We start from the raw sequence: 139727 nt of genomic DNA, 5'->3' as shown, positions 1-139727 counted from the left end.
GTTGCCAGCTTGTGAGTGAGTTTGTGTGGGATGACAGTATTGAAGGCGGAGCTGTAATCAACGAAAAGTACCCTGATGTAGGAGTCATTATTTTCCAGGTGGGAGAGGGAATAGTGAAGGGCAGCAGTGATGGTGTCTGACGGACCTGTTGGACCGGTAGGATTACTGCAGGGGGTCCAGAGTTGCCTAATTTTTATAGTTGGTTTCCTTGTGCTCATGAGCTTCCTGATTGTATTGTTTCTCTGGTGTAATTTAGACGTCTTTAGGTTATCTACAGGGTGGGCCATTTATATGGATACACCGTAATAAAATGGGAATGGTTGGTGATATTAAAGTCCTGTTTGTGGCACATTAGTATATGTGAGGGGCCAAACTCCTCAAGATGGGTGGTCACCATAGTGTTTGTTTGTTTTTGTTTTTTCAATAGGAAGAGGGCCATGTGACACATCAAACTTATTGGTAATGTCACAAGAAAAACAATGGTGTGCTTGGTTTCAACGTAACTTTATTCTTTCATGAGTTATTTACAAGTTTCTCTTTGTTCACAGCCATTGACATGTCGAAGAGGTTAACACGTGAGGAGCGGATCGAAATCGTGTTGATATCTGGTGAACGCAGTAACCGGGTCATTGCAGCAGATTTCAATGCAAGACACCCTACGAGACCACCCATCTCCCATGCTACAGTTAGCAAACTGCTTGCTAAGTTTCCTGAAACTGGTTCAGTGTTGGATTTGCCAAAATGTGGACGCAAGAAAACTGCCACTAATGAAGAAACATCAGTGGCTGTCCTAGCTTCATTCAGCAAGAGCCCACAGCGTAGCACTCGCCGCATGTCACTGGAGAGCGGCATTAGTCGAACATCCCTTCGGCGGATATTAGCTACTCACAAATGGCACCCTTACAAACTCCAGCTACTGCAGCATCTCAACGAGGATGACCCAGATCAGCGCACAGAATTTGCAGAATGGGCAAAACAAAAATTGGAACAGGACCCTCAGTTCACGCAGAAGATTTTGTTCAGTGATGAGGCAAACTTTTATGTGAATGGTGAAGTTAACAAACAAAACCACTGCTATTGGTCTGACACTAACCCACATTGGATGGATCCCTCCAAGACTGTTGGAACAACCAAAGTGATGGTTTGGTGTGGTATATGGGGTACAATGATAGTGGGTCCATTCTTCATCAATGGAAACCTCAAGGCCACTGGATATTTGAAATTGCTACATGATGATGTGTTTCCCTCTTTATGCACTGAAGCTGGCACGTTCCCTGAGTTTTTCCAGCAAGATGGTGCACCACCACATTATGGGTGCCAGGTCCGAGCATTCCTAGATGAACAGTTTCCTGGAAAGTGGATTGGTCGTCGTGGGCCAGTTGAATGGCCCCCAAGGTCTCCCGATCTGACGCCCTTAGACTTTTATCTTTGGGGTCATCTGAAGGCAATTGTCTATGGTGTGAAGATACGAGATGTGCAGCACCTGAAACTACAGATACTGGATGCCTGTGCTGGCATTTCTCCTGCGGTGTTGCTATCAGTGTGTGAAGAGTGGGAGAAGAGGGTTGCATTGACAATCCAACACAATGGGCAGCACATTGAACACATTTTATAAGTGGTCTGAAACTTGTAAATAACTCATGAAAGAATAAAGTTACGTTGAAACCAAACACACCATTGTTTTTCTTGTGACATTACCAATAAGTTTGATGTGTCACATGGCCCTCTTCCTATTGAAAAAACAAAAGTTGTATCCAAGATGGCCGACTTCTAAATGGCCACCATGGTCACCACCCATCTTGAGGAGTTTGCCCCCTCACATATACTAATGTGCCACAAACAGGACTTTAATATCACCAACCGTTCCCATTTTATTACAGTGTATCCATATAAATGGCCCACCCTGTAGTTTCCTTTAGCAGTCCCCTCTTGTTCCTTGCTCTCCCTCTCTCTCCTGCTGTCTCTCTAGCTCTCTCTGGTCTGCCATGTGTGCTATTGTCTTCACTCATCTTAGTCTGCCTGGAACTGGATGCTTAGCTTCTCCAAGAGATAGTGTAAGCAATGAAAATGTCTAAGTTGTGGAATTAAATTCAGACACAGGTGGCCAGGAGGAGACAGAGAAGGAATACATGTCCTCATTGACGCACCTGCACCCCCCAAGGCCCTGCATGTGTGAGGGTGTGATGGAGCGGGAGGAGGGAAGTAGTTGGGGATGGAGTGGAAAGGGAACAAAGTACCCACCACCACCTGTCGGAGTTCGTAAACGGACTCAGGCGCAGACCAGGGATCCTTGCAGAAAAGACAGTGAGTTTACAAATAACAACTCACAGTTTCTGAGAGAGAGAGAACAAAACAACACATGTTGCCTAACACTGGCTCAGCCGGTGAGGCACGGGGACCATGACACCACCTTCTTCACTGACCCCAACAGCTACCCATATTCCCCCAAATCCACTGAGGACAGGGGTCCCAGGCCCATCCTGATAGACGCCCTCCAGCTCAGCTCTAGAATCATTTTGAGGAACCCATGTTTGAACCTCTGACTGTTGTATAAGATCCAAGAACCATGTTTTTGAAATATATTTTTGTCATTTCTTTCTTTTCACAGGGTTATGAGATCACTTCAGTTATACTAATATGTTAATTTTCCATCAGGCTGGACACTGAAGAAAACCCACTAACTTTGCTGGATGGATTTCAGGACTGTGAAAACGTCACAGCTTATGTCATTACGAAGGAGAAGGTCAGTAAACATGAGACAGAAAGTGAACACACATTTAGATTTAAGAGATTAAACAGTGCTGAAAACACAGAGATTGTTTCTAATGATGAAATTCATTAGATCTAAACTAGAACTTGATTAGGCTGATACTCATTTCCTTCCACTGAGTATCTGCATCTTTTTTTCTTCTAAAATGGGACAAAATGTGAATTCAACATGAACACCACACAACAAAGAAAAAGACTTACAGCATTAAAACAGCTCATAGTGGTAGCTGGGTTAGCTTGAGGACTTGTGTTTCATACCTGGTGGGGTTTGCATTTGGCACACTTACGTACAGATTGACATATCAGAGCAGTATTAACTTAGTTATTACAACACGCGCACAGCTCAATCAGGCCAGGTTTTTAACCCGGTCTTCATTGAAGCAGAGTGTTGTACTTCTTCCTGTTTGCACTTCATGTTCAGTCACTTCCTTCAGCTGTCTGAGAATTTGGGATAAGACAGAATGAATAGTTTTGCATTAAAATGTCCCACCTCACTCCTCACACACAAAGAGGACAGATGTTAGTGTGCGGGTAGCTGCTGCACGTTTATCTAACCTGAGCAAATGTATGACAGTAAATGTCTTTAACATCCGGGTGAGGAAATCCCCAAAAAGCCGATTCTGTTCATGTGGACGTCGCATTTTCAGTGGGAGAAACATTTCATCTTCATCCAAGTCGAATGACAGGAAAGCATTCCCTTTTACATTCACCTTCGAATGCTCCTTCACTATCTTCTCCTAATAGAAATACACGACGTGATGTTTGAGTTTGTGTTATTATAGTTTTGTAATTTTTAATAAATGTTTCTTTATATTTCACTTTTCTTTATACAATTTAATTTAGTTTCAGGCAGTTTGAAAATGTTTAGTTTTAGTCTATTTAATTATTAGTATAATAATCAAAGTTGTGACATGTCAGGGAACACTGTCACAGACAGTAAGATCAGAAACTTTATTTCACAGCAGACATTTTAAAATGGGGACTAGGCAGCCCATGGTCCCAAGAAGAGATCAATCAATCAGCTTCCACCCAGCAATAAGTACCTGCAGAGGGTCAGGCAAGTCCTGAGGAGTCAGCTGAACGGTAAAAACAAGATCCGGGCTATCAACACCTACGCCCTGCCCGTGATCAGGTACCCTGCTGGGGTAATAGGCTGGCCAAAGGAGGAGATAGAAGCCACTGACATAAAGACAAGAAAGCTCCTGACCATGCATGGAGGGTTTCACCCCAAGTCCAGCACCCTGAGGCTGTACACTAAGCGGAAGGAAGGGGGCCGGGGACTGGTGAGTGTCAGCACCACAGTCCAGGATGAGACAACGAACATCCAAGAATACATTGGGAAGATGGCCCCAACTGACCGAGTGCTCAGTGAATACCTCAGGCAGCAGAAACCCAAGAAAGAGGAGGAAGAGGAGGAACCATCATGGAAGGACAGGCCCCTGCACGGTATGTACCACCGGCAGATAGAGGAGGTGGCTGATATCCAGAAATCCTACCAGTGGCTGGACAAAGCTGGACTGAAAGACAGCACAGAGGCACTAATCATGGCAGCACAAGAACAAGCTCTGAGTACAAGATCCATAGAGGCTGGGGTGTTAGGAGACCTGGGTCGTTGACCCAGGGTTTTTGAGTTTGTTATATTATTTATAATTTCTAGTCTTTGGTTTCTTTGAGTTCTGTCTTATGGTTTATGTCTCTGTCGTCTCTAGTTGCTCTGTCTCCCCTGTCAGCTGTATCCCTTTGTCTAGTTCGCGTCTCTGTGTATCCTTAGTTGCTATATCCCCGTGTCCAGTCAGTCTGTGTCTGTAAGTTCAGTCTGTGTTGTGTTTCCTGTTTTACTTTGAAGGTCTCTGTCTTTTCTCAGTGTGTTCAGTTTACGCTTCTTTGTCTCGTTAGTCCTGATTTGCCCCAGCTGTGTTTCCCTCCTGTTGCCCATTCCCTGATTACTCCCTCTGCATATTTAAGCCCTGTGTTTTCCTGTGCTCTCTGTCGCGTTCTACCGTTTATTATGCTGTGTGTTTTGTCTGCTTGCCTGAGTTTATGTTTGAAGTCTTAGTTTTGTTACCTTTTTGAGTTCAGCATTAAAGCTGTTTTGAGTTCACCTTTTTGCCTCTGAGCGTCTGCACTATGGGTCCACCATTCCTGCCTGCACACAGCCTTAACCTAACATGGGGTCTATCACACCAGGCAAGACCCCAGGTGCAGGCTGTGTAAAGATGCCCCAGAGACAATCCAGCACATAACAGCAGGGTGCAAGATGCTAGCAGGCAGGGCATACATGGAGCGCCATAACCAAGTGGCCGGCATAGTGTACAGGAACATCTGTGCCGAGTATAACCTGGAAGTTCCGAGGTCAAAATGGGAGATGCCCCCAAGGGTGGTGGAGAATGACCGAGCTAAGATCCTGTGGGACTTCCTGATACAGACGGACAAAATGGTGGTGGCTAACCAACCGGACATAGTGGTGGTAGACAAACAGAAGAAGACGGCTGTAGTGATCGATGTAGCGGTTCCGAATGACAGCAATATCAGGAAGAAGGAACACGAGAAGCTGGAGAAATACCAAGGGCTCAGAGAAGAGCTCGAGAGGATGTGGAGGGTGAAGGTAACGGTGGTCCCCGTGGTAATCGGAGCACTAGGTGCGGTGACTCCCAAGCTAGGCGAGTGGCTCCAGCAGATCCCGGGAACAACATCGGAGATCTCTGTCCAGAAGAGCGCAGTCCTGGGAACAGCTAAGATACTGCGCAGGACCCTCAAGCTCCCAGGCCTCTGGTAGAGGACCCGAGCTTGAAGGATAAACCGCCCGCAGGGGCGTGCTGGGTGTTATATATATAACTGAGTACAATAATGTGCAAGTTATAACAGTAGTAGTTGTTTGGTTTATTAGTGCAAGTTACAGCACTGATGTAAACATCTGTGTTTGTTGGGAGCAGTTTTGATTGTACAGTCTGACAGCTGCAGGGAGGAAGGACCTGCAGAAACGCTCCTTCATGCATCTAGGTTCTAGTTCTTAGTTTAGTTTTAATTAACTATAACTAGCCTGGTGTGTGTGTGTGGTGTACAGTTTTTTTTACAAACGTGGGTCACTTATGTTACCTGTTGGTGGTCCTCACTGATGAGACCATAACAGCTGATCAGGGCCAACTGAGCGTCAGGCTCAAACTGCAGGTTTACATCAGCAGAACAGATTCTTAACATTATAACCACAGATCCAAAAAATGCTCAGAAATTTCACCTTATAGAAATTAACTGAGACCAAAACAGTTATCCTGGAGCTCTCTCTCATTTCACTCTTTGCTTCATTTTTCAGGACTTTAATGCCTTCTTGGCACATATCGAGAAACAGAAGGTCCAAGACTGGCTGCTGGGTGCTTCAGAGATCTCCCACAGCTACAACCAAAAGCTTCTGATCATGACCGACACAGAGAAATCCACCAGTGACAGAGTCCAGCAGGAATACAGCATGGATCCTCATTACTCCGTGAAAGTCACCAAGGACTGCCTGTTCAACAACTCCTGTGTACCAGCAGCAGACAGCTACACTGTGGTCAAAATATTTGGAAGTGTTTCAGAAGATGGACAAACTGTGTCTGGACTTGATGGATCTTCACTTGCAAAGCTGATGTTGAAACCATCTCTGGAAGCGGCTCCAGTTTTCTCTCTCGATGGAAACACAACCACACAGTTCCAACAGAACTTTATTCGGGTTTTTATGCTCCGCGGCCTCCAAACAGTCTTAGAAACCAACCAAAACTATCAGCAGATTTACCAGGTGATGGATCGACCTGACTCAGTTTCCAGCTACAAAATCCCACAAAGGCCAGCTGATCACAGCACACAGTATGACCACCAGCAGATCGTAATGATGGAAAATGACCCTGTGGTCAGAAGAGCTGCTGAATATTTGTATGAGAAACATCCAACAGTTAGTTCTGTCTATGTTCTTGATGAAAACCAAAGACCCAAACTGATCCACGGTGAACCAGTGTCTCTGTCAGAGGACAGCAGACTGGTGCTGGTAGGTCATGGTGAAAGAGACAACGCAAGAGAAATGAGACTGTCAGGATACAGTTCAGGAGAGGTGGCAAAAATCATTGAAAGGACAAACAGAGGCAGTGATAAAATCAAAACAACGAGTGTGGTGGCCTGTGAGGTCGGATCAGACCAACGATTCATGGAAACTCTGCTGAGGGACCTCCATGAACATAACATCAAGACAGAGCTTCATGTGAGGGACGCTCTCGTCCAAGTCACACACACAGGAAAGAAAATCACTCAGGAAATCTCTCCAGAGGGGCTGCAATGGAGACATAAAGACAACAGCAGGAAAGTGGTGGCAATACTTGATAGCAACGGAGATGTAATAATGAGACATGAGCCAGGAAGTAAAGGAGAGGCTGTTTTTACCAATGAAAGAAACTTTCTGGGTGTCCAGAAACAGTTTCTTTCATTGCTTTTTCGTCCCCAAAAAACCCCAATGTTTTTTCATACCCCCCAAAAAACAATGTTTTTTCATCCCCAAAAAACAATGTTTTTTCATCCCCAAAAAACAATGTTTTTTCGTCCCCAAAGAAACTGGGGAAACAAAAAACCAGAACAAAGTGTCATAAAAGAAAACAGCTGGCCAGATAAACCAAAGAGCTTTGTTAACCCAAAGGTTTTTAAAGAGAATGACCAAAATAAAGTTAACGAGAGGAAATCTGATAATGATGAACTCGAGGCTCTGTCTTGGGGAATCTTTCACTCAGATCAACCAGTACCAGCGAAAATCAGTGTCAACAACCCAGAACAAATAAGAGAATATGTAATAGGGAAAAGAGAAAAAAAGATTATAAAAGAGGAAACTAAAACAACTATTAGGTGGATAGATGATAAAGATGAAAAAAGAAAACTCCTTGATGAATGTTATGAGATTAAATCAGGAAAAGATATTAAAAATATAATACGTCATTATGCAAAGAATGGAGAAGAAAAGACTACATACCTGAAGATCAATGACTGGATAATTGAAGTTGACCCTCAGACTCTGTACGTGTATCCTGTTGGAAAAAAGCTTGACAACAATGAAATAGGAAACAACAATAATGTAATTGATGATATTAAGAAATGTATTAATGAACAGGTGGGGAAAGAGAAATACAAACACATGCGAGACAAGATTTTTAAAAATGTAAAGAATGAGGGAGAAAAAAACCAACAAAAACAAAGATATGCTGAATATGTGAGAAATATTTTTCGTCAAGAGTATGCAGATGTTTTTGAAGGACATCTGACAGGTTACAAAAGACTGTCCATGGAGGCCTGGATGACCACACATTTCACTGCATCAGTTATATCTGAATCTGTGAGAAATTTCCGAACATTCCCTCTGACTCTTATGGCCCTGGATATGGTTCAAAGCAAGGACAATAATATCCGACAGAAAGGCCTGGATTTTTTCTTTGAAGATCATCCAATGACAAGAGGAGGCAGTTGGATTGACCCAGAGAGTCGAGGATTCACAGGCTCAGCAACACCTGAAGATTCCAGCAAATTAAGAAATTTTCTAAACCGTAAAACCGAGGAGCAGCTCATGCGTGACCTTGTTGAACTTGTAAAACGAGAGCGTAACTTCTTTACAGAATGGAAAAAAACCGTTGGTAATGGTGAAACTGATGTGGTGAAACGCATAACTGAACTTTCAAACACCTACAAAACAATGAATGATGATTCAGACATTCAAAAAAAATACAATGATTTCAAAACAGACACCAACAAGATAACACAACCTGACGATCAAGCAAAACCTTCCACATCTGGAACACTGGGAGGATACGATGATGGCTACGTCACAATGCGAGACCTGAATTCAGCCTCAGAATTAGAAAATACCTTCAAACATGAATCTTATTTCTCTAGAGCATCTGCATTGTTGGCTGAAGACGTCCATGCTGCACTACAGGACAGATACGGTGAAACTCTGGCAGGAATGCACCTTCAGGAGGGAACGGCCCGAATAGAAAACGGACAGTTTGTATGTAAGCTCGTGTCAGAGAGAGCTGGTGCTGAGCCCGTGGAGTTCAGGGCTGATTTATCTCCACAGAGTCAACATTACAGTGAAAAGATGTTGGAGAACATTGAGACATCAGTGCATGAGATGGAGGAGCACAGTTCAGCATCCTCCCATCAGGTCAACAAGTATGTAGAGAAGACTGGAACTGGTGTTGGAGCTCTGGGTCTCATGCTGGGACTGAAAGGAGCTGTTCGTGCCTTTGAAGAGGGAAACATCGAAGCTGGTGTGATGGGCTCTTTGCAGACAGTTCATGCAGTGACGGCTATGACAACATCTGCTATTGCAAGCAAAGCTCTGACCTCAGAGTCAAGAATTGCAAGAGCTGCAACAACGATCATGAGGAGACCTGCAATGAAGCGTTTTATGGTAGTTATACGAATAGCGGAAATTATCTTTGCGATCTACAATGTAAAACAAGATTTGGAGAGAGGAGATGCTCTGGGATACATTGATGCTGCGTTAGATATTACCATGATTGTGTTAGATGTTTTTGAGATTTTTCAGCCTCAACAGAGACCATACATCGCACCTATAAATCTGGCTCTATCAGTAGTGCGGATGACCACTGATGATGTTTATATGGGCATCCAGAATGAACTGAACAGCCTCCCAGCGGACGCTGGAGTTTTGGACAAAATAGCTGCTGTTTATGTTGGCTTTGGAAAAGGGATTATGAACTTTCAAATGCATGTGGATAGTTTGTTTTATGACGGGCGTTATGATGAAATTGAGGAGGGACGAAGACTTGTTGCACAGATCTCAGATTATCACCAATATTATAAAGTCACAAAGCAACAGCATGGAACGACAGCCATTAATTTTTATGCTGGCGCCTCCTCCTGGAATGGAGGAGGCATTAACTTCTGCCTCGCTGATGAGGGTGAGTCTGAGCTCTGCATGGACTATTTTGTTTCTCGTGATGAGAGTCCAAGAAAACAATGCTTGAACATTAACACAGATGGAAGCAAAGATATAATTCTTGGTCTGGGAGAGTCACGTAGATTAGAGCACAAAACATATGGGAAAAAAGTACTCATATTTATACCAGCTGGATCTGTGACAGTGGTTTCAGGTTATGAAGCTGTTTCCTATTCGAGATACGGGACATACAGGGGAAACAGAGACTCTAATCGATTTTTTGCAGTTCAGGAACAAAAGGAAGAATACATGATTGAAGTCATGTTGAGCTACTATTACAGACTTTATGGGGAACCAGGGGATGACACATTCTTCCTCGGTCCACAGAGAAGTTATGTTGAAGGCTCAGGAGGAAAAGACACTTACATCATTCCTGGAAATGGAGGGAAAACGACCATTAACAACTACGATCCCTCCAGAGCACAAGACACTCTGCTTTTCAGTGTCGACTACAGCCACATTTCTGTGTCTAAGTCAGGAAACGATGCTGTGCTGATGTATGAGGGCAGTCATACTGTAAGAATACAAAACTGGTTTTTAGGAGAAGATTATCGTCACATGAACATGATGTCAGGAGACGGAGTCTCATTTGAGATTTCCTCCACAGTGGTTTCTTCAGTTCAGCTGGTGGCCAGAGGGATTAACAAGATGTTTGAGAAACACGGTGCAGTTGTTGATGCATCACAGACACTTTTACGCACAGTTACAAACATCTTTGGGTCCCAGTATGATGATGAAGTCATTGGAAATGGAGAAAGGAACCTGATAGATGGGGGAGGAGGGCGAGATCATCTGATTGGTGCTGAAGGAGAAGACATTTACATGGTGAAAGGCAGAAAACGTTCCTCTGTGCTGATTGAAAATTACTCCAGAGACGAGAAAACTGACCTGGCCAGCGTAGAAGCAAATCTTCATACGTTTGGAGTCAGAGTAGAAGGTGATGATGTTCATCTGGAGGCTCACCATGACAGCACAGCGTTTCATGTTACTGTAGTGAACTGGTTCAGCTCATCAGCACACAGACACTTACTGTTCATCACAAAGGATCTGATCACCTTCACAGTGTCAGATAACAAGGCTGACTGCCTGCAGAGGAACATCTTCACCACATGTATAAAGAGCCTCAGCATTGACTACAGCAGCTCCCCGTCTCCTCTGGAGGTGGACCTTGAGAGTGATGAGGCTTTGGACAGCGTGACAGAGGTCCGCGGGTCAAACTCTAGTGATGTCATCAAAGGAAACAAAGAACACAACGTTATCATCCCTGGATTAGGAGATGATTTCATTGAGGGGAGAGGAGGAGAGGACTGGTACGTTATCACAGCAGGACAAGGAATGAAAACCATCAACAATCTATCACCAGATCTAACCTTGGACCTGCTCTTCCTTAAAGAACAATATCAGCATATAACATGTAGATGTGAAGGTCAGAGCGTCATCATTCAGGTACAGGGCAGAAGAACTGTTATTTTACAGAACTGGTTTAAATCAAAGAATTATCAGCACCTGCAGATCAAGACCAGTGATGGAGTAACAGCTGGACTGAAGCCCAACATCAGCAGCTGTGGACAGGATTTAATGCTGCCTTTAACCATCGACTACAGAAACCAGAGTCCTGAACCACTTCAGCCAAGGTCAGATTTCCACAACATACAAATTTATAGTGAAAGACTGCCCTGTTACACTTACAGAAGCACTTATTTAGAGGAATATAGATTTTGTGGCTACCAAGGAAAAGTGTTGAAAATGAATGATGTTGAATCAGTGAAAGAAATGTACGGCTCCTCAGGATTTGACATCATGGTTGGAAACAGCAATGAGAATTTACTGGATCCACACACCGGGGGGGCACTGATGATAGGAGGGGAAGGCAAAGACACCTACATAATCAAACATGTGGATGAAAACATGGTAATCATTGATAACTTTGCAGAAGATCAAAAAACTGACACTGTGCTGGTAGAAATGGATTTCCTTGATGGAAGTCGAGTCATACTGGACTCAACAAGAAATGATGTTCATGTTAAAATCATGAAAAATGAGGAAAGATTAGAATTCATTCTCCGCAATTATGCTAATGGTGAAAAACATCAGCATCTAGAATTTCAGAGCTCTGATGGCGTCCAGTTCAAACTCAAGTCTCCAAACCCAGCTGCAGGTGACTCTTTCTATCAGGTAGAAGCTTTCAAAGTGACTCTCAGACAGTCTCAGGTGGACTGTCGTTTGGACCTCAGCACTCAGAGAAATCTGTCAGAGGTTCACACAGTGCAAGGCTGCCCCTCCCAGTCTAATGTTATAATAGGCAACAACCGAGACAATGCTCTGATTGGTGGATGGAAGGACGACGCCTTGGATGGAGGTGATGGAGATGACACGCTGGTAGGAGGAAATGGAGCTGACATCCTGATTGGTGGGAGAGGAGACGACACTCTTTATGGTGAAGATGGAAATGACACACTGATGGGAAACTCTGGCCGGGACGTCTTCCTTCCTGGACCAGGAGCTGATCTGGTGGACGGAGGTCCAGGCAGAGACTCGGTTCTCTATCGGGGTGATCATAAGAAGGGTGAAGGGGTTTATGTTAACCTGCTGACGGGCCAAGGCCACTACGCTGACGCTGAGGGCGACGTGTTGAAGGATGTGGAAACTGTGGTCGGCACCATCTATTCAGACATCTTAGTGTCTGGTTATGAAAGTTCTCTTCTCAAAGGCTCAGATGGTAACGACATCTTGGTGTCCACTGGTGGAGATTATCTGGTTGGAGGTGATGGAAATGACATTTACATGTTCACTTTCAGCAACGGCTCAGTCACCATAGACAACTGTGCGACAGACAACGCCACAGATGTTTTGTACCTGAGCTCAAACTCAAGTCCAGAGTTTGACTGCCAACTATTATCTGACCGAGTCCTGCTGACCTTCTTTGGATTCGAACAATCAACTATAAAAATTGCACTGCGAGGCTGGATTAGTGATGATGATGAATGTGGCCATTTGCTGCTGGTGTTCAGGGAGGTGGAGGCGTCGGTGGACATGCTGCTGCAAGAGTGCCAGTATAGAAAGAAGGAATCACTTTGGTCATTGATCATAACCTGGGCTATCTGCGTCACTCTTCTTGTCTTCCACTTGGCTTTTGCTTTACAAGGGTCTCGAAAATTAATCAGAAAAGCACAAAAACAAAAAAGACAAAAACAAGATGAAACTAATGTTGAAGCAGAGTCAATGAATGTGCTGTAGACTGCTGCTGCTGCTGCTGCTGCTGCTGCTGCTGGTGACACATTCTTTAAAGTATTCTGTGATTTCACAAATAATTTCTTTTTATACTTATAAATATACTTCCATTGCTAGTTACTCTAAATGTTGAGCTAATCATGAGTATTCTTGCTTTCTAAACTCTAAATCTGTCACGTTTATTAATCAACTGAAAACTAAAGGAAAGTTCCTGTAATCATAAATCCTGAATCTGTCCTGTTCAGTTACACAGAGTAACCGAGGAGTCGTTCAGCTTCAAACATCTTTAAATTACACAAAGTCGACAAACTGTGGACAAACGTGCCAAATACCAAAGAAAAGAGCTGCACTTGGTGTCGGTGGGATTTACCACCGTGGATAATTAGACTGTTTGTGTGAATTTCACAGCTTGAACAAGCTAGTCGAGTTCTTACCACACATGTACCTGACATAACACTGATCGTCTTTTATTGCTTTTATTTACTGTAACAGCTGCAAATTTCTGAGCTTATTCAGAGGTGGAGATTGTGAGCTATTTTGTAATGTGGTCTCATCCCCCTGGCAACATTAAAATTGATTTTTAATGCTATATACACGTATATTTTGTAATAGTTGAACAATAAACATTTACTGTCACTGATTTGTGCTGTATGGTGATGTTAAGTGTAACCACCACTCTGATCCATCCATCTATTCACTTCCACTTATCCTTTTCAGGGTCGCGGGGGTCACTAGAGCCTATCCCAGCTGTCATAGGGCGAGAGGCGGGGCACAGCCTGGACAGGTCGCAGTTGTATTATGTATTATTTTAATATTAATGTCAAGTGAATTGGATTTTTTTCTTAGTCCATTGTGAAATGTAGAAAATCACATAGTAATTTAATTCAATTCAGCTTTATTTATACAGCACCAAATCACAACAACATCCCCTCAAGGTGCTTTATACTGTAAAGTAGACCCTACAATAATACAATCATATCACGTCCTGCGAGCAAGCACATCCAAGATGACAGAGTCCCCGGATGGAGCGCCCTCAACCATCCTACTCAGGGACTCCAAAACCCTGACTGTTGCTCGGTGCAGAAGCACAGACAACAGTCAGGACCCGTTCCCTAACCAGAAGGCGCAGGGAACAAACTCTTTTATTTATTTATTTAACCTTTATTTAACCAGGAATGTCCCATTGAGATTAAAAACCTCTTTTCCAAGGGAGTCCTGGCCAAGAGGCAGCACATTTCCAAACAAATACATACAAACAAACAAGATTAAAAATTACACAAAACAATTACACATTATTGAGGCAGTCTGTAGGCCTTTGAGTTTAGTTTTAAAAACATTTAAAGACAACAATTCAGTCAGTTTCCAGTCTTTCTGTAACAGGTTCCACGAAAAAGGCGCAGAGTGGACAAAGGCTTTCTTACCCAACTCTGTGCGGACAAGGGGAACAGACAGCAACAGCTGATCATTTGAACGCAAGGAGTAAGAACCACTATTTGTCCTTGTGACCAAAGTACAAATATAAGGAGGCAGCAATCCAAGCATAGCTTTGTAAATAAAAGTGTACCAATGCCCCTGTCTTCTAATGGCCAAAGAAGGCCAATTTACTCTTAAGTACAAGTCACAATGATGGGTCAGATTTCTACAATTGGTGATATACCTCAAGGAAGCATGATACATCGTATCCAACATTAGAAGACATGAAGAAGAAGCGTTCATATACAGAATGTCACCATTATCTAACACAGATAAAAAGGTTGCAGTGACAAGACGTTTTTTTACTGCAAAAGAAAAGCACTGTTTATTACGGGAAAAAAAACGAAGTTTCAGCCTCAGTTTCTTTACAAGTCTCTCTATATGTGGTTTAAAGGTAAAGGAGTCATCTATCCAGACACCAAGGTATTTATATTCATGAACTATCTCTATGACATTTCCTTCAAGGGTGGACACCACTGGAATAGGCTCCGGGACCTTCTTTGACTTAGAAAACAACATTAGCTTAGTCTTGTCAGCATTGAGAACTAATTTTAGCTGGATAAGTGAATGCTGGAAAGCAACAAAGGCTTTCTGTAAGGTTTCAATGGCCTGAGTAAGAGATGATCCATAGCAGTAAATAACTGTATCGTCAGCATAAAAATGCAAATTTGTGTCTGAGACATTTTGACCCAAGTCATTGATATATAAAAGAAACAAAAGGGGACCCAAACTGAGCCCTGTGGCACCCCCTTGTGGACAGCAACAAATTTAGAACAAAGACCTTCAAGTTTAATGCACTGGGTTCTATTATTCAGGTAATTTGAGAACCACGCTATTGCATGTTCTGACAATCCAAGGCTGAGCAGTCTGTTTTTTAGGACAGCATGATCAACAGTGTCAAAAGCTTTTGAGAGGTCAATAAAGAGTGACGCACAGTACAATTTCTTATCAAGTGCCATAATAATATCATTTATCACTTTCATAGTGGCAGTGTTAGTACTGTGTTTTTTCCTGAAGCCTGACTGAAATTTGGAAACAATATCATTAGAGTACAAAAACTCCTTCAACTGGTCACAAACTAGAGATTCCATGATTTTGGATAAAACACACAAATTTGATATTGGCCTATAATTAGTCAACACCGATGGATCACCTCCTTTCAATAAAGGCAAGACAAAAGCTGATTTCCAAACCGATGGAATTTCTTTGGTTTTAATTGAAAAATTAAATAAAATTGAAAGTGGTTCTGCAATAAAATCCGCTGCCAGCTTCAAAAAATAAGGTTCCATCAAGTCTGGACCAGGAGGTTTTCTGTGATCCAAAGTCTTTAAAGCTTTATGCACTTCATAAACACTAAAAGGTACAAAGTTAAAACGGTCTCCAGAAAACATAGAGAATTCTGGGCAAGAATTTGTTAAAAAAGTTTCTGCAGAATCAAACAAGGAACCCACTGATAAAAAGTGCTCATTAAAGCAATTCAAAATTTCAGTTTTATCATTAATTGAAACTGAATCTTTTACAACAAATTTAGGAAAAGTTTGAGTCATTTTATTGACAGAAAAGGACTTGATTACTTTCCAAAATTTCTGTGGATCGTTGAGATTCTCAGTGGTGACAGAAAAAGTATTCGGATTTGGCCTTTTTAATAAGAGAAGTGCATTTATTTCTAAGCTGTTTGAAAACAGACCAATCAGTGGAAGTATCTGTTTGCCTCGCCTTGTCCCATGCCCTATTACGCTTGTGTATGTTATCTGCGAGTGTCTGCGAAAACCAGGGATTTTCTCGACCTTTAATTCTAACTTTCCGTAAGGGGGCATGTTTATTAACAATTTCCATAAAGCTTTCCTTAAAATATGCCCAGGCTAACTCTACTTCTGGTAATAATCCGATTTTTTCCCAATTAACTACTGACAAATCATCTCTCTCGTACAGAGCAGCAAGCTGAGGGGACACTCAGCCCAGCACACTGCCTCTCACCCGGGCAACTCCAGACTGAGGCAGTCCTGGCTGCTGCCCAGCACACGTTGCCCCAGTAAACCTATCCCAGGCAGGGGGAACTGTTCCCTGATGTTCATCAGCAGCTGTTCTCACAGGACAACATCTGCAACATGATTTATAAAATATGGTCCTGGGCATGTAAAGTATTTCAAACGTAATTAAACAACCCCAGTCTGAAACAAACACAACAATAATACTGAGGGGGAATATTTTTCCTCAGAGTAATTATGTTTACTTGCAGCACTTTTACATGCACTGAGGTGTTTTCATTGTGTTTTATTGCTTAAAGGAATGGCTGGCTAATAATAAATGTTTATGTAGCTGTAAATGTGATAATTTTTACAATTCTTCAGCCATAAAGGAGTGTAGAAAAGTGAATGACTGATAACATCTGTGTGGCTGGCAGAGTGCAGACAGCTGTAGGAGGCTGTCTGCACAGTTACAGTTTTTCTGCATCGCTTTAACAACAACAACAACAATAATACTAATAACTTTATTTATAAAGCACTTTCAAACAAAGTGCTGAACAGTTACATGGATTCAACAGACACTTTATTAGGTACATCTGTTCAACTGCTCGTTAATGCAAATATCATTTAATCAGCCTGTAATGAATCAGCAACGTTAAAGCATGTCGACATGGTCAGAACAGCCTGTTGGAGTCAAACTGAGCATCAGGAAGATGACTGGACGAGGCTCTTGATACGAGACGGGCCGAGTATTTCAGACACTGCTGGACTTTTCCCTCCTGTGGTTTACAGAGAGCGGCCTGAGACAGGAAACATCCAGTGAGGAGCAGTTCTCTGGGTGAAACTGGCTCGTAGAATGAACTCGAGACAGATGATAGGAAGGCAACAGTAACTCAAACAACCGCTCGTTATACACAAGTTATGCAGATGCGCATCTCTGAAAGCACAACACATCAGACCATGAAGCAGAATGGCTACAGCAGCAGAAGACCACACTGTGGGCTACACCTGTCAGCTAACAACAAGAAACTGAGGCTACAGCTCACACGTGACTCTAAGCCTTAGAGTCTAAGGCTTCTTTCTTCACTGACAGGTTTCATCTGGATTTTGAAGTTTATACAACAACATTTATTCATGTCAAAACGGAACTGACAAACAAACAGTAGAGGGCAGCAACATCCCAGCGTTATGTGTATTCTGCCTAAATACAGAAGACGAAGAAGAGAAGCGGCTGTTGTCAACAGCGTGCACTGAAAAAATGGGAATTGGCAGGCTTTTGAATTTGCACAAATGAATTTAGTTAATTCTACACAAGCCTTTCATGTTTCTCTTATTTACATGATTGAATAAAGTACCATTTACTTGATTATAAACAATACTGAGACTACTCATTTTTCTTGCATTGATTTAAAGTGACTAAATTAGAATACTAAAACCATTGTAATCATGTTTGACCACAACCGGAAATGATGCAATATATTCAAAGACAACAACTAAATATGATTGGATAATAAGACCTAGAGTCTTATCCAATAAGACAACAACATAATTTAAGGAGAGCGCAATTGACCGCCAGATTCTGGGAGACTGTTTAGCCACATGCAACCTTTGGCACTGAGTCAGGCATACTGAGAAGGTAAGTAATTTAAATACATTTGTTTTAGTTAGGTACGTTTTCACAGAATTGTTGTAGTGCATGCTATATGAAAAGTAATCTGTAATGCATCTACATGTTGTTTTTACAGTGCTAGCTAAAGTTGGTATTAGCTTTGTGGCTAAAGCTGAAAAATAGTAACAAAGCAGCTGTTGTCGGTCAGATATGGAATTTATGTATGTGACAGAGAGCACTGACGTTTTTGATGGCTTAGCAAGTTAAAAAGTCACTGAGAGAGCGCAATAGTGTTTGTGTTACTTGTGCTAGTTATGGCTACAGTGGCTAATTAGTCTGGCTGTAACCGTCAGAGTTTAAGAAGCTGGGAGCGCCACAGTGCCATACCTTAATTCTGGCTGCTGACACACACTCAAGTTATAATAAGGATCCTGCCACCTTAGACGTGGGTTTAAGAACCTGTGCCCATAAATGCCAAATCATTTTTCCATTTAGTCATTGTTTTAGGTGAAGTGTCACTTACTTGACTATTTTATTTGTCAAGCCCAAATAATACAGCAGATATCTACAAGGAGACAAGTTCGTTCAACAGAGTATGTCTTATTAAGTGATGTATTGTGAATTTTCCAACATTGTCCTAACAAAAATTAGGACCCTTTTTTCCCCCTTTTTTTCTATTTTGTGTAGAACATATGTGAGCTGCTTCTCAAAACATTATGTATAAATGAGAGAAAGATTGGTACTTTAAAGATACCATTAATGCTCTTCTGGACTGGAATACCTTTTTTTCAATTAAAATTAATGTTTTTTGTGATGGTGGAATTTTTACCTTTATGATCACAGAAGTCAACACATCAGATGATGATAGCTTACCATCTAAACTCCCCATCTCTTGGCAAGTCTGAATTAGAGGTCTCAGCTGTATCGGGCTTTCTAGTGGATTTGCTTAAAGAGGAGAAAGCTTAAGTCATTAGGTACATATTCCCTGACATTCTAGAGGTCAACCTTGCACAGTGTGTGACATTAAAGGGCATAACTTATAGAAAGGCAATGGTAGTGGCCCAAAGGGCAGCAGGCGGATTGCCAGAATACTGAAAAACCATATCTGCATTGTACCACAGCATATTCTACATTGTCAGAGAGCTTGGTGGCTGGTACAGCGAGCACGACAGAGCTTTTGAGCTCAGCCCAGTATCCACAAGAATATTCACTCTCGTTTCACTCTGTGAACTCCTTGATACTTATCCATTGGTTGACTATAAGATTGGATCAGTCCACATTGTGACTTTAAAAAGGCATATAGAACTAAAAGGTGTTCAGATAAGTGTAATAGGTTCAGTCGCATGTATTTCATTAGATAAATTCTTCTTCTTTTTTTTTTATATCTGATCTTTATAACTTTGACAATTGGGTATGGATAGCTGTATGAAAACTAAACTGAAATGGTTCTTTCTGAATGTCTGATATGTAATTCTTTTTTTGCCTACAGAGTCCTGTGGTCCTAAAGACTGTCTTGGGTGACGGAACCTGTCGAAGGCTCACTCTCTAATGGAGCGCCTGAATCAACTGAGGATCTCATCGTTGAAGTCAAGAGACAGTGTGGTCTTCAGGGCAGTTTCAGACTTCAGACTTCAGTTTATGGATTCCTTGTTTGGGAATGACTTTCTTAACCTTACCTCAGTTTCAGAAGTAGCAGACAAAGGGACTCTTAAAGCTATTGACATGTCAAAGCCGACTACATGGACATAAAAAAGAGTAACAGAGTTGGTGAAACTCAAGATGGAAAAGACTTTTTCATACAGAAGACATGAAGTTGTTTGTGATGCACCAATGGTGGAGGCTTCCATGGCAAGATGGCCTGCTCTATTTGACTTCCATGAGGTAAGGTTTGCCTCATACACGGTGTTCTTGTGGTATTAGCCTAAAATGGTTAAGGCACAGTTGTTATTTGACAGCCCATTTCTTCAGCATGAGTGATTGCAGCCTTCTTCCAGGTATTAAACCTTTGAAGCTCATTCCTCTGTGCTCATGTTTTCAGATCAACGCTGAGTTTAAGAGAATTGCCACCATCCCCCCTCAAACAAAGTTCCTGGCTCAGCTGGATCTCCACTTGGGCAACCTGGTGAAGTTGGTCAACAGAAGAGGAGAGCTTGGACTAATACTGGAAAGAATTGTGGCACAAATGGATAATGTAAGTGATAAAGCCTCAACACTCACTTAATATGATCCTCTTTGGATGAAACTTTATAATTGTGGAAGATTTCAGATGTTTTCCCATGATAAATTCTCTCATTTTGTATTTTTACATCTGCTTTTTTTTTTTAACCTTCACTTTGTCAACTTATTATTAATTGCCAGTAAACCTATTATTAATTTGTGTGCCTTTACTTTAAAAACATTCATGTAAAGTACACTATTAAAACTTAAATCAAGGACAAGGGCTGAATGAAGATGCTAATTACATACATTTCATTTCAGTGTGAAGATGTTGATGCTGGACGTGAGTGTGTCAAGGGAGTGTATATCTACATGGGTGAAGACCCTGGCATGCTTATCCGGGAGTATGTGGTATGTACTTGTCTTTTTTTTTTTTTTTTTCGGACTTTCCACAGTGTGTCATATTACTTACTTGGCATGAAATGACTAACATGGCTTCTTTTTTACAGGGCATGAAAGAACGTGCCATCAGTGAGACTGTTGAAGACACCACTGTTCGAATTTATCTTCAGCTTCAGCAGAAGAACAAGAGTTGTCCTTGCAGGCATCAGGGTGGTGAAAAATTTGGATAATGAAGCATTTGCTGTGATAATGCCATTTGGACTCATGTATGCATTAAACCTTACCTACCCCGCTGACCTCCGCTACACCTTTGACATTTTCCAGAAGGTTTTCATGGAACTGGATGAAGCTAAACTCTCTAAAGTTCTTGCTTTTAAAAACCATCTGTTTCATTGAGAAGTCAAAGACTGCACCTCTGCAATTCTTTGCAGTTTTTCATTTTGTGTTCAGTAACGTTATACTGCTTATGTTTTTATTGCTTTCCCCTCATGTGACTGCAATGCAGAAGATTTTTCCTTCTGGTATCATGTTGTAAGAAATTTTTACTGACAATTTTTAGCAATATGATCTGAGTCAACCTTAATGTCCTGCTTACATGTTTAAAAGGAAGATAAAAATTCATGTAGGTGTTTGGTATTAGTTATGTAACAATGTCATTTAAGGCTCAACTTAGTTGAAATCTTGTACAGGTAAATACTTGTACAGAAGCTGAAACTGTTGTCAAATAATACACAAGTTATATTTGTGTAAATCTGTTTATTCATAAAAGTGTGTTGCTTTTTTCAGGTAGTCTTAATTTAGTTTAAATTTTCAATTGTGTAATTAATACAAATGTTATATGTAAGAGATGACAGGATCATCTATAAGCACTTTCTTTTATTTGCTGCTAAGGTCAGTTTTTTGTGAAATATTTGCAAATGTTTTAAATTTTTCTTTCAGTTATTTCTGCAGGCTATCTTTAAACGTGTGTTAACATTTTTTTTATGGATGTGATTTTGGGGTTGTTCATGGCAGCTTGCTGCTTTCACTGCTGTTACACTTTAATAAAGATGAATTGTTCAGTAGCACTCACAGTCTTTGCCTTTTCAATTGAAAAAATCAAGTAGGATTTAAAGCCATAATTTGTGTTGCAGGGACATAATTGCAATGTGTTTACATTACACAATATCATTGCGTACCACTGGCAATCAAAAATAAGTTGGTGTTAAACATTAAAATGTATTGACATTATGCAATACATTGATGTTATGGTAACAGATTAATATTAGTACATCGAACATGATTTTTTAAAGTAATCTGATGTAAATAAAATACTTTGATTTGACAAGAATTAATTACTTGAGGGAAAGTGGAAAATTAAGTCAGTCATACTTATTCATATTATGTGGGACCGATGTACACAATAAAATCAAGTAAATTGAAAGAACTTTTTTTTTCAGTGTGGCCATATGGCTGCGTTATCCTTACGGTAGCCTGTGGCCGTTTATCAATGCCCAAGTACGCGAGTACGTACTCGCGTTCTCGGTGAGTACGTACTCGCCGAGAACGCACGGGAGTACGTACCCGCCGAGAACGCGAGCACGGACTCGTGGGCCGTTTCTCAATTCTCAAGTACGCGAGCACGGACTCGTGATTTGTACAGTCGGAACACCTGCGTACGTGATGATGTCACAGGTCCGGAGTTTTTACTGCCGTCCCCTCCTAATTTAACTGTGAGTAACATGTTATGAAGCTTAACTGTAATCACAGCCAAACCGGTTTACTCAGGAACAAATAACACACTGAAATAAACCAAACATTAACATTTAGAAGTGATCTAAGTGACTTATATATCATTTTTAACCTCAGTAGTGAAACCTCTAATAATAAAAATAGTGTACATGTACATACGTGTACATACCTTAATAAAAACAAGCAGGTGAGATGTTAGAACGCTTTTATTTCTATTCTAGTGGACACTCAATACTATAGATAGCTGCTGGGGTTTCTTTAACCTCAGTAGTGAGAAGACCGTGAGCGGGGGGGGGTTGAAAACGATGTGCCGGGAGTCCGCTGTTGAGTTTTGGACGAAATGCATTCTGGGATATATAGCTGTCCCAAGTCCACGCCGATGCATGCTCGATAAAATGGGCGGATCGAGAACACATCCGGGACTTTTTCGCGTTCTCGGCTTGATGCGTACTTCGAATTGGAACAGTACTTGGTCTCCGACTGATGACGTATCACGAGTACACGAGAACGCAAGTACGCACAAGTACGCATATTGATAAACGCCCTGTGTGTATGTGAGGTGATACTACAAACATATAAGTGTCCATTACTGAGAGGCTCGGGTCAGACGGTGCGTTTAGTCCCCGAGCAGCGACAGTCATGGCTCATCTCACCCAGAACCCCGCGGATAAAGAGCGGTAAGTCCAGGACCCTGGCTAAGCTACAGCTAACAGAGCTAGCCGGTTTCTCGTGCAGACTCTTGTAGAGAACTTTAAACATTTAAGGAAACAAATGCACCTACAAACGAAACGTGCTTATTTTAAGATGTTGAAGCACACATGTGGATCCTGGGAGACTGATCTTCAGTTCGGCATACAGTCCCGCAGCTTTTAACTGAAGCTCCACGGAAAAAGGTTGTTTTAAGGGTTTAAATGTTCACTTCAGAGCCGAACCTCGACGATGAAACGCTGATAAAACGAGGACATTAGGAGAAGCTGACACTGAGTTTTTAAAGGACTTTTAGTGAAATGCCTTTCATGCCGATATTTAAATCGTATTTTGTACTGAGCTGTGTGTAAAGTCGCGGGGAACAGAGGGAAAGTTAAATTGCGCATTTTCTACATGAAGTTTGGCCTGTGGTCCTGATCCTTAAGCATGACGTGTGATAAGAAGTTTAAGCTTGATGTTTACAGACTGCCTTATTTTTAAAGCTAAAGGGACAAAATGTGATCAGAGTCACATTAATGTGCAGAAGGGATACGGGAGGAAAGGCGGAGCCCTGAAGACCAGAGGAACAGGTCTGATTTAGAGATGGATCCACATCATGGTCCGTGTGTACGAGGAGGTCTCACACTGAGAGTCTGCAGCCATCAGGTGGAGACTGATCCTCCATGCAGGAACATCTGATCTTAGCAGCTTCATGTTTCAGCACGACGATGATCCAAACATACTGTCAGTGAAGCACACAGGATAGAAACACACAGGAGAACGCCATCAGAGCCAGACCTCAGCATGACTGAAGCAGAGTGGGACAACACAACATGAGGGTCCTTCAGGAAGCTGAAGATCCTCACAGAGACGGAGAGCAGCTCAGAGCTCACGCTGAGCTGAAGGATGAAGCTGCTCGCGCCACAGATTCACCTCCAGGCTGCTTGTTTTTGCCCTGTTTGCTGCATTTGCATTTATATTTACTCTGTTCCAATTTTCCTACAAAATATAAAGAACTGAGGAGTGGCTGAAGACTGTTGCACAGCTCTGTATGTGTACACACACACACACACACACACACACACACACACGGAGCAGAAACGATGACGTTTGTGCAGCAGGCGATTCAGTGACATCAGTGTTTGTTTTAATGTGACTCAGAAATGCAAAATATTCACATCTGAGCAGCCAAACCAGAGAAGTTTCTTAAAAAGACAAAGATTTTGTTCGTCAGTCACTGAGTCGCTGCGTCGTCTGTTTCAGGTTCGTCTGCCTCTATCCCGTCTACATCAACAGTAAGAAGACGCTGGCTGAAGGACGAAGGATCTCCGTGGAGAAGGTGACGGTTTAACCTTCATGTGTTTGATGAGATGTTACCTCTGAAACCTGAGCTGTGATCTTTAAACTTTAAACTTAACTCATCATCTTTTAAAGAATTTTACAGTCGACTGAAACACGAGATAGAAGTGTGAAAAAACTCTTGGATTTTAAAAACAAAAAGACCAGATGGAGGAAAAAACCCTGAAACAAAAGGTTGATTCTGTTCATGAACAGTGGGCTGGAGGTCAGTTTATGATCAATAATATGCAAATTCTCATGACCATTGATCAACAACCACTGATCACAGATCATGGACTTTGATCAGCAGCTGTTAATCATCACGAAACGTTTCTCCCACTGAAAACATCCAGATGAACAGAATCAACCTTCTGGGATTTCCTTACCTGGATGACTGATCGGGCATCAGGTCATCTGCTGCTCGCTCAAATGTACTAAAGTAAAATAAACAGGAAGTGGCGTGCTGAGTGTGAACGTGCTGCTGTGTCTGCAGGCGGTGGAGAATCCGTCCTGCACTGAGATCAGAGACGTGCTGGCGGCTGCAGGGATGAACGTCTACATGGAGGTAACACCTGAGAATCCACACACACACACACACACACACACACACACACACACACTCTCTGTAAAACACAGCGTGGTGGAGTCGGACTCTGTGTGTCTCTTCCAGAACAAAATCCACCCCCGGGAGTGGAACAGGGACGGCCAGTTCAAAGGTCGGGTCAGAGTTCAGATTAAGCAGGCGGACGGCAGCCCGTGTCAGGACAAGTTCAGCTCACGTGAGTGCTTTTATTTTGAAAGGACACCGCTGCACGTAGACGACATTAGCCGAGGTAAAGCTGTGCCGTTTGTGGTGATCGCAGGTAAAGACGTGATGATCTACGTCGCAGAGATGATCCCCAAACTCAAGACTCGCACCCAGAAGAGCGGAGGAGGCGACACCAGCTCTCAGCAGGGAGAGGGAGGGAAGAAGAGCAAGAAGAAGAAGAAATAGACACAAAATGATTTTGGTTTGTCTTTAAATGTTTTTTTGTTGGTTATTGATTTGATTGGATGAGAATCAGACTGAGGCAGGTTTTTGTTTTTCTCTTATTCTGCCTCCAAAATGAAAACCTGAATGTTTTTCATGTTCTCATGTGTTCATTTATGTTTGAACGGAGGGCTCCGTTCACCTCATCCAACAGCTTCACACAATAAACGTTTCATTTTCTCTCCTTTTTTTTTTGTTGCCTTCGTGCGTCGACCTCCACAGTGACGTCAGCATCAGCTCGTTCTGAGGTTTTTCCAGTAATTTCAATAAGTTCATTTCAGGTTTAAGAGACACTGAGTTCTTTTTTCCCACAGTTTTGACCAATGACTGTAGAAAACATGGACGACCTGATAGCTCCCAAAAAATGAAGCCCAGACGTCTCTATCGCCCCCTGGTGTCTGACTGCAGTATAGGTCATAAACCCGCCTCCTCCATGTTAGCAGATGGGACTGGGCTCAGACTAAAATAAAGATGCTTTCTTTCATCATCAGTAGTTCTCATCACGCTGATTTGTGTTCAGTGGGCTCTTTTCTCACAGGGTGGATTAGTTTTGACTGTCTTAGCACTTTCTCAGTCTCTGCAGCTCACAGCGGGTAAAATAAGTCTTGAACACGTTATGAGTTTTCTAAATATGTTTGTAAAAGTACTGTTGTAATGAAATTCTCTTTCTGTAACAACTCATCCGGTCGACACCTGCAAAGAAACCAAAGCAGAGAGAGGTTATGTGTAATAATGAGAAATGACACATGAGGAGGATGGAGGTCGTGACCGCAGCTGACATCAATCCTGCCGCTTTGATTAACATCAGCTGGTTCAGTCCCAGCGGAGGGTCGATGCAGAGGTGTGTCACACTGTGAGGTGGATGTCAACTGGTAACCACTCAAAGCATCGAAGAGCGCACTTGTGTGAATGAGGGTCCAGAGTCCAAACCTTGTCCAGCATTAACATCAGCACAGACGTATGTCTGTGAAGGTTCTCAGTCATCCAGGTCATCATAGTCTAAGGAGCTTGGAACGAAAAGCGTCTGGACTTCTTTGGGTTGCTTGAAGACCCTACACCACCGGGCAGAACATGTTCCCTCTAAGCCTGAAGGGAAAAAAGAAGGAACACACACATGTAAAGGAAGCACTCAAAACATGTGGTTATCCTAACTGGGCGTTCATAAAGTCAGCAAAGAGGCACAGAAAAGAAGATCAGACACCAGCGAGGGAGGATAAGAAAGACAGACGCAACAACATTGTCATCCCCTATGTAGCCGGTGTATCAGAGAAACTCAGGAGAGTTTTCTCCAAGCACAACATCCCAGTGTACTTCAGACCCAGCAACACACTCAGACACAAACTGGTTCACCAAAGGACAAAACTCCAAAACACAGACTGAACAACGTGGTGTATGCTGTACAGTGCAGCGAGGAATGCCCAGACCTCTACATTGGAGAAACCAAACAGCCACTTCACAAGCGCATGGCACAACATAGAAGAGCCACCTCCACGGGACAAGACTCAGCAGTTCATCTGCATCTAAAGGTCAAAGGTCACTCTTTCAAGGATGCCAATGTTCCCATTTTGGACAGAGAGGACAGATGGTTTGAAAGAGGAGTGAAAGAGGCCATCTATGTCCACTGTGAGCGACCATCTTTGAACAGAGGCGGTGGTTTACGACACCAACTGTCTGCCATCTATAATCCAGTTTTGAGATCCCTCCCCAGACGCCTTAACGCCCACTCACATCCTGGGCCATCTGACCTCAGGAATTCACATGACAAGGTGGGGCCAGGTTTCACAATGAGCTCACCCGAAACCCTGGCTGATTAGGTCCCACACCCGCTTTCACACCTTGGCTCATGTGATTAGAGGATCACCAGGGGGTCCTTTGTCCCTCTTTGGGGGGACTCGCCACCATTTGACCCTGGAACTGAAGAAGCTTCTCGGATGAGAGGTGAAACGTCTTCAAGCAACTTAAAGAAGTCCAGACGCTTTTCTTTCCAAGCTCCTTTGACCAAACAGCACAGAAGCTGCACCGGGACCCTCACTGGATGGTTTCCATGGCAGCAGCTCCTTCAGGTGTAGCTTCCGCTTTATTTAATGCGATTGTTTGATTTGATGATTGTGTTTCTGTTCGATTTAAACAAATGATCACGGAATAACAGGACCAGTCAGGAGGTTGCCATAAGTCCTACGGGCCTGAAACGCATCACCACAGTGGCCTGATGTTTATATGCAGTTACTAGGCAACAGGTGAGCCTTGATCGGCTGACCAGCGGACCCGGTGTGCTCCTGATCGATTAACCTGCCCCCTCTCTCACCTTTGCGCGGAGCATCGTCCCGGATGGCCGGGGCGCTCACGGACCCGACCCGGGCTCCGGTGGCCTTCGGGCGGCGGGCCGTGCCGCAGCTGTTCGGGGAGCTGCAGCGGGCCGGGGCTGCGGCGAGGCTCCGGGCTCTGACGTCACTCTGCGACCTGGTGCACGAGCCGGAGCGACTGTACCAGGCTGTTACCGGAGGTAAGAGCTCAGAGGGTCACCGTGAGGTCCGCCCTCTGCACAGGGAGGACAGGTGTGCAGTTCAGGGGGAATCAGGGAAAGAAGGGAGGAGCCGTGAAAGAAACTGTGCTGGACATCCAGGCTTTTGGAAACTATAAAACATAACCTGAGGACTTCAGGTGTTTCACTAGCTATTATTGGCATGTTTGGAGGGGGGACTTGGGGTGGCACCGGCCCACTCTGAAGTCTGCTGTGACTAAAATGGAGGAAAGTTGGGAAAAGTGCAAACTGGTTCTTCTTCTGCAGGTTTTCTGAAGCAGCTGAAGGTTTTGTTCAGGGATGAAGATCCATCAGTCAGAGCAAAAACCTGTGAGCTTCTTCACCTGCTGACCTCACACAGCATCGGCAGGTACGTGTACCGAGACAAACAGGCACAGCACCGGGAGGAAAACGGGGTCATCGGGTCATTCTGTTTAAAACGGAAAAGCAGGAAAGCAAAACACTCGCAACTGCAATAAAGAGGCAAACAGATCAAACAACCACATAATGCAAAACAACAGATACACAAAAATGACAACCAAAAACTAGCAAAACTTTAAGAGAAATAAACAACAGATATTAAATAATAACAGCAGAGTGATGCAAAACAGCAACATTAGAACTACAACAAAGTCACCAAACTGAAAGTAAAACACACAAAGTTACAGACAAACCGTTTAAACAGTTTTATTTAAAATGATCGCTGAGGGCACAAAGCTTCGTGTCTTTAAGACAAACGTGTTTGGAGTCGATCACAGACCAAAGATCCGCTCAAACGCTCGAGTTCATCACGAAGAAGCAAACAGAATCTTGTTTTGGGGAGTTTTTCAGACAGGAGAGAAAATGTTGAGCCTGAAAAGTTGACAAACGACTGTTCTGGAAAAAAGGATGAAACGTGTGAGCTGAATAAAAGAACGATGAAGGGGGGGCTTATCAGGGGTCTTTCATAATGTATTTGAATTATTGATAAACTAGTTTTCAGCTGCAGGTGAACTTAAAGAGTACAACATTACCAATGTTTCGAACACACAACATAACTACACGCATGTCGTGTGTTTACCTGATATTACGGCACCGTATCAAGTATTTGTGTTATGGAGCTTTTAAACATGACATTGAAATAAATGTCGAACACAAATGAACAAAAACGTTTTTAAATTATATGACAATAAATAAACCACAAAATACTTTTTTTTATTAACACTGTGAAATAACTTTTCAATTTTATTTAATAACCTATTAAAAACACAGAATTTACCTTTTTTAAATTATTAAGATAAATAAAGGATTAAATAAGAGCTAAATCATGAGAGTTGTGTCTGCCTGTGGACCTTTAACTAGCAGAGTTTCTTTTATAAATTTAGGATATTTGTTGGGATCCGTTTATGTCGTTTTTTGAATCTTTCTGAAAGTTCAGGAGCTTTAAAGCTGTTCAGGGTTCGTGTGTGTCCTGTCGCCTCCTCCTGCAGGCAGGCCGTCCTCGCCTCCTCCCTGCTCCCTCCTCTCTGTCAGCTGTTGGACGACTCCTCGTTCTCCTGCAGGAGGAACGTCCACCGAGTGCTGAACCGCCTCGCTCTGCTGCCTGCAGGTAAGCTCGGATTCTCAGCATCAGCAGCTGAACTCAAACCCGGATTTTAATGATTGAGGACTAAGATGATGTTTGAGGGGTCAGGGGGCGTGTCCTCAGGGCAGCAGCTCACACGCTGCAGCACTCGTACGTCTGTGGGCGATCATGAGGACAGTTCAGGGCTTAATTTTGAGTTTTCCACGCCGCCCTGCAGGAGCAGAGGCTCTCCTCTCTCTGGTGCCTAAACTGATGCTGAAACTCACAAAGGAGGAAGATGAGGAGGTGCAGTTGCTGCTCCTCTCCACCCTCACCCACTGCTCCAGGCTGGACGCCCTGCCGGGGTTGGCCTCCGATGGCGTCTCGCTGCTGGGACGCAAACTGTCCCACCGATCCTCGAACATCCGCCGAGAGGCGGCCGCAGCAATGATGGCACTCAGGTAGAACAGCTCGCTCTGATCCAGGCTGTGCTTTTTGTTTCCTCGCCGTGCGCTGGTTTAACAGTCTGTTTGTCTGCTGGTTACAGCGTTCCCATGGACGGGAAGCGACAGGTCTGCGAGGATGCCGAGGTCCTTCCTGTCCTCATCGGTCTGCTACGGGACAAAGACGTGGAGGTTCAAGCCAACGCTGCAGGAGTCATCATGAGCACCGTCATCATCACCACCGGTACAAACGCACACACCGGCTTCCACAACCCTCAACTCAGATACTCCAAACTTTGAATCATGATCAGTTTAAGTAAAATCGTTTTTTTCATCCACGATCAGTCTAAAGGTACCGAACCAGCTTCAGTTTAGTTTTCATGTTTCAAACACAGAAGTATCTGTGACTGCAGGTAAGCAGCGGTGCCTGGACCTGGACGTCCTCCCCGTCCTCCTCGGCCTGCTGTCTGAGAAGCACGGGGATGATGACAAGGAGGAGATGAAGAAGAGGAGGAAGGCCCTCATCATGTACGTCCTTCGTGCGCTCACCTCATTGGCTGAGGCTCCTAACGGCCGCCGCCTCCTCCTGGAGCAGCTCCCCCTGGTGGAGAAGAAGGCTGAGGCTGCGGAGGAGGACCAGGACATCCGGCGGGCCACTCAGACCGCCATCCAGGTCATCACCTGGACTCCATGACCTCTGACCTCCAGAGGTCTCATGGAGTAAGAAAATAAAAAAGCAAAACTCATCACACATTTTCTGATGTCATTGTTAAACATCACATGACCAGTCCAATCAAATCTGGGTGCATCATGGGATATTTCTATAAATGTGTTATAAGAGTAGGTTGTTTACTTTAACTGCTGAGGACATTTACTCTAAAGTGTTCTGCTCATAAATGTGTTCACTGTGTGTTTTCTGAATGAAGAGGTTAAACCTGCATTTGTTCTAATGTCCAGCAGGGGGCGACACCTCCGGCTGAGTAAAGAAGTCTGACATGTATCATGTATCGTGAATGTTACAGATTTGTAAGTGATGTGTTTTAGTGGGAACTATGTTTACTGTCTGTCCAATAGAGAGGCGTTACCACGGCAACTAAGATGGGAACAAAGCTTCAAAAGGCGTCGATTTTTAACCCGAACTAAAGTCTTACTAACATTAACCAACTGACACCGTTTTAAATGCATTTGAAAAACGAGAAATAAAAAACGTCTCTCACACACGCGATGACATCACCAACACCTCCCAACTCCAAATTTGAACTTTTGTTTTATAAGAGGCGTGGCTACATGGGCGTGAATCAGTACACGTGGGTGAAACGTTGTGTTCAGGGACATGAAATAATGCTCAGAAATTTTGATGGACACTTAAAAAATAATCACATCATCACATCTCACAGGTGTAGGCCGTACAGCTCATCAGCGCAGGGTACTGCCCCTCAGCAGGCTTCCTGAAGTCATCCAATCAGAAGACAGTGGGCTTAAATTGTGAGTGAGGTGTTAAAGAGACAGAAGCTAAAGCAGCTTATTTCAGACAGCTCCATGAAAGCTCAGGATCAGATAAAGGATTACTTTGAACTGTTATTCATGGAAAGCCACTTTAGTCGTCTCCAGAACACATTTAGAAGAACAGCGAACGTGAAATGAGCAAAATACGCCCACTTTCTACTTTACCTGAAAGGTTTAGGTGCAAGTATGTCCCCCAGTGTCCCAAATGTAAAGTTTATATATATATAATCTTACCTGACCTGACCTGTGCAGCGTGTTTCGGATACAAATCAAACTAATTCAGTTTTTATTCTTTTCTTTTTTTTTTCCCCCCCGCCTGTCCCGTTTGGTTCTTTTGCCATCAGAATTATTGTCTAAAGGTGAAGAAAGATGCCCAACGGATTTACTTTACCAAATGGACCATCCCAGCCTTGCCGTAATGGTCTATTTGATTCACCTTTTATTGTTTATTTTCTTTTATTTTCATTTGCTAGATACGGGACAGACTTGACTGGGGGAAAGAAAGAGGGAAAGAAAAACAGCGGGGAAGAGGGACGGGGATAAAGAGCAAAAACCAAAAACCAACAAAACAAACAAACAAAAAATACATATATCGATCACCTGGATCACCTGTTGAGAAAGAAAAAGGAGAAAACAAGCAGAAAAAAAGAGCAACATAATAAACAACATCATGATGATCTATGTGAATATAACAGTAAATACTAAATATTAAACATTATTGTGCAGCACGTAAGATCGACAGCGCACAGTGTGCTTTGAGGTAGGAGCCAAAAAGGATGTAGTTTGTGTGTGTGAGCACCCGTGTGTACACCTGTGAGCATGAACGCGCTTGTTTTTAAAAGGTTCCTTCATGTAATGATCGGCTAGAGGGTGTGGGGGGTGTGGGGGCACAGTCCCGTCCTCCAGGGCATGAAGCAGGTATGGAGGAGATCAAGACTCCAGACATCCAGAGGCCCCCAGAACACAAGAGACCAAGGAAGACCAACAGAGGGGCAGCCGCGCCACTATCCCAGAAAGAGCTGAGGAGAGCCCCAGATGAGGGGTCACTCAGCAGCCGCGGAGCAGAAGCCAGGGGGGGTTGCAGTGACGCGTAAGTGACTCTTACACGTCACTTACACTCCGGCACAGCTGTGCCAGAGTGACCGAGCCCCAGGCCGAGAGGCCGAGGGCACCCCACCCCGAAGTGGCCCGAGCGAGCCCCAGGCTCCAGGCCCGATAAGCAGCCACAAGGAGTGAGCCGGTGTGTACCTGGACGCCCATCCCCGGACACAAAGAACCACCAACGCACCGATGTCTGAGGGCGTCCGCCACCGGCAGGGAAGTGGTGGGGGAGATAGGCCTCCATACCTTGGAGGGCCTGAGATGTCCCCAGAGAGGTGGCGTCTGATACCCAACCTGACATATAGACACAGACAAACAGGCACACACAGATACAAACATCCATTCCCACCCTCATGCTCTCATATGCAGTTACTCTACACTCACCCAATGTGGAGACAGACATAAAGAGACACTGTACACACAACCACACTCCCCAAGCGTACTCTAAGAACCGGGTCTAGGTACCCTTGCCCCTGGAGGGGGAAACTGCACCCAGACCCAGGTAGTGTTACCCTTTTCCCTGCGGTGGGGAGAAGCAAACCTGCAAGACGACACAGAGGGACAAACACGCATTACACTGGAACGTGGCAGTGTGGTCAAAAAAACACATTAATATCACAAAGATGGAGCATGTGGAGGTTGGTGGCTACACGGACGGTACTATCCTCAGCAAACACGCTGTGAACGCCTCAAAAATGAATGACGGAGCTTCAGTCTGAATGGATCACATGATGAACTCTGCACCAATAGCAGACAAGTGCCATGAAGCTGGACGTTGATATTATGGATATGTAACTGGCAGTGATGGGAATAACGGCGTTACTTTTTTCAGTAACAAGTAATCTAACTAATTACTATTCCTATCGTTACAACGGCGTTACAGTTACTAACAAGAAAATGCGGTCCGTTACTATTTTTCAACAAACAGACGGTTGAAGCTGTGTTCAGCTTACCGCATCTTATATCAAATCAAATCAAATCAAATCACTTTTATTGTCACGTCACATGTGCAGGTACACTGGTACAGTACATGCGAGTGAAATTCTTGTGTGCAAGCTTCACAAGCAACAGAGTTGTGCAAAAATACAATAACGTAAAACAAGCAAAATATAAAAATGGCTAATCTAAAAAGTAATAAATATATGTACAATATATAAAGGTATATATATTAGCTGACATATATCAGCTGCAGGAAGTAGCTGTAAGTAATCTGGACGCTACAGCTTTAAGCAGCTGCGCGCTCCCGCGGACGGTAATCACGATCACTGTCTAGCACAACACCTGGAGCTCAGGGGGCAAAACAATCGCATGAGTGCTGCTGTTTGACTGAGGAAGAATAAAGTAGTCGTGGTAAGTCAATCACATGACCACTTAAAGACAAAGCAACAAGGTGATATATACCAGTTTATAAATTGTGTTGATAGGCCACGTAAAACCAGAGGCATGATAAACAAGATGTACGCGGCATTTTTTCCTCAATAGTTTCGTCACGTTTACTGTCTAAGGACAGCGCAGCAAGACCTCTGCTTATGAGCAAAAAATGTAAAAAAAACAAAACAAAACAAAAACACAAAAACAGCCCTTTCGTTTTGGTGGAAAAATGCACCATGTCGACCAATCAAAAAAATGATATGGCAACATGACATTTGGTTGTTTAGGAAGAGGGGGAAGATTTAGGAGTGACGGCGAGAGAGAGAGAGAGAGAGAGAGCAAGTTTTGAGATGTGAGATTTGTGACGTTTAGCGTGTTTGTTGTGTGTAGTTAATGTGTTGTCTTGTGTAGTTAGTGTGTAGTGTTGTGGATAGTTTTGTGTTGTGTGTCAGAACAATGAGGCGACTGCTGTCTCCAGGTAGAAACAGCAGTGATACACCTGCTGCCAGTAGCGGTTTTAGATACGGGCGACACGGGCGATTGCCCAGGGCGGCATCGTGGTGGGGGGCGGCATCAGGGGCATCGGCAAAAAAAAAATTGCTCGTACTCATGCTGCCCCGACATCAGCCAGCGCATATTGGGAATGTCATAGTCACTGCTCGGTTTTCTATCGCCCATTTGCTGGGAGTAAGGGCGCCCTCCGTTTGCGAGGTGCGCCTGCTGCTTGCGGCACAGGGAGGAGAGGGCGGGGCGGCGAGGGATTCTCTGGCTGGCTGGAGCAGCAAAAATTACCAACTCGCAAAATAAAACAAAATAAAAACAAACCAACAAATACGAAAACACCAGACATTATGATACAAACTTATAATTTGCACCGATGTTTTTTCAAAATTCTATACGCGAAAAGTGAGCGCGAGAGCCCTCGGTGCGCCTGCTCGCTGCTGAAGTCAAAGTAAACTTTATTGTCTTCTCCTCTACATACAGTCCAGTATATAGAGAGACGAGACAACGAGGCTCCAGTTACAGCAGTGCAAATAAACGAACAATAAATATTTAAGAGTAAAAAAATAAATATACACTTTAGGACTCGGGGTAAAGGGATCAATAACAATTTAAAATGTATATTTTATATATTTTTTTGATTTAAAGTCTCACACACAACCCGTTTTTAAAGTTTAAAAAAAGAGAAAAGAAGAGGAGTGTAGCGACTTCCACAGTCGCTAGAGGCCGGGGACTGAGCCTGCCTATTTGCCTGACGCGCTGTCAACTTTACGCAGTAATGCGAGAGGTGGAATTGCTTCCTTGTTTATTAAAGTGCTTGAAAAGTTTACAGAGCAATGTGATCGGCTCGCGATTCAAACTCTTAAAACATCACAGCTCTAATGCAACAAGGGGAAACTCGTTGTGCTGCGGTCAACAAAAACTACAGCTACCCAGCCCTGCTCTGTCAAAATCAAACCAGTGAAAGACAGACTGACAACGCCCTCTTAATGTCACCGCTACCACCCACGTGACTCCCGTTACACATCACCATAGCAACCAAACAAATGAAAACCCAGTGATCATTAAAATTCAATACATTTAATTATGGCTCCTACAAGGAGAAACGAGCAAAAGATACAGGTAAGCAGATGTGTCATTGGATAATGGCAGGTCATATATCCTAAAACATTAAGAATCAGAATACTTTCTTAATCCCTAAGGAAATTATGTGGGTTACAGTTCCTCCAAGAAGAAATGGTAAAAATGGTAACAGTAACAGACTAAACTCCAAACAATATACAATAATATAATATTAATTAGTCAGTGTCAATTGTTGATTTGTCCTGTTCTCATTGTATGACGAATTATGATGTCTGTTTAGTAGCCGTTTGCATACAATGCATACTCTCTCTCTCTTCATGTGTGTGTGCGTGTGTGTGCGTGTGTGTGTGTGTGTGGGGGGGGGGGGGGGGGGGGCAGAGGGGGTGTTCGCCCAGGGCGCCCAACAGGCTAGGACCGCCACTGCCTGCTGCTGTCAGACCTGCAGGTATCAGGCTGTGATGTTCTCCTTTATAGTGGACAGAAATTATTTTCTTGGAGTGGCACAAATAATTTGTGTGGAATCTTATTGAAGAACAGCTGATTGTTCTGTAAACAGTTTGAAGAAATTGTTTAAAAAAAAGGTAAATGGCTGCAAATAACTTTGTTGTTTGCGTCTGATTTTAAAATTGACAATTTATATTTGTTATGAAATATGATTCATTAAACATGTTTGTGGTTGTTACAGTAAAAAATATAACTTATTCTACTCAGATTTGATGTTTTTTGTCTGATTTTAGATCAATTGTGTTAACACAGTATGTCAAAATGAAAACATGACTGTAAATTCAGACACGTGAGGTTGTGCAGAAAAGGATGATACCAAACAAGGCAAAGCAAATAGTTTTAAAGGTGAAATGTAGAAGAAACATCAAAAGTAGTAAAACATGGCCAATTCTACCCTGGACCCCAGAGGGTTAAACTTTTTTTTAAAAGTAACGCAATAGTTACTTTTCAAGTAATTAATTTCTTTTAGTATCTTGTAACTCAGTTACTAACTCAGTTACTTTTTTGAAGAAGTAACTAGAAACTATAATTAATTACTTTTTCAAAGTAACTTGCCCAACACTGGTAACTGGAAGCGGAGAAGATTCGGTGGCTGAGGCCGATCAACCCACAACAGAAGACTCCTCAGGAAGACACGGGAAAAGCAAACGCTGCCCCGAAAACGGCGTGGGCCGGGTCAAATGGAGACGGGCGTGCGAGCACATGGACCCTACTCTAGAAGAAAAATATTCTGTGTCTTTGTTTTGATATCTTTGTGGGGACATCAAATTGACATAATGCTTTCATGCTTACCCTAACCATCTGAACCTGAGTTCATAAAGAAACACAGTGACTGATTTTACTGTCCATCATATGAGAACATGAGGCTAAAAAGTACTAAAAAGCTGCTAATTAAAGACTGTAAGCTGACTAGAAGGAAAAAATCATTTCTGCCTCAAGTGGCGATTACAGGAACTGCAGTTTTCTGTCAACCAAAGAGGCCACGCCCCTAATAATACAAACTTTGAGATTTTAATGAGTTTCTTAAAGTAACAGACACGCCCAACCCGACCCCCAGTACCGCTGACAGTCGCCTCACAGCTGGGGAGCTCTTACTGACTGAGTTTGAGGACAGACTATCCAATCAGGAGCCCCCTTTAAGCTCAAAGGGCGGTCCCTTTCTTCTTCTCCTCTCGTTGGCTCCGGTTGCTTCGAAGCTCGTTCATCATGCGTTGATCCACAGCTGCGATGAAACCGTCTCCTCCCAGTTTTTTTTTTCTTTCTAGTTCAGCAGAAGCCACTGCCACACACACACACACACACACATACACACACACACGTTTTCATATCTTAGTGAGGACATCTAATTATGCTTTCCCTAACCATCAAAATGAATGCCTAACCATAACCTAACTGTGACCCTGACACTAAACCACATTCTGAGTCTTAAAAATGCCTTCAAACACGTGGGGACGGGTCACGTTACTATACACAAGTATAGTAACATTCCATTATGTGGTCCCCACAAATATGTCTAAACTGGTACACACACACACACACAGGTTGGCTCTGCTTTGTGCCACCTCGCTTTAAAAACGCTGGATACGCCCCTGCACAGGCATGTTGCAGCGTCATGTTTAACCCCCCCGCTGCTGTGAATGGACCAGTCCAGAGAGAGAGAGTGGTAGAGAGACATAGAGGGGTAGTGGGCAGAGATAGTGAGAGGCACAGTGCCGCTATCACCCAGAGCAGGTGGTGACGAGCTGCTGGATGTTTCTGAGCAGCAGCGCTGACGCTCGCAGGTAAGACTCACCTTCGTGCTTGCCGTGACGAGTTACACACTGTGATCGTGGGAGTTTCAGTGCTTCCTCCTGAGCAGCAGCTGTTTCAGCCTCAGCATGAAGCTGATCCTGAGAGTCCGAGTCGCTCTCAGAGCTCAGGCGGATGCTGTTGGGTTAAAATGGGGAGTTTTTAGCGGGACGTTGGCCAGCTCTCTCGCCGGTTGAGGTCGACCTTGTCCGGGGGAGCAGCCGCTGATCACGCCGGGCTGCGGTGCGCCTCCGCCGGACACAGAGTCAAGCTCCTCCCGGTGTTCAGTTATCTTTAAAGTCAGGATGATGAATACTGATGATGATGATGATGATGATGACGGTGTGAAATTATGTAAGAGGCTGCTGAAGAGTGAGCACGCGGAGGAGAGGAGGAGGAGGAGGAGGAGGGAGGAGGGTTTATGTAACACTCCTCCTCATCCAGCATCACTCCGCCGGCCGGCCTCCACCCTGAAGTCCTCCACACGTCCCTGTCTTCTCCTCACCGAGCCTCCTCTCTGAGCTTCTGGAACTTTCTTCTCAAAAGTGTTTCTATTCGTTTCTCTGATTTATGTCTCCGGGATTTCTCACGTCTGCTGGTTTGTTTCCACTGGTTTTGGTTTATTCACGTCTCTTTATCTTTGTTCTGTCTCCGTGTCTCCTGATCTCGGTTTGTCTCGTCTTGTATTTCTTCTGTTGCTTCCTGTCCTCTTGTCCAGCTGGATTTCTCTGCATGTCTGGTCTCATTCCTGTGATTTGCTCTCTGGATCTCAGCTTCTATCAGTTTCTCTTGATTGATCCTGATCGGTTTATGTCGCTCCTTTATCTCAGTTTTTGTCTCTTGTGATATCTCTTCTTCTTTATTGTCAAACCCAGATTCTGTCTCGGTCTTTATAAATCTGTCAGTGAGGTCACCCCACACAGTATCTCAGTTTGTCTCTCTGTCTCTGCATGTCTTTCTGTTTCTGGCTGTACCTTTACCTCCCTCCATGTCTCTGTGTCCACATTTCAATCTGTGTTTACGCTCGATGGCTCGTGTGTCTGTTTCTGCAGTAAGAACTCAGCGATCGGCCTCCTTCAGCCTCTGAGTACATATTCATATTCATCTGTGTTTACACAGCCTGGTCGCTAAGAAATCACCATGGCAACTACAAAACGCTAACAGTAAGGCTTCAACATGCAACCAATCGGTGACCTCGCCTTAGCTATGTCCATCTTTTATGTACAGTCTGTGAGACAGAGGACAGACCTGAGGAGGTGCGTTTGATTGTGGAGGTGGAGTGTCCCTCTGTCTGTCCATGTGCAGAACGATGATGGATGACTGTTTGATCACGTGACCTCAGCAGAGGTGTGGGAAAGAGGCGTTGTCATGGAAACAACAGGAAAACAGATGGATGGATTTGAAGCGGCTTGTTTAAAATCTGAGCTTTTTTTAACTGTGTGTGTGATGCTGAATCTGGCAGTGGTGAGGTTAAAGGTCAGAGGTCACAGCGCTCTGACGTGTCCGGTCCTCGCTGAACAGAGTGTGTGCTGTAAACTCCATCAGCTCTCTGTGCTGCTGTGAATGATGAGCCTGCAGTCCTGAGAGAGCTGGAAAACACTGTGTGTGTGTGTGTGTGTGTGTGTGTGTGTGTGTGTGTGCATGTGTGCATGTATGTGTGTGTCTGTGCATGTGTGTGTGTGCGTATGTGTACGTGTGTGTATGTGTGTGCGTATATGTGTGTGTGTGTGTGTCTGTGCATGTGTGTGTGTGTGCATGTGTACGTGTGTGTATGTGCGTATGTGTGTGTGTGTGCGTGTGCAGACCTCTGAGGGCTTCGTGAGGAGCATCAAACCTGATGTTTGAAGCTCTGAGTTAAAGTGATGTTTGGGGATTGAGGTGTTTTGCACGCGCCTGAAATCTGAGCGCTCGTGTTTGCTGTCTCAGCGTGATCATCGCGGTCAGTGGGCGTGGGGAAGGTTCATTCACGGTGTGTCTGTTTACGCCGGTCTTTGGCTACATGGAGTGAAGGATTCTGCAGTGGCGGTCCTAGCCTGTTTGGCGCCCTGGGCGAACACTCCCTCTGCCCCCCCCCCCCACACACACACACAAAACATATTAAGGATTGTACATTAACATAAAACTGTTGTACACACACACACATATGAAGAGAAAGTATGCATAGTATACAAACGGCTACCAAACAGCCATCATAATTCCTAATACAATGAGGACAAATCAACAATTGACACTGACTAATTAATATTAAAATCTGTAACATAATGTATTGTTTGGAGTTTAGTCTGTTACTGTTGCTATTTTTACCATTTCTTCTTGGAGCAACTGTAACCCACATTATTTCCTTAGGGATTAATAAAGTATTCTGATTCTGATTGTTTCAGGATGACCTGCCATTATCCAATCACACATCTGCTTACCTGGATCTTTTGCTCGTTTCTCCTCCTCTTCTTTTCTCTTTTTTCTATACTGAGCACCTGATGGCTTTGAACTTTTCTTGTCCATCTTCCACTGGTTTTAATTTTGCACTCCAGTATGACACCCATCCCTCAACCCGAGGATCACCACAACATAACCTAATAGACCTACACCTTAGTTCACAGATTAACTTTGTCGAGGGTTTATTTCTGGGATTTCACACAACCCAGGATTCAAATCATGAATACATAATGGGCTTGGATTTACAACATTATGAATGAAATGTGTTCTATTTGGAAGCAGCCCCCCCCCCCCCCCTCCCTTTTCGACAGGTTGTGTGTGAGACTTTAAATCATCAAACTGTAAATTATAAATTTTAAATTGTTATTGATCCCTTTACCCCGAGTCCTAAAGTGTAGATTTATTTTGTTACTCTTCTTATATTTATTGTTTGTTTACTTGCACTGCTGTAACTGGAGCCTCGTCGTCTCGTCTCTCTATATACTGGACTGTATGTAGCGGAGATGACAATAAAGTTTACTTTGACTTCAGCAGCGAGCAGGCGCACCGAGGGCTCTCGCGCTCACTTTTTGCGTATAGAATTTCGAAAACACATCGGTGCAAATTATAAGTCTGTATCATGATGTCTGGTGTTTGCCTGTTGTTGGTTTGTTTTTATTTTGTTTTATTTTGCGAGTTGGTTATTAGATGCTGCTCCAGCCAGCCAGAGAATCCCCCGCCGCCCCGCCCTCTCCTCCCTGTGCCGCAAGCAGCAGGCGCACCTCGCAAACAGAGGGCGCCCTTACTCCCAGCAAATGGGCGATAGAAAACCGATCGGAGCTCATGCCATTCCCAATATGCGCTGGCTGACATTGGGGCAGCATGAATACGAGCATTTTTTTTTTTTTTTTGCCGATGCCCGTGATGCCGCCCCACCACGATGCCGCCCCGGGCAACCGCCCGTGTCGCCCGTATCTAAAACCGCTACTGGGATTCTGGGTAAGCAATAACATGACGTGGTCTCTGTAGAGCACATGGCCCGACTGTGACGACTGCATGTGATGTGCAGGCTGGATTCTGATTGGTTTAAAAGTGAAACATGAAGAATAACCTTTTGTTTATTTTGAGTTCAGGCACCATCACTGTTTCTTTAGCTCCTGTCAATGAAAGTCATTCATATGTCAGAGTTTCTGTCAGGGTTCAAACCTGATGTCACCTGGTATCTCTGATGTCATGTGACATCAGAGCGTCAGGCTGCTCTGAAGAAGCTTCCAGGGTTCTTCAGCTGACATGTTTCCTTTTGCATATGAATCTAAACACAATTAAAATCATCTGAATGCTGCTTTTCAGCCAGTTTGGTTGTTACAGTTTCTCTGATGCTGCAACATTTCTAACTTTATTTAAACACGTTCCTGTGAACGCTGCTGAGCAGCTTCAGCAGATTTAAATCTCAGAGCTTCAGTTTGTGTCAAACTTCAGGTTGTTTTGGTGTTTTTGTCCTGATTCTGCAGACGTCAGTCTGACCACAGAGGGACAGGATGCTGCAGTAACCAGCAGCAGCTCTGATCAGGTGTCATCAGATCGAGAACATCATCTGATGCTTACAGACCCTCCTGAACACACACAGTGGAAGCTGGCTGTGTTTCAGTCATACACGGCCGTGTGTGCGCTGAGCGTGGCTGCTCGTGTGTCTCGTGCAGTTAACACATTCTCCTGCTGTCGTGGTTTTTGGGCTCTTGGTGGAAAATCATCTGCGTCTGTAAATCTTTCGCATATCCAGAGGTGCACACTCATCTGTGGAGTCCTCAGAGGCGTCCCGTATGCTCGTAGAGTCCCTGAACGCCTCGCCGTGCTGCGTGGGCGCTCTTCTTCTCTATTTCTGGACATATGAGTCATCTTCACTCATGTTATACAATAGAAAGTTTGGGGCTGCAGCGCGTACAGGAACCTGCTGGAGGTGCAGCTGTGAGGTTTGTGTTGCAGCTTCAGCTCCTCCTCTGCCTCTGCCGTGGAGACGCTGGACGCCGGTCTGTGCAGTGATGGTGAGGAGTTTGATTCATTGTCTTCTCGTTGCTTCGCGGTGTGAGGCCGTCGCCTTGAGTGTAGACAAGCACTGCAGAGCTGTCACTGTCAGCGCGCTGAGGTCTGAGGAAGCCTTCGATTTTCCAGAGATCTGATTGGTCAGTCGGAGCGGGTTTTGTACCTGACCTCTGACCTCAGATCAGAGCAGGTTAGGTGTGCAGCGTGACCCTGAACCTGTCACAGCAGATGGCCCCGCCCCTCCCTGAGCGTGCTTCTGCTCCAGGTTTCTTCCTGTTAGAGGGAGTTTTTTGTTCCTACTCTCACCGAGCGCTCGCTCCCGGGAGCTCGTCTGATGGTCTGATTGTGTTACTGTAGGGAAACGTGCAGCTCTCTGTGTTTCTGTGAAGCAGCAGCTTCCAGCTGTCAGCCTCTGAGGGTCTGAGTCAGGGGGCGGGGCTCCTGACGCCTAACGTGACTTCAGGGACGTGTTGTGGTGTTCTGGGCTCCAGTTTAATCCTCGGGTTGTAAAAGTGCAGCCTGGTCCTTTAATACCACGACGGAGGCCTCGGCTCTTATCTGCGAGTGCAGCAGGGGGCCGAGGAGGCGAGGGGGGCTGTCGATGCTGTGAGGATGAGGCAGGGGGCGGAGCTGCAGGCCTTTAGGCTGCAGGAATTTTAAGTGTCGGCTGATATCCTGGAGCCGGACGAGCTTCAGAACAACACGTTCTCCTCTATCAGACCCTCGGACCCCGACGCTTCACAGTGACCTGTTTTTATTCCACACAGCTACAAATCAAACCTGTCACATGATCAAATAAAATACGGCTTCCTTAAAACAGCGAGAGAGAAGGACAGAAGGAACGAGTTAATGTTAAAGGAAAGGAAACTAGGACAGGAGGGATGGAAACAGGAAGCATAGAGAGGAAGGGAGATAAGCAGGGCAAAGGAAAAGAAAGGAAGGAGGTAGGAAATGGATGAAGGTGACAAGAAAGGAAATAAGAGTGTAGAGAGGGAAGAAAACAGTTAAAGAATCAAAGAAGGAGAGAGGGAACAGGGTAGGAAAAAAGAAAATTGAAGGTGACAAGGAGAGGGGGTAAGGAAAGAATGAGAGATATAACGAAGGAAACAGAAGTTTGGAAAGGAAATAGAAAACTTTAAGGAAGAGATTAAAAGGAAAGGAGGGAGGAAGGTAGCGAGAGAAGGACACCAACAAGGAAGCAATTAAGGAAGGAAGGACAGAGCCTGCATAAAGACACACGAATAGATCTGACAGAAGAAGAGATGAAAGGAGGAGGTAGGGAATAAGTAAAGGATATGAAGCAAGGAAAGGGACAAAAACAAAATGTTGGAGAAGGGAGAAAGGATGTAGGAAATAAAAAGGAAGCATGAATAGTAGAGATTTGGCAACAAACAAGAAGAAGATGAGACAAGAGGGAAATAGGAGACAAGGAAGCAAGGAAAGGAAGCCATGAAATGAAGAAGAGAATAGGAAAGGGAAGAAGGAAGGATGAGTCTGGGTCTGTTCGGGGCAGAGCGTCAAATCTCCGCCTCAGAAACCTCATGAGGATCGGAGGCGAGACGGACGCTGGCGGGGCGCCGTAAAAACCAGCGTTTCCTGTTTGGTTTTATTTGTTTATCAGAAAAACGAATCCAAACTTTGACGTGAAGACGCAACAAAAACAGCTGATTTCATCTCTTCTTCTGCTGGAAATGAATTTCCTGTCAGAGCAAACACGCCACAGACACAGTGATGTCATCCGCATCAGCCAATGACAGCAGCCGTTACGTAAACGATGACAGGCTGGGTGTGGTCACGTCTCTGTGAGCGGAGATAAGATGCTGCCAGCACACACACACACACAGACACACACAGACAGACACACACAGACACACACACACACACAGACACAGACACACACACACACACAGACACAGACACAGACACACACACAGACACAGACACACACACACAGACACACACACACACACACAGACACAGACACAGACACACACACACACACACACACACACACACAGACACACACAGCTGCTGTCACTGTTTTGTGATTTTGTGAAACTTTACTTTCAGCTTCTCGGCCAATCAGCAGCCTCCTCAGTGCGTAGTGACAGTGAGCTGTTATCCACACCCGCGCTCGTTTTTGTCCCATCCAGATGTTTCTTCAGCAGATGTGAGCCTTTATGTTTTTGCTCCGTCTCTTTGTTATTGTTGAATCACGACCTCTGACCTTAGCTGAGCCGAGCGTGGCCTGCAGGTCTTCAGATGGAGTTCTGGGTTCTTCTCTGAGCTCCTGGATGAGTCATTGTGGAGTAGACGACAGTGACCTCGCAGCAGCCGTGTTATTGGTCGAGCAGTGTCATTAAAAGTAATGTGAGTAATAAAAACAGCTGCTATAAAGGAGGAAATTCCCCACAGAGACCAGTCTGTGTATCAGGCTGTTTAACATGGGAGTCTATGGGACTGACTCGCTGCTGCCCCTGCTGGACGTCAGAGAAACTGCAGGTTTTGGTGCTTCAGTGTCGGTTTCATTCTTTAGCCCTGAAGTTGCTGCTCAGTCTCTGAATCTTCTTTAAACACGTCTTTTCTTCTCTGTTAGATGAGTTGGTGTATCTGCTGACGTTTAGAGTCCGACTTCTTTCGCTGAGAGCTCAGTGGATGTTTGAGGACCGTGAAGCTGTGACTCGGCACTTTTCAGTGTCTGACCCACTTCCTGCATCATGACTCGACACGAGGAGGGTCGTCGGTGTGGCTCTGAAACTGCAGCTTTTGATTGGATTGTTTTGTGCACCAAATGCATGGGACTCTTCATGTGGTTCTTTTACACAATTTTTGTGTCATTGCCTTAAAAGTTCAGATAGGAAGTAGTTCCTTTGAGTTGTTTGTAGTTGGTGGATGTGTTTGTTGTTTATTTCTGACTGCACAGCTCAAAATAAGCCTGCCAGTGGTCTTCTGTCTGAAACAAGCTGTTTTAGCTCCTCCCCCTTTAAGCCACATTTCTACTGATTGGCCACAACTCTCAAACAGGTTTGAGCAGCAGGTGAGGGCGTCACGTGCCTTCATAAGAATATGGTTTCTCTATTACACCAACAACAGAAATGCAGGATTCTGATGGAGGAAGCCGGAGAACCAACGCAGCGTCCACACTGAAAGGTGTTGGATTCATACCTGTGTTCATGTTAAACACACGTATGTCAAACTGCAGCCTTCAGTGTCCACATGTTTCTGGTCCTGGCTGTATGAACAGTCATTAACAACCATGAGGTCATTAATAATTAGCATCACTGAGACGGTCCTCTGCAGCTCTGGGCTTAAAAATGGCTCCAGTGACATAAAGAGATCCCGTAGAAACGATTTAATCATTAAATATTACAGACGAGCTTCTGTGCACTGGTTTCTTCTTCTTCGCACTCTGCAGACGTTTAAGGACGAGCGATTTGTCTGGAAACGAGGAACAAAGTCACCGGCTCGCTGACCTCCTCAGAGGTCGTCTCTTCTTCTCTGACTCTTTGTGTTTGGATGTAAATTATTGGGCTAATTTCTCTGAGGGGGTCGTTAGTGCCGGTCACCGGCTTATTACAAACACACTGGGCCCCGGAGAACAAGCGGTCCTCTGGTGCACATCTAAACCTGCCATTTGTGTCGACAGCATCTTTTATGTGAGCCGGTTTGCTGCTCTGTGCTGCATTCATGGACTGCTGGACACCTAAAAGTCCTCACTAAGATAAACAGAAGTTTTCCTACACAGTCTGAATTCTTCTGTTGCCTCGTTGCTGCGAGGCGTCTCACAGCGCCGACACATTTAGCACCAGCTCACAGTCCTGCGGCGGCCCGCTCAGGTCGCTGATGTTGATGAGAGGACAGCTAACGTTCGTATCTGTGGATTAATGCGATTGTTTCGGTGTCAGTAACGAGTGTGACATCCTGGTGTGCCAATCTCAGGCGCTGCAGCAGAGTGTGGTGCAAGCTGAGCTGTGAAGCGTGTGCTCCCCTTCCTCTCGTGAAGGAAAGTAAAGACAAACAGATGCAGGAGGCGGTTTTCTTGGACTCTCTGCAGGAACTTAGTTTGATTTAAGCTCTCAGGCAGAGCAGCCGGGTGGGGTTTACCTGAGGCCGTGACCCCTGCTGTGTCACGGTGGTCCGATGGTGGGCGGTCCGCATCGGTGCAGCATCTCTCTTTGTTTCTCTCTCCCACATTTGTGCCAGACGATTGGACGGCCATGTGCGGTAACCTAGCAACCCCTAGATATCTCCCAGCATTCCTCTGAGTTATCTCCTGTGTGTCCCGGCAGACCTACAGAGCAAAACAAACTCCCCCCTCAGCCCGCAGGAGGCTGCGTTCGCTGTCTGCACCCACGGTAGGACAGCGGGCCGTCTTCGAGGATTTCGTTTCCAAGTTCATCACCTGCCCGCATCATCGCTTAGCAACGACACAACGTGAGTCTGAAAATAGACGCAGAGCCTCAGCGTGAAGCTCCGCCTCTGCTCAGAGGTCCATTCACATATTCGGAGGACTTTTCCCCCGATGATGGGTCACACATCAACTGGCTGCATTTCTATTTTTCGCCCCTCACCTGCCCGTCAGGCCCGCGCTCACCTGTCTGCTGCAAACACGTGAATCTGAAGGAGGCTGTCCGTTCTCCGTCCTCGGAGCTCTCAGGCTCATTTGTCTCGTTCTCTCTTGTTTCTGCTGCTTCTTCTGAAATCACATCTTTGGTTTTGTTCCAGGAGACGCTGAGCTGATGGATTCGTGGTCCTGAGAAGGAAATCGGCAGAAATCGAACATGTAAGTTGATGTTTTTAATAAAGATCTTTAAATTGTTGCTGGTCTGACGTGTCTGTCAGTTTATTACAGAGGTGATCCATCACAGTGATCGGCACACACTGACTGAGCTGATACCTGACTCCTCCACCTTATTGATCACAGTATTGATCACCAGGAGCCCTCGACTGTAATTAAACTCTCTCCAGAGACAGACACTGATCTCTTTCTTGCCTTGAATTTGCTTTTCAATAAATGAAGGTCAGAGAGTGAACAACAGGCCACAGCTTGGTTATCAAACTGCATCCAGCTTTGAATGGGAGCATCACACAGACTCAGATACCCTCTAAACAGCAACATCCAATGAAAATTCTAGAATTTATGTCAAAGGAACCGGAGCTCCGCCTTCCGGGACGCTCTGTTAGCAGCCATATTATTGGTCACATGATGTCATTAAAAAGCTCCAAAAGGCTCCAACAGCACAAACACGGTCCAGAGGTCCAGGTCAGGTGAAGCTAGCAGACAGCTAGCAGCTACAGCCGCCTGTCAGCCAAAGAGGCCACGCCCCAAACTTTAAGCCTCAGTACGATTTAAACAGGTGAGTCAAACAGGTGTCATGAAGGAGGAAACTGTCCACAGAGACAAACAGTTTGTGTATCCGGCTGTAAACATGTTTGTTTCTGCTGTAAAGTTTTAACATGAGTCTATGGGACTGACTCGCTGCTGCCCCTGCTGGATGCTGGAGGAACTGCAGGATTTGATGCTCCAGCGTTAGCTTCATTCAGGCCCAGAAGTCCCCACCTGGTTTCACTCTGCTTCATATTGAGATTTATAAAACTCAAAAGTGTGCAGTCAGTAAATCTGATATTTAACAGCTGAAACAAACGTCAGCCAGATGTTTCGCTGTGCTGATGGAAAATGATAACCGCCATTTTTTTAAAAATATTTTCTGACATTTTAGGAGACAAAAAGTTGCTAACGAGCTGGTGGCGGTTTCCTCTCCCTCGGACCGTCTGTCTGTCTCCTGCTGGTCATTCGCCTGTTAACACATTAATTATTCATCATCATCAGTGATACTGGACACCAGCAGAGATCAATACTGGGAGGGAGGATGGGTCAGAGATCGCCCTGTCTGAACAGAATCTGTGAATCACATCATAGAGATACATGATACGTCTTTATTGATTCAGCTCAAAGTCTCGTTCACATCAAAAACCTGCTTTCAACAGAGACCCGGCCAACAGTGCAGCAGCACTCTAACAGTTATACATATTATACATGTTGTAACGTGGAGACACAAATATAGAGCACAACATCTGGATGGTCACACCGACCGCGACGTGGGCTTAAAACGGGCTTCAAATCCTCCATCGTCAACACTGCTGTGGATTATCCCAGGAACCAGGGCAGCGTCTGGAAAAGCTCTTTTTACCTGATTCTGTTCTGACAAACTTTTGTAAAATATTGAGCTTTAAACCAAACTGAAGCTGAGTTTAATGGGACAGAACAACATCAGAGGATTCAACTCTGAAGGAGATTTAAAAAAAAAAAAAAAAAGTGTACATATACAACAACACCCAGCACGCCCCTGCGGGCGGTTTATCCTCCAAGCTCGGGTCCTCTACCAGAGGCCTGGGAGCTTGAGGGTCCTGCGCAGTATCTTAGCTGTTCCCAGGACTGCGCTCTTCTGGACAGAGATCTCCGATGTTGTTCCCGGGATCTGCTGGAGCCACTCGCCTAGCTTGGGAGTCACCGCACCTAGTGCTCCGATTACCACGGGGACCACCGTTACCTTCACCCTCCACATCCTCTCGAGCTCTTCTCTGAGCCCTTGGTATTTCTCCAGCTTCTCGTGTTCCTTCTTCCTGATATTGCTGTCATTCGGAACCGCTACATCGATCACTACAGCCGTCTTCTTCTGTTTGTCTACCACCACTATGTCCGGTTGGTTAGCCACCACCATTTTGTCCGTCTGTATCAGGAAGTCCCACAGGATCTTAGCTCGGTCATTCTCCATCACCCTTGGGGGCATCTCCCATTTTGACCTCGGGACTTCCAGGTTATACTCGGCACAGATGTTCCTGTACACTATGCCGGCCACTTGGTTATGGCGTTCCATGTATGCCTTGCCTGCTAGCATTTTGCACCCTGCTGTTATGTGCTGGATTGTCTCTGGGGCATCTTTACACAGCCTGCACCTGGGGTCTTGCCTGGTGTGATAGACCCCAGCCTCTATGGATCTTGTACTCAGAGCTTGTTCTTGTGCTGCCATGATTAGTGCCTCTGTGCTGTCTTTCAGTCCAGCTTTGTCCAGCCACTGGTAGGATTTCTGGATATCAGCCACCTCCTCTATCTGCCGGTGGTACATACCGTGCAGGGGCCTGTCCTTCCATGATGGTTCCTCGTCTCCCTCCTCTTTCTTGGGTTTCTGCTGCCTGAGGTATTCACTGAGCACAGCCTAGCTGAGCACATATTTATAAACGTATAAAAGTCTCACTGTTTACAGTTTACACCATTACGTTTCCTGCTGCATCTGATTATATTGGTGAGAACCAGTAAAAAATAAAGTCTTCATAAAATATCCAGAGTTTGAGTTTGGAGATGAATTGTTAATGTTATGTTCATGATGTCCCAGCGTCACCTCTGTTTGTGTTTCAGGTGCTGAAGAGACCCGAAGACGAACAGACATGATCCCTTTATCTCCCTGAGGTAACCACACACACACACACACACACACACACACACACTCTGCTGGCTGACCTCTTGTTACCCAGGTTTCCTCGCTCATGTGTTTGTGTGTGACAAAGCTGTGGACTCTGGAATAATCCCTTTGTGTCCGTCGGCCACGTCAGACAATACAGGCCTGGAAACCCTGCAGCTGCTGCAGAGCGCTGAGTGTCCACTCAGTAATCTGACAGCACGCCGTCATTTAGAGCTCATTTCATTTGTGATGTCAGTGCAGAGGCCCTGGGCGTGGTCAGCCTGGCCTAGCAGCTGTAGCACAGCGGTCTCCTGCACATGCTCTGTGAAGGCTGCTGTTAAACAGATAACGGCTGGCGAGCAACGACTCTGAATGACTTTCAGAGCCATGTTTGTTTCTTTAAAGTGTCTTTTTCTGCATTTCCCTGATTTATACGGCTTAATCATTAGAAAATGAGCCCCTCTGCAGGCTTTCTGGAAATTGGGAGGTGTCTTGTTTTAGCCGGAGGATGAAGGATGCACCAAGGCCCAGGATAGGATAAAGAAGGATTCGTTTGACACGATCCACAGGGTCACAAATAAGAAACGATAAAAACATTCAGAGGTGTGAATCTCATTCCCTCGTATGGTTTTTATATTCGTCTCACAGCCCTGACACGTGGAGGCGTTCCCCACGCCGGGGGTCATTTACTGTTCGTATCAGCGCGAGCCTCTGCTCAGTGTCGGCCTTTCTATCACAGACAGAAACACTGATGCACATCAGCACACAGTAAGAAAACAAAAAAGGAGATTATTGTCAGATTCATGTTTCATGTGTGGACCAGAGCAGCTGTTACACGTGCTGATGTGAGAAAGGTTGGTGGAAAGTTTCCCATGATGCCTCACTCTTTCTGGCTTCTCCGCCTCTCCTGCTTTGTCATACTGAAACGCCTGAGTTGTTATTCTTTATTTAACATCATGTTTTGTGTGTGTCTCCTTCAGGAACTGACCAATCAGTAGTCAGGATGATGCCCAAGGTAAACCACACGTTTCTTTTGCTGATAGTTGTCGGTAGGGGGGGGGGTCAAACAGACCGTGTTGTTGAGATGCTGCAGCATGGCGATGTTTCTGCTCAACAATAAAAACCAACAAGCGTCCTCCTGGTGGTTCAATGAGAAGCGTGTCATCTTAAAGATAAGTCGATCTTTGGTGTTGGTCCAGAGGTGCACGAGGAGGCGATGCTGAAGGGAAGATGGGCCAAATTTACATCTGGGGTGTTTTTTTAATTTAACAAATAAAGTTGCAGAACTTTTCAATTCCAGCTTGGAAATAATAAACCAGAAGAAGAAGCAGAACAGTGAGGACGTTTTTCCTGCTCCTTTAGGAAGGAGAGGTTCAAGTTAGGCTCTGGGTAAGAGGCAGTAATAGTCCTCACAAAGACACAAGTACAAATGTGTGTGTGTGTGTGTGTTAGCAGCAGCTGGCGCAGACGTCCCCGGGGAGTGTGTTGTCGCTCAGAGGCACCAGCGTCCCAGGATCCCCTGCTGCTGCCATCGTGGTGAGATAAACACACCGTGATCGCGCTCTCGTACCCTTCAGATTAATCTGGAGGTAATAATCTGTAATCCCCCCCCCTCTCCCCAGGCCAGAGTGGAGGACGGGGTTATCGGCTATAAGGACTTGGCAGCCTTACCGAGAGACAAAGCCATCCTGGACATCGAGAGACCCGATCTGATGATCTACCAGCCGCACTACAGCTACAGTCCTCTGGAGGTGACGTCTCCCTCCGCTCGTAGTTTAGAGATTCCTGCTGATGGTTACACTGGTGCTCTCTGGACGTCCTGCCTGATGGGGGCGCTGTTTAGATGAGGCGGACCGTGTGGAGCTCTGGCCTGGAAACATGTTCTCTAATATTATCCTGTTTCAGCTGAAGAGGTGGAGCCGATAGCTGCAGTTTGTCATTATTAGCATGTTCTAACGTCGCTGCACCTCAAACCATTTCCCAACCGCCACAGTCAGCTGCGTCTTCTGCACGCGTGCTGGAGTTATTGTTTCAAAGCAGGCGTTTAAATACAGTCAGATCTTAATATCATCCTGTAAAACTGAAGCACATCACTGATGCTGGATGTGTAAAACAAAACAAGACAAAATTATTTATTGTTGTTTTTTGTCTTAATGATTATTTTAGCCGTTGAGCTTCATTCACTCCTTTTTAGTGAGGACCGTCTCGTGGGCGCCCCCTAGGTGAACTGCAGCCGGTGGGACTGACAGGAGGAGACTCTGGAGCAGGCGGTGGTCGTATCATTGTCATTGTGATTGTTTCTTCTTCACAGCTACGGATACTAAATCTCAGATGTCCTCTTAGTGCATCTTTTGGTTGCTGGTTTGACTTTTCACAAGCAGCACGGCTCCGACATGCAGCTCAGAGACGACTGAGACAGATTAAAAGTCTTAATTCTGAATGAGCAGGTGTATGTAGAAGCTATTATTTAACTTTGAGTTATTTAAATGGTGCAAATTTACTAAAAACGAAGTAAAGTGCAGATCCTGCTGGTTTCACTGTCCTTATAATGCAGCCTGTGATCAGATGATTAGATTAGATTTGTTCACAGGAAAGTACAGAAGCATTTAGCATCTACAGGCTCGGGCAGTTTGTAAAGTCCTGTTGTTCCATAGTTTCTTCTCGGTGCTTCCGGGACCTTTGTAGCTCAGCACAGAGCCGGAGTCGTGGAAACCAGACGGCGTGGCAGCAGGTCGCTGCTCTGACCGTCGGTTGGTTAGCTCTGCGTCTGGCTGCAAACACAGACATCAATCTGCTGCTTAGAGAGCTGACAGCTCATGAAAACAGCTGAGCCCAGTGTGTGTGTGTGTGTGTGTGTGTGTGTGTCTGTGTGTGTGTGTGATTGTGTGATTGTATTTTGTGGTCAGGGGTTGGGTAAGCAGCAGTAAAGGGAGACAAAGAGAGATTGTGTGTCAGAGTGCCTTTTGTGTTTTGTGTGCTGCACCTTCTTTCATCTGTTTTGTGGGTTTTCGGTTGTTTTCAGGTCTGTTCACTCGTGTTTTTGACTTTCCAGCACAGCAACCAATGATTTCAGTCACAGTCTTGTGGTTACTGCAGACTGATGACTGAAACAAACAAAAAGCACTTTTTAAGCTCTGCTGGGCAATGATGAGCCTCGCAGCTGAAGCTGATTCTGCACAAAGTCAAAACTTTGTGTCACGACACACGTTTGCTTTGCTGAGCTGTTGTCACAGCACCTGAGGACATGCAGACTGCACAGGTCAGAGTCTCCCCTCAAAAAGCTCCCGTTTGTTTTTAACAGCAGAGCCAAAGGAGGAGACTTCAACAAAGAGCTAGATGCTAAATGTTGATCATCTGCATATAAATGCACATTTACCTAAACGCGCCCCCAGCTGGGAGCCTTGTGGCCACTGTTTAAGTGCAAAGACAGAATTCTTTTAAGGAATCTGATTTCGGAGCTTCAGGTCTTCATCTGCACTGCTCATCATCCAACTCTTGCTTTAAATGCTTCTCTGATTAATCCTGATGCTTCACATCACGTTACCGTGACAACGAGGCAAACAGACGCATTTCTGTGTCTGGATTTAATCGTTGGGTGTAAAGAACACTGCCACCTTCAGGTCAAAGTGTAAATTGCAACGTAATCCTCTAGAATTTACATTTGGTGCAGTCGTTTAAAAAAGAAACAATGTCGGTGTCAGAAGCAGAGTTTGTGTATTTGTGGAGCTTCGTCTTCATTCTCTAAATCTATTTTTAGCTTCAAGCGTTTCATCTATTTTTGCTCTTTTCTCCCCAGAGGTCCTTGTCTCCTCGCTCCATCTCTCCTCCTCCCTCCCCAGAGGTAAGCCCCCCCATTCTTTCTTTACACATCATCATATAGTTTATCTTAGTTTCTTCCTGTTTACACTCAGAGCCCTGCAGAGACCTCAGCAGATAAACCAATAAAACAAGCACTAGTGATGAGGTCAAAGGTCAGATCAGAGCCCTACAATGAAAGTGAGATATTAAGGATCTTATGACAGAAGCAGATCTCAGATGCTTTGTGGGCGTGTGACTGTGTGATGGGTTGTTATTAGCACACTGACACATCGTCCTGTTGTTGTCTCAGACCAGCTTCTGTGAAAGTGATCCTGACTCTGTTTTCTGCAGCACACTGAAGCATCTCAACATTAATGTGGTTCTGTTGGCATGTTTTTAGTCAGGAACATGGTGGAACCTCAGCGAGGTGGTCGTACATAACATCCCAGTGGTCACTGAGAAGGTTTGATGCTTCTTTTACAGGTTTCAGCTTCTAAACAACCTTTAAAACATTTTAGGGATGATGTGTGTGTGCAGTTGTTTGAGGCTTACAAGGCTGCAGTAACCGGTTCGGACGGCATCCTTCCAGGCATACTCAGATTACTTATAGTCATATCTTGGGTAGCTCTTCTTCACACTGACTCTGTTGGTCATTTAGAGCATTGACGAGGGGCGTCCTAAGAGTCACTGCGTTTCTTTTAAGGCTGTAAAGTGTTAGTTCAAGGAATCCTCAAGGTGGTTGAAGTCATGTGAAGCAGTTTCTCATAAGTTATCTTTAAACGAGGCTCTAGTTATCAATCAGGAGATCCTAAAGGTCTCTTAGGTGCTTCTACTAACACTAAAGGAGGTTCTTTGGTTAATGAGGGATGATCAAGGTGTTTACTCTGTAAAGGTTCAAGAGGCCTCTAATTCTGATTGAGGACCATTAAGTGATGGTAGTAATGCAGGAGGTCTTGCTTTGATGGTCGGTTCGTGTTGAGGCAGTTGGCATCATGTCTTAGAAAGTCCTCATGGGGACGCCCTGCATGTTCATTAGAAGGTTCTGAGGAGGATCATCGGCTCTGCCTTCACATTTCCCCACTGACACGTTTTTAAAATACCGTCCTCTGTGTTTCCAGAATCTGTCCAAGGAGACAAGGGAGTGGGTCGAGAGCCGATCACCTGGAGGGTCCTCGCCTGGTTCCACCATCCCGAGCACCAGAACCCACAGCACACACACCCCATCAACGCCAAACACACCAACCACACCCAACACGCACTCGTCTGGTACCGTGAAGAGCACCGTGCAGCATTTCCACAGGCCAGGTAAACACAAGCTTCCACAAGCCGGACTCACCACACTGACTGTGGAGAACAGTACTGAAGGGTGCAGATGTAGCTCCATCAGCTAGGTTTTCACCCAGTTAGCAACAGCATCTCCATCAGGTGACTTATTTCTTCAAACACATGTGTTTACCTGTGTAAACAATGTCGACACCCCTGTGGGAGGGGCTACAATGAGAAATTCAGAGATTCCCAGATGAGCTTCAGTGTATCGTCAGCACAGCGTCCACGTCTGAGACGTGTTAGCCGCTAATGTCAGGACCAGAAAAGACAACTTTTGGGATTATTAGTTGATTTGTGAGCAGTGAAACTGAATTACAGTTTGTGCACATAGACCGCTTCCAGATGCTGATGACGTTTGGTCCACATCTGGAGTTTTCTATGTCCCACTGTGCTGACTCAGGGTCCAGTTTGCACCGTACATGCACCACCAGTCAGGTGTGTTGTGATACTTGGACCACACGTCATTAACCAACGAAAAGATCTGCACCTGAAACTCAGTCAGACCCAACAAGTCCCAGATGTGCCGTCCTCTGGAGCTCATGTTCACCCTGTAAACCAGTAATTATTGTTTAGCAAGCAAAGAAGAGCACAGCTGTTACACATGTGATTTTATTGTTTTCAGAAAATGGTACCAACATCTACAAGAAGCCTCCCATCTACAAACAGGGTGAGTCGCTGACGTTCAAATCGATTTCAGAATAAAAGCTGCAATAAATTTATCGCTGAACGTAATGAAAACAGAGCGAGTGAATGTGGGTCAGCCGCTGTCCCGTAAACAGCACGCCTCCTTTCACTGTGTTTAATCTGCTTTAACATGCACTGTGTGTGTGTGTGTGTGTGTGTGTGTGTGTGTGTGTGTGTGTGTGTGTGTGTGTGTGTGCACAGATGTGTCGTCCTCTTCGGTCCCTCAGGGGAAACACATCGAGGATTTGATCATCGAGTCTTCAAAGTTTCCTGCAGCTCAGCCTCCAGACCCGAACCAGCCCTCCAAGATCGAGACCGACTACTGGCCCTGCCCCCCCTCGCTGGCCGTGATTGGTACGACCCAAACACACACACACTCGTGTTTTCATATCTTAGTGAGGACATCTAACTGACACGACGCTAGCTGCTCACTCTGGCCCAACTGTAACTCTGACACTAAACCACACTTTGAGCCTCAAACATGCTTCAGACTCGTCAGCATTTAGTCCTTCTGGTCCTCACAATGATGTTTAAACAAGTGCATACATATACACACTCTGATCAATGTGCTACATTTACAGTTCATTAGGAAAGTGGGATTTTCCAGGTTTTCATCTAAAAATCACGTCTGGCTTTAAATCCTGATTATTCCTGCTTCTTGTCACGTATTCATCTCACCGTTCCCTTGTCTCCTCTCTTCTGCTCTCCTTTCCATAACTCCTCTCCTCTCAGCAGAAAAGGAATGGAAGAGGAAGGAGCAGAAAGTCGAGGAGGAGGAGGAGGAGGATGGAGAGCTGGATGATGAGCTGTGGGGACTCAGAAAGCTTCAGAAGCAAGAGCTGAACAAGGTGGGAGACCCGGAGCCAGCTGCAGGTGCAGATGAGCTGCAGCAGTTTGAATGTTGGTCAGGAATCACCAAAAATCACCTTCACTGTCAGAAAAGCAGGAAACTGCAAATATTCACGTCCAAGAAGCTGCTTTTAAAAACTCTCACAGTCCGATGAATAAAGCATGAGGACCGCTGCTGCGTCAGCTGCTGTTTGGTTTGTGGGAGACTGAAAACACTGACTTCATCATGGAGATCTGAATGTGTGCAGAGATAATCTGTGCACGGGTTAAACAGTCAGAGTGCTTTGAATGTGCTTTCACTGTCGTGTTTATCCTTTAGAGGCACGGCTCATTTCAAAATAAAAGCCACGTTTTTCCTGAAGAGCACTTCAGCTCCGTCAGAAACATCTGTTTGCAGAGTCAGCTCTGTAGGAGCCAGCTGTGCCACTCTGAACAACAACACGAGCCATTATTCTGGGCACTTTGCATTTTGCTGTCTAACGTTGGCTCCTCTTTCACCTTTTTAAAAACGAGATGTGACCACGAGAAGCTGGAGGGCGGAGTCAAACACAGAGACCTGCTAATCAGTCAAATCCTCGAATTTCTCCCAGTTCAGCTGAGCTCAGTCTGCTGTGACCTCACAGCAGCCATGTTATTGGTCACATGATGTCCTTAAAATGCAGAGTTCAGGTGAAGCTTAGCAGACAGCTAGCAGCTACAGTCACGTGTCACCTTTCACCTGTCAGTCAAACAGGCCACGCCCCTCACACTTTAAGCCTTAATAGGATTTAAACAGGTGAGTAATAAACAGCTGTTATAAAGGAGGAAATTCCCCACAGAGACAGAACAGTCTGTGTAACATGGGAGTCTCTGGGACGACTCACTGCTGCCCCTGCTGGACACCAGAGGAGCTGCAGCGTGATTCTTCAGACCTGGAGGTTGATGTTTGGTCCTCCTCGGCTCTTATTGCATGTTAGCTCGCTGCTGAAGAGTCTGCTTTGGTGGAAGGAAAACCATCCCTGCGTGAAACTGCTCGATGCATTTTTCGTTATTATTGTCTTTCTACAAACATGTGCAGATGTTGGGAAGGTGACTTTTAAAATCTACAGATTACAGATTACATGGCCCAAAATGTATTCTGTAACATATTCCGTTACGTTACTCAATGAGAGTAACGTATTCTGAATACTTTGGATTATGGGGCAATCGTGGCTCAACAGTTGGGAGTTCGTCTTGTAATTGGAAGGTTGCCGGTTCGAGCCCCGGCTTGGACAGTCTCGGTCGTTGTGTCCTTGGGCAAGACACTTCACCCGTTGCCTACTGGTGGTGGTCAGAGGGCCCGGTGGCGCCAGTGTCCGGCAGCCTCGCCTCTGTCAGTGCGCCCCAGGGTGGCTGTGGCTACAATGTAGCTTGCCATCACCAGTGTGTGAATGTGTGGATGACTGAATGTAGTGTAAAGTGCTTTAGGGTCCGTAGGGACTAAGTAAAGCGCTATACAAATACAGGCCATTTAGTGAATATATTATTATGCTTTTTACAAGTCGTCTTCTGTTTCTGTCTCGTGTCAGATTGAGTCCAATCTGGGCAAAATTATCCTGAAGGAGGAGCTGGAGAAGTCTGCAGCGCCTCTGAGGAGGAAAACACGCTCTTTACCGGAGCGCAGCCACAACGCCGGTACACACACACACACACACACACACACACACACGACATTTTTTGCATTAGGTACAGATTTCAGAAGGAAAATACAAAAAATACAAATAAAATACAAACAAATATAAAATAAGTAAGATAATACACGGCATGTGATTATGGGAATGTTTGTGGAAAATATGCAAGACATAAACTTTGTAGCTTAACATAACTATTCTACCACTACTTTGTGGAGACCAACAGTCACTCACAAAAATATCCTTTAATACGAAGAAAATTTGCAAAGTTGAAGGATTTCTAAGCGCTGTTAGTAAAAGTGTCTGAACCTGAAATTCTTATTTTATGAGCGTGAACAAGAAGTAAATTTTCTAAACAGCAAAACATTTTTAAAGTTTATCAGTTGATGTAACTTTTGGTGCAAATTGAAAAACTGCAGTTTTAGTGTTTTGGGTTCAGATTTCAGTGAAGGCATCATGATGCATCGTGGAAACAGGAAGTGATGTCACCTGGTCACAGGTGACTGTCGTAACCTTTCAGAACAAAACATCTCCAGGTGGTCAGACTGATGCACATGTTGTGTAGCGTTTCCTTTCCCCCTCACAGCCCCTCCCCTCTGCTCTGCAGGGTCCAACGCCTCCAGGTCCGTGTATTTCCCAGCGTCCTCTAAGAGCGGCCTGTCCAGGGTGAGTATCTGCGCGCTCGCTCTGAGGTTTGACAACGAAGTCGAGTGAAGACACCAACCTGTTTGTGTTTGTTTGCAGCTGCGCTCGGCCGAGTTCAGCTCCTCGGAGAAACCCGCTGCAGGTACAAACGTCCGTCATGAAAGCTCAGGTTCAGGATTTTACAGGTGTAGTTGTACACCTGTAAAACTACACCTGTGAAGTATTTTAGCATTTTGTGCTGAAAATTAAACTTGTACATCAGCACAAAACGTCCACTCTCAGACTCGACTTTTTTCATCGTAACAGAAAATAATGAAACTGTTTGTCTCTTTGTGTCTCTGCAGGGCTTCAGGTACACTTTCCATTATTTTAACCTCGTTTGCAGAAACTCCTGATGAATAATTGGCGCCGGTGTTCATCATAGTGTTTGTTTTTGTGTCAGAACGAGGACTCGAGGATGGACAGAGGGAACTCTCTCCCCAGCATGCTGGAGCACAAGGTACAGAAAGCTGCCGAAGCTCAGGCTGCTGTAAACACGCAGTTTGGCCCAGTTCTTCTACTCTTGGATCTTTATGATGTCATAGAGGGCATCTCTGAGGGTCAGTGTGAGATAAAGAAGGATTATTATGAACTGTCACTCGTGCAAAGCTGCCCTTATAGAATAAGAATATGGAATGAGCAGGGCAGATGTATTAAACATGTCCTGTTTCCACATGGAGTCTGAACTCAGGCGCAGCGAGCAGATAAATGTGTGAGGCTGTTTCGTCCCCTCAGCGGGACACGAGGACAATGTGGTTTTCACGTCACGTCTCCTCTGCGTCTGCGTGCAGGTTTATCCCTACGAGGTGCTGGTGGTGACTCACAGAGGACGCGGCAAACTGCCCCCCGGTGTGGATCGGACACGGCTGGAGGTAAAAAAGTGACAAACAAATAAGTGTTTCTCAGACCAAGTCTCTGTCGGTACAACTCGAGCTGCTGAACCTGTTCTGATATCAAACCACATCGTTATCGATATCCGGTCTTTTAGTCTGACATCATCAGCTGTTTCCAGGTCCAAACTCTGCTTCAGGTCCCAAAGTCAAACGAACACTGCGGCATCACTGAGAGTTAAAAACTGTCTAAATTCTTTCATCTGTAATAAAATGATCAGCGTTGCTGCTTTACCAGGTGTAACAATTAAGTTTAACATCCAGGCATCCATGAAAACAGGATTTATTACATTTAATGGAGTTAGGAGTTAGCAGGAAGTTAGCTCACTAGTTTCCATCTAAACATGATATAGCATGTTCTGACTGAGAGATTTCTGAAACATTCAAACGTACAGCTCTGCTATCACTTCCAACATAAATGAAGACAGAAAACTAAACAGCAGTGACGTTTGTAGGGTTACTGAAGTTGGGCTAGCTGCTATATAATGATGTGCTATGTGATCACTAGCGACACAGCTATGTTAGCATAACATAAACAGTGAAGCTGGAGGATGAACGCTAACTTTTTTCCACTCGATAAAAGTTAACGTGAGGGTTCCCGATGGTTAGGGACAAATGCAATCGCATGGCAGGATGCTGTAAACGGACCAAACTTCAGTCAGGAGAACAACTGAGATAATCCATCCACAATACCAGGTTAGTCATTAATATACTGCTGCATGGGCTGGGCTGTAGTTACATCGTAAGGGTTTAAACACTGAGCTTTAAAATGATTAGCGGTAATAAAAACCGAGAGAAGAATCACTGACTGTTTCAGATTAAATAGAACAAGATACAAAACATGTTAAAAACACAACAGCCTTCATAAACTCAGAGTAGCTCGGACCAAAGCAGGATTCATACGTCATCACTTAAAGACCGAACAGAGTCATCCAGGGTCCAGGACGGGCCGTCACATCTCAGAAAAATCTGTTTTATTGAATTAAACATTTATTGAAATTGACTGAGCGAGAATGTTTCTTCCTCTTATCTTTAAATATTCTCAGATGATCGTCCGCCGGCTGTTTAGGACCACAACGCTGGAATCATATTTAATATTTGGCAGCCTCGTTAATAAACTCTTTGATGCTCGTCGACCTTTGAAAAATGCGTCGGGTTGTTTTAGACGCAGCGTGGGGTCGGTGCAGGGTGAAAAATGACAAGTGACTTCTTTGCAGTGTTGCCAACTCCTCAGTAAGGAAAATCGCTATTGGCTGTCCTAAAAGTCGCTAGAAGTCGCTAAATGACGTCATCACCTAATTTGCATAATTGGTCACGCTAATGTAATTGTAACCTACGTTGTTGGAGAGAGAAATAACATCGTGGAAGAGACAAAGTGAGTAAAAAACGTCCTAAATGCAGTTAGAATTTATTTAGAACTACAAATGAAATTTCTTTTAGTAATTATTGTTTTTTAATGTCACAATTCCAACCCTGCTCCTTTATCCGGGCTTGGACCGGCAAAAGTGACCCGAAATAGGCACTCTGGTGGAGTTACTTTGTGTGTGTGTGTGTGTGTGTGTGTGTTTATAAGTAGTTTTAAACCTTGTGATCCACAAAACAACATAACAGTAAACAGAGGTGGGACCAAGTCATTGTTTTGCAAGTCTCAAGTAAGTCCCAAGTCTTTATCCTCAAGTCAGAGTCAAGTCGTAAGTCAAGACAGACAACTTTCAAGTCAAGTCCCAAGTCCGAAACTTTGAATTTCAAGTCCTTTCAAGTCGTTTTTTTTAACCCTCTGGGGTCCCGGGTATAATTGGCCGTTCTTGACTACTTTTGATTTTACTTCTATATTTCACTTTTAAAATATGTTTTTCTTGCCTTGTTTGGTATCATTATTTACAGCACAACCTCAAATATCTGAAATTTGAGTTATTTTTTTCATTTTGGTATACTATATTAGCACAGTTGATCTAAATTCAGACAAAAAATTCAGAATCCGAGTAGAAAAAAGTTATATTTTTTTACATGTTTAACAAATCATTTTCATAACTTGAAATGCAAATAGAAATTGTACATTTCTAAAAATGATGCACAAGTTTTGCAAACAACAAAGTTATATGGTACTATTTACCTAAAAATGCAGCCAAGGCCTCAGGCGTTTTTTATATAACCATTTAAATCTATTTACAGAACAATCAGGTGTGCTGCATCAAATAAGAAGGCACACAAATTATTTGTGCCAGTCCAAAAAATGTAGTTTGTGTTCAGTATAAGACAGAGGAGAACCCCACAGGCCTAAACCCTGCAGGTCTGACAACTGGAGGTGCAACAGTCCAGTTTTCTATGTGGAGACAGCGTTTACACTGGAATCTGCCTTTGACAGCTTTTTTAGATCAAATATGAAATTCAGCAGTCTAACCGACACACAATACAAAACAATAACTACACAACAAACTAACTACAGCCTCCAAACACGCTAAACGTCACTAATGTCTCACATATGAAAACTCTCTCTCTCTCTTTCTTTCGCTCGCCCGCTTTCCGTCGCGGGTGTCACTCCTAAAAACTTCCCCTTCTCCCTAAACAACCAAATGTCACATGTTGCCTTATCATTTTTTTGATTGGCTGACATGGTAAACTCTAACACCAATAGGGAAGGGGTGTTTTTTCTTTTTCTTTTTTCACTCGCAAGTGGCGAGCGTATGCTAGGCTGTCTGTAGAAAACGCCGTTTTTGTCTAGCATCCCTGTTGAGAATAACCTTTGCAAATAAACAACAGCTAATAATATAAGATCAAAGTATTTTATTTGATGTATTGACATAAATGACAGAAGAAAAAGGCCATGTATAGCAGGACTACTCAATTACACACTAAGGTGGGCCAGATTTTCTAACCAAAAAAAAATTTCCCAGGCTCAGACATGCAAAAGTTAAACACGACCATACACTAATTGCAAATTAAACACAGTGATTTTGAATTGTGATGTGATGGTAAAATAAATATTTGTCAGTCTAAACTGGGTTAAATCTACGGGGTTAATGATGGGGAGGAGACGGAGAGAGACTGAGTACAGCTACAGAACCCACTTTCTGAAACGGACCCTGCTCACCATTCACCGACAATTCTGAGCTAACAAGTTGCATGTTATTCTTGGATGCGCTTGCAGGACCGGATTTAAAATAGCATGACAAACATATCATACCTGTTAAAGCCAAACAGTATCATCAACGTAGCCCGGAGAACATTTGCTAATAAGATGAAGTTATCTAAGTCAGCTGTCTCATCGTAGCAAAAAAAAGCACCACCTACCGTTCTTTATGCAACTTCAAATGTCGGACAAAGTTGGAAGTTGTTCCATCTCCGTCTGTGATTCTCTTCTTGCATGTTTTGCATATTGCATTTCGTTTTTTGTTGACTACTTCGTAGTTTATGTACCCGAAAGAAATTACTCTTTGAAGCATTTTTGGCTCGAGCGTTTTTGTTCTTGTTTTTTTCAAATCTGGTTAATTTGATTGGCTGTGCTACAGCCCACGCTCACATACGGAGTGTGGTAAGAATGAATGAATGAATAAAGTGAATTAATGGTCCGCACTTTTTATATAATATGTATGTTAAATTTTAGATTTGGGTAAAATATCAAGTCTTTTCAAGTAAACAGGTTCAAGTCCAATTCAAGTCCCAAGTCACTGGTGTAAAAGTCCAAGTCAAGTCACAAGTCTTACAACCTTTTTTCAAGTCAAGTCTAAAGTCATAAAATTAATGACTCGAGTCTGACTCGAGTCCAAGTCATGTGACTCGAGTCCACACCTCTGACAGTAAAAGAAGAACTGACTGCGTAACAGTCAGTGCGGGAGCAGCGGCTTCGCTCATGCGCGATTCATTTGCCGTTTGGAGGCATAGGTGTGAACATCTCCTGCCCTGATAGCAGCTGGGGGAGGACTATCCTCCGCCTGTGAGCGCTTTGGCACAGGCGAGGTGCCCACGGCAGCACCGCTGCTTGTTGAGAGTAAGAGCGATACGCGTTTTCACGTCAAAAAGTCGTCATAAATAAGTCTCCAATAACACCAGAAAAAATCGCCAGATTTGTCGTTAGTCGCTTTTTAGAAAAAAAAAGTCGCTAAGGGGTCTGAAAACTCGCTAAATATAGCGACAAAGTCACTAAGTTGGCAACACTGCTTCTTTGTTCCCGCTCTCTCCCTCTCTCTGATTGTGGCTGTCTCTCGCCCTGCAGAGGCACCTCTCTCAGGAGGAGTTCTTCAGCGTTTTCGGGATGTCCGTCGAGGAGTTCGATCGCCTCTCCCTCTGGAAGAGGAACGACCTGAAAAAAAAGGTCTGTCTCTTCTGAAGCTGCTCGCCCCACAGTCCCTCGCTTCCAGCCGGTGGGACATCGAACCAAATGGACTCATCATCGTCATCATCAGCCGACACCCTCACTTCAGTTTGTAGACACCTCAGGAGGCTTCAGGTTTGCAGAGAAACACGAGTGCTGCACATATTAACGTCACCGGTTATCTGCAGAACGTTAGCAATGAAGGACGGAGCGAGCACAAATAATACATCACAGAACAAGGACGAGTCTGCGGTCTGTGGCGGTTTGTGACGGGTCGGCGCTCTCACAAGACCCTCTGAACCTCTGCATCCCAGCCACAGTCGGACATCCGGCCAACATTCCTGCTGACTCCGAGTCAGCTCCCGGACTGACAAACAAAACCTGTTGCAATCTTTATACGAAGAATTAATCCTACTGGCTTAGCCAGCTATGATGTCATAGTGACAGCACTTCTTTCCAGCATCAAAGAGAAAAACAAGCAGACGGTTTGATCGCAGTCACTCGACTTCAGTCACGACAGACTGAACGTCTCTCTTAAACCTGCAGCCGGCGGACAAACTAACCCAGCGTGGTTTAGTTGATGATGTCAGCATGTCGTTTAATCACAACAAAATATAAAAACCGTCTTTAGACATTTTATTTGACCTTAAAAAACAAAAAGTGGAAGACATTAAATAATAATATAAAAGCTCAGCTTGAACTGAGTTCATAAAGAAACATTGTGACTGATTTTTCTGCCCATCATATGAGAACATGAGGCTAAAAAGTACTAAAAAGCTGCTAATTAAAGACCGTAAGCTGACTAAAAGGAACAAATCATTTCTGCCTCAAGTGGCGATTACAGGAACTGCAGTTTTCTGTCAACCAAGGAGGCCACGCCCCTAATAATACAAACTTTGAGACTTTAATAAGTTTCTTAAAGTAATAGACACGCCCAACCCGACCCCCAGTACAGCTGACAGTCGCCTCACAGCTGGGGAGCTCTTACTGACGGAGTTTGAGGACAGACTATCCAATCAGGAGCCCCCTTTAAGCTCAAAGGGCGGTCCCTTTCCTCTTCTCCTCTCGTTGGCTCCGGTTGCTTCAAAGCTCGTTCATCATGCGTTGATCCACAGCCTCCGCTGGCTGCGATGAAACCGTCTCCTCCCAGTTTTTTTCTTTCTAGTTCAGCAGAAGCCACTGCCACACACACACACACACACACACACACACGTTTTCATATCTTAGTGACGACATCTAATTGACATAATGCTAACCATCAGAAATGAATGCCTAACCCTAAACTGTGACCCTGACACTAACACCACCTTTAAACTCGGGGACGGGCACTTTGTCCCCATAAAGGCTGTTGGTCTCCACAAGTATAGTAACATGCTGGTTTTCTGTCCTCACAAAGATATCTAAACAGGTACACACACACACACACACACACATACACTTCTGAGAGATGTTTGCAGCGCAGGCTGAGCTCTGACGGCTCTGCTTCCTCCAATCAGCGTCTGCGAGTGTTGCTTAGTGACCAAATGATGTGCAGCTATTTTTTAACCTACATAAAGAAAGTGGCATGTTTGTTATTAATGGAGTCTAACTAAAAATGAAATAATAGATCCTGAATGTTGACGAGAACACGGCGGGCGAGTTCAGCTCTTCCGTACGTGTGACGTCATCACTCTTTGTTAAATATATGTAATGAAACATCCACCAGCTGCACTGAATATCAGCATGTTTCACAGCTGTAGGTGGTTAAACCCTCGCGGGCTGGACTCAGGACCGGATTTAAAGGTGTCATTTTTAATGTGTTGGTAAATCAAGGCCAGCAGGTCAGAACCAGAGAGGTGATTTCCTCCCTCCACGAGGTGCAATCACAAAGTTCTGCAACAAATAAAAATCAAACATGTTTCTGGATTCGTACGGTGACCTCTCATGTCCTCTGTTCTTCGTTGAACCTTCACTAACTAACCCGACTTTCATGTGGAGGCGATGACTCTGTTTTAAACCACAACTCAGAGACCAAACGCAGCATCCCCGTCGCTGTGTGCCAGCAGTCGCACTGTTAGCATGGAGCTGCAACGTCGTGTGCTGCGTCCCCGTCTGCCTCGCTGCCCATCGTCCTCACCAGATCTGACTCTCTCTGTTTTACCCTCAAAATGAATTTCAGGCTCAAAATCTTGAATTAGAAACACTCCGACTGAGCGGCCGAGGACCGCGTGCTCGGTCCGGATCACTGACTGTCCGGACAGACAAAAACATGGACGCGACCAACATGGACCACATGCTGTGTTTTTAGCATGGAAGTGAGTGAGGATGCAAAGTTCACCAAAGTCAGTCACAAAAATGTTCCAACAACAAACCCAATGAGACTGAAACATTTCAGGAAGCTAACAGAAGAAAAGTGGCTAAAGCTAAAAGCTATCCCGAGCTCAGGGCTAGCTGCATCCTCGGTATGAGCAACAGAGTCACAGACACGAGTGAAAAATGGAAAAGGGTCAGTGGCCTGTTATCTGGTGGAGTTATAAACATCCACTTCATAAATCTGCTGCTGTGCTTTGGCCCACCTGGTCAGGTAAAGGTGAGCGCAGGAGCAGAGCTCTTTACCTTCAGCTGTCTCAGAGACACCAGATCCTGAACTTCCTGCAGTTTGGGGGGAATGTAAAGTCGGATCATTCCTGTTGTCACGTGTTTTTGCATTGAAGAAAAGTTGATTTGTGTTTGTTTCACAGTTTAGAGCGCCAGAGGCCCGAGGGTCAGACTTCAGAGCAGGACGTCCAAGGAGCAGAGGTGGGCGTGGTTAGACAGCGCCTCGATGCGGTCACAGGTGGGGGTGGGAACACAGACCCAGTGATAACTTGGGAGCTTCACAGCTGTGTTGTCATCACGGCCGACAGGTGCAGCAGGTCCCCTCCACCCGTGTCCGCTGAGAGCCGCCACCTGAGACGTGGACGGGTTTGATTTTTGTTGTTGGAAAACTTGTGATTGCAGCTCGTTCACATCAGCAACACGAGCTCGTCATTAAATCAGGACTTTATGAAGCTGCTGCTCGTCTGCTGTTAGCGTCCATCAGAGTCTTTTTACTGATCTTCAGTTTCACATAGTTTGAAGTGAGCTCGCTGGGCTCTGGGAGGTTTCTGACTCATTTTTGCAAAACAGTCTTTTATTCTTAAAACTTTAAGGCCTTTTTTCCTTTAATAAAGTAACAATAACAATAATAATAATAATAATTATAAGCATGTAAAAACGAGGCGTTCGCGTCTCAGCTCGTTTGTTCCTTCAATTCCGAGTTCAGCAGCTCCGCCCTGCGTGAGGTTTAAGCTCAGATCACTCTCACTGCATCACTTTTTTAAAAAATCACCACCGCCACTTCCTGCATCACCCGCTGTCACGTCTGCCTCGCCACTTCCTGTATCTGTGGATCAATAAAATAAAAGACTGAGGATAAAACAGATGGAGAAGTGAGACGTGTCAGAGCGAGCATCGGTCACTTTATGATTTCCTCTTTTCTTTAACTTTTCTTTTGTCTGGATGATTTTGACGCCGTTCACCCAGACGCGCTCTGATTGGTTTGTGTAGTTAGAAACAGGAAGTGATTGCTGTGACGACACATGATTGTTCCATGTTTTTCTTTTTTGTACATTTGAAGTGTTTTTTCTGTTTTTCTTGAGTTCTTTAGACTCGCGGGGCGGCTTCAGCGCCCGTCAGCGTCTCTGATCGTTCACCTGCTGCGTGCGTGATGTCAGGATGATGATGTCATATGTTATTCTAGCTTTCTTTGAAACACGCTGGCAGTTACAGGTTTGAGTTTCTCTTCTTTGGACTCGTGTTTCTCACCTCACGGCGAGCAGAACGACCTGAAGAATTCAAATAACCCAAAAAACTATTTAACATATTTTTATCCTTGTTTTTCTTTGGACTCATTATGAGAGTCAGACGCGTGTTGGGAATTGTACCTCCGGCAGTTTGAGAAATACGAGCCCAGAGGTCAGAGGTCAGACTCGCTGACGAGCAGCCGCCCTGCTGCTGTACATACTGAACCACTGAATGACTTCATGCTAGTTGCTGTTGTTTTCTTCTGTGGATGCAGCTGCTGTAACAGATGAATGGTGACGTGAGTGATTAACCAGGAGTTACAATAAAGAGCATTTCTATTTGGAGAAAAAAACTCTGCTTCACGTCGTCTTTGCACTGCAAACGTTTCTGTAAGACAAAAACATCTGAGTGTGTTAAACGAGCAGCGAATCAGCTGCGCTTGATTAGCATACCAGGTAAGCACTATTTAACTGGTAGGCAGTCCAGTTGAGTCCAGTAGAGTGTGAAAACAGATGGGATGAGATGCATGTTGTGCCTTTTGTGTACTTGACTCCTCTCCTTGTGTCCTCATCTCTCCCACCAAAGATGCAGAGGAGGCGCTTCGTTTGAACGCGACACCAGTTAAATAGACGTTTGGCACAACTGGATCATAAACGAGCACTGGGAGAGGGGCTCGCTTCACAAAGGAAGATGAAAGTACAATATTAGAGAAGTACGAAGAGTTTAATCATATAAATGAGAGTGAGAGCAGCACAGCTGCTGCAGAGGTCATGTGTGGGAGGAAATATCAGCTTACAGACGGTGTCAGTAACTCAGTGAAATAACAAGTTTGCTCCTGTTGCTCCGAGATTGAAAGGATTTCCTAAATCACATGTAGATAAAAAATACTTAAATATTGTTCTACCATCAGAAGAAGAGATAATTACATTCGATATGCCACAAAAGTGTTCCTGTGACTTTTTGTACAAACAAATGATTTTACGGGTCAGTGTGGACGTTCACCTGAGAACAGCAAAGACGTGTCGTGGTTAGAAACAGGAAGCAGTTATTACACTGTGCTGCTCAGTACATGCTGAAAACTGTTATATAATTAAACCATAAAATAAATGTGCTATTAAAAAATTAAAACATCAGTGTGACCTTAAAAACTATCGCTGTATAATAAAACACATTCATACACTGAGTGGAAACGATCCACGCGAAACCATAAAAGTACAAAAGTAAATTCAGACATTTGCATGTGAAAATATTTCTTTGTAGCGATGATTTTAGCGCCCCCTCTGGTCACAAGTGGTCACTGCTCATCGCTGTGGTTTTTATTCTACCTACAGCTGAGTTTTGGTGCCTGTCTCTTTAAGGCCCCCCCTCCCTAAAAGCCCACTTTCATCTGATTAGCTGTTTCTGGAAGCCTGTGGAGGGGCAGCTTACGTGTCTTCCCTTTTTTTGATAAGGAGGGTTTGTAAATTTACTAAAAAATAGTAAATAAGCATGAACACAGTATTATTAGCTAGTTGTTAGGTTTTTTGTAGCTTTTTAGCTTTACTAAAAAAATATCACTTCCTGTTGTTGGTTTAAATGTAATGGTTTGGTTGGTTTAATGATCCAGGAACTGACCTCCCAGCCCATCGTTCATTCAGTGGTGCTGGTTTCAGTCATAATGCAAATGTCCTGTTTATAATGTTGAAACCTGCAGTCAGCTGAGACTGAAGGAGTCACCTGATGATGACGAAATGTTTCTCCCACTGAAAACGTCCAGATGAACAGAATCAAACTTTTGGGGCTTTAAATGTAAACTTTTAAAATGGACGTGAAACAGTGAAATGAGTCTCAGAGGTTTCTCTGAATTCTGTTCATCAGCTGCTGTTTACTAAAACTTTCACAGCTCAGTAAATCTCTGTTTAGCATGTTAGCTAGCTAAAATAGCAACCTTAGCACTGAACACAGTATTATTATCTAGCTGTTAGCTTTTCAGCGTTATTTGAAAAGATTATTTCCTGTTGTTGGTTGGAAATGTAAACTTTTAAAATGGGCACGAACGACAGATCAGCTGAGAGATCGACAGCAGCGAACACAGTGACCGGCTTCATGTCGGGCAATAAGGTTTTTGGGGGTTTTTTATGTTAGACGTGTTAAAATCCTTTGGCACACTCTCCCTGCACCATCTCTGAATAATATATGATAGCTAGAAAAAAAAAACAAAAAAAAACAGTCCACAGTAGTTGATGGGATGTGATATTAGCCGCGCAGCCGGTGTCAAGCAGCTGCTTTAGTTTCCCATTCCTAAAAGAATAATGAGAAATAGTGAAATTAGTGACAAAGGTTCCTCTGAATTGCTGTTTTCTGCTGTTTATTAAAAATTTCACAGCTCAGTAATTCAATCTCTGTTTAACATGTTAGCAAAAATGCTAACATTAACACTCAACACACTATTATTATTTAGCTGTTAGTATTTAATAATTGATTAGCTAAAAATGTTATCAGTGACACATTCTACACCTTGTAGTACCATATCACCCTATTAGAGCACTTCGCTCTCGCTCTGCAGGCCTACTTGTTGTTCCTAGAGTATTTAAAAGTAGAATGGGAGGCAGAGCCTTCAGTTTTCAGGCCCCTCTTCTGTGGAACCAGCTTCCAGTTTGGATTCAGGAGACAGACACTATCTCTACTTTCAAGATTAGGCTTCAAACTTTCCTTTTTGCTAAAGCATATAGTTAGGGCTGGACCAGGTGACCCTGAATCCTCCTGTTAAAAGGGAGGTTTTCCTCCATACAGTCATCGTGCTGCTCACTTGATGACTGTGTGATTGTTGGGGTTTTCTCTCTAATATTGTAGAGTTGTACTTTGCACCTTGAGGTGAATGTTGTGAATTGGTGCTAAGTGAATAAGCCTGAATTGTAAAATAAGTTATACATTTGATGGCTGGACACATGAGCATAAAGAGAAATGAGGCTGATGTCAGCTCATACAATAAAGTGTCACTGTAACCTGATCAGTGTGAATAACTTTGAAATCTTTGAATATGAAACTTCAGCAGCATTTTGTGCCGGGACCATCTGTGTTTGTGCGACTCTCACCTTCCTCCTCTGGAAAACTTTTCCGTGTTCGATGAACAGCGCTGAAGGAGCCCGTCTCAGGGAGTTTTTAGCTGAAGCCGTCCGTCGCAGCAGAGGGTTCAGGATGCCAGCCTGGACCAGCAGAGACCAGTTAGACCAGGTTCAGAGTAAATCTACGCTCAAAGCTCTTGTTTGGGCCTCTCACAGGTAGTTCATGCACCCTCCCACATCCACACCTGTCCAGGTTCAGTTTCCTACCTGAGCGCGCTCACTGTAGATGGCCAGGGACTGTCTGAAGGAGGTGCGCTTGTTTTGCTTTGCGCTGGATGCCAGGTTGATCTCTGACCCCGCCCTCAGCGGCACCGCCTTCCTGTCGGTCAGCTCGAGCTTCTGAATGCTTCGCTGCACTTCGGCCGACTTCCTGTCTGAAACGCAGAGCATCCAACCGTTCCTCCATCAGCTCCACCCAGTACTACATGTTACACTGTTTATCCAGGACTGCTCACTAACAGCTGATGATAGGAGCTTATCAGTGATTTTGGCCAGCTGTTGGTCCATAACGTTTATTTCTTATGGTCTTATGTTCACATTAAACCCAAACTTTACACTTTAGATACGATCAGATCTGATTTTCAAAGTAGAGCAGTCGCCCCCTGCTGGACACTAGAAAGCGTGCAGGTTTAAGGCGTCTCAGTTTTCAGACACTGGTTCATGCACACGGCTGTTATTGTGCTTCATGTTGACCATTTCTGAATCAGCATCGCCAGGTTTTTAAGAAACTTTCAATTTTCATAATAAAAGCCTAGCAAACCTAGTATAGGGAAAGTCTTTTATTTTGAAGTCGATTATCATAAGGACTCACTGTGGCCGCTGAGGACGGTGTTGCTGTACGTCACTGAGCCTTTGGATGACACCGAGCTGCAGCGAATCGAACCCTGAGAGCCGTGGAGCTGAAAGACGACATACAGGCGACGTTACGAGTTACTCCAAATAAGATTGTTTATCTTATTCTATTCTGTTGTTTTTCTCTTTTTTCTTTTAATTTCTACTTTCTACTTTCTGCTGTGACCAAAAATTTCCACGTGTGGGACTATGAAAGGATCATCTGATCTGATCTTAAATCCAAATGTCCTGCGGTGCAGCCCGTACCATGTGCTCCAGGACGGAGGTGTTGGAGTAGATGGGCTGGTCTCGGCCCGGCTCGCTCAGGTGGAAGGGGTCGTCCATGTAGGTGTTGGAGGAGGGAAACCTGCGAGTCTGCAGCCCACTGAGGACGAGAGGAAGCAAAATCAGTCCTCAGCTCAGAGCCGAGATAAAGCTTTATCGGAGTTAGCGACGCTGCGCTGGTGAAATATGAACGCCACGCTCACAGAATCAGGACTGCGTGTAAAAATAAGAGACGATTCAAAGGGCCTGAGGTGCTGACGGCTCAGAGATACGAATGAGCACTTGTATTCAAAAAATCTTCAAATGAATAAAATGATTGTCGTGATTGTGTATTTGACGGTCCCGATTTAGCCGAATGTGACATTCAGTGTTTTTATTATAATAAATGTTATTATGATTGATCCATAAACGTGGGGTTGGGGTTGCAGAACCACGTGTGACCACTAGGACGAGCTGGTGTTTCAGCCTGAGACGATGCACCTCGTACCTGAGAGTTACACCTGAGTGCTCCTGTGTTTTGTTGTCATGGTGACAGTAATACGCAGTGCCGTCCTGCAGCAGCTTCAACCACCGCCGCTTCTCCTCTGAGCTGCTCACCTGAAGGAAGGAAGGAAGGAAGGAAGGAGGACACGTTATTGAGTAACAAGTTGAAGTGGATGAATTCAAACTTCCTGTTCCACCAGCTCACCTCCAGCACCGCCACCTGGTCATCGAGCATGCTCAGTGTGATCCTGTAGCAGTGCTTGGTGTCGGGTTTGACCTCACAGCCTCTGAGCTGGACGGTGTACTGAGGCGAGCGCTCCCCCTGCTCCGCCTCCTCCTCCTCTCCGAACATGTTGAGGACCCCGGCCTCCACCCGACACAGTAAACTCTGCCACTGGCAGTTCATCAGCACGTTCAGGAAACCTGCCGCAGGCAAACGCCACAGCTCAGACCTCACGTCATGTGACCTCGCTAACAGACGGGTGATGTCACAGAGGCTACAGCCATCTTTGATGTACAGTTAGTTTCCATGCACATATTTTATGCACATTTTTAATTTGTATATAAAAAACATGAACAGAAACTGTAAAAGACACAAAGACTCTCTTCAATGATCGAATCGTGCGGTTTACTGTGCTGCTCTGTCGGTACCTTTGTTCTTGCTGAGGCTGCAGCGAGCTGAAGGTTTCTCCTCGTCAGAGTCAGACTGGACTATACTGGACTGAAGGAAGAGACACGGCATTAACAGGAGTGCAGGTATGACCACGACGACCACGACACAGAGCAGGTTGGAGATTATTCACGCCACGAGGCATTATGGGTAACAGAAATGTCTGTCGGTCGGCCTGTGGTGATGGTGTATCTGAGTGTCTCACCCTGCAGGACAGCAACTGGTCTGACTTATTCAGAGACGAGTAGCTGTGCATCTCCGTTTCTCCTGCGATGCTCACCTCCTCGATCACCTTCACACAGAACAGAAAAATATTTGTGCATAAATAATTTGAAAAAGGTGACAGAAAACAGATAAATGTGCCACCGGGAACAGTTCAGCTACAAACTGCGTCAGGAATCTCGCTGTCAGACTGAGATGCAGAGTTCACAGTCGGGCAGATGAAGAACAGCTTCCAAACACCGGAGTGGAAGATCTCCTTCAGACCTGCTGGCAGGTACAGGCAGGCCAGCAGAGTCCAGCTTTAACAGCCGTTGAAACAAAAACTTGGATGTGGGAGGAATTCTGAGCAAGGCAGTCAGTGGGGATGGGAAAGCTGCAGGGCAGCGGGAAGGAGAAGCAGTTCACTGCCTGCACTAATCAGGGGGTTGGAGTGCTGCTGGGGAAGACTCGGGATGCTTCAGGGCCGTCCCGGTGGACACTGGGAACCTCGGGTGGTGGTTCCACTTTTTAAAAGCTCCAGCTTTGGTGGGACTGCTCAGATTCTCTTGGAAGATCTTTCCAGAAAAACTGGAGAGGACCGTCTACTCTACAGGAAATCTCTGATTCAGGAGCAAAAGTGCACGAACTCTTTAGCTCAGAGGTGACTGAGAGTTCATGTATGTTTCCATGTCTGATGTAGAAACCTGAAGCCTGAGTGTGTGTAAGGACCTCATGCTGAATGTGAGCTAGTTCACGGTTCGTGTGTCGAGTGCTGCTGACCTTCTTCCACTCGTCGGCCTGCTGGAAGGTGCTGTAGCCCAGCACCAGCGTCTCCGAGCCCAGCAGCAGCAGTTTGAGCTGGTGTTGGATCTTCCTGCTGCTCTTTGACTTGTAGACGAGCTGACAGCCGCGCAGGTTCAACTCCAGCTGAGGCAGCAGGTCCCGGGCGCACTTATAACACTGACGCACACAAAGAAGACACACAGGTACAAACAGGTCAAACACACCTGACCTCACAAAGAGCTGAGGCGCTTCAAAGACTCGGTGCAGTTGCTGTGGATAGAGCGACACATAGTGGCCATCAGAGGGACTGCAGCCGTGTGGGCGTTTGGTTCCTTCCTCACCAGCAGCACGTCGTTCCTGATGATGAACAGCTCTTTGCTCCACTGTCCAAGCCACTTCCTCCTCCACAGGTACCCGCAGAGGCGGGACTCTGGCGTGGGCTTCAGGCAGGGCTGTGAGGCGCTCCACTGGATGTAGTGAGCTCTGTCCTTCACAAGCTCCTCCCCCCCATCGTCATCGTCTTCCTCATCGTAGGACTCGTAGTGGCTGCTGTCTGACTCCGCCTTCTCTGGAGAAAGGAAGAGGATCACGTTTGTTTGTGTTTCTACGTCGTGTTCCTGCTTTGTCATCGTGTGTGTTTGCAGGTACCAGTGTTGGACACGGTGGCGTCGGCAGGTACGTAAGGTTCTGCCTCCTCGTACGTATCTTCGTCATCATCGTCACCTCCTAGACCTCCTGGGGGGTGGGGCGGCACCTTGGGGCCCTGCAGCTAAAACATGAACATCAGGTCAGGAAGTCTGAACTCAGTTTCTCTGATCGTTGGAATTTTTTGATTTGTGGTGAAACTTTGATGAAGTCATGTGAACAATCAGACGAGCCGAGACGAGGCTCATCAGTCCAGCGTCTCCTCTTCTTCATGAAGAGCTAAATGTGTGTTTAGGACTAGTTTGTGTTGTTACTGTTGGTTGGTACCATGAAGTGAGTCTGAGCTTGGCTGAGTCACCTGATGAAGTTTGTAGTGTTAGAAAGTAGGTTTGTTTGTTTTTAAATCCTGTACATGACATACTGTGTGGAAGTGTGGGGAAACACGTATAAGACACCCATCCAATATACATTCTGCAAAAAAGAGCAATAAGGATAATAAATAAAACTACTTCAAGAGAACCATCAAATCCACTTTTTATCAAATTAAATATTCTCAAATTTAAAGATTTGGTTGACCTCAGAACTGAACAAACAATGTACAAAGCAGCAAATAAATCTTTGCCCCACAACATCCAGAACTTGTTCCAAATAAGACCAAATACTCCTGACCTGAGAGGAATACTTATGTTCAGCAAGCCAGTAGGAAGGACAAATGTAAAATATCAGAGCATTACAGTCAGAGGAGTTAGTGTGTGGAACACCTGTACAGGTGAAATCAAGACGAGTACATCAATACAAAAATTCACACGATTGTTCAAAAATAATAAATTGCATGAATATAGGAAATCTTCCTCTCAGTGACTGAGTCGTCTCATTGTGTCCTCGTTTTTTTTTTTTATAGATCAAAGCCTGAGTAACCCAACCTTAAGTTTCATTAAGCTGTTTGTCACATAAGATATAAAATAAGCTCAGAGATTAAGGGGTGTTATAGACAGGGTGATTAGTTTATGTAAAAATGTAGTTTGTTGTTGTTCTGGTTTACGTGCTGAAAATGGTTTTTATTTGTGTATGTTCAATGTGTTAGACTTGTACATAGTTAACCATATATGATCAAATAATGTTGAATCCTGGATATGGATTTGTAAGCAATGAAATTTGAAATACGGGGGTAGGAACAAGAAAAGTGTAAACTTCATCCTACTCCTTTTCGAGCACACGCATTCTGTAGACATATATACATGAAAACTTGATGATTTTTAAGGGTTTTTTTTGTTTGTTTGTTTGTTTGGTTTTTTTTCTGTTGTTATTTCAATTATATTTGCATGTTCGAAATAAAATTATATCTATCTATCTAGTTTGTAACCTGCTCAGGATGAAGTTGCCCTCTGACCTTTGGCAAATCAGTGTTCAGTAACTTTTCACAGGTTGTAACTTAAAACATGAGACCTGAGCAGATTCATGTGTGTGTGTGTGTGTGTGTGTGTGAGAGAGAGAGAGAGAGAGAGAGAGGAAGTTCAGTGTTTACATATGATCTCTTTGCTATCGGTCTTCCTATTGGCTCAGACCTGTGCAGAGGGAGGAAGCGGTCACCGATGGCGGCTGATTAGCATCTGGGCTACGTGATGGATGGATGGAAAACACACACACACAGACACACACACACAGAGTTGTGCTGCCGTCTCCTCCCAAACCTCAGGAGGACTCAGTCTGTCATTACTGACCCACATCACAGAGCCTCCTCCTCCTCCCCCTCCTCCTCCTCCTCCTCCTCCTCCTCTCTTTCTGCTCCGCTTCTCTTTGACCTCAGAAGAAAAATCCTGAAGCTGTTCAGAAACAGATTTTTGTCCCTTCCTAGTAAAGAAATTTGTGTTCCCATCATCGTGTTTGTCACATGAAACTTTTCCTCCACCTGTCGCTCCTGCTCTTCATCACGAGGAGTGTGATCAGCAGCTGTTTCTCACTCTGGTGCGTTTGATTTAACCACCATCTCCTGAACAGAATAAAAGCTCTTTTGTGAGTTTTATCTCTGTTTTCAGAGCTTTTTGATACATAAACTAAGACTTCTTGTTATTTATCAGGCAGATAATAAACTACATTCACATTTTTAGACCCAACCTTGAGCCGCCACGCTGGACTTATTTTTATTAATCAAGCACAGCAGTCAGCCACTTCATGTAATTAATTGATGAGAGATTGATGAGCCTCACACTGTGTTTGTAGAGTTTAGTCATCATTTTTCTATTATTTCTGTTTACTGTTTGTGTTTATATTTGAGTTTAATATTTTACTTTTTTTACTTACATTTTGTTGTTATTTTGATTCACATTCAGTCTTAACTAATACATTTTTTATGTTGTTTTTATTAATGAGTTTTCATTCACATTTCATTGTTGTTGTATTGTTTGTTTGTTTGTTTGTTTTTATGTGTCGCTTCAGTTAGCTCAGTGGTGGAAACCAGTATGACCAGTAAGGCTGATGCTCACCCCGTTCCTCAGCCACGCAGACAGGTCCTGATTTGAGACCAGCTCAGAGGCCCGGACAGCTGTGGATACAACAACAACAACAACAACAACAACAACACAGAGCTTTCATGAAGTCTTCGCAGATTTACGTGAACTCGGTTTATGAGTGAAAATCGTATTTCGGATTATTCCGATGTGTCTTGAAGGCAGCATTAAGGCGTACCTTTCGCAGGTGTGTCTGTCAGCTCGTTGCTAGGAGACGATGATGGACAGCTCATGATCATGTACTCGGCGTCTTCCACTGAAAACACAGCAGGAAACACTTTTATTCGGGTGTCTGTGGGTTTGGTAGCACTCTGAGTATCAGCAGTAATGTGAGTACTGCAGTGTTTTTACCTGGAGCGTCCTGATTCTGCAGCGTGGACAGCAGCTCTGAGATGGATTTCTTCTGAGCCTGAGCGATGTAACTCAGGGTCTCTGAGTCCAGAACAGACAGGAAGGACTGCAGATCCCAGATCAGCTTGGCCAGCACTGGATACAGACAGACAGATAGACAGACAGACAGTCGGACAGACGGACGGACAGAGGGATGGACGTCTGTTTGAGCTCATTAACCAGGAGGAAAATCCAGCCGAATACTGGAGAAAATGAGTTTACAGACTTTATCTCGACCTCACAGCGAGTCACAGTTTAACTGACTGCTGAGCCATGAGTCATGTTTGTTCTCACACTCTCAGTATCTGATGTCGCTGTTTACACGCCAACAGACACTCTGTCTGTCTGTCTGTCTGTCTGTCTGTCCTTCAGAGTCCACAGACTCTGTTTAAACTTTGCAGCAGAAACAAACGTGTTTACAGCCTGACACACAAACTGTTTGGTCTCTGTGGATCATTTTCCTCCTTCCTAACAGCTATGGGACGGACGGGGTGGTCATAGTTTGCATTATTAGGGGGCGTGGTCTCTTTGACTGACAGGTGGATGGTGACACAGGCAGCTTCACCTGAACTGGACCCCTGGACTCCAGCTTACCACTCCACCCTCTCATCCAAAATATGGACACTGATATCTCAGTCTTGCATTTTCTTTCTTCATTTTGGTCCAGCCATGGGGGGTCGGGAGGTCGGGGGGTACTGGGGTGGATGGGAGGGCTGCCTCCTGTGCTCATGCCCAACAGGGTGTCGGTGGAAATGATGCTGCTGTTTATTAAAGGCTGAGGAGGAGGGTGGGGGGAAGGCATGTTAGGAGGAAATGAGAGAGAAGGAAAGACAGGAGTGTGGAGGTGACGCTGGGGCCGGAGGAAAAGAGGAGGATCACAGATGTAGTGATGGAGGACATCCACAGGGTTGGTGTGACAGTGCAGGATGCAGAGATGGAGGCAGATGAATAATAATAAGAATGTTCTTTCTTCATCTCCGAGTGGAGTGATTGATTTTGGCCGTCTTCTCCTTCGAATCGACCCCAACACTCATTTATGTCTCTCAGAAAGAGACTGAATATGGACGGTGCAGGTTCAACCAACACCATCGGCTGCTTGGTTGGAGCTGATACGGCGGCTGAACCAGCCCAGGAAAAACGAGGTTCTTCTCTTTTCTTTGTCATGTTTGGGATAAATTAACTCTTACTTTAGTTTTAATAAAAATAAGTGGATACAGCAAAGTGAGCGTCTGACCCACAGCTGCAATTTACATGAATCCAGATGTGATTCATGATTCTGAAATGGAAAAATATCTGAGGACTGAAGAGGTGCATACGGTTTCCTGGATGTTAAAAACTGCATATTTGCATCATTTCTTTGAGATTTTGGGATTGACTATGAGGAGTCTGTTTGTGCAGGTTGTTACTGTGGCGGGTGGGTTTGCTCCCACAGTCTGAACACACGCGTGTGCTGAGTGTAAGCTGGCCGAGAGAGATAAGATCCATTTTTGTTTTAGTTTCATTTTAAGTTTCAATAATGAGTTTTCTCTCATGTGATAAGAAAACAGAAACAACGAGCTTTTCCTGTGCACAGCAGGGATTCAGGTGATGTAACTGTGTTTACTCTGAGTTAAATATTGGCAGGAGCCAGGAGCTTATCAGTTTGCATCCTGTCATCAATTAACACGTGAAGGCCAGAACATCTGCATATTTGTGCAGGGAGCGTTTACCTGAACAGGTGCGGTCAGACTGTTGTTCTGTATGAAACTGACTTTTACATGTGAATCACATTTTATTACGATGATCTGAGGATGCAGATGAGGAGCTGATGTGTGTTTGTGTCTGAGAGCGAAGAATCAGCATCTTGTTTTTCTGCCTTTGAATGATTTCAGCTCTTATCTTCTGAAGTGAAACAGAGTGAGTATTCATTCACACACAACAACAGCTTCATTCATAACACGAACACAGACGGACTTCATCACAGTTTTCATGTTTAATCGACCTGCTCGTAGCAAACTGACCGTCCCCCGTCAGCTTTACTTATTACAGAAGAAAAACATTTAGTGAAGGTAAGAGCAGCCTGTCAGGGCCTTTGTTAGTTTAACAAGAATCATTAAGGATGTCCAACATTCCACAGTTACATTAGTTTAAAAAAAAAAAATGTACAAAAAGCTCTGAAAACTGTTTTTTTTGTTTTTGTTTTTTTTTACCTCGCACCACCTTAAGCACTCCCAGGACCCCAGTATGACCTCCTAAAGGACCACACCTAGAACCTGCCTGATATCCATATAAACTACATAAATCATGACTATAATCATCATAAGGACATCTAGAACATGGCTAGTAGAACTTCTAAATGAAAACAGGAACCTCTGCAATCTCCTACAGGAGACCCAAAAGTTATTCAAGTGCACCCTCACAGACGGCCATTCAAAAGACCTCTAGAACCTCTCTGCGATCTCCAGTCACACAACCACCATGAAGATTTCTAGAACACCCTCGCTCACCAGTTTAACTTTCCAGAGGATGAATAGCACCTCTTCAGTGAGAACCACAACCTCTTAAAGTTCCCTCTTCACAGATAACCACTTAGATGTCTCGAACCCCATCCAAAACTACACAAATCATTACTAGAACCAACATTAGCACGTCTGAAACATCCTCAGAGGCCAGCGCAACCTTCTCAAGAAAAACTAGAATCTCTTCAACCTCCTAAAGAGTATGTAAGAGTCCCATCACAGAAAAATACCTCATAGACCTGTAGAACATCACCTCACAACCACCTCCAGGATTTCAGAGACCAGCATGACCAGCATGACCTCCTAAAGGATGACTAGAACCTCTTCAATGGCGACAAAACTTCCCTTAGTACCACAAAAGCCCACTTCACAGATAAACAGAACCTCCTAATAAACCTTTACAACCTTTAGTCATGACTAGACTCATATTAAGGACATGGAGGACCTCCTCAGTAATGACCAGAGTTTCCTAAAGCTATTACCTGACAATAACTGTGGCTTCAGACCATCCAGGAAGTGAAGCTCTGAACACTAATTAGCATCTGTGTGTGTGGATGCAGTATTTATATAAGGATATGGGCGACACAGAGTAGGTATAACTAAGTAAAGGTTTTCAGTCTTTAATGTGTTTCTGTTGTTGTTTGGACGTAAACTGTACTGAGTCATTGGTACAACACAGAGCAGAACATGTAAAAACATGCAGAGGAAACAGCAGCTGATTGTCCGGCGGCTCATTCATACAGAGAGGCCGAGTCCATTCATGCTGTGAGCCGAGTGGGAGACGAGGGTTAAATGTTCCTGATTATCTCCTCTGATGCTGATTTTAATCAAACTGCTGTTTAAGCAGCGAGCTGCAAATTCCTCAAACACCCACAAACCCAGAAGACGAACAACAACAGCAGAAAGGAGACGGACGGCTGCTGGACGGACGCAGAATCAAGAGTTTGTGTTGCTGAACGCTGCTTATCTGACCATCTGCATCACTTCCTGTCTCGGGCTTTGATGTTGCAGTGCACACATTCAGGCCTGTTTACATCATTAGTACATTAACTTCCATCCATTTCCTGGACACTTATCCTTAAACCATAACCTAAACGAATCCGTCAAAAACAAATCACTCGACTGACCACAGCGACGCATCCATCTTAAAAATATTCTGCTTCAGCAGTTTAAACTAAAAGTCACGTTTCCAGCTGAAACCGGTCACACTACAGTACCAGTGGTGTCCATCATAACAATGATATCCTAATAACATTATGCAGCAATTACATCCAACCACGAAGCAGTTTGTCCAGCGTTGTCCAATCAGGGGGCAGTCGTTGGAACCACAGAGCTCGTTCAGGTTCTGATACCCGATAATTGACTGTCGTTGGGCATTAGATCATCTACACTTACATAAACCTGTTTACAGCGCTGCGAAAAACATTTTTACTGTTTCTTTTTTTGCTATTTGTCACATTTATGTTTCTCAGATCATCAAATAAAATGTAATGTTAGACGACGATAACCTGAATCACTTTGTCACAATTAATTCAATTCAGTTTTGTTTATACGGCTCCGAATCACAACAACAGTCACCTCTATAGTGTAGGGTAGACCCTACAATAATACATACGTGATATGTTTTAACATAGGTGAGGTAGTTTTCCTAATAACTTAATTCATCATTTAAAAACTGTGAAAGAAGCTCCCACAGAGGCTGAACGTGCGGTTCCTCTAACGTCCAGCAGGGGCACCAGCAGTGAGTCAGTCCCACAGACGTCCACATTATAATCTGACAGCAGAAATAAACATGTTTACAGCCTGATACACAAACTGTTTGGCCCTGTGTCGCTGAGCTGATCACTGTCTGTGAGGCTTCACCACCGCTAATCGTTTCACAACATGGAAGCAAACAAAATGCTATGAAAATCCCAGAAACCCATGGGTGAAGTCACATGGTTACGTCCGTGTTTTTTCTGTAGAAAACATCATTTTTATTCTGTAAGGGAGAACGTGTCACAATCCATCCTCCTGCTGCTGTGGAGTCTTTATCACACCGATGGTATGTTAGCAACGCAACAATCAGAAATACCCATCTGTCCTCGTCCATCCTCCTTCCTCCACTTCATCATCATCACTTCCTCCTCCTCCTCCCGCTGCTGCTCTCTGGAGACTGAGCTAATAGACTGTTTAGATTTTCTGTGTGTTTGTGTCTTTAAAGTATCCACACCAACAATTTTAACATTTTTCTGCCATTAAGTCAGATTGTTTCCTGACCTCATGTGCTAATCGCTGGCTAAAAGGAGTGTTCTGATGTTTCCCAGCTCCTCCTGGTAGCGCTCAGTCTGAGGTACAAGAGCTACTCAAAATTTATAGAAAGAACTTTAAATAAGCTCTGAAAACAGGAAATGGATTTCCCATTAATCATCCCATGACCTTCTTTGATTTATTGGTGACCTCTTGGGGGGGCTGACCCTATTTTAAAAACCATCATCTACTATATATAACGTAGATAAAACAGCCCCAACGGGGACGTACTGCTGATGCATTGTACTGCAAAACCTGTGCTTCAGTTACACAAAGCTGAACTTACTTTAGTTTCTCATTTACACGTTGGACACGTTGCTGAGTATTTTTACCTCGTTACATGTGGTACTGTTACTTCAGGGAGTTATCTAGATAAACTGATCTCTCAAATCACTTTGGTTTGCTCTAATCAGAGTTACTTGTTGTTACAAACAACAATAAAAATGCAAAGTGGGTACAGGTCCCGGTTAGCAGCAGGTTAGTGGTGAGGTGGTCAGTTTGAGGAAACAGCAGCGCAGTAATGTAAATGTTTCTGCTCTCTTACCAGCCAGATTAAAGAAAGCTGCTCCACACGCTGCTGCACACATGTTTGTACTTCTGTGTTTGTGAGGACCTTCTGAGGCCTTTCACGGGCCCCTAACCTAAACCTCTTTTTAACCTGAACCCTCAAACTAAATCCAAACCCACAACCGGGCCTTTAAGAGTCCGTCCTCACAACACAGAAGGGTCCTTAAAAAGTCAATAAATAGATAGGTCCCCACAAAGATAGCTGTGCAAGTACACACACACACACAGGCAGTGAGGAGAACTCGTGTCTTTCAGATAATTTTAGGGTTTGGTTTTCATGGTAAAGTAACTTAAATCACTTTCAGCTTTTTCTAAACTTTTCAACTGGAGCCAGTTATAGCAGCATCATGGCCCTTTTCCTTCTGTCAACACTTCCTTTGAGTTAAAGCTGCTTTGGCCACAAATACATACATGCTCATATACAAAGTGTTTCTCACATGATACAGAAGATAAATTAAACTGTTAGAGAACAGCATGGCTTTTTGCTGTTTATTTACACTGATTTTAATGAATGAATTTAAACTATCTAATCAACCAGTCATTTGAAATCAAGTTTATTACCACCATCTAAATATTTTATACACAATACAACACAAGCCTGAGGTTAGTTTGATTTTTTCATAACTACAAACTAAAACATCCCAAAATAATAAATATAGTACAACTCATAACAACTCACAGCTGACCTCTACTGGTCACATGAGTCAGCAGCCAAAACATCAGCGTATATATTAATATGATAGACAAACATGGAAATAAACATAAAAGCTCCACCTGTCAGTCAAAGAGGCCACGCCCCGAATAATGCAAACCTTTAACCTTTTATAGGTGACCTATACAATCCACCACAAATATACCTACAGAGACTGAACAATTTATATTGGGCTGTAAAAGTGTTTATTACTGCTGTAAAGTTTTAACATGGGAGTCTATGGGGACCGACTCACTGCTGCCCTCGGTGGAAACTGGAGGAACTGCAAATTTTGGCCCTGGTAATTGCTGAGTGCTTTGTTAGAACTTTATTACAATTAGTTTTAACATTTTTTTCCAAGACAAAAGAATACGTGGATGTTAAACACATTAAAGGAAAGTTTCAAAGTAAATCTCCATTTGTAATCAGATTACATCTGAAACATGCATGCTGTGTATGATTTCATTCATGTGAAACATTTTTAAATATATAAAACAAATATCAGGTAACGTCAGGTTTCATGTGTGGATGAGTTTTATGCCTCTGTCGTTATTCCTGAAACATCTTAGGACTTGTTGTGGGTCACGGTACCTTTCTGTTTGTCCATGTCGGTCGTCTCAGTGTCTGCTGATCCTCAGGCTCATATCTCTGCTAAAGAATCCAACATCAAACGGCAAACAGATTTCCTCCTCTTTCCTCCTCCCTGAACTCCCTCTATCTGCTCTGTGAGAAGCAGTTTGAGTTCTGCCAGGCGAGTCTATTTGAGCACGTCTGTGACCTCAGCACAGGAGGGAGGAGAGAGAGGACGGGCCAGCGCTCTCATTATGCATGGGCATGCACAAAAACCTTAAATACAAAGTCACTTTAACAATGTGCCCAGTGTTATCATTCAGTACACAAACACATTTAGAAAATACACAAGAAGAAAAATATCTGCTAATATTCTGGCTTTAAGGGTTTCTTCAGTGATGCTCCACAAACTAAAATAATAATAATAATAATAATAATAATAATTCCACAGCTATCAGAAAATCGAGGGAGAGCAGCTGGATTACAAAATTACTCAGGCCTCTTTTTATTTAGAAATATAAGTTATTCTTCTACTTGAGAATATCCTGTAATTTACTTATATTAAACCAAGTTTATGTTTTAAATAAATATAATGTATGTTTTCATTTGTCCTACTGTATCGACACAATCCATCCTCTGCTGCTTCTGTTTGTCAGGGTCGCGGGGGGCGGGGGGTGGGGGTAGAGCCTATCCCAGCTGTTTTAGGGCAAGAGGCAGGACACAAACTGGAGTGGACACCAGTCTGTCACGGGGCTAACACAAAGAGAAAGACAACCATTCACACCTATGGGCAATTTAGTGTTTCCACCTAACCCCACTAACTGAGAACATGCAAACTCCACACAGAAAGACCCCAGCCTGATGGTGGAACCTAACTCAGGACCTTCTTGCAACATTAGAAGCTCATTTATTTCAGTCAAACATTTTCAAAATAACTACATATGACCTCTGTGAACCCCATTAGGAGTTAAAGGGTAAAGGAACCCTTCTGTTTCTGACTGCAAACCTGCAGACAATAGTCACATTTTTCAGTGTTTTTCATTGTCGCAGTAATTTGGTAACATATATCTATAGAAACAAGAGCTTCTATTAACTAATTTGGGTCACTTATTTTAAAAAAAGAAAGAAAGAAAGAAAGAAAGAAAGAAAGAAAGAAAGAAAAATGTAAATAAATAAAGTTACAAACGGGACGGTTGGGTGTGTCTAAATCCCCTTCTCGTCCGCTGGGCGGCAGTAGGAAGCTGTAAGTCTCGCGATACTACCTCTTTTCTCCTTGATGAGGAAGAGTCGCGGAAGCGGTAGAAGATTTTCCTGACGGCTCAGCAAGCGACCCATCAAGTCAGATAAAACTACCCGGCTAACCAGCGTTTTAAGCAGCTTTACAGGTCGGATAGACACCCGGACTGAAGGTAAAACACAGCGATGTGTAACGCCTCCTGTCTGATTGGTTTATTATTCGGTTGTTTTTACTGTAAAAGCTTCAGAAAGTGGCCTCCTGCCGTTAGCAAGGCGTAGACAGCAATGCAGCTGTTAGCCGCTTAGCTCCAGGAGTGGAGCTCCAGGAGGGCTCGGGGGACTCCTCGGGGGGTTCCTGGGGTTGAGCCGTCAGCTGATGGCGTTTCATACGTGTGATGAAGCTGAAAGCTTCCTCTCCGCAGGGCTGTCACGGTGTTTAAAGCTAACGCTGGGCTCGGCGTTAGCTGCTGCTAGCTCAGCCGGCTGCTTCCTTCTCTGAGCTGTTTGTGTCTCACTCGGTGTGTTTGGAGGCTCAAACCGAGCTCAGAGCATCACTGTGACCGTGCTCAGACCGAGGGTGGAGCCCCGTGTTTGAGCTCAGGTTCTCGGTTTAAACCAAACACATTTTTTTGTTTTCTCTCCGCAGGATCACGATGACAGCCGCGCCTTACAACTACTCTTACATCTTCAAATACATCATCATCGGTGAGTGACCCGAGCTCCACCTCCTGTGTTTACTCCCGGAGCTCTGCCAGAGCAGCTTTGCATGAGTCCGTTTATAATAACCGCTCTGTATCCGTGACCGCTGCCCCTCACATCAGTAAACTCCCTCCTTCAATTAAACCCGGTCTCTTCTGATTAGACGGCCTCCGGAAGCTTGCTGAAGTGCAGAACCTGGCGCTGCTAAATGTGGAGTGTCTGCAGCGGGTGCAGATAATAAATAAAGACGATGTTGAGCTGTGACTCATGCAGCGCTGCTCTGGTAAAGTCCAGGAGTGAAACTGTGGACGGTGAATGAGCAGAAATACTTTAATCACGGGGAGTAAAAACGCTTCATCCGGGTGTTTCCTGATCGCTGTCACGCCTTGCTGGCCGACCTCACCTGTGTTTGTCTGTCTGCAGGTGATATGGGAGTCGGGAAGTCGTGTCTGCTGCATCAGTTCACAGAGAAGAAGTGTGAGTGCTGCTTTTCTTCTTCTTGTTTACTGAAGTTTAAGAATAGAATAGACTTTTATTGTTATTATAAATGTATGATGAAATTGTGAATTATGGATATTTAAAATTTACCACCACTGTTTGTGTATGAGGGGGCAAAGTGGTACAGCCTGTGTTTCTAGGTCTTTTATTTTGAAAGGCAAGCAGCGGAAAATCAGTTCAGGCTGACTTTTAGAGTCTTTTTTTATAATAATGTCAAGTTTGTTGATTAGGAGTCCGTCTTAGCTGTTTAACAGCACGGCTCTAGTTTATCATATAAATATCTTAATAATGATCAAGTGTCAAGTTCAGGCTTCATAAATATCGATTTATTTTTTTCTTCATTTTGATGTAACCGTAAACCTCGAACAGTGGAAACATTTAACAGGATTTCTTTGAATTGATGAACAATGTAAATAGATTAGCTTTTAGCATTCAGTTTGTTATGCTAGGAAAAAAACAAAAAGCGACTCGTGTGTTTGATTTTATCTGGATGGTTTCATGAAATTCATTCTGATAACAGATTTCGTGTGTTTTTCCCTGAGACAGCGACAAGCACAAACATTTTTACCTTTACTTACCTGTTGGTGACCACTGCCCGTCCAATTCCTGTGTGTGTGTGTGTGTGTGTGTGTGTGTGTGCGCGCGTGTGCATGCGTGTGTGTGTGCTGCAGTCATGGCAGACTGTCCTCACACCATCGGGGTGGAGTTTGGGACGAGGATCATGGAGGTCCACGGGCAGAAGGTGAAGCTGCAGATCTGGGACACGGCGGGTCAGGAGCGGTTCAGGGCCGTCACCAGGTCCTACTACAGGGGGGCCGCCGGGGCCCTCATGGTCTACGACATCACCAGGTACCTAGGCAGGCGAGGGTGGATGAAGGAGGAGAAATCTGTGTCCTGTTTACTTAAAGGGACAGTTCACCATAAATGTAAAACTCTGGTTGCTCCGTCCTGTCGAGCTGCTAATTCAGCACTTTGTTGTTTGTGATCACAAACTGATAAAAAGACAAAAACCAACAAAACAAATCAGATATGCAGTGAAGATCATTTCATACAAAACAAAACCTACATGAAATGAATGTAAGTTTCTGTCCAAGTAGGAAAAGTTGAACCATTAGATGAATAATAAATGATAAATGTGTATATAAAGTCATGTTAGATTAAATACATCAGTTAAAACAAAGTAAGCTGAAAAAAATGGAAGTGATCCACAGACGCTCCTGTGAGCGGCTTCACGTTGGAACTATTTTCTTTCTACCGTCTACATCCGCCAGCTATATCACTGTGCAGGAGGAAGTGTGCACTGAGGTATGAGGAAATGAGCATTATCTCTGTGCTCAGCTTTTTTTGTTTTGGTGGATCTGAAACACCCTTGAAAGAGTAGTTGTCAAACAGCTAACAGATCATCTGCAGAGGAATGGCTTATTTGCAGAGTTTCAGTCAGGTTTCAGAGCTCATCACAGCACAGAAACAGCTTTAGTGAAGGTTACAAATGATCTTCTTCTTTTTTTTTTTTAATTCATGTTTTGGATGGACAGAAACATATACGACAGGAGTAATAATATTGTCAGTTCTCTGTCCGTTTCTTAACAGCAACAAACAAATAAGAGCTAACGATAGCTAAAGAAATGCAAAAGGAAAAAAACCCAGGAGAAACAAAATAAGAAACCGCCTGCTGGGAAACACCAGCAAAAACAAAAGGGGCAGAACACCCAGGTGCCTAGAAACTAAACTCGACCTTGACCACTGGTTGATTAAACAATTTCTTTCCTCTACTGACTGTCAAAGAAAAAGAACAACAACAATGACAAGGACATAAGAAAAACAAAATAAGAAAAAATCAACTTATCACAATATCTAAGAGACATTGTCGATGTACAACAAAAAGGGACCCCAGACCTGATCAAAAATATCTTCTCTCCCCTTAACTCTGTACGTAACCTGGTCATATAATGCCATCTTGGACATTTGTTCAGACCATTCCCTGAAACAACAGGGGCTGGATGACTTCCAGCGCCTCAGTATTATCCTGCAGCCTGTTATGAAAGCCAAACGCACCCATAGTCTCTGTCTTATAGTGAGAATACTGCTGTCAGGTAACAGACCCAGGACACACAAAGCTGGAGACTTACAAAGGTTAAGATTAAAAATATCATTCACCAAGTTAATGATCCCGTCCCACAAATAATCATTTTTCCGGCATGCATACAACATATGAACTAGAGTCCCGGCTTCCTCCTGACATTTCCAGCAGGTGTCATTGTCAGCAAGCTTCAGCCTGACTAATTTACTGGGAGTCCAGTAATTTCTGTGAAGCAACTTGTACTGGATAAGCTGAGATTGTGCTTCATGTGAGCAAACATACCATGATGAAACCAGCTTCTTCCAACTATCCTCTGAAATCTGGATACCCAGATCCTTCTCCCAGCACTGCCTCAGCCCCTCCAAATTGGGAGAGTGCGCCTCTCTGAAGATCCCATAGAATTTGGATGCTCTGATTCTATTGATAACAGGAGCTGCAAACATCTCCTGAATACTAGATGGAGGGTCTGGGTTATTGTTCAAAATGGCTTTAATACAGTGTCTAATTTGAAAAAAACTCCAAATTTCCCTTGGATCCAGATTAAATTCTTGTCTGATTTCCGCAAATGATTGAATATTTTCTTATTATACCAGATAGAGGCTCTAGAGGTAAGATAAGGGCTAATGTTGGTATATTGGTGAGCTCTAAACCAGGTCTCTTGTATAAAAGCCAACACTGGATCTTTAAACTGGTCTTCCCCTCTGAGTGAGGAAGGCCTCTAAAGATGAGGGAGCCACAAGACTTTCCTCATGATGGCTTCTCCGCAGGGGAGTTATTTATCTTAACTAACTGAGATAGGGAGAAAGCATAGTGATACCAGACCATCTTGGACAATGCCAACCCGCCATTATCTTTAGCAGCATATAGTTTGGACTGATTAAAGGATGGCTTTTTGCCTGCCCACACAAAACGCTCCACACATGTATTATAAAGCTTTAGCAGGTTATGCGGGACTGCTATCGGTAACATATGGAGAAAGTACTGGAATTTAGGAGCAATAATCATCTTCACCAGGTTAATTCTGCCCAAAAGGGACAGATTCATTTTGACCCAATTCTGCAAAAGCGGGTGAATGTTTTGAATCACTGGGGAGATATTTACTTGCATTATGTTAACTAAACCAGGGGTCAATTTAATCGATTTAGTCAATTTAAGGTCAAATCCTTGGGCATCCACTTGAACTGCCATGAGCTCCTAATGGCTGGAGGACACAGTTTAGAAATGGGCATAGCTTCGGACTTAGACCAATTTATGGTGTAGCCAGAAATTGCAGAGAAAGAATCAATAATTGACAAATGATTAACAAATGATCTTCTTATGGCCTCTGACAGTGGACTCATCTGTGTGCTTGTCCTGCTAGACCTCAGTGCAGCGTTCGATACTGTCGACCATAATATCCTATTAGAGCAGGGGTGGGCAATTCCAGGCCCCAAGGGCCGGTATCCCTGCAGGTTTTAGATGTGTCCTTGAACCAACACAGCTGATTTAAATGGCTAAATTACCTCCTCTGTGGGCGTTTATCAATATGCGTACTTGTGCGTACTTGCGTTCTCGTGTACTCGTGATACGTCATCAGTCGGAGACCAAGTACTGTTCCAATTCGAAGTACGCATCAAGCCGAGAACGCGAAAAAGTCCCGGATGTGTTCTCGCTCCGCCCGTTTTATCGAGCATGCATCGGTGTGGACTTGGGACAGCTAAATATCCCAGAATGCATTTCGTCCAAAACTCAACAGCGGACTCCCGGCACATCGTTTTCACCCCTCCCCTCTCGTGGTCTTCTCACTACTCAGGTTAAAGAAACCCCAGCAGCTGTCTATAGTATTGAGTGTCCACTAGAATAGAAATAAAAGCGTTCTAACATCTCACCTGCTTGTTTTTATTAAGGTATGTACACGTATGTACATGTACACTATTTTTATTAATAGAGGTTTCACTACTGAGGTTAAAAATGATATATAAGTCACGTAGATCACTTCTAAATGTTAATGTTTGGTTTATTTCAGTGTGTTATTTGTTCCTGAGTAAACCGGTTTGGCTGTGATTACAGTTAAGCTTCATAACATGTTACTCACAGTTAAATTAGGAGGGGACGGCAGTAAAAACTCCGGACCTGTGACATCATCACGTACGCAGGTGTTCCGACTGTACAAATCACGAGTCCGTGCTCACGTTCTCGGCGGGTACGTACTCCCGTGCGTTCTCGGCGAGTACGTACTCGCGTACTTGGGCATTGATAAACGGCCAACATGTCCTGATGTTCTCCAGAGGCCTGGTAATGAACCAATCATGTGATTCAGGTGTGTTGACCCAAGGTGAGATCTAAAACCTGCAGGACGCCGGCCCTCGGGGCCTGGAATTGCCCACCCCTGTATTAGAGCGATTAGAACATGCTGTAGGTATTACAGGTACTGCACTGCAGTGGTTTGTATCATATCTATCTAATAGACTCCAGTTTGTGCATGTAAATGGAGAGTCCTCTTCACACACTAAGGTTAATTGTGGAGTTCCACAGGGTTCAGTGCTAGGACCAATTCTGTTTACATTATACATGCTTACCTTAGGCAGCATCATTAGAAGACATAGCATACATTTTCACTGCTATGCAGATGACACGCAGCTCTATCTGTGTATTTAAAAGTAGAATGGGAGGCAGAGCCTTCAGTTTTCAGGCCCCTCTTCTGTGGAACCAGCTTCCAGTTTGGATTCGGGAGACAGACACTATCTCTACTTTCAAGATTAGGCTTAAAACTTTCCTTTTTGCTAAAGCATATAGTTAGGGCTGGACCAGGTGACCCTGAATCCTCCCTTAGTTATGCTGCAATAGCTGTAGGCTGCCGGGGATTCCCATGATGCACTGGGTGTTTTTTCTTCACTCACTATGTGTTAATAGACCTCTCTGCATTGAATCATACTTGTTATTAATCTCTGTCTCTCTTCCACAGCATGTCTTTATCCTGTCTTCCTTCTCTCACCCCAACCAATCACAGCAGATGGCCCCGCCCCTCCCTGAGCCTGGTTCTGCCGGAGGTTTCTTCCTGTTAAAAGGGAGTTTTTCCTTCCCACTGTCGCCAAAGTGCTTGCTCATAGGGGGTCATATGATTGTTGGGTTTTTCTCTGTATGTGTTATTGTAGGGTCTACCTTAAAACATTAATTGCCCTGAAGCCACTTTTGTTGTGTTTTCTGTGGATCATACTCATGTGTGTGATGCAGGGTGTAGACTGTCCCTTTAAAAGCACTCAGAGTAGTGTTATGTTTCATGTGATGAGGTTGTTGATGGAGGCCTCCACCTGCTCTGGCTGATGGTGGGCGGTAATGTTTCAATCTTAGAGAGTGACTTGAAAGCAGCAGACCAACCAAGAACCAGTTCCTTTGTAGGATTCTCGTCCAAACTAAATATTTGCCAGGCTGTGACTCTGATGGCGCCCTGACAGTCGACGCTGCTGTGGACTAAATGTCAGACAAACGTTCAGAGAGTGTACTGACTTTGTAATTTTTGTGTGTTCAGGAGAAGTACCTACAATCACCTGAGCAGCTGGCTGACGGACGCCAGGAACCTGACCAACCCAAACACGGTGAGTGCGCCCACGCAGACTTCTGTGGCGACTCTTTTAAATCTTATTTTCAGGCAGGAGAGAGAGAGAATGATTTAAAAATGGAGTCTGAAGGTTAAAGTGTACCAGAGCTGTGGTGCATAAACTGAGGCCCGGCACAGTCGTACAGACTTGGCTGGACCGCAGCTACAAGTAAACAGTTATTACATCCCTGCTCACCTTTATGGCAGTAACCCTGTGCAGGTAACAAACACCTGTTAAGCTGCTGTGATGTGCACAAAGCATCCTTTAACCTGTGAAGCACTGAAGCTGCTCTGTTAGCCGCTCCATGACCCGGTGAAGAGTCGCTGCTCAGACTGCGTGTCTCCGTGTCGTAGGTGATTATTCTGATCGGCAACAAGGCCGACCTGGAGGCTCAGAGAGACGTGACGTACGAGGAGGCCAAACAGTTTGCCGAGGAGAACGGTGAGACGCTCGCACGATCAGATAAACGCTCAGCAGCAGACGGAGACTCGCTGATTTCTCTGATTTCTGCTTCCTGTTTCTCAGGTTTGCTGTTTCTGGAGGCCAGCGCCAAGACGTAAGTACAGCGTGTTAGAGTGGGAGCTCGTAGTGGCTCGATGGTTATGATTCATTCAGAAACCCGTTCACACCACAGAACGGTGAAGTGCATGAACACGTGTTTTTGGGTCCTTGTGACGACTGAGTCACGATGTTTTAATAAGTCCTGACGAGTTTGGCCTCTGCTTCTTCTGCAGAGGCGAGAACGTGGAGGAGGCCTTCCTGGAGGCAGCGAAGAGGATCTACCAAAACATTCAAGATGGCAGCCTGGACCTGAACGCCGCCGAGTCGGGAGTCCAGCACAAACCTTCGACGCTGCAGGGGGGACGCCCCAATGCCGACAACCAGCCGGCGAAGGAAGGCTGCAGCTGTTAACCTTGGACAGAAAGTACAAACGCATCGAACAGACCGACACACAGACTCCGCCGGGCACTAACACTCACACCCAGAACCGGCCTACACTCATCATCGGCGCTGTCCACCCGCCGTTTTCTAATCCAAAGCAAGATTCAGCAATCCTCCATCCATTCGAGACTTTACCAACTCTGACCCGATCCTGAAAACCAAATCTAGAAGCACATCTCTGCAGCGTGAACTGGCTCAGAAAGGCTCCCAGATCAGGACCACCCGAGGCGGCGACCTCATCCAAAACCAGTCTCAGCACAGACCTGTGTCAATCTGACCTTTGTAAACCACAACGCTTTAATCTCAAAACCAGAGAACTCCCCCAGACTGGGCTGCTCTCCCCACCTCGTCTCCATCGAGGATGCTTCAGCTCACATGCATTAAAAACCTCCTGCAGACTCGATCGGGATCATCGTGAGTACGCCACATTTGGTTTTCCATAAAATTCGGGCTTCCTTATCAACAAACCAACCGACCCAGACAAACCGCCGCAACAGGACATGACGGTGAACGCCGGCGATCACGGAGGACTCCTGTCAGTCAGCTACGGCGGGCCGGCGTGCGGCCTGGACTGTGCAGAGTCCAGAGTAGGGTCGACTGATTCCGGAATAAAGTGAAGGTTTTACAGATTTAGCATCTTTCGTTTTTTTCTCCCATAAGTAAAATGTTTAAATTCAGGCAAACCAAAACCAAATTGGGACAAAATGAAATTCAAAATAAGCAGACTCGGCTGCTCTCAGTCCAAGTCCAGGTTCCCAGTTCTGATTTACGTTCAAACTCCATCCCTCGGTTCGCTCTGCATGGATATCTCGGCTCACCTGGGATGTTCAGCTCTCTGCAGTGAAATGTTGTGAGCTTGTAGACAGAACCGGAGCGCGGGCCAGCGGACGTTTGTCACCTTCAGAACCAAAGAGGGCACCTCAGCGCTGTGAAGCTGGAAACTGACTGAAGGAGCCTCTAAGCTCCTGCAGAAATCCACCTCTGTTGTTTTAGGAACCAGAAGCTGAGAGAGCAAAGAGAAAGGAGCACCTGAACCATCGAGTCGTGACGGCGTTTTAGCTTTTATTGGCTCTTTCTGTCTGCACGAAGCCAGTACGGCTGCCAGGTCGTTTTGTTTTTCACCATTGCTGTGTATGAAAGTCATTTTAATGCATTGTCTGAATGCATGAAAATTACTGCAAGTTCCCTTCTCCCAGCTCCAAGGGAGGCTCGGAAAATAGTGACAGGAAAGAGGTGGCTGAAGGTCGGTTAGAAACCATCGGATGAGACAGTCTCCGCCTGCAGCTCCACCCACACAGCCACCCTTTCCCTTCATGAAGTCTGTGAACTGATGCGAGGCTCGGTGGCTCTGTGAGGGATGAACCTGAACGTCTCTCCGACCCCTCGCTGGATCAGTTCAGGATGGATTTTTATTAAATGCCTTTATTATTTTCTTGTTTCTGTTGTTGGTTTTAACCAAATAAATACAGGATGTTCCCACAGCTCCCCCTTGTGGCCATTGTGTTTGCATTGTTGGGCCAGGATTGCACTTTATCCCTGTGCTTTCTGTGGTTTCCGCCGCGCTGCTCTGGAGACGTCACTGCTTCAGACGTCACATAGACACCAGCGAGCTTATCTGAGGGAGAATATGCTTTGTGGGAAAAACAATGCCTTCATGGTTTCTGGATCTACCGTTTTCCTCTTTGAAAAATCATTCCTGCACTAAAGGCTTCCCAAAGCTCCGAGTGATGCTCTGCCAGATTTCATTTCACACTTTTAAACCACCAAAGTCTGTGAGCACTAATGGGAGGGAGCAGCTTTTTCATTTAGAATTTTAAAATGGATCAGTTAACCTGAAATTAGTCTACCTGTATTTCTGCTTATTTACACTAAAATTAACAAAATACCCAAGAAATCTTTCCTTTGAGTCCCAGAAGTGACAAAAGCCGGAGAGATGGAGTTGAAGGTCCATAAGCCATTAAAACTTTCACCACCAGGGGGGAGTGTTTCACCAGCAGGTGTGCTGCCGTTTAACCTTAAACCCAGCGTGGACGACGGCTCCATCCTGTGGTAAAAAGTGGTATTACACAGTACTGCTGGCTGAGCTGGAGTCTCTTCAACATGAAGGTTATTGCACATTTTATTAAAATTAAGAATTTTGGAACATTTTTTTGACATAAATTAACAAAAAGGATCTGTGATCGTTACTGAAATAATTACACTAATGTTTTTAATTACCTTTAATGCATGTAAATCACCTGTTGTGTATTTCTACATTCCTACAGTTTTGTTGCACTTTATTTTTGGGGGGAAATTGGAAAATATGACGTAAACTTTAAAACATTCTGAGAATTTTTTTTTTTTTTTTTAGTATTAAAGTGAATGATGACCCAGAAAAAGTCGACTGGTTAAAGCCAGGAAAACAAAAGAAATGATAGATTATCTAGTTTATGTAGATTTAACACGGCGTCACTCAGCAGATCTCTTAATCGGTGAATTTTGTCATCATGTCACTGCTCGCGCTGAGGTCACTCTGTATGAAGTAAAAATGTCACCTCAGCATCTGGGTGTGACGTGTCCACATCTGTCTGAACGGGGCACAATCATGTGACTTTACCCTCTGCTGTCGTCTGATTGGTGGACAGCAGCGTGCTCTAACTATGATGAGTGATTTAACAATAAAACCTTTATGCGGTGTAAACAAACATGAAGCGTTTCAGGCGTCCTGTGTTTGTTTTTTTCTGATCGACCCAAAGTCGCCACAATAAAAAAAACCCTGAAGTTTGTTTTTACTCTGCAGCGACCAAAAAGTCTGCGAGGCGTCACCAGGATTGGCGCCTTCAGCTTCCCTCGCCAAAGCGCTCAGGGTCCAAAAATATTACACAAGACTTCTTATGCAAAATGGGAAAAACTCAGTCATTACGCTGTTCAGTCTTAATCTCTATTTATTAATGAGAAGACGATGCAGCGAAATCAGGTTAAACTACAGCTGACGTCCTTTTTATTTTTTCGTGTGCTCGTAGCAAAATCGTCTGAGCCTGAGGGAGGCGCTGCTGTTTGGCTGAAGCATGTGCAACTTTAACAGTGAGGTGGAGATCAGGTGATGGAGTCGCAGTTTTTCTGTCTGTTCATTTTTCAGAAATCTGCTAAAATTAAAAAAGCTTATTCTGATTTTTTTGATTGTTTGCAATGATTCTCTTCAGCTGAAGCTGTCATTGTCCAACTGTGGAGACTCAGTTCTTTGTAAATAAACTATATATATGCTGTATATACGCCGATGACTCCCTGCTCTTGTGTTCAACTGTAATTCTTCTGTCTGCCTGCAGAGGGCGGTGCTTTGGACTTTTCTTTATCTCAGTTAACATTAAATTCACTTACAACTAAAATTCACTGCATTCAAAGTTCACATTTTTTCCATATTTACAGAAACAAAAGCTTCAAAGCAGGAAGTTTATTTTTATTTCAAACAAAAATGTTTACAGCGTTTAGAAAAACATTCACGTCCGTCTTCTCTCCGTCGTCGTTCACGTCACTGTGGGTGCTTCCTCACGGCTCCACTTCCTGCTCATGTTTAAAGTGAAAGCAGCAGTCATGTGATCACACATGCAGCGAGTTGTGGATTCGTCTTTAAAGTGTGAAACGGGAAAATTCATTCTGATCAACATTCTTTTAAAGGCTGTTTGATTATCAAAGGCCAGTTAATATTGTGATCAGCTGCGGGCCTATCAGTGTCTTTCTGTGCTGGTCACATGACTTCCAGCCGAGCAAGACTTTGAACATGAACAGAACAGCTGATCGGACAATCCCCTCAGCTGCTGCATGTTGCCGTGGTAACACAGGGTGAGGGGGTGTGTCCTCAGCAGTCCGAGTTTGCTTCGAGGGCACAGCATCACTACGTGGCTCTGCTCTTGGAGGCGGGCTCTGTCTCCTGCTCGTACTCGATCTCCACGTACGCTCGCTTCTTCCTCGCCGCCGAGCCGTTCGCCGGAGATTTGCCTTTAGACCGCGAAGCCTTCGTCTGCACCTCCATCTCCTCTTCATCCTCCTCCTCGCTGGACTCGTCCTGCTCCTCCTCATCGCTGCTCGTCCTCAGCTTGTTCATGTCCTGCGAGGAGGAAGTCCAGTTAGTGCAACAGTCAAACAATTTAAAGATCACGCCAGCAGAGCGGCGACCAACGTCTGAAAAGGACAAACTGCGTTAACACGTCTCTGGATTCTGACTTCCTGCTCCTCTCCGACTCAACTTTCTGTTTTAGTCAGTCCGACCTGAAAGCAGCTCATCAGACTTCAGTCGCCCCCTGCTGGTCATTAGAGAGAAGAGTTACCTCGAAGTCGCTCAGGTCGCTTTCCTCCACTTCTTCTTCTGCTACGAACTCTCTCTGCCCGACGTCCTTCTCACACACACACACACACACACACACAGGACATCCTTTCAGAATAAAGTTTTATAAACATGTTCAGCAGCTGGTGTAGTAACAGCCGCCTCAATCACCTCGTCGTCCTCCTCCTCCTCTTCTTCCTCCTCTGACTCGCTCTCCTGGTCCTGCTGCTCCAGCGCTCGGTCGAAGGCGTGCACGGGGAAGTTGTAGATGTCTCCGTACTGAAACACAAACATAGATCGTGAGTTAAACTGCACGATCGTCCTCGGTGTGCGAGCAGCGGTCACGTGGGCGTCGTACCGTTCCCTGTTTAAGTCGCTCCAGCAGCTCCTTCTCGATGGCGTTATCCAGCTGAGCAGCAATCAGAGCCTTCTCCTACAAAACACCAACAAAGAAGAGACGGCCGTCAGAGCTCCTGTTTTTCTTCAGATGGAACATTTTCTCACTTTTGGTTATTTTCTGTGTTGTGCTCAAACAGAAGGAACGAGGACCGCTGGGATATCGTTGGTAGGTCAAAGGTCACGATGAGATGATCTACAGAGGAATGAGCAGTGCTTCTGCTTTTAGTAACTTTTAGCAAATGTTTGCATCGTTTTATTTTATAAAATTCAGACAAAAGGAAAAAATCGTGAATCCTCTAAACAGGAGCTGCCAGCAGCTTTTAAGGTGGGCCGTTCTGACGCTGCGAATCAGTCATCCCGCCTTAAATATCAGTTTGACGGCTGTTCCTCTTCAGAGCGAGGAAAGAATTCCAGCCGGACTTTATTAAACGTGAACGTTCCCACTCTGTGGAAAACCGAAACCTGATTTGTCAGGAAAATGTGACCTACGACCTCTCGTAGTCTGACTGCAGCTCTGTGAGGTGGTCAAGCACCACCTTTGGGTGTGGTTAAAAGTCTCACCTCTTTCCTCCTCTCTCTGGTCTCCACCTTCCTGCTGAGAGGAACCAGCTTCCTCCTGAAACACACAGACAAGCAGGATGAACGCGGCGGGACCACACACCAGCTTCCTGCTCGCAGTACTCGCTGTACTTTACGTACCGCAGTACGGTCTGAGTACTCACTGCCTCTTGAGGACCAGTTTGCGCATGCGGATCAGGTACTGGGTGATTTTGGTGAACCTCTGTTTGCATTTGTGTCGGATGAACCGAGGCCAGTAGATCAAGTTCTCATCGATCTGTTCCAGAGCCTTCTCGTAGTTCTTACTGAGCTTCACCTGCGCGCGCGCGCGCACACACACACACACACACAGTTTTTCACTCGTGAGTTAAAAACTTGCAAACTGAAGTTAACTTTTTTTTTTTACATAAGATCCTTTAAACCGTGTCGAGAACGTCGGGCCATCGTCAGGAGACGTGACGTCTCCGTGTCTGGTGATGCACCATGACGAGTGACATAATCCCACTTTAGCCGCTCACCTTCTCCCACATCCTGGCAGGAAAAGCCGCCCTCTCGATGACCTTCATGTAGAGGAAGCACTGACCTGAAACACAAACATTCCTCACGTTACTCCTGTGACCTGCTGACCTGAGATCTGCCGGTAAAGCTGATGAGAGCGAGCGAGGACTCACCTTTCTCCTCCCTGATGGTGGCGTACTGGCTGTTGGCGAGCGGGCAGGACGAGCGGTTACACAGACCCGTGATGTTGTACTCATTCCGGCAGAAGTTCTGACTCTTGGTCCTGGACAGAGAAACAACGACATGACACGGCTCAGAGCTCGTCAATAACACGAGTCGATAAATCCAAGCCGAGCGTGACTTACTTCACTTTGAAGGAGCAGAACTGCGTGTTTCCAATGATGTCCCAGATCACCTGCAGGGGGCGGATCACACACATCCAGTCATCCTTACACTGACGCACATTACTGCTGCCTCAGTTTCTTTTTATGATTTTATTTAATTATTCGTCACTGAACTTTGAGAGACTTCACCATTAGACTTACTATTTACTCCATTTTATCGTGTGAATAACTTATTTTAGCCCTTTTCTGCTTACGTGAATCAATTTAAGGATGTGTTGCGTGCGGAGCTTTTGTTAAATCTGACTACAGTTCGTCTTTTTCCTTCATGTGGAGCCTGATGATCTTTATGACACACGGAGAAAAAGCATGATGGGTAACTGTGGCCCAAGTGAGGTCCACGCAGGCCTGTGACTGACTCCGCTTAGCTTCATGATGTAGAGATCGGAGTGTTTGCTGGAAAACTAAAAAACTCTAAAACTGATTTTATTTAATGGAATTTGGCGCGACCAGAGGAGCCGGCTAGCATTTAGCCTGGTGATGTGTTTAAACGCGTATTTTATCTCCGGATAAATGAGTACTGTTCAGCTCATGGATCCTTTAAACTCCGGAGCTCTCACCGGTCAGCTAGCGTTAGCACCCAGAGCTAACAGCGCTTCTCGGCGGCTTTAAAAGAGCTTGTGACACTTACGTCGTCGTGCTGCATTTCCGGGTCCTCTCAGAGCGGGTCGGCTCGTCAGATATAATAAAATTAAATAAGTTCCGATCACGGTGTGAGGCTTTTTCAGCAGACCTGGAGCCACATGGACGATCAGGGCGACACCATCTGTGTTTGGACAGAAATCTCATCCGGAGTGACGTCACCCGGAAGAAACATCGCGAGACGTCGAGATGTAACGTGTGTTGTAGATGTTATGCATTCGTGTAAAACGGCGTGACTGGGCTGCTGCTGAATAAAGATGATTGAATAGAGATTAAAAGCGGAAATCACTGGAAACAGAGAAGCCTCCATCAGCATGCACGCGGCCAGGTGGAGAACATCTACACCTCCCATCTCCCGTACAACCACAACTACAAATTCCACTCATGACAGGAAACACTTAAACACATCACCGAGACGTTACTGGTGGAGCTCAGCTTGACTTCATCATTTAGGTGGAGGTCGCTGGGTTGATGGGTCAGTGCAGTCAGACTCTGGGGAGACAGCTGGCCTGCTGTGCTGAGTTCACTGACCCGCTCCTGTTTCTCTGTGAAACCTAAACCTTTTGTTCTGTGGTGCATTCAGGTTCATGACTGTGGTTTAAAGAGTTGTTGTGTAGCCTGTAAAGGTGTTTGTAAATAAAGACCACCAGACTGGGACGTGACACCTAACCCACCACCCACTCTGAGTCTGTGGCTGAGCTGCTAGTTAAATAGCTGTCATTCAAAAAATTGACTGGAATTCTGTTTATGTGTATTTATAATTAAATAACTGAGACAAAACTAAACGACAGTAGAAAGTATGTTTACAACTAAAGAAAGTCTCACAACTGAAATGGTACAATATAACCACAAACGCGTACAAGAACAGAACGTAAGGTTGTACTTCGCGGACTTCAACAATACTGTAGGGACATCCTGACTATCTCGCTGAAAGCGACTATCTCTCAGATGATTCTTGTCAAGGTCAGACGGGCTGAGGCGCATGCGTAACAAGAAGGCTGCACCTTTCACGGATGGTCCGTGAACGCACCAATCATCATACTTCTTGAACAAGAAGGATCATATCACAGCGCACGCGCTCTGAGGCTTTATGGAGCGGCTCCAGCGCTCTGACTGATGGTGCTCTTCTTCACGTGAGTGTTTCTCTTGACTTCATCAGCTCACTGGTCAAACTCCGACAGCGCGGCACGCATAAGATTTTAATGTTTCTGAGCGGGGAAACGTGAGAGCAGCACGGGTTTCTGGTCTGACGGGAGCGATGCATTCTGGGAAAGACCGCTGTTAAAATCAGCTCTGCAGCGATCCCAGCGCTGTGGAGGGGAGCTGCAACATAAAAATGCAAGACTGAAGAAGTTAAATGTCAAACTTACTACCGTTAACTAGTAATGACTTCATGAACTTCTTCACAAATAAAATTTTAATCATTAGAGAAAAAATTACCAATAATCATCCCACAGATGTAATATTATCTACAGCTACTTTTAGTACCATCGATGTTAAGTTAAACTCTTTTTCTCTAATTGATCTTTCTGAGTTAACTTCAATAATTAATTCCTCCAAACCATCAACGTGTCTTTTAGACCCCATTCCTACAAAACTGCTCAAAGAAGTCCTGCCATTAATTAATGCTTCAATCTTAAATATGATCAACCTATCTCTAATAATCGGCTATGTACCACAGGCCTTCAAGCTGGCTGTAGTTAAACCTTTACTTAAAAAGCATCTCTAGACCCAGCTGTCTTAGCTAATTATAGGCCAATCTCCAACCTTCCTTTCATATCAAACATCCTTGAAAGAGTAGTTGTCAAACAGCTAACAGATCATCTGCAGAGGAATGGCTTATTTGAAGCGTTTCAGTCAGGTTTCAGAGCTCATCACAGCACAGAAACAGCTTTAGTGAAGGTTACAAATGATCTTCTTATGGCCTCTGACAGTGGACTCATCTCTGTGCTTGTCCTGCTAGACCTCAGTGCTGCGTTCGATACTGTTGATCATAATATCCTATTAGAGCGATTAGAACATGCTGTAGGTATTACAGGTACTGCACTGCAGTGGTTTGTATCATATCTATCTAATAGACTCCAATTTGTACATGTAAATGGAGAGTCCTCTTCACACACTAAGGTCAATTATGGTGTTCCACAGGGTTCAGTGCTAGGACCAATTCTATTTACATTTACATTTACCTTAGGCAGCATCATTAGAAGACATAGCATAAATTTTCACTGCTATGCAGATGACACGCAGCTCTATCTATGTATTTAAAAGTAGAATGGGAGGCAGAGCCTTCAGTTTTCAGGCCCCTCTTCTGTGGAACCAGCTTCCAGTTTGGATTCAGGAGACAGACACTATCTCTACTTTCAAGATTAGGCTTCAAACTTTCCTTTTTGCTAAAGCATATAGTTAGGGCTGGACCAGGTGACCCTGAATCCTCCCTTAGTTATGCTGCAATAGACGTAGGCTGCCGGGGATTCCCATGATGCATTGAGTTTTTCCTTTCCAGTCACCTTTCTCACTCACTATGTGTTAATAGACCTCTCTGCATCGAATCATATCTGTTATTAATCTCTGTCTCTCTTCCACAGCATGTCTTTATCCTGTTTTCCTTCTCTCACCCCAACCAATCACAGCAGATGGCCCCGCCCCTCCCTGAGCCTGGTTCTGCTGGAGGTTTCTTCCTGTTAAAAGGGAGTTTTTCCTTCCCACTGTCGCCAAAGTGCTTGCTCATAGGGGGGGTCATATGATTGTTGGGTTTTTCTCTGTATCTACTGTACAATATAAAGCGCCTTGAGGCGACTGTTGTTGTGATTTGGCGCTATATAAATAAAATTGAATTGAATTGAATTGAATATACACAGCAAAACACAAATGGTTACACTGAGCAATGAAATTGTTACATTGCGAGTTCCCTTCAAACAACTAAATAAACAACTAACTAATATAAAGAATAAATGTAGTACTTATGTGTTTATGTACACACTGGTGGGGTGTAGTTAAAATTTGAAAGTGCAAGTAGTTATGCAACACAGTGTTAAGATATTCACACTCCTGCCGCTGTGGGTGGGTGCATCCCTATCCTGAGTGGTGCTGTTCTCGTACCACACTGATGGAGTTTGTCAGGATACTCTCTGTGCATCTGTAAAAATTGCTGAGAAGTTTGGAGGTTAATCCTAATTTCCTCAGCTTCCTCAGGAAGAAGAGTCTTTGTTGAGCCGTCTTGATGATGCTCCATGTGTTATGGGTCCAGGTGAGATCCTCACTGATGTGGGTGCAGAGGAATTTGAAGGTCTTCACCCTCTCCACCTGAGTCCCATTTATACATAGTGGGGCGTGCTGGTCTCTCCTCATCCACCTCCTTAGTCTTCTCAACATTTAAGGACAGATTATTTTCCAGGCACCAGCTGAGCCACCTCTTCCCTGCAGGCCGTCTCCTCTCCAACAGTAATCAGCCCAACAATGGCTGTGTTGTCAGAAAACTTAATGATGGAGGTGTTGCTCTGGGAGGGGATGCAGTCATAGGTGGAGGGTGAACGGGGTGGACTGAGCACACAGCCTTGGGGGGTCGCTGAGCTCACCATCTTTGTACGTGATGTCCTGGTACCAACTCTGACTGCCTGAAGCCTGCCTGTGAGGTGCTTTTCCACCAGTCTGTTTGGGATGACGGTGTTGAATGCTGAGCTGTAGTCTATAAACAGCATTCAAACATAGGTGTTTTTATATTCGAGGTGTGAGAGGGCTGTGTGGATGGCTGCATTAACGGCGTCCTCGGTAGAACGATTCTTCCGATATGCAAACCTGCAGAGGGTCGAATGTGTCCGGGATGGATTCCTTGATATGGGACATGACTATCCTCTCAAAACACTTTGTTAGAATTAAAGTGAGAGCAATGTTCAAACCACTCTAAATATTTAATACTTAATAAACCTCATAAACAGACTCCGACTACAAAAACTTTATTGTGTTTTTTGAGCCAATCACAGGTGGACTTGCTGTATTTTGGAACATTATCTCTTTAAGATAATGATCCACTTCTACTTTGGTAACTACACAAGTTCAGCAAAGATCCACCGTCTGTGTTAAAAAGTGAACCCAAATCCATTTTACACCCAGTCCCAGTCTAAAGCCTAAATCTGGTTTCTGCTCTCTCTGAGGATCAGAGTGTCAGAGTTTGAACAGAACGAAGTGTCGGAGGCAGAAAGAACGAGCGAGTCCGAGTGCAAAAACAGAGAAACAGTTTATTTTAGTAAATAGTGAGCTTTTCACTGCTGTACAACACTGGCATCTGTAGGTTGGCACACTTTAAAGGGACGATCCACCCAAAAACTGAACAAAATCAAAACAGAGTTCACACACATCATCGCCGCTGCGACGTCTGTACAAGCTCCGCTGCTGGACTCGTAACAGCTGCGTGCCCTGCTGGTCCGGGATCCCGTTTAATGTGTTTTCCTTTCTTTTTTGGACCATTAACCCGACAACAAATGTCATCAGGGACACGGGGGGGGGGAAATAAAAGAAGAAGAAACAAAAAGGCACCGAAAGCCACAACAGACAGCCGGACAACTGAAAACTACACGGACATGCAACTCACATCGATTTACACAGAGCTAATATATGCATGCAAAAACAACACTGCTCTGAACACACACACACGCACACACACGCTACACACCAAAGGTTTCCTGGAAAGTACAAACGGCTCCTGAACGCACCACTCCACATCAGGGAGGCTCGGCATCCACATCACCCCCCAAGCCCGACCCCCACCCCGGAGTCTCTCAGCACATCCTGTCGTAACTGTAGTGAAGCCAAGTGCATTATGGGTAACACACCTAACAACGTGACTCTAGAGCCGCCGTGGATGGGATGAACAGATTCTTGACTTAAGCCTGTGTGAAATGTGCCGGAGCTCACGCCACAGTGAGCAGACATTCGTGCACGTGTATGAATCCACCATCCAGAACGTGTTCAGGTTCCTGCGTCCTCCAGCCGATAAAATAAAAATACAAAACAATCAAATCAAATCGGAAGAGTTTAGAAAAACAACAGATGATTTCAATCTGAGACAAACCGACAAAGAGCTCTAGACTCCGACGCACGTGACAGGACGAGGACACGGCTTCTAGAGCCTAAGGAAAAACATAAGGTGGGAATCCTTCAACGGCATTTTCATCATGTGCACTCTGACGGAATATTAAAGTACAGATTCTAGAATCTGGGAATGTCCGTTTGGATCTGTGTGGGATCAGATTCCTTTGCTTTCAGCGTTTAGAAAAACAACTCTGAAAACAGAACCTCAACCACAACAAGCTTCAATTAGAACTCACACGTAAACCAGAACAGAGACAAATGTTTTCTAGAATCTGAAAACAAACAGACCAAAAACAGCTGCAATGTTTTCCTCACATCGCACCGAATCAAACCGCAGCTCTCAAACAGCTTCAAATGTGAAGGCTCCATTTTCTGCACGTACGCTCTAGAAGGAAACTGTCGACACGCCTCCATGTGGCGTCCATTGATTCTACAGCAGCCTGGAATATAAAATCTATTTTACTGCAATTCTGGAAACAGATTCTAGAAAAAAGTGTTACAGGATTTAAGATTTGTTCTAGACTCCGTAAAATATTCCAGCGCTGTTTGAGATCAAACCTGAAAATGTTCCAGTTAAATGATTCTAGAATCTGACCGTCCAGAACCAACACAGACAGGATGAAGAGCGGGGGGAAAAAAAAACAGAGGAACAAACAAAATACTGAAAAAACAAATAAATTTTCCATTACATAATGTCTGGGACAAAAAACAAGACTTTTTCCAACACTTGAAAAAACGTTTTTGTTCAATCAATCAAATATCCTCCAGAACCAGAGTCAGTGTTTACTAAGCAGCACATAGTTTGATGTAAAACCTCCGAGCCCAGAACATTAGCTGAACTGTTGAAAGATATGTTGTCAACTCTGGAAGTCATAATCATCTTTCCAAACCAGATCCATTCTTGAATCGGAGATTTTCATGGGAAACAATACTGAAAAACAGACTCTAGAACAAAACAAAAGTCTAGAATAAAAAAAACAATTATCCCACAAAAACCTCATAGAAGCTGAACATGTTTGATTTTCTAGAATATTTCGACCTTCATGTTCTAGGATGTATAGCTGGGCAGTTTAGGACAGACGTCGGGACAACATCAAACAGACTCCTGAATGATTAAAACCCCCCAAAATAATAAAATAATGAAGACAATAAAATGTCTGTTGTATACGTTGACGGAAACTGAGAAACAGGGTCCAGAAGAGCAGGTTAAGGTCCAAATCTGAGAGGATGTTAAGATTTCTAATTCAGATTTGGCCCAGAATCAGAGAATCTGGGGCTCTCAAGATTGTCTACAATGTTTGCCTCAGTGTTGTAGAACTTGTGGGAAATCTAATAGAAAATCTTAAACCTAAACGGCAAACGAACGCGGGGAGTGTTAAACTCGGGTATTTTAGTTCTAGAGGACGAAGATTTGTTCTAGAGCTTGGAAATGCAGAGTCCACGATGAGAACTTTAAACCGTTTCCTCGCGGTGGAAAAAGGGGGGAAGACACCCTGATGAGACTCTGCTGTAAACCAAAACATATTTCACCTGGAACGTGTCGTCTAACAGGAACGTTCTGGACTGAAGTCCGTTTGGATCCAGAATCAGAATGAGCTGTTTGGAAACTACAAAGGAAATTATGTTGGATTTTTAAACATATAGTTTGAGATCTTTTAATCAGGCACACGAGATGTGGTTCAGGCAACATGGCTGTTTATGCGTCAGTTGTTTGGTGCAAGAAAAAAAAAATAAAAAAGAACCACCTACTGTGATGGGCGGAGCTACATCAGCTAAGAGTTTATGCTGTTTTACAGCGAGCCGTGAACCCGGGGACGAGCGCCCAAATCCAGAGTCAGTGAGCAAAGTGAGATCCGTCAGTGATAGAAACATTATTGTACACACCTGCAACAGCCGCAAGCATCCTACAGCTAAGTGGGTAATAAAAAGTAAACAGATAAAAACATAAAGGTGTCAATACAGAGAAAAGGTATGACACAAACCATGTAAACTCTACAGCAGCAGCAGGAGGAAGGGGAGCACATCTTTATAAAAAAATGATTTTGTGTTTAAGATCCGACGTCAGCTTCGGAGCCAACCAGGACAGCTGTTTTTACGATGGAGACGACAGATGTGAACCCAAAGCGAACACGAATCGCAGCTGCAATGATGGAAAACATGCTCAGAAAACGGCAGTCTGGTGTCTTCATTCACACTTTGCTGTTTCCTGGATGCTGAATTTGGGAAAACAAACACTGAAGATGTTTGATGTGAAACAAATGATTGTGGGACACAAACAGCAACAAGAAAGAGACAAGTGATGAAAAAGTGTCTGTTTGCAGATAGACGTCGTCGAGAATGCGGCTCCTCAAGTCCCGGCCCTTCATCAACCCCCGCAGAGCTGCTCGCCCCCCTCTTTGTCAGATAACGGAGGTCTCAGAGGGTCCGACGGGGTTCAGGGAAGGGAGTACTTATTCAGAAAACCTTGTGTTCTCTGTGGGGGTCTCAGGATCGAGTCTTTTCTACACCTCTGGGTGAAGCAGATTTTATTTATTCAAAAACCGATGTTGTGAAAGTGGAACGATGAGCGATGGACGACTGGAGCTGGTCTGAATGGCGCTGTCTGGATTTTTGTCCTGTTTTAAGGCATTTCACCAAAGAGAGTACAGAGCTGACTGGTCTCCACTGGGCAGAGGGTTTCTGGGGGGGTTGGCGGTTCTCAGTAAGTCTTTTTTAAACAGGGTTTCTGGTCTTAGGAGGTCTTGACCAGGTCGTAGACATAGATGTGGAAGTCGTCGTCGAATTTGATGAAGTAGACGGAGGGTTTGGCCTCCACCTGGTGGATCACCATTCCCGACCTCTTCCCGCCGTCCTCTTTGGCATACTCGACCTGTTTGCCCACCAGACTGTCGACCACCTCGCCGGGCTCTCGCTCCGCTGTCACACTGTCGTCTGCAGACACAAACACAGAGAAAAGGTCAACTTTATTTATCGTCTTTGCAGAATTTGATTACGGGGCGATTGATGGAGTGTTAAACACACCAAAGCAGCAGGTGTTTGATAATCAGGACGTCGGGCAGGGTTTTAAATGAAGTACCAGCAGTAACATTTACTCGAGTATTCTGCCTCATGAAACAGAAAACCAAAGCAGCGCTGAGCTTGTTTGAGTGAAACCTTGAAAGGAACCCACATCAGCCAGCGTGGAAGCAGAAAGCGTCTGGATGGCAAAGAAGCCGATAAAGGCCCACATGTGGATTACTCTCACACACAGGAAGGAAGCTGAGCCTGCGAGCACTGGCAGCGTTCCCACTCATGAACACGTTGGTTCTTTGATGCTTCAGCGCTCAGTTTCCTGCTTCGCTTTTTACTGAAACAGAGAAAAACGGGGCGAGCTGTGACGCCGCCCAGCGCGCTCACACTCACTGGAGTCGGGCATGATGCGCAGGTCGCCCTCCTTGTAGTCGTCCAGCAGCTGGTACATGTAGAGCACCGGGTCCTTCTCGTAGGTGATGTAGAACCAGGAGGTCATGATGGGAGCGCGGGCCAGCACCATCCCCCTCCACTCCTCCTTCGGCCCGTCCTCCGTCTCGAACATGTGCTCCACCGCTTTACCGATCATCGTGTCTGCCAGCAGCGAGTCGGTCACACGGGCCGGAGCTGGACCAATCGCGGGACAGAGAGACACACGGAGAGGTGCGGTTACATCATCGGGACGCCGGGCAGGATTTTAAATAAAGTAACAGCAGTAACTAAGTGCATTTACTCGAGTATTTGGCTTTATCTGCAGCAATACAACAGAAAATGTCTGACACAATGAGCCAATCAGCAGCCGCTGCTGCGGACCTCGATGTCAATAAAGTTTGTGACAGTCACACATTAAAACTCGTCTGGCCGTGTGTCGCTGCGGCTGACAGCTTATTTCTGCCACGAGCCACGAGCCAAACGCGGCGGCCATGACGGGCGGCTCCTCACCCACTCTGTCTGGCAGAACCTCCAGCCCCACCACCCGCTCATCGGTGTACAGCTCCAGGCCGTAGATGCAGTCGAAGCCGTCGTATTTGATCAGGTAGAGGGAGGGGTTAACGGGCACCTGGTCCAGGACCGTCCCCTTCCACTGCGACGACTTACCTGAGAGGAAGCAGACACGTAAACACCAGCACAGGTGACTCTTTGTCACACGATGTTTAACTTCCTGCATTTCTATAAACCATCATTTGATCCACTGACGGACATGTTAATGTTTAACTCGCCAAACTAATCAAATATGAAGCATCAAAAGGAAAATGAGACATCAGAGGAGAATCACATGGAGCCGACTTACTGCCCTCCTTCCAGATGTGCTGGATCCTGCAGCCCACGATGTTCCTTCTGGGCTGAGTCAGGGTCTTACTGGGACCCACGCTGGTCCTCTGCTTCCTGCAGGGAGGAGGTTCAGACACGATGAAGGCGAGGAGGAGAAGATGGTGTGACACCGGTGCGAGCTGGTGACTTTTCATTTATTTGTTGTGTTTTTTAATTAAAAACTTTATTGTACAAATGGAAAAAAAAAAAACTGTTTTACTTACTTGTGCGGATTCTTTTTCTTCATCATGTTTGCAGAGATGCCCGAATGTCCTGAAACACACAAACACATCAGTCTGATGACAAGCCGGCGGCGTGTCACGGACATGGGTGTAGTGCCTCACTCATGTAACTCACCTCCGTCCGCTCGGGGCCGCGGCGCCGCTGGGCTCTTGAAGGGGGTCTTCATTCATCCACCTGTAGAGGAGCAACCAACCACACCAGCGGTCCGGGCTAAATGCTGGGAGTTTGTGTTAAGATGAGGCTGACGTAGCGGGTGGAGGATGAGGATGGAGGAAAGGAGGGGTGGGCAGGAAGGGGGAAAGGGTGGGGAGAGGAGGGAGGAGGCGGGAGTGAAGGAGCACCAGGAATTAGGCTGGACCCTGGAGAGGCTGCATTCAGGCCGGGTACAGACTAACGCCTGGAAGTGACGTCACGGCTGCCAGAACCTATAAGGGAACGATGCGTTCAATCTGAGGAGGAAAAAACGGAGACACGGACACGTAAACGCCAACTTTTTACATCAGAGTGATGAATTTAATCTGTCTGGAAGATGTTTTAATACAACCACTACGTAAAGTTTAAAACGCTTCTTAAAGAAAAGCCAAAGAAAAATGTATAAAAGAAAACAAACAAACAAACAAACAAACAAACAAACAAGGCACACGAGGCTGAAACAGGAAGTCTGAATGACGCATCCTGACAGTTAAACAACAAAAACTCCAACAGGAAACTCAGTTTATCAGTAACGAGTTTAACAACGTTTGATTGGATGAGAGCAGCTGCTGGACTGGAGGTCAAAAGGTCAGCAGAGTGACTCGTGGTGAACAGCAAGGACTGATTAGCCTGATGAGTCTCACAGGTCGGACTGAATGCAGCGACGTTAAGGTTTTATGGATCCTGACCAATCACAGCAGCCGAAGGCGTCTCCTTTTAAATCTCTGCTGAAGGTAAAACGTCCAGCGTTGGATAAATTTAAAGCAGAGTTTGTGACTAATCTGATTACTGGTTGGCAGTCAAAGGCTCTAAAGGTCAGAGGTCAAAGGTCAGGAATGCTGCAACCCGCTGTTTGTTAGTCAGTGAGCAGTGAGTCAGTCCCATAGACTCACATGTTAAAACAAAAGAAACAAACATGTTTACAGCCTGATCCGCTCTTTAAGTGATGATGTATGAATTCTGCTTCAGGGCCCAAACTGCTCTGTGTTTATTAAGGCTGTTGTGTTTTTAACATGTTTAAATGTTTTGTATCTTGTTCTATTTGATGTCAACAGGCCCCTAAAAACAGTCAGTGATCACTGTCGGCCTCTCTTGGTTTTAATTATTATTGCTATTCATTTTAAAACGCAATTTTTAAGCCCTTACGATGTAACTACAGTCCAGCCCATGCAGCAGTATATTAATGACTAACCTGGTATTGTGGATGGATTATCTCAGCTGTTCTCCTGACTGAAGTTTGGTCCGTTTACAGCATCCTGCCATGCGATTGCATTTGTCCCTAACCATCGGGAACCCTCATGTTAACTTTTATCGAGTGGAAAAAAGTTAGCGTTCATCCTCCAGCTTCACTGTGTTTATGCTATGCTAACATAGCTGTGTCGCTAGCGGTCACGTAGCACATCATTATATAGCAGCTAGCCCAACTTCAGTAACCCTACAAACGTCACTGCTGTTTAGTTTTCTGTCTTCATTTATGTTGGAAGTGACAGCAGAGCTGTAGATGGATCATTTCCTCCTCGAGCTGTACGGGACCAGGATGGTTCTATAATTCTGGATCACAGCTGTATCTGTCAGCTTTAGGCCTGAAATACAGCACTGAACTGAAGCTAACACACGTTTATTCGACTCCTGCAAATCTGCAGGAATTGAGGAAATTCAGGTTGTGGTTAACAGCTGAAACAACAAAGACAGCGCCATTGTAAGTATACGGTCCTCACCATCTTTTAATGACACACAGATTATTGATTTAATAGATGTTTGATCGTTATCTTGTAGTTTTTAATGAAAGCTCCACGTTTTTGCTCTTGGACTCTACTACAGCAGTTTTGCATGATCCAAAGTTCAAAATAATCCTTCTTTGTCTCATGTTGGGCATCGATGCAGTGAGATGGTAGATATTATTCACATTAAAAAATTAAAAACATAACACCTGTGCATGAAAAACAAATCCAAGCAGACGCATATCCACACAGTCTTTTAATATATATTATCATATTTAATAATATAGTTCCTGCCAAATAAGAAAGTGAAGCGTTAACCAGCCCTCCTACCATCTGATAAATCAGCTCAAGGACCACGAGAAGTCAGTTACCCTCGTCACTTCCTCTCTAGAAAGATCAGATCTACGTAAAAACAGAACTGCAGCAGGTAGAACAGTCAGTGTGAACGATGACGCCATCCTCTGGTAACCAAACAGAAAACAGGACCGAGCCTGAAAATCCCCTCCACGCTTTAACCAGGTCACAAACGGCGGCGGGAGGATTCGCACCGAGCTGCTCCTGATGTTTGCAGCTGTCACCGCACCTGCAGCAGAAACCACAGACCTGCTGCTGCTGCGACACCAACCGCCGGGTCACAGTGACATCACCGCATAACGACAGACTCGCAGCAGAAGAGGAGGATAGAGGGTCACTCTGAGAAGCATCCTTTAAACTCCGGACAGGTGAATGAGCATCTGCAGGGAAACCTTCTCACACTGAATCCAGACAGGGACCCAAACAAACCCGTCTGTAAGCGCCACACTGACTAAACCTGACACTTTATTTAAGAATATCATCATCTGATCAACAAACTCTGGACTGCATATGATATGGTTAATGCAATATTTCTACCATCTTGAACTGAATCCATGTGTGTCCGCTTCAAACCCAAATATCTGCTTTGTAATCATCTAAAATGACACCAAAGCTGCTCACCTACATCCTTTAATGGCACACCCCGCTCACAGACAAGCGCACGTCAGGAAGAAATAAGACACTTATTTATTAAATCTGATTTCCAGACAATATTCTAAATAGATCTGGTAACATTAAGAGTTCGTTAGTAAAGGTGACTTATTCTGCTCTCTCACAGTAGCTCTGTGTGATTTGCAGTTCAAAATAAGCCTTTGTTTCCTCACACTGCAGCCTTTCCTCCTAAGGCTTCTATTTTCAGCGACCTGTTAAAATCCACCAGTGACCCGTTTAAACTTAGCTTGAATCCGGTTTGAGTTTTGTATGAAAATATAACGGCTAAAACTTTTCTCTACAATTTAACCATTGAGTTACTTTTACAGAAATCATTAAGACCAAAGTGCTTCATTCAGATTTACTGGAATGGTGAGCAACATACATGGAGAACCGTGGCGACCCCTTCAAAGGTCATGAAGTCTGACCCCGTGTCCTCGGTGCATGTGGAACGATCTGCAGATTAAAAGCAAAAAAAGAGGTTTTGCTTTAAAATACTGACTTTGTTTTTAAATCTAAGAGTTTTTCACAGCGTTGCGTTGGTTGTTACAAGTGTTTCCAACTCATGTCGTTTAAGTCATGGCTTTTGTTCCCTGATGGTTGATCGCTGCTCGCTTGCCCCTTCAAAGCAGGAAATTTCTCAGTTTTGTCCACCCCGTGGAATGTGGCCTCCCCCAAGGCTCCATGCTGGAACCACTCCTACTTTCATTAAATGTGCTTCCTTCTTGACTTTTATCTAACTTTTATACATTTTTCCATCTCCACTGCCAGCACGCTCACATTTCAGTCCAGAATGAAACATCATGGGATGTAACGCACTTTGGCTCTGCTCCTATTGTGACAGTAAGTGTGGGGAACTTGTCTGGATTTAACCTGAGAAACAGAAGTCCATATCTGAGGGAATTCCTGCTCTACACGTAGATGCCTGTAAGACGAATAGCATCAGTAAACTCAGGCTACGTCCACACGTACACGGGTATTTTTGAAAACAGAGATTTTCCGTTTTCGTTTTAAAAAATAATCCCGTCCACACGTAAACGCAGACATGAAGGAAAACGCTGCTAGGAACACGCCAAAGCAACAGGTGGCGATATATTCCTAACCGTGTAGAAATGTTGGCCAATCAGAAGTCTAGAAGCCTCGGTGGGAAATAGTAAACAAAGATGGGGCATAGAAGCAGAACTGAGTCGTATGTGTGGAGGGACAGTAACTGTGTGTGTATATGTAAGCATTTAAACACTGCAGAGAGTACAATTAACAGTATTGTAGAAATTCATTTCACCGAAACAATAACGTGGCGCACAGTGTGACGTCAAAAAAGGCGCACACCTTTGACGCTGCGTTTTCTCCGTTTTTCTTGTCCACACGTAAATGCAAAAACGGAGTTTTCGAAAATATCCACCCTGGCAGGCGTTTTTAGAAATCTCCGTTTTCAGTGACCGAAAACACCGTTTACGTGTGGACGAAAGGTGCAAACGCATAGAAAAATCTGCGTTTTCAAAAATACCCGGGTACGTGTGGACGTAGCCCCAGTTTGAAACGATTATTGGAAGGTTTTCTAATCGTGGTTCAGAGATGTCACAGAGAAACAACAACAGATCTGACAACTACAGAAGTTCAGGGACACTAGAAACTAAAAAGAGACAACTGGACTTAAATTTAGTGCGAGAGGTCCGACATCTCCCAAAGTCGTGGAGCACAAAATTATGAAAAATGAATTTGATTGTTTTAAAAAACCAAGCAAACAGAAGGTGTGCAGATGAAAGAAAATAAAGTAGATAACAGCAAAACACCTACGTGTGAAGTGTCATTAAGCTCGCGAGTAGTATCCTCGAGTATCCTCTCCACAGTGATAACCTCCACCCACCCAGTGGGAAGCGTTTAACGGCCACTTGGAAACACCTAAAACTTTAGTTTGCTGACTGTTTTTTTTTTTTTTTTTAGCTCTGCCATAAAAAATACTCTAGTTATTATGATTACACCTTTACTCCACGGGGGGGCGGGGACCTCAGGTGTTTGCCTCCGGACTGTGTGGCAGGTGAGGACGGCCTGCTGACACCGCACACACTCACTGTTGTGGCTTCAAACCCGCACACAGCGGTTCTTAGAGCTGCTCCCTCCGCACCTGAAGGCTGGAGGAGCTCGTCCTGCTGCTGCTGCTGATGATGATGATGAAGATGACCACGCAGAGGTCACACTTTACCCCCCGCCCCCTCCTCCTCCTCCTCCTCCTCCTCATCGAGCTGCATCCTCACGCTAAATATCAAAATATGCGCGCAGCTAATTGGCTCGTTCCCCCGCACGCGCGGCGGCCATGTTGCGCCAGTACCGAGAAAACCCGCAGCGGTGCGAGAGCAGGCGCAGGCGAACAAAGGAGAGGGGAGGTCTGCTGCGGAGAAAACGGCCGCTGAGCGCGCGGCTCTGCACACAAACAGCGGCGCACGCACGGCTCGGTCACCGGCGGCGCGTGAGGGTCGCATGTTCTTACCGACACAGAGATCAGAAGCGCCGCATAATCCCGATCAGCCGCCGAGGCTCCAAATTGATCCGCTCAGCCTCTCTTTGGCGCTCCGCTGCGTCAAGCTAGCTGCGCCAAGATGGAGGGAGGGCGGGAAAGAGGCGGCGCGCCCCTTCAAAATAAGAGCGCCGACTTACGTATTACCGCCAAAGTAAAAGTGGGAGGAGCACAGACTGTACATAAATGATGAAATGAAGGAAATGCTTTCCTTCAAGTTTTATGTGGACTTTTTTATCTCCCAGTCACCACTGAAGTTAAAAAGTGTTTCAGATTAAAAGCAGGAGACCTGATTGGCTGTTTTCAGTGCTGAAGAGCTTACTCTCCCACAGGCTTCTGTAGAATCACTTGCCACAGATCGCCCCCTCAAGGCGACTGTTGTTGTGATTTGGCGCTATACAAATAAAATTGAATTGAACTTTAAAACGTCCACAAGGGGGCGACCCGTGGCAAGTGATTCTACAGAAGCCTGTGGGAGAGTAAGCTCTTCAGCACTGAAAACAGCCAATCAGGTCTCCTGCTTTTAATCTGAAACACTTTTTAACTTCAGTGGTGACTGGGAGATAAAAAAGTCCACATAAAACTTTAAGGCTCGTGTAGCAACAGAAACACCAAACTCAAAGATATTATAATAAACACACAGGCCAGAATATGACATATTAAAATTCTGGATGATCAACATTTTAATATGACAAATAATGACACAGTACAAGATCATCAGCGGAAAGCAGAAAGTGGAAAACCCTGACCTATAGGCTTATTGAAATTGCACATTGAAAGTGTGTATCACTAATTGACAGACTGGGTTTAATAACTCTTATCTTTTCTATTATTATTCTTATGAAATAAAATCCTTTATGTAAACAGGCAATCTCATTGATATTAAGTTCTCTTTTTCAGGAGAGTACGCAGAGACAGCCGCACAATAAAACGACACACGATCGCTTTTTGGAGCTTTTTCCAGTTTTAGGCAGCAAAGTAAATCCAGTTTTTCCAAGTTCAGTGTGAATCACAGTACAGCTGATGTTAAAGTGTGACGTGTTTTTAAGTATTGTCTTTAAATGTAATAAAAAATATAATAATTTTAATGTATCCAAATTTAGATTGGAGTTGTGAATGGCAGAGAGAATACTGTTTATGTACACAGTGAATAAAAGAGGTCCATGAATGGATCCCTGTGAAACACCTGAACCAGAGGTTCCCAAAGTGTGGGGCCCGCCCCCTAGGGGGGGCGCAGAGCCATTGCAGGGGGGCGCGGTATGACATCGCCAAATATGTTTCCAAACCAACTTCCTTCCAAGCCAAAGACAGGAAAATATGGTGAAGCATATCTTCCCTTTGGCTTCACCTGCACAAGTGCCAAGGTAGGCCTCCCCTGCAAAATTAGTTTTCCCTGCGTCGGGAGCAGCGCTGGGCTCTCCAAATCACGGACAAACAGGATCCCACATTCTTGATTTTTAGTTCACAAACACTTCTTGTAATGACTAACTACTCCTGACATTTTGGAGATGTTAGCTCTTTATGCAGTAAAGTTACAGTGGGATACAAATAATATCAGGCTGATCCTGCCACGATTTGTTCCCCCGGTTCAAATCACGGACAAACAGTATCCCACAGCTGTTTTTGTTTTTGAACCCATTTTGCACAGAGAGGCATTTTTTGAAAAATGTATTGATAACACTGTTGAATATTATTACACAGGAAAAAAACAACTACAGGTAAAATAATCACACCGTGACGCCTCTGCCCAAATGGAGGGACAGTAATTGCGTGTGTGTATGTAAGCGTGTAAAACCTGAAGATAGTCAGATTAACAGTAACAGTATTTTGTCTCTATCTGCCATTCTGCAATTCATCTCATGTAAACAATAACGTGGCGCACAGCGTGACGTGAAAAGAGGCACATACCTTTGACGTTGCGTGACGAACTCTGTAATCCTCGTCCACACGTAAACACAAAAAAGGAGTTTTAAATAATCTCCGTTTTCGGTGAATCGCAACGCCGTTTACGTGTTGACGAAAAGCCCAAACGCATAGAAACAGCTGAGTTTTCAAAAATACCCGTGTAGGTGCGGACGTAGCGTAAAAGAGTTAGTAGTTTATTTTATTACTACCTGTAATTTATTGCCGTTTACTTGTATTTGCTTAATTGTTTACTAAATGTTTGAGGTGTGAAATAAACCGCAATGGAGTTTGTAAACAAAATGTGGGTGTGTGTTTGGAGGATGTGTTTGTGCGGGGGGGTTAGGTGGTGGGGGGGCGCGAACATTTTTCTTGTAAAAAAGGGGGGCCTGGCAAAAAAAGTTTGGGAACCACTGACCTGAACAAACAGTGAGGAGGACTCGGCCTAAAAGGAGGTGTCTATCAGAAAGGTAATGATAAACCGTCAGAGGGAGTGTTCATCCAGGGCTACGGAGACGTGTGTTTTAATAAAATTCTGTGATCTACTGAATCAAATGATTTTTATGGGTATATGAAAAGTGCGGCACATTACTGATGCTTATCAGAGCTGAGTACACAAACAGTAGCTGATGTGCTGTGATAACATCCTGAACCCTGACCAAGAAGTGTTATTTGATTTCAGATACACCTTCAATTTAACATTCATTCAAGACTTAAGACTGTTTTCAGGCAAGACCACCATTTTAAAGTGTTCAGGGTCAGCACCTTTATGAAACACCTGTGCATTCTGTTTGAAATTTTGCCTGAAGCCTGATAAATTCAGAATGTCATTTATAGGTTTATCAGTGCCCAGTCAAAGAAGGACCCAGTCTAAACTGTCCTCTTTTGGCTTTAAGCATTCAGTTTCCTACAGACCTCGCTGCAGCTCATCAAGGTAAAAGAGAATATGTTTTCACAGTTTTGAATATTTAGCACAGAGAAAAAATAATTATAGATCATATTTCTGTTAGACAAGGAATGATTAAAATTATTTAATGAATGATTTAATGGTTTTTGATTTGTAGATTTTTGAAGGAAATGAGAAGGTTATCTTTAAAAGTCTCTACGGAACAGCGGTGCTTTTCACAGATGTTACTGTCAGTCCAGTGAAAGACTGCTGCTCCTCCTGTCTCTACAGGTTGCTTTGCACTGATAAATTACAGTAAATTCTCAGTAGAAGGATTGCCAGCAAGTTACTTATAATTCATAATGACCTGACTGTGATTACAGGATACTTCTGTGTTTTTATAGGTTAATGAAACAATTAAAACAAGCAAAGGAAACACACACACAAAGAGTGGCGACTTTCATCCCGTAAAGATTTTCCATGTAACTAATGAGAATCACCGACTCACATGATGAAAGAGGTTCATACTCCTCTCTATCTGCCTATGTATTGGTTGAATTGGCTGATATTGTTATTGTAGACTTTAAAGACTTGAAACAGCACAAGTCTTATTTTTATGTTGAAGAAGCTGTGATTAAAAAAACCAAAACATTGACAAAAAGAAAACATAGATAGCGCTGTTATTTTAACTAACAGTTTTGTTTTAAAATTTTGAATAACTGTGTACCATAAATTTAGTCACAGCCAGTCAAGCTTTTATTTTGAAAAACCCTCACCAGAAGTGCAGTTGGTCACGCGGGCTGCCTTGACGCGTGTGCCCGTGCGGGTTCGCGCTGACGCCCCCCCCCAAAAAATCTTCCACAGCTGAGTCCCCGCTTGCTAAAAAGTGATCCATTGGACTGTTCGCATCCCCGTTCGCTTCCTGCCAAATACTGAGCCTCTGTGCTGACCAGTTTCCTCACAGACAACAAAAGCGCTTAATTAAGAACTTTTTAGTCTGCCATGTTTTATAAATGAGGATTCTTGTCGAAAAAAACGACGCCATCACTGTTAATAAGTATTAACAAAACTGCTCTATGCGGTAATATCGGGTCCGGCAGGGGGCGCGCTTTTTAAGCGTAAGTCTAACTGATCCAGAGTCCGATGTTTCAGTTTTTGCATATGTAACAGACGAACGGAGCAGGAGGAAATCTGATCTGGAAACAGATTCTTTTGGCAGATGGATGTGCGTTTTGTTTTGAATAACCTACACCGCCGCGGGGCGGTGCTTGTCCCACTTGTTAATAGAGAATTCGGCGGTGCACAAGCGGTGTATTCCGGTGATAAAATAGAGCCACAAGCAGCCAGCGAGCAGGTCAGAGCGGAGGAATTCGGTGAAAACGAAAGCCGAGTCTCCTGCTCACAGTTACCGCTACCACGAAGAGCTCCGGGGCCGGGTCCATGATAGCTCAGCAGGGACACATCTTCATCTCACGTGGCGGGGCATTCTGGAAGAGACGGAGACACCTCGGGAGGATGTCCCACAGGGCGAACCGGGAGTGAAAATCTTCTCAGCAAGATGTGAGATGATGCGGGAGAAAACTGCGACGGAGGCCAGCGACATGGTGTTGGTCCGAAGCTCGGTGAGTGCTGTGGGTTGGCGTCGCCGGCCAACGTCGGTGTGAGCGGACGATAAAAGAGGCTAACGACTCCTTAAATAAGCGGATTAAACGGCTTTGATGTCCCGCTGACAGCCATGTTTGACTCACCGACAGAAGCTAATTCAGTTAGCCTGACAGGGAGCGGTAAAACAGGAAGCTAATTAGCTGTTAGCAAACTTCAGGCGATAATTAAAGCCTAAAGCATCCAAACATTAAACTGTCGCCGGTGTGAATGTTCAGAGGCTTTACTTCAGGAGAAACACCGTAAAGAGCCTCGGTAACAAGTAAAAGTCCTGGAAACAGAGTACTGCTGCAGTGAAAGTCCGGAACTAAACCGAAGTACTGCACTCAAATTACATTATAACACTATTACAGTAGTATTACTCCGGCATTAATACAAAGTACATGAAAAAGTCACGATGGGTGTTACGTTCGTTTCTTTACTATTTTTAATATTTTTTGAATTAAGTTTTAAGTTTGTTATTTGAATGATCCTAGGATAGATGTCATTGTTTCAATTTCTTTTAAATTTATGTTATCTATTGAATCATTTTCGAGTAGTTAATTTGTTTTTGATTATTTATTTTTCTTTTCTTGTTTTAAATGTATTCCTGTATTTGATTGGTAATGGAGTAGACTGTATGTAAACTGCCATACACGATGTTTGAGTGCACACACTAAGCTGCTTCTAAACTGTATTCAGAGGTAGTTTGTAACCAGAGCCAGAAAATTCAAAGTGGGATTAAAGTGTAGGTTTAAAAAATAAAATATTAAAATCAGATGTCAAAGCAGTTAAGATCATGTAGCTGTCTTTATTTTTAAAACAAATGTGTTTATAAGGAGAGAAACAAAGCTGGGGTGTGGTTATCATTGTCCATCATTATCACTGCATTTCATCCATTGTTGTTTTTTAAAAGGCTGTAAACACAAATGATAGTTGGATGGATGTGACGGGGACGCACTGATTGTAAAACTCCGACCCTCCTGCCTACTCCCAGGGTTTGGTTTGTTGTGGTTGCATGCATGAGGTATTCACACTGTTGAAATGTCAGATTCATTTAGAGAGCTACTGACGTCCCGTCAGCCTGCAGCGAGCGTCTGTGCTCGATGGAGGCAGCGTCCAAACTATGTGGTGCGACTGGTCTGTGGGCCACTCGTCAGCCAGCTGTGCAGAACAATAAAGTTCTAACAAACGAACAGCTGAAGTGAAATGGTGTTAAAGACAAAGTGTCCGCTGCAGCCGCTGTCTGTACACTTCATACTGTGTTTCTTTCGTGCGTCTTCTGTTCCCTGTGACCTCTGCTGTCACTCTTCTCTGTAACGGTCAGGTTATAAACCAATCAGCATTCGACCTACGCACAGCTGAGCTGCTGGGTGTTTGGAGGACAGTGCAGGAGAATGTTTGCGTAGGTGGAAAATCCCGTCGTACGCAAATGGATAAATTGGCATCCAGGAGAGCATCTCTGCTGAGCCGACTGTGCTGTCTCCACATTTACAGTTTCCACTTGTCTTTGGGGTTCAGACTGTTTGAAGACACCCAAAGTGACGTGAAGCTACATCAAACAGTGTGGTGGGAAGCCTTTTTGCAGATTTTCTTTGCAGTTGTGGTTACTGCCGTTTGCACGATGCCAGCAGCTCTGCAGATTTTACCACATGAAAGTTTCCATAAACGCAGGCGATGCTCTTCAGTCGACTGAACCTGGAGGCTGAGCCCATGCCGGCATTTACCCCCCACAGAGCCTCAAACTCAGAAAACTGCAGTTCCTCCAATGTCCAGCAGAGGCTCCAGCAGTGAGTCAGTCCCACAGACACGCATGTTTAAATCCAGCTTACTGTTACAGAGATTTATAAAACCACACCAGGCAAACTTACCTGAAAGCACCTTCCCTGTCTCAGCCCCGGTAGTTACAGCCGCGCTCCTCCAAACAGTTTCTTTTTCACAAGTTTTAACAGATCGGTGAAAACAGCCGTTTCTTACTCTGCACTGTGCTGTGAGCTTCAGCTGGAGGACAGATTATGTTCCAGGTGATGAGGAATCACTGGAGTAGGTACCTCCTCCTTCCTCTGCTCCTCTTTAAGACGTTCTTGGTGTCTTGAACACAGCACAGTCTTATTAGCCGATAACGATGTTGAGTTTATCAAAAATGAAGAAGTGATGCAGCTGAATGCTTGAGGACAAACGTGTCTGTGGGTGATGCTTCCACTGGCTTTTAAAGCGCTTTTCTGAACTCTAATGGGTCTTAAAGTGAAAGCAGCGACATGTCATCATGTTAGCGGGACGCATCACAAGAAGTGAAGTTAATGTGTCTGCCTCTCTGCTCGCCGCAGCACGGCCGAAGCCGGGCCAGAGTGACTCACGCCGTGGTGGTGATCTTCTTGGAGTTCTTTGCGTGGGGCCTGCTCACCACGCCCATGCTGACCGTGAGTGCACACACACTTTTTTGCAAAATTGTATAAAATGTTAAAGTTTTCATGAAGTTTTAAACCTTTTCCTGCAACAATAAACCCCAAAGTGGGATCATTAAAACCTTGAATGTGTCCTCGCTGAAAGCATCACATGACCAAAAATGATCTGCAGGCTGATGTAATAAAGGGCGGAACATCATGGCGTCTACGTGCTGAGGAAGTGAAAGCAGTGTGTTTGTGGTTTCAGGTCCTGCACGAGATGTTTCCTCAGCACACCTTCCTGATGAACGGCCTGGTGCAGGGGGTCAAGGTAAACCGCTCGGCTGTTTACTGTCAGCGCCGCTTTCAGCCACTTCTCCTCAACTTAACGCTTGTTGAATATTACGATATCATGGAGTCTCTGAGTTTGTATTTCTCTGTCCGTTTAGGGTTTCCTGTCGTTTCTGTCGGCTCCTCTGATTGGTGCTCTGTCAGACATCTGGGGCAGGAAGTCCTTCCTCCTCATGACAGTGTTCTTCACCTGCGCCCCCATCCCCTTCATGAAGATCAGCCCCCGGTGAGACTAACGCTCTTTCTCAGTAATCTTCCTCTCGGACATAAAAACATGAGTGAAGAAGTAAAGAATTACGAGCGTTTAAATTTTTGGTTACAGCTTCAAACACGAGCACAACGCAGAAAATGGCACATAGCACATACGACACTCTTCATAAAACATGAAAGAAACGCGACTAATCAGAAGAGAAGGATACAAAAATATTCAAAGGCGAATTAATCTGACTGAGGAACGGTCAACGTAACGGTCAGCAGAGAGCTTGAGCCTTGATCGTTCTGTTTACAGCTGAGAAACGGCGTGTTTCACAGCTCGCTGAGCTCAGCTCAGTTTGAAATCAGAGCATCTGTGGTTTGTTTTGTTTATTGTTAGCTTGAAACTGGACCCCTGCTAGCAGCTAACCCGACTGTAGCTGCACCCGCATCCCAACATCATGTGGAGAGTAGAAAACAGTAGAAATATAATCGCAGACTCCTTATACGCTGATATGCCCCTCAGCAGGCTTACAGCAGTAACCAATCAGAAGAAAGTTGTATGAAGAAGGAGGAGCTAAAACAGCTGCTTTCAGTCCTGCTGCAGACTGAGCTCCAAGAATGAAGATGTCGTCTTATGTTTTGACTCGTTTTAATGGCCTTGATGATAAAAATCCCACGTAGAGTAAACTGGACTCTGCTTACAGGAGTGTTGGACCACATAATGTTGTAAAAATCACAGTGGCGTGAAAACAGGCTGAGTAATCAGTGTTAGCTGAGGAGAAGGAACGACGGCTTCATTAAGCTAGCAGTAACAGGCTGCTGCTCAGCCGTGCATGAAAACTCTGGACTCTAATCGCCAGAGCTGTCACATGTTGATCATGTGAGCGGCCCGGGATCAGCAAACACGCTGAAGGCACACTGGCCTCCTCCTCCTCTTTTTCCTGCTTTTCACCCAAACACAGGAGTTACAGTTACTTCAAAGTAAAAAAACACACCTATGTTGGATTTTTGTCTGAACTTTCAGGCTGTGAGCTGGACTGCAGCAGCGATCAGCTGATGTCTGACTGTCACAGAGTCACATGGTTCATACATTTCACAGACTCTCCAATAAAAGACCAGATTAGAGCGTTTTTGGTTTAACGACCGTAACATCAGAGTCACAAGACGACGACGCTTCCCTGAAAGCAGAGCGAAAACGTTAACTCTTTAATCCTCACATCACAGGAAGTGAGGTTTCCTCTGTGTGTGTGTTTAACAGTAAGAGAGTTCTTTAAACTTAAGTTAAAAAGCACGATTTGATCATTTTGAATCTGATGTAATTCCTGAGACGCTCTATAAGTCTCACAGAACGCTGTTCCCCCACCTGAGCCAGCTAAAGTCTCTTATTTTGAAATAAAATGGAGGAATGTCCTGTTTCGTGTGTGTGTGTGTGTGTGTGTGTGTGTGTGTGTGTGTGTGTGTGTGTGTGTGTGTGTGTGTGTGTGTGTGTGTGTGTGTGTGTGTGTGTGTGTGTGTGTGTGTGTGTGTGTGTAGGTGGTATTTCGCTCTCATCTCAGTCTCCGGGATTTTCGCGGTGACCTTTTCGGTGATCTTTGCCTACGTCGCCGACATCACAGAGGAACACGAGAGGAGCACTGCCTACGGACTGGTACACACACACACACGCATACACACACACACACACACACACACACACACTAAACATATCTATTTCATACATTTCACTTACAAATATTTTAGGACGGTTGAATCGTAGAAATATTTTTATTAAATGTTAAAAGTCACGATGAGTCACAGATGTAATAATCAAACTTCAATAAAAATTTGAAAACAAGTTTTTAATTCCTAATTTTATTTTCATAAACTGAAACATTTTCAGTTTTGTTTTAAAATTCTGACGTTTCAAGTTTGAACCCCTGTGCCTGAGGCCTGGGGTTAAAGGTCAAAGGTGGGTTACGTGCTGACTTTTACCTCCCCTCGCTCGCCAGGTCTCGGCGACCTTTGCGGCCAGCCTGGTGACGAGCCCGGCCATCGGGGCCTACCTGTCTGCGCAGTACGGAGACAGCCTGGTGGTCCTTGTTGCCACGGTGATTGCTGTGGCAGATATTGCGTTCGTGTTCTTCGTCGTCCCTGAGTCGCTGCCAGACAAGATGAGGCTGACGTCCTGGGGGTTTCCCATCTCCTGGGAGCAGGCCGACCCCTTCGCCGTGAGTCTTTTCATCGCTGTTACAGCTTTGACGTGCTCCACGCTGACTGATAGATCGATTGATCGATATTTGTGTTTTTGGTGTGTTCAGTCTCTGCGTCGGGTGGGGAAAGACACCACGGTGCTGCTGATCTGCGTCACCGTGTTCCTGTCCTACCTGCCTGAAGCCGGCCAGTACTCCAGCTTCTTCCTCTACCTGCGACAGGTAACACACAGACAGCTGTGACCAGGATGTGCTGGATAGACTCAGGAGGTCAAACCTACACGTTCAAGCTCAGGAACACTTATTTGTTCCCTTAATCATCAGGATCAGCAGATTTATGGGATTTAAATGATGAAGCATCTCCACCTTTATTCAGTGCAGCTCAGTGAGTCCCAAAGTGTGGCTTGCCACCCCCTGGTGGGCCCTAAAGGTACTGCAGGAGGGCTGGTCAGACATTAGATTTCATTATTTTAATTCTGTATTTTAATTTTAAATAACCCCCCAAAGAATAAAACAAAGATAAAAGTGATGTGTTTTTTCTTTGCAATACGCAGATTATTAGAAAACGAATATGAATCAATGAAAACCCGAAGGAGGAAACACTGACGAGGTTTTCATCTTCATCTTTCAGGTGATCGAGTTTTCTCCGGCAGCCATCACCGGCTTTATCGCCATGGTGGGAATCCTCTCTATAGTCGCTCAGGTACGCTCGTCCTCACAGTCGCACCGTCTGCTAACGTCGCTGAATGCGTCCAAACTTTATGTGAACATGTTCAGCCGACAGCCAAAAGAGTTTGTAAGCAAAGACCCGACGATGTTAGAGAGAAACGATCCTGAAACTGTTAACCTGCTGTGGCTGCACGCGCGTCTTTAAGATAAGATGACTCCTTACTGTCATTGCAACCTCATATTAAGCACAGAAGTACAGTGAAAATGGAAAACTGTCCCATGTCGGCACCGAGCGCAACTCAACACAACGCAGTAAACTTTTTTTTTTTTTTTTTTACTCTAAATGCGTGCTGACGTCACAGTGTTTGTTTCAGGTTTGTTCCTTTAGTTTGATATGAAAAGCTGCTTTAACCCCTCACACAGACTACAGTTTGTCTTTTTAAACCCTGTAAATGTGTTGCGTCCTGATTTCTTCACCGTACGTCTCGTGTCTGTCAGACGCTCTTCTTCGGGGTTCTGATGAGGACCATCGGTAAGAAGAACACGGTTCTTCTCGGCCTGGGCTTTCAGCTGTTCCAGCTGGCCTGGTACGGCTTCGGCTCCGAGCCGTGGTGAGTCCCAGCGTCCCGCCTGTGTCCGTGTCGTTTCCTGTTTCCTGTGAATGATCTGACCTAAACGTTTATCTGCTCGCGTCCTTACAGGATGATGTGGGCAGCAGGAACTGTAGCAGCCATGTCTTCGATCACCTTCCCAGCAATCTCTGCTCTGGTGTCGCACAGCGCCTCACCCGACCAGCAAGGTGAGTCACACCTGACCGTCCGAAGGGGCGTGTCTTAAACAGGGTCTGTGTGGCCGTGGTTTGTATCAACATCTGACTGTGTCACCTGGATGAAGGTGGTGCAGATGTGACTGAGGCGTCTGTGTGTTCAGGTGTGGCTCAGGGGATGATCACAGGTATCAGAGGCCTGTGCAATGGTTTGGGGCCGGCTCTCTACGGCTTCATCTTCTTCCTGTTCAACGTGGAGCTGAACGAAATGGAGACGATGGCAGGAAGATCCACAGCGAGCACACAGGTGTGTAGAAATGCGCCTTGCTGATTCTTTCCTCGCTGTTCTGTTTCCCGTAACGAGTCTGTTCTCTCTCCGTCTGTAGAAGCTGGTCGTCCCGGGCCCGCCCTTCCTCTTCGGCGCGTGCAGCGTCATATTTGCTTTAGTTGTCGCCTTCTTCATCCCTGAGCACCACCAGCTGGCCGAAGTCAAGACCTGCACTGCCAACAAGGCCGACAGCAGCTCCGCCGCACACGCTCAGAACGGCAGCCCTCTCTCCTTGCCCGTCAGCGACACCGAGGACCTCGAGCCGCTGCTGCAGGACAGTGTCATGTGACTCGTAGGCAGTCTGGCCAATTACAGAACAGAGTCCTGTCTGCAAGTCCCACCCCCTGTTAAAAAAAACAAACCCTCTCTTCCCCTGATCCAGACTGTCGGGGAACGTTAGGCGGCGGCCTCCCCGGCAAACTGCTTTTTATCTCACTGACATCACTCACCTGTGACACCTCCCATTCTTTGCCCAGGTGTGTTTGGGCAGGTAGAACCAAAGGGCTTTGAAGTCTTGCCTCAGTAAGAGTCGAGATCTCACCGTTAAAACAGATCAGCAGAAGTAAAGTGGTCGTGTAGTCGTGCAGGATCGCATCGTTTTACTTTACGAGCCAATCACAGCGAGGACGGAACCACAGAAGCCAAAGCAACTGACAGCAGCCTCCCATACCTGTCGGTCAGGTCTGTACCTGACTCCACACGTCAGGTTCGCAGAGCTGAGGCCATCAAATGCTCCTCGCTGTACGGGCCGTAAAAGCTGACAGTTTTTTTTTTTGGGGGGGGGGGGGGTTGTTGTTGTTTGGACCAGAGGGTGAATCGTGGCGAGGACGAGGAGGTTGGAGCTGCTCGGGATTGTGGGATACGATACCAAATCATGATGAGATCCAGGTGTTTGTTTTCTGTCTGGATCTATTTGCGCTCAGACTTCCTGTCACACAGAGCATGTGCAAACTGACTGGCTATGATGTCATCGCCCTCTCCCGTCAGGAGTTTGCATATTTGGGAGAAATCCGAGTAAATAAACGGCGTGAAGCTGGAGGCGTCATTTAGCTCCGCCTCGTTATTTCATCATTTGGTCTCCCAGTTTAATCAATCAGGCTTTTAATTTACTAATGTGGCGTTTTTGTTTTGAGCTGCAGGTGTGGTCGTTTTGTTTCAGTGTAGATTTTCCTGCACTGATCCAGGAAACTGGACTCGGTTTGACCCGACTTCAAATCAACATTTAAATGCATTTTATGTATTTATTTATTTTTTCATTTTTCGTCTCAGCCCTGATTTCAAACCTCCGCCCTACAGACGGTCTCATGTTTTGCCTCCTCCCGTCCTGTAGAGGGCGCTGTACTGCTCTGTTTTATAGCCTCAAGCTGGACGAAGTCTGCAGGGTCGGAGTTTTTACAGCGTGGATCAAGTTAATATCAAAGATTTCACTGAAAACCGAGTTTTCCCTGAGCCACAGTGACCAGTGACAGTTTTAAGGACAGAGAGCACCACCTGGTTTTCGCCATTGCTCCTCCCACAATCTGAACCTCTGCAGGTCACCACCACCTCCTCCTCCTCCTCCTCCTCCTCGTCTTCTTCTTCTGTTTTAATACTTGAAGTTTGTTTCTGTTTGACCTCAAAGTGCTCTCCCCGTCCGCCTGCCCCTTCCAGGTCGGACAAATCAAACGCTCCAAGTTACTGATGCAGTTTGAACCTTGGCGGTCCCGAGGCGGGCTGCTCACAAACCAGCCGGTGCCGTGTTTTATTACTCTTTTGTGCTTATTTTGCCTTTTTGTTACAGGCTGTATTTCTCAGAAGGTCAATAGATCGGTTTAAAAAACCTGATCAGTCGTTTAAGTCGAGTTTTCTCCCAGTTCAGGTTAAAAACCATCGCATGTGCGCTCTGTGCAGGTTGTCACGTTTGCCCGTAAAGCTTCAGCCTTCATGATTGGTTCATGTGATGTATAAATTTCTCTCTAAATCCAGACTTGGATTTTTGTGCACAGAGCTCCGGTGCTCCTGAAGGTCTCTTCATGTCCAGTTTGAACCAGTGAAACCAGTTTCAGAGCACATGTGGGGCTCCAGCTGTTGCTTAAAGACAGATTAATGAATCTTGTGAACCAGAGCACAGGTCAGGTGCGTTTACCTCCACAGCCCGGCTACTGTAAGTGGAATATAACCCGTGCTGCATTCAGGCTCTGTTTCTGTGTGGGAGATGATAGTTTTTGACAGTTTAAAGTGACCAAAGGTTCTCTGACAGATGACGTCACCTTTGAGTGGTAGTTCTTCCTTCTTTTTTTTTTTTCCCCTGAATGCAGCATGAACGTTGTCATGGCTACAGGAATGCCTGATCATCCTGTTGTGACGATGATGATGTAGCTCAGAAGCACAATCGACTGTTAGAGAAGCTCTCGGCTTAATAACCTTTAACCTTTTAACCCTTAACGCCCACTTGCCGATGATGTCAGGTGGTTCATTTTCCTATGCTCACCGAGTGTCCTCAAATGCCTCATGGAGAGTCTTGGATCCCACAGTAGTTTGGCCGAGTACTGAATGCCTTTCTGTCTGGATTATCTTTAGACTCAGTCCAATTTAAAACTGGATCATTGGAAAATTTTTTTGTCTTAAGTTCAGAAATTCGTGTCCTTCATGTTGAAATTCAGAGCAGATTTAGTGATCCGGCCTCAGACTGAGTGATCCGGGCGGGTGACTCAGTCATTCTTCCTGGGTCGAGTTTCCTGCTTTCCTCGGTTAAATCTGACGATGAGATGAATATTCTGGAGATTAGGGCGGCTGATTGTTGACTCCATGATGAGGTTAAGAGCCGAGTCCCGGTTTCTGCTGTCAGAGCCGAGTCGCTCCATCACGTCGTCATCGTGTCATAAAGTTTCCTGCTTTAAGTTTTTTAATGAATTTCCCTGTTGATGAGTCTCTGAAACCGTTCATGAAGTAAAACGTGACGTTTTTAAATGTCGGCTTGTGTTTGGTCACACAGACGATGGAGGCTGTAAATCCTCCTCAGAGGCTTTTTTTTTTTTCTTTTTTTACGGTGAGGCGTGAAGGCTGATGCGCCTTAAAAGAAGACTGACAGACGCAGCGACTGACAGACATTCCCAGATGTTCCTCCTCTTCCTCCTCTGTGCAGACCTTTTGCTGATTGCTGCACTTTAATTTCTCTGAACGTGTGCCTGAATCACTCGTGTTCATATCACTTTTATATTTAAACCGAGAGACGTCGCGTATTTTGCTTTTGCTCTTTTATCTTAAGAACATAATTTTGAATAATATCTATGATAACGAGAATATTAATAACAATAAAGAGAAATGTGTGACATTTGAAATGTGTGGGTTTTTTTTATTTCAGTTCAATTTGTGACTTTTTTTTTCTATTTAATTTTATTTTTTTATTGATTAAAACTAAGAAAAGTGAGTATTTGTTTTGTATTTCCTTGTTATTCTTTTTTACTCTAAATTTGAGAATAAAAAACCGAACATTTCCTTTATAAATATAAAAAAAGTCCACCTCACGATCCAGCGGTTTGTCGGTCCTCCCTCAGCAGCAGTAACCTGCACCGATGGCTCTGTGTGACATCATCAGTGCTTCAGCTCGTTCATGCTCAGCTCTCTGAAGCATTCGTACGTTACTTTGGTCAACAGACAACATGAATCGACCAAATTAAACTTCAGTTTATTTAAATTAGAAAGTTTGTCAAAAATGTGGCCATCATTGAAAAATGTGTTTTTACAAACATTAAATAAATAAAAATAAAATCACAAATGTCTGAATCGAAGCTGCTTCAGTAAAAATCACAAATATTAAAATACGTTTTTCTCCATTTTACAGAAACTTAAAAAGAAAAAAACTTTGTTTGAACAGCAAAAACTTTTCTATATTTTAATGCACAAATCAAAGCTTCTAAGTTTGTAACTATGACAACCACAGAAAAATACACTAAATCCATCCAAGAAATCATAGAAATCAAACCTGATAAACAGAAAATCTATTTGGTCACAACTTTCACACTTTGAACAAAAAACTACATTTACACAGAGAAAAAAGAAAAATCAGCTGATAAATGTGAGAAATGTAAAAGTGAATAAAAATCAAATCTGCAGGATCACAAAGAAATCAGCTTCTGTCTGTTTCTGTTGATTTCAAATGTGAATTTGATTTTGAAATGAAGAGATTTAGACAATCGACATATTCAAAACTAAAAGAAAAAAGATTCATAAAACAGTTCAGCGATCGATTAACAGGGATTGGAATTGATTTTATCTTCATCAATATTTAATGTAAATATATGAAAGTTGACTCGCGTCCAAAAACACGTTTCGACTGTAGCGTCTCGATTTTTGTTAGATATGATTTTTTTTTTCATTTTACATGTTTTAATGTTTGAAGTCTGACAAAAAAAAGCAACCAGCATCAGAAATATGAATTAATATCAAACACTTGAACTTCCTAAGAGATTCAATTATTAAAGATAAACTTTATTTTTTTCCTGTAACTTTTATGTGAGCATGACTTCTTATGTATTTGGTTTGTTGTATCATACCCAATAAATATACTCTGAATAACGTCCTACAAGCAATACTTAATTATTAATTTTAATAATGAAATTTGAAATAAATTATAATTACCTGAGATTAATGCATTCAGTGTTTACGTGAACCTCCTGATTTTATTTTTCCCAGATTCAACGATTTAACAATAATTAGTTTAAAAAGAATATTAATAAAGGACTAAACTTTAATATGTTATCTTATAATTTTGAGATGGTATGAAAGATTAAAAACACATTTTCACGTCACCTCCCATGTTAACCTCTGTTAGCATCCTCTTTTAAAATTCCTCAGTGCTGTCATCCTTCAGTCATCATCCTCTCAACCTTCATCGGCTTCCTCCTCCTCTTTCTCAAAGCAGGCAGGAAATGGAGACTTTGGTGGTGGCGTAGGGGACGGTGTCTGGCGTGGGACAAAAGCCCCCCAAAACACATGAGGACGGGTTATTATGAGTGTGAAGTCTGATTACCGACAGGACGAAAAACATACACTTATTAAATATTACAGTGAAGAATGTTCCTCCCAATTAAGCACAAGTTAGAAGTTATTAATGAAAAAACCTGAAAAAACTAATAACACAGGTGATTATAATAAAGATGATTCAAAGAAGAGATCACTAATCAGAGGCAGTAAACCCAAAAGTTTTCTAATGTATTCATTTATTTAACTTTATTTTTTATACACTTTAAATCCAAACTGAAAATTCAAAAACGTCTCCACACAGTTTAAAATGAGAACATTTCTGATGATCTCGTCATCATTAAGTTCACACTTTACTTCAGCAAAGCTCTCATATTTTAGACTTTTGTGTAATTTTAAAGTAAAAAGGTGAGAATCTGGCGCTGAAACTCACCTCTGTCCTGCAGTGAGCTGATGTACGCTTCAATGAACTCTTTCTCTCCGCTATCCTTCACCTGCTCTCCCTCCCTCTGCTCCCTCCACCTCCTACTCACACCCTCTTTCTTCTTCTCCTCCTTTTTCTTCTTCTTCTCTTTGCTTGCAGGGTTGTCGTAGAGGCGAATGAACCTGAAGAAGAGCAGAGACAAACATTAAAAAAAGTTCTGACCCCTCTGAGCTGACTCACTTCAGGCTGCTCCTCTTCGTGAAACACCGCTGACCGTGGGTCTTATGAGTCACCAAATTGATGATGAAGGCCAGTGGAAATCAAATTTACCTCTTCCAGCAGACTTACTGCTGTAAATACAAACGTCTGAGAATGGATCCCTGTGGAACACCTGCACTGACTTTAAGCAGCCCTGAAACATTTCTGAGGTTCTCTCTGAGCGCAGCTTTTCCACCTGAATGCTGTAGTCTACTGAAGCAGCTGTTCTGATAGTAACCTTATCTGACTCCAGATGTAGTTTTAATCCACCATTTACACTCAAGAGTTTTGTTAAGCAGGACAAGTTCAAGATGGTTTGGTAATCATTAGGGATTAAGGTTACCACCTTTATGTAATGGGAACATCTGTGCAGCCTTCAAGGAATCTGGAATTTTATCCTATTTATCACTGCGCAGGTTGTTTTCTGACCAGGAAAAAAGATTTCTTGGCTTTATAAACAAACCATTTAATAACACAAATCAGACGTAGCATGAAACTGAGGAGCTGGTGTGGAGGTGGGTTGCAAAGTGGTCTGCAGCTATAAGCTGGTTAAAGCTGCTGTGTGACATTTGCCACCCGGATGCGTGCTGGGTGGAAGTCTGTGTAGGTGTGGTCTGTGTACTTGATTTCGGGGTTGTTGCAGAGTTTAGTTGGGATGCAGGTGAGCTCGTCGCCACTGACGACGATCATCGCCAGCGTGGTGATGTTGGCGAGACAGTGAGGGAGGTAAGTGAAGTTGTTCTTGTGGATGAACAGGGTGACGAGCTGCTCCAGCCTGCAGAGACAAACATGAGCATTCAGACCTCAGGACGCTGTCCAACCGCCACCCCCCGAAACACTCAAGAAGAGCTGCTGTCACAGCTGAAGCCCAGGTGATCTGCCTAGTGATCCACCTGGAAATCATGATGACATCATCAGTCACCTGTCCATGTCCTGCGGCAGGTCAGTCATGCAGTTGTTGCTGAGGTCCAGCAGCTGCAGGCTCGTCATCCTCAAAGCGCAGATGGGGATCGAGACAAACCTGTTCTCCGCGATGTCCAGGTGGACCAGCTGCTTCAGGCTGCTCAGCTACAGAGAGACGACACACAGTGACATCATCAGCACAATGTCCAGCAGGGGGGGGACGTCTCTGGTTTAAGAAGAACTCTGGATGTAGTTCTATGAGCCTCCTGCTAACCTGACCTAAGGTCTACCTTACAATATAAAGCACCATGAGGCGACTGTTGTTGTCATTTGGCGCTGTGTAAATAAAGCTGAATTGAACTGAACTTGACCTCTGAACACCATCCTGATGGTCCTGAAGGACAGTTCAACATTTTTTGGGGGGAATAGTAAATTTGACCCCTGGTGGCGCTTCAGGCGTTGACTTTAATCCCATGATCAGTTCTGCAGAGTGTCAACCTCCGGGCCTCAAGAATGGAACAATAACCAACCCTGCAGTTCCCCTAATTTCCCACCTGAGGAACCAACAGTGAGTTTGGCCCTCAGGTGCTGCCCAAACACACACCGGCCAACGCCTACAAACTCTGACGATTCATCTTTCTATCCTTTGATCAATCTGGACAAAGGAAACCAGCAGAGACGCCATGACGCTGCTCATCTCTTCCTTTAGTTTCAACTACTGAAAAAGAAAATAACTTTTCTTGACATACAAAATCTTACTAACTGTTTAACTTCTACCAAATGGAGGAGCCTTAAAAGCACCTAAACAAGCAAACAGCATAGTTCATCATCTTAAAGTTTTTGTGACACTGAGCTGCTGTCAGGGGCTGATGATGGATGTACAGCTTGACCCTCTTGCCTCTCACCTCAAACGGCAGCTCGGACAGGTTGTGGTTTCCTGCGAGCTCGAGTCTCTCCAGTTTCTCACAGTTCCCGAGCTCCGGAGGAACTCGGGACAGTCGGTTGTAGCTGACGTACAGCTCCCTCAGCACCGTCAGTTTACCTTAGGAAACAGATGGAGGAATTATTTCGGTATCGTTTCCCATCCTCTCAGGTCGTTCAGACTCGGTTTGTGTATGACTCACCAATCTCGGGTGGCAGCTCAGTGATGGCGTTTTTGGGGATGTCCAGAACGGTGAGCTGGGTAAACAGAGCCAGGTAGTCAGGGAGTCGGCAGATCCTCGTTCTCCTCACGTGCCATTCCTTCAGGTAGGTCATCCACTGCAGCTCCCGGGGAAAATCCTGCCAATGATTTTTCTTATTCACTCTGGTTTCCTGAGAGAAAGCAAACTATGACACGTTTAAACCACAAACTTTTAACCAACTTACCATCCAGCGTTCGCCCTCCAGCTGGAAGCTCAGTTTGACCTCATCGGGATCCTGCTGGATGTCCTGACACTGCTGCTGGTCTGACTCTAACAGGTATACAACAACGTCAGCAGCAACTACAGCAGAGCTTACTGTAAATTCATGTATTTAAATAAACTAAATGTGAAGAAACATCTGATAGGACACATTAGCTGGCATTAAAATAAGGTCGGGCTAGAGTTTTGTGTAGTACCAATTTTGTACCACCAGATGGCGCATTGAGTCAGTGTAACATGCACCTGAAAACGTTTGAAAGAAGCTCAAACAACTTTCTACATAATGACATTTTAAAAGGTCCCCTCAAATACGATGCAGCCCAACCTTCATCCCTTAAACTCTTCCTAAGATGACTAAAATTAGCAAAACTAATTACTAGTTTTGCTAATTTTAGCTAGTTGCATACAGTTTTCCATCTGGTGACTGTATCTGATGCTTTTATGTCTGTTTTGGTGCCGTACGCCTGCCGGGACGCTGGACGACTCGTGCATGCCTGTCCGCGGTGTTTACCCGTGCACGGCTGAATGTCTGTCAGCGTCGACCTCTCCAGGTAATGATGCAGCAGGTTGAGCTCGGAGGTCTTCAGGGTCTTGCAGTAGATGCGATACTGCCACTCCTGGTCGATCCTGCGCACACAGAAATGTTAACCAGGTGTGAGCAGCGCCGCGCTGATGTCAGATCAGATTTCAGCTGCGTGGATGTTCCCGTTTATCCTCCAAACTTGTGACCTTTCTGCCGTCTGCAGGCCAGACTTCACTACGCTGCGTTATAAATAGAGCGCTGGGTGTTCACGCGGCTAAAATCGGCCATGACTCTTGCACTTCATGAGCAACAACAGTCAGCTGGGTCTGACTCAGTCAAGTTCAAAAGCTTTATTTACTTCAACACAGACCACAGATCGGATTTCTCAGATTTAACGAGGTAAATATTCATGAAATGTATTAACAAAAAAACACAGTGTATGAAGCAACTCTGTGGAGCTTTTTAGCCTCTTTTAGCTCCGAGTTTTGGTTTAATTTCCGGTCTGCTCACACATTCAGAGACAAGCTGTTCAACACAGAGCAGTGATGCAGAAATAGGACTTAACACATCATCAGGCCTAGTTAAACAATTAAGATTAAACATGTTAGACTCTTACAGATCTACTGAAGGAAACGTGCCTGCAGCTAAACCTTGCTGGTACGTGTTGCCATGTCGACGAGCCCGAGGACTCTGAGCTCCTTCCTCTGATCTGGACAGCTTCACCTGAGCCGCTGACTGCAGCTCCTTTCACTAAAGTCAGAACTTTGCAAGGTTCTGCTACGACACCGCCGCCTGTTTGTTCATGTACATGAGCTGTCACACACGACACAGAGACCTGGCATTTGAACTCGGACTGAGCTTCTCTAAACCTGACGATCTATGAAGCTGCAGTGGTACTGTGTGGCATCTGTGCTGTGGTTTGGTTGAGCAGAGTTTGATTCACAACAGGCTACAAAATCCAACGCTACCATCACATCATCACCTGGAAATCCTGGAATATTTGGATAAAAACACTCTTTTGAGACTCAAAGGTGCTGATGTCAGCTTGAACAAAGGCGGGACCTTGCTTGCTGCTCGATATGTTACCGTAGCTTTGGAAGATTAAAGTCTGAGGAAGTCTAACTGTGCTGGCGGAGCTCTGGAGATGGTGAAAAACCAAACTGTACTTCACAAACCTGCAGACTGGGTCCTGACACAGACTCTCAGTAAAGAGCCCGTCATGAACATTAATGAATGACAGTTATGTTTTGACCTGATCGGAGAGTTCTGGCTCATTTATTGCAGCTGTTTGTGAGCCGGTCGTGGCCCAGAACAAACAGCATGCCTGACACCTGGCTGGTTTAAGATGGGCAGGCAGACTTAAAACTACAAATGCGGGCCAAATGTTCTTCGTCAGCTCTGTGACTTTCTGCGTCTTACCTGGCGAGGGCGCTCTGCTCGATCCTCTCCTTCTCCTTCGTCTGCCTCTCTCTGTGCTTCTTCACTCGGACCTCCCACATCCCTCTGATCAGAGAGAGATCGTAGACCGGGACGTCCAGCTTCCTCTCCGGGCCCATCTCTGCTGCTGAGGAGGAGGAAGAGACCAGGGTCATTATCTGAACATATCCGGCTTCAAGTTTAAAAGATTTACTCAGAAAAGTTTTCTGTAAAAACCTAAACCTGACTAATGAGCCACGTTTTCTTCTTTGCCTCTTCCTTCAGCTCATCTCTACGCTGATATCAACATCTGAAAGTTTAAAGAGCATCTCTGAAAAAGGAAGCTGAACATTGCGGGAAAGTGAAGTCTAGAGCATTTACAGAAACTCTCAAACAGGACCCGGCAGTTTCAATATAGACTCTGAAGTAAAACTACCCCGAGTACATCCACACTGAGCTCTTTGTCTGGAGCTCAAGGGTCACGTCTGTTTCTTCTTTGTTAAAAATGATCAGCTGTCATTCAACCATGAAAGCTGCGATAAAGTTGTAAACCAGTCTGATCTTTAAATATAAAACTGCTGATGTTTATGAAACGACGCCATCCCGACGACACAGGAGGAAAAATTCTAGAAAGAAACTGAACCGTTTTTGAGGGAATTTACCTTTTTTAAGTTTAAACGTTCAGTTTGGACTGAACCACCTGAAACCTTTAAACAAAGTCAGACAGGAATGGTTCAGTCTGGGAGACAAAGGGCTCTCCTCCACATGTTCACCACCTCAGAGCTGCTGGTCTGAGTGAAGACACTTCCTGTTCCTGTGTGGATCGTACCGTCTGTAAACGCAGAGCAGCCGAGGCTGAGAAACTAACGTGCTCTTACCTGACAGTCCTGCTCCAGACCGGCCGTCCGCTCGGTGACCAGCTTGTTTACTGACACACACACACACACACACACACACACACACACAGCTGTGATCTGATCGTGTGTGTGACTCAACAAGCTATTTTTACCAGCTGAGATATGACTCCTGCTGTGTCACATGACACTTATACATGAGTATTTATGTTTATGTTCATTATAAGCAGAAAACCTGCAGTTCCTCTAACGTCCAGCAGAGGCAGCAGAAATGAACAAACTCTTTGGTCTGTAGATAAACTGGTTAAACTGTATTAAGGCTTAAAGTTTGCATCATTGGGGGCGTGGCCTCTTTGACTGACAGGTGGTAGCTCTCTGCTCAGCTTCACCTGAACTGGACCGTGTTTGTGCTGTTACTAGTAACACGTCTGCTGTGAGGTTGCTGTACTAACATACCGTCCAACAAGGCGACAGCTTTACTGAGTCAAATTTGAGGATTTTGACTGGATGCTACTGAACACTGATCAGGAAATATCTGTGTGAGGTCATCATGTCAGCATGTGAACTTTTTAATCTGACAGTGAAAATGTAGTGAAGGAGGGTTCAGACGAAGGGGAATGTAAGTATGCCGTAACAAAAGTAAAACACTGACAGATAATTCTGCTTTATAAAGGGAGGAAGCTGAAGGTAAAACATGTTGTGGCTCACAGGGTGAAAAAGCAACACTGACAGAAATGTGAAATTATAAAAAAAAAAAAGATATATTCACCCAGTGCCTTTCAATTCAATTCAATTCAATTCAATTCAATTTTATTTATATAGCGCCAAATCACAACATCAGTCACCTCAAGGCGCTTTATATTGTACAGTAGATCGCACAATAATAGATACAGAGAAAAACCCAACAATCATATGACCCCCTATGAGCAAGCACTTTGGCGACAGTAGGAAGGAAAAACTCCCTTTTAACAGGAAGAAACCTCCGACAGAACCAGGCTCAGGGAGGGGCGGGACCATCTGCTGTGATTGGTTGGGGTGAAAGAAGGAAGACAGGATAAAGACATGCTGTGGAAGAGAGACAGAGATTAATAACAGATATGATTCAATGCAGAGAGGTCTATTAACACATAGTGAGTGAAGAAAAAAAACACCCAGTGCATCATGGGAATCCCCAGCAGCCTACGTCTATTGCAGCATAACTAAGGGAGGATTCAGGGTCACCTGGTCCAGCCCTAACTATATGCTTTAGCAAAAAGGAAAGTTTGAAGCCTAATCTTGAAAGTAGAGATAGTGTCTGTCTCCCGAATCCAAACTGGAAGCTGGTTCCACAGAAGAGGGGCCTGAAAACTGAAGGCTCTGCCTCCCATTCTACAGGGCCATTTAGAAGTCGGCCATCTTGGATACGACTTTTGTTTTTTCAATAGGAAGAGGGCCATGTGGGATAACGTGTGAGCTGATCGCTGGTGTATGGACGCAGGGAGATTGACTCCAGATCCCCGACGAGGGGCTGCGTAACACTTTGGTAGAAGCCTGGAGTGATGCTGGCTTCTTCCATGAGCCTGTTCTTCTTGGGGGCTGCCAGAGTGGATCGTCTGCCTCCATCTCACCCTGCCCCTAGCATTCTCCTCTGTCACACCAACCCTCTGCATGTCCTACTTGGCTACATCTATGAACGTTGTCTTTGGTCTTTCTCTTATTCTCCTGCCCAGCAGCTCCGTATTTAAGACGTAGCCAAGTAGGACATGCAGAGGGTTGGTGTGACAGAGGAGAATGCTCAGGGTGAGATGGAGGCAGACGATCCACTCTGGCAGCCCCCAAGAAGAACCGGCTCATGGAAGAAGCCAGCATCACTCCAGGCTTCTACCAAAGTGTTACGCAGCCCCTCGTCGGGGATCTGGAGTCAATCTCCCTGCGTCCATACACCAGCGATCAGCTCACACGTTATCCCTCGTAAATTCCCAATGCTACTGGCAAAGTGAGGCAGCCGGTAGATGAGGTGGCCGAGAGGTTAAGGCGATGGACTGTTAGTAAGTTGAGTACGTCATTTCCGGTAACCTCATTGAGAACAATATTGCAGGAACAGAAACTGTCCGAACCTTTTGGACACATTTCACTGCGTGTTGTACTCCTATAACTACATTTGTGACAAATAAGGATCTTGAATCTTGAATGTTTTATACTGTGGCTTTAAACCTTATCAATGTTTGACCATGTGAAGTGATATCCGGCATCAAGGGCCAGTGTCCTGCAGGTTTTAGATATCACCCTGGGTTAGCAGACCTGAATAAATTGATTAGTAGATCAGATTAGTTCATTTCAAGACATGCCATGAAAATATGGAACTGTCTTCATGATAATCTTAAGAGTTGTACAAATATACACCGTTTTAAAATGTGTTACATGCTTAAAATGATAAATCAATATGAAGAATACGAAAGTAATTTGGGTTAATTGTGGAAGGAACAATTGTTCTTTGCCATTAGTGATATTGTATCCTGTTGAATTTACTGTTTAGTTGTTTCGTTTTGCGTTGTTAAGTGTAGATAAATGTTAGAGTGCTTTTTGGGTTGTAGGTTCCCACTTGTAAGATTATTTGGAATTCAGATAG

The 139727-nt window shown here is 44.5% G+C and overlaps 9 protein-coding genes, 1 long non-coding RNA gene and 1 other non-coding gene across 19 annotated transcripts; 5 read left to right on the top strand and 6 right to left on the bottom strand.

Annotated features, from left to right (window-relative positions):
• Positions 1-22014: 22014 nt before the first annotated feature.
• On the top strand, positions 22015-25552 carry srp19 (signal recognition particle 19). Its single transcript, XM_025912061.1, has 6 exons — positions 22015-22050; positions 22853-22986; positions 24260-24335; positions 24828-24899; positions 25005-25113; positions 25198-25552. The coding sequence occupies exons 2-6, from the start codon at positions 22949-22951 to the stop codon at positions 25326-25328; spliced, it is 426 nt and encodes a 141-aa protein (XP_025767846.1). The 5' UTR covers positions 22015-22050; positions 22853-22948; the 3' UTR covers positions 25329-25552.
• A 1730-nt stretch (positions 25553-27282) lies between these two features.
• Positions 27283-31110, top strand: rsph14 (radial spoke head 14 homolog). Of its 2 annotated transcripts, none has more exons than XM_005460064.4 (6): positions 27283-27867; positions 28153-28255; positions 29355-29473; positions 29667-29889; positions 29976-30115; positions 30267-31110. In XM_005460064.4, exons 1-6 carry the CDS (start codon positions 27693-27695, stop codon positions 30563-30565), a joined length of 1059 nt encoding a protein of 352 aa, XP_005460121.1. In that variant the 5' UTR covers positions 27283-27692; the 3' UTR covers positions 30566-31110. The 2 variants fall into 2 exon arrangements, with proteins under 2 accessions (XP_005460121.1, XP_003455540.1); XM_003455492.5 differs by having other exon boundaries at positions 27290-27867; positions 30285-31110.
• Positions 31111-36897: 5787 nt separating this feature from the next.
• On the bottom strand, positions 36898-37868 carry LOC106096503 (uncharacterized). The gene is made up of 2 exons (XR_001222912.3): positions 37730-37868; positions 36898-37216 (listed from the first exon to the last, which is right to left on the bottom strand). It is a non-coding gene; the product is annotated as an uncharacterized LOC106096503 (long non-coding RNA).
• LOC100701040 (dematin) lies at positions 37483-65819 on the top strand. Of its 4 annotated transcripts, none has more exons than XM_019346551.2 (18): positions 37483-37718; positions 46906-46963; positions 49598-49648; positions 50621-50655; positions 51093-51176; positions 51263-51391; positions 53437-53481; positions 54557-54743; positions 55387-55431; positions 55650-55802; positions 56181-56296; positions 57845-57950; positions 58554-58612; positions 58691-58733; positions 58936-58943; positions 59034-59090; positions 59422-59502; positions 63734-65819. In XM_019346551.2, exons 4-18 carry the CDS (start codon positions 50644-50646, stop codon positions 63845-63847), a joined length of 1239 nt encoding a protein of 412 aa, XP_019202096.1. In that variant the 5' UTR covers positions 37483-37718; positions 46906-46963; positions 49598-49648; positions 50621-50643; the 3' UTR covers positions 63848-65819. The 4 variants fall into 4 exon arrangements, with proteins under 4 accessions (XP_019202096.1, XP_019202097.1, XP_019202098.1 ...); XM_019346552.2 differs by having other exon boundaries at positions 37488-37718; positions 51096-51176; XM_019346553.2 differs by having other exon boundaries at positions 37492-37718; positions 56184-56296.
• Positions 65820-68340: 2521 nt separating this feature from the next.
• On the bottom strand, positions 68341-84541 carry si:dkey-220o5.5 (actin filament-associated protein 1-like 2). The gene is made up of 16 exons (XM_005460066.4): positions 84172-84541; positions 77497-77631; positions 77324-77401; positions 77122-77180; positions 74642-74762; positions 74335-74561; positions 73991-74170; positions 73215-73301; positions 72991-73060; positions 72545-72762; positions 72344-72453; positions 71839-71956; positions 71552-71639; positions 70948-71114; positions 70711-70821; positions 68341-69916 (listed from the first exon to the last, which is right to left on the bottom strand). The coding sequence occupies exons 1-16, from the start codon at positions 84185-84187 to the stop codon at positions 69890-69892; spliced, it is 1812 nt and encodes a 603-aa protein (XP_005460123.1). The 5' UTR covers positions 84188-84541; the 3' UTR covers positions 68341-69889.
• An 862-nt stretch (positions 84542-85403) lies between these two features.
• Positions 85404-93229, top strand: LOC100697822 (ras-related protein Rab-14). The gene is made up of 8 exons (XM_003455481.5): positions 85404-85559; positions 86033-86091; positions 86509-86562; positions 87255-87432; positions 92172-92238; positions 92595-92682; positions 92767-92797; positions 92976-93229. Exons 2-8 carry the CDS (start codon positions 86040-86042, stop codon positions 93151-93153), a joined length of 648 nt encoding a protein of 215 aa, XP_003455529.1. The 5' UTR covers positions 85404-85559; positions 86033-86039; the 3' UTR covers positions 93154-93229.
• A 2292-nt stretch (positions 93230-95521) lies between these two features.
• On the bottom strand, positions 95522-100721 carry mak16 (MAK16 homolog (S. cerevisiae)). The gene is made up of 10 exons (XM_003455482.5): positions 99971-100721; positions 99304-99353; positions 99112-99221; positions 98959-99023; positions 98605-98756; positions 98444-98498; positions 97842-97916; positions 97655-97762; positions 97488-97553; positions 95522-97267 (listed from the first exon to the last, which is right to left on the bottom strand). Exons 1-10 carry the CDS (start codon positions 99983-99985, stop codon positions 97055-97057), a joined length of 909 nt encoding a protein of 302 aa, XP_003455530.1. The 5' UTR covers positions 99986-100721; the 3' UTR covers positions 95522-97054.
• A 222-nt stretch (positions 100722-100943) lies between these two features.
• On the bottom strand, positions 100944-101041 carry LOC112841901 (small nucleolar RNA U13). Its single transcript, XR_003213371.1, has one exon. It is a non-coding gene; the product is annotated as a small nucleolar RNA U13 (small nucleolar RNA).
• Positions 101042-104196: 3155 nt separating this feature from the next.
• spinb (spindlin b) lies at positions 104197-118652 on the bottom strand. Of its 4 annotated transcripts, XM_005460069.3 has the most exons (8): positions 115039-115181; positions 112936-113006; positions 109747-110081; positions 109614-109662; positions 109370-109464; positions 109021-109176; positions 108472-108705; positions 104197-108000 (listed from the first exon to the last, which is right to left on the bottom strand). In XM_005460069.3, the coding sequence occupies exons 3-8, from the start codon at positions 109796-109798 to the stop codon at positions 107801-107803; spliced, it is 786 nt and encodes a 261-aa protein (XP_005460126.1). In that variant the 5' UTR covers positions 109799-110081; positions 112936-113006; positions 115039-115181; the 3' UTR covers positions 104197-107800. The 4 variants fall into 4 exon arrangements, with proteins under 4 accessions (XP_005460126.1, XP_025767843.1, XP_003455531.1 ...); XM_025912058.1 differs by lacking the exons at positions 112936-113006; positions 115039-115181 and adding an exon at positions 118630-118652; XM_003455483.4 differs by lacking the exon at positions 112936-113006 and having other exon boundaries at positions 115039-115193.
• Positions 118653-119139: 487 nt separating this feature from the next.
• Positions 119140-129696, top strand: mfsd14bb (major facilitator superfamily domain containing 14Bb). The gene is made up of 12 exons (XM_019346544.2): positions 119140-119475; positions 121822-121914; positions 122147-122209; positions 122328-122455; positions 123958-124072; positions 124413-124631; positions 124722-124835; positions 125245-125316; positions 125781-125893; positions 125984-126081; positions 126213-126355; positions 126435-129696. The coding sequence occupies exons 1-12, from the start codon at positions 119419-119421 to the stop codon at positions 126663-126665; spliced, it is 1446 nt and encodes a 481-aa protein (XP_019202089.1). The 5' UTR covers positions 119140-119418; the 3' UTR covers positions 126666-129696.
• Positions 129697-130025: 329 nt separating this feature from the next.
• Positions 130026-137243, bottom strand: lrrc2 (leucine rich repeat containing 2). Of its 2 annotated transcripts, none has more exons than XM_019346545.1 (10): positions 137144-137243; positions 136269-136413; positions 134838-134953; positions 134292-134377; positions 134048-134204; positions 133829-133965; positions 132943-133088; positions 132643-132795; positions 131772-131944; positions 130026-131320 (listed from the first exon to the last, which is right to left on the bottom strand). In XM_019346545.1, the coding sequence occupies exons 2-10, from the start codon at positions 136403-136405 to the stop codon at positions 131271-131273; spliced, it is 1155 nt and encodes a 384-aa protein (XP_019202090.1). In that variant the 5' UTR covers positions 136406-136413; positions 137144-137243; the 3' UTR covers positions 130026-131270. The 2 variants fall into 2 exon arrangements, with proteins under 2 accessions (XP_019202090.1, XP_025767842.1); XM_025912057.1 differs by lacking the exon at positions 137144-137243 and adding an exon at positions 136928-137134 and having other exon boundaries at positions 130026-131379.
• Between the last annotated feature and the right edge of the window lie 2484 nt (positions 137244-139727).

The sequence above is a fragment of the Oreochromis niloticus genome, linkage group LG12, assembly GCF_001858045.2.
Source record: "Oreochromis niloticus isolate F11D_XX linkage group LG12, O_niloticus_UMD_NMBU, whole genome shotgun sequence".
Taxonomy (NCBI): domain Eukaryota; kingdom Metazoa; phylum Chordata; class Actinopteri; order Cichliformes; family Cichlidae; genus Oreochromis; species Oreochromis niloticus.
This window is presented reverse-complemented; position numbering and strand designations above follow the sequence as displayed.

Coding starts and splice junctions, on each gene's coding strand:
- srp19 (XM_025912061.1), top strand. CDS start 22,949: ATGGCTCATCTCACCCAGAACCCCGCGGATAAAGAGCG. Junction 22,987..24,259: donor AACCCCGCGGATAAAGAGCG/GTAAGTCCAGGA, acceptor CGTCTGTTTCAG/GTTCGTCTGCCTCTATCCCG. Junction 25,114..25,197: donor TCAGGACAAGTTCAGCTCAC/GTGAGTGCTTTT, acceptor TGGTGATCGCAG/GTAAAGACGTGATGATCTAC.
- rsph14 (XM_005460064.4), top strand. CDS start 27,693: ATGGCCGGGGCGCTCACGGACCCGACCCGGGCTCCGGTGGCCTTCGGG. Junction 27,868..28,152: donor GTACCAGGCTGTTACCGGAG/GTAAGAGCTCAG, acceptor CTTCTTCTGCAG/GTTTTCTGAAGCAGCTGAAG. Junction 30,116..30,266: donor CACCGTCATCATCACCACCG/GTACAAACGCAC, acceptor TTTCAAACACAG/AAGTATCTGTGACTGCAGGT.
- LOC100701040 (XM_019346551.2), top strand. Junction 51,177..51,262: donor CCCCTGCTGCTGCCATCGTG/GTGAGATAAACA, acceptor CCCTCTCCCCAG/GCCAGAGTGGAGGACGGGGT. Junction 59,091..59,421: donor CCAGCATGCTGGAGCACAAG/GTACAGAAAGCT, acceptor GTCTGCGTGCAG/GTTTATCCCTACGAGGTGCT.
- si:dkey-220o5.5 (XM_005460066.4), bottom strand. Junction 73,061..73,214: donor ACCAGTTGCTGTCCTGCAGG/GTGAGACACTCA, acceptor CTCTTCCTTCAG/TCCAGTATAGTCCAGTCTGA. Junction 71,957..72,343: donor CACTCAGGTGTAACTCTCAG/GTACGAGGTGCA, acceptor TCTCGTCCTCAG/TGGGCTGCAGACTCGCAGGT.
- LOC100697822 (XM_003455481.5), top strand. CDS start 86,040: ATGACAGCCGCGCCTTACAACTACTCTTACATCTTCAAATACATCATC. Junction 86,092..86,508: donor CTTCAAATACATCATCATCG/GTGAGTGACCCG, acceptor GTCTGTCTGCAG/GTGATATGGGAGTCGGGAAG. Junction 87,433..92,171: donor ATGGTCTACGACATCACCAG/GTACCTAGGCAG, acceptor TTGTGTGTTCAG/GAGAAGTACCTACAATCACC.
- mak16 (XM_003455482.5), bottom strand. Junction 99,024..99,111: donor CACCATCAGGGAGGAGAAAG/GTGAGTCCTCGC, acceptor TTTGTGTTTCAG/GTCAGTGCTTCCTCTACATG. Junction 97,917..98,443: donor CCAGAGAGAGGAGGAAAGAG/GTGAGACTTTTA, acceptor GGTGTTTTGTAG/GAGAAGGCTCTGATTGCTGC.
- spinb (XM_025912058.1), bottom strand. CDS start 109,798: ATGAAGACCCCCTTCAAGAGCCCAGCGGCGCCGCGGCCCCGAGCGGAC. Junction 109,663..109,746: donor GCGGCCCCGAGCGGACGGAG/GTGAGTTACATG, acceptor TGTGTGTTTCAG/GACATTCGGGCATCTCTGCA. Junction 108,706..109,020: donor GGTTCTGCCAGACAGAGTGG/GTGAGGAGCCGC, acceptor CGATTGGTCCAG/CTCCGGCCCGTGTGACCGAC.
- mfsd14bb (XM_019346544.2), top strand. CDS start 119,419: ATGATGCGGGAGAAAACTGCGACGGAGGCCAGCGACATGGTGTTGGTC. Junction 124,836..125,244: donor TCTTCCTCTACCTGCGACAG/GTAACACACAGA, acceptor TTCATCTTTCAG/GTGATCGAGTTTTCTCCGGC. Junction 125,894..125,983: donor GGCTTCGGCTCCGAGCCGTG/GTGAGTCCCAGC, acceptor GCGTCCTTACAG/GATGATGTGGGCAGCAGGAA.
- lrrc2 (XM_025912057.1), bottom strand. CDS start 136,405: ATGGGCCCGGAGAGGAAGCTGGACGTCCCGGTCTACGATCTCTCTCTG. Junction 133,966..134,047: donor TGAGCTGCCACCCGAGATTG/GTGAGTCATACA, acceptor CTGTTTCCTAAG/GTAAACTGACGGTGCTGAGG. Junction 131,380..131,771: donor CAGCTCACTGCAGGACAGAG/GTGAGTTTCAGC, acceptor GTCGGTAATCAG/ACTTCACACTCATAATAACC.